Source organism: Rhinoderma darwinii, chromosome 9, assembly GCF_050947455.1.
Source record: "Rhinoderma darwinii isolate aRhiDar2 chromosome 9, aRhiDar2.hap1, whole genome shotgun sequence".
NCBI lineage: Eukaryota > Metazoa > Chordata > Amphibia > Anura > Rhinodermatidae > Rhinoderma > Rhinoderma darwinii.
In genome coordinates, this window is record NC_134695.1 from 43,796,252 (window position 1) to 43,940,430 (window position 144,179).

The 144,179-nt window shown below is 43.9% G+C and overlaps 1 protein-coding gene and 9 non-coding genes across 10 annotated transcripts; 7 read left to right on the forward strand and 3 right to left on the reverse strand.

The window, feature by feature from the left end:
- Positions 1 to 30,327: 30,327 nt before the first annotated feature.
- Positions 30,328 to 56,738, forward strand: SLC25A45 (solute carrier family 25 member 45). Its single transcript, XM_075836941.1, has 4 exons — positions 30,328 to 30,376; positions 31,107 to 31,289; positions 35,498 to 35,765; positions 54,754 to 56,738. The coding sequence occupies exons 2-4, from the start codon at positions 31,128 to 31,130 to the stop codon at positions 55,020 to 55,022; spliced, it is 699 nt and encodes a 232-aa protein (XP_075693056.1). The 5' UTR covers positions 30,328 to 30,376; positions 31,107 to 31,127; the 3' UTR covers positions 55,023 to 56,738.
- Positions 56,739 to 82,087: 25,349 nt separating this feature from the next.
- On the reverse strand, positions 82,088 to 82,159 carry TRNAW-CCA (transfer RNA tryptophan (anticodon CCA)). The gene has a single exon. It is a non-coding gene; the product is annotated as a tRNA-Trp (tRNA).
- A 370-nt stretch (positions 82,160 to 82,529) lies between these two features.
- TRNAV-CAC (transfer RNA valine (anticodon CAC)) lies at positions 82,530 to 82,602 on the forward strand. The gene has a single exon. It is a non-coding gene; the product is annotated as a tRNA-Val (tRNA).
- A 1,779-nt stretch (positions 82,603 to 84,381) lies between these two features.
- On the reverse strand, positions 84,382 to 84,454 carry TRNAT-UGU (transfer RNA threonine (anticodon UGU)). The gene has a single exon. It is a non-coding gene; the product is annotated as a tRNA-Thr (tRNA).
- A 102-nt stretch (positions 84,455 to 84,556) lies between these two features.
- TRNAS-UGA (transfer RNA serine (anticodon UGA)) lies at positions 84,557 to 84,638 on the forward strand. Its single transcript has one exon. It is a non-coding gene; the product is annotated as a tRNA-Ser (tRNA).
- A 337-nt stretch (positions 84,639 to 84,975) lies between these two features.
- Positions 84,976 to 85,049, reverse strand: TRNAT-AGU (transfer RNA threonine (anticodon AGU)). Its single transcript has one exon. It is a non-coding gene; the product is annotated as a tRNA-Thr (tRNA).
- Positions 85,050 to 138,281: 53,232 nt separating this feature from the next.
- On the forward strand, positions 138,282 to 138,353 carry TRNAA-CGC (transfer RNA alanine (anticodon CGC)). Its single transcript has one exon. It is a non-coding gene; the product is annotated as a tRNA-Ala (tRNA).
- A 2,634-nt stretch (positions 138,354 to 140,987) lies between these two features.
- On the forward strand, positions 140,988 to 141,069 carry TRNAS-GCU (transfer RNA serine (anticodon GCU)). Its single transcript has one exon. It is a non-coding gene; the product is annotated as a tRNA-Ser (tRNA).
- Positions 141,070 to 141,534: 465 nt separating this feature from the next.
- Positions 141,535 to 141,606, forward strand: TRNAW-CCA (transfer RNA tryptophan (anticodon CCA)). Its single transcript has one exon. It is a non-coding gene; the product is annotated as a tRNA-Trp (tRNA).
- Positions 141,607 to 142,119: 513 nt separating this feature from the next.
- TRNAQ-UUG (transfer RNA glutamine (anticodon UUG)) lies at positions 142,120 to 142,191 on the forward strand. Its single transcript has one exon. It is a non-coding gene; the product is annotated as a tRNA-Gln (tRNA).
- Positions 142,192 to 144,179: the final 1,988 nt, after the last annotated feature.

The window sequence follows — 144,179 nt, forward strand, 5'->3', positions numbered from 1 at the left end:
GGAGATGGGATTTGATCAAATCTCATTCACTCTGCTGCTACTGTGTTACGCTGCGTATTTTCCGCAATAAAATCCATTGCAGAAAATCTGCAATGTTTTTGCCTAGTGTGTTCCTACCCTAATAGCGTACTGGGACAGGTCTTGTTGTCCAGAGACAAAAATTTTTATTGTTTGGTTTACTTAACCCTTAATCTGAATCATTGTATGCTGAGGTTTTCACTATTTCCACCTTTGGACGACATTCAGAGAATGCTTTGAACTGTTTTATGGTGAGGGTATGTTCACACGCCCTATTTACGGACGTAACTCAGGCGTTTTACGCCTGGAATTACGTCCGAAAATACTGCTTGAAAGCGTCGGCAAACATCTGCCCATTCATTTGAATGGGTTTTACGATGTACTGTGCAGACGGTCATTTTTTTTACGTGCCGCTGTCAAAAGACGGCGCGTAAAAAAGATGCACGCGTCAAAGAAGTGCACGTCACTTCTTGGGACATAATTGGAGCCGTTTTCCATTGACTCCATAGAAAAACAGCTCCAATTATGTCCGTAATGGATTCTGCGAAAAACGCCTGCACATGCCATTACGTCTGAAATTCAGGAGCTGTTTTCGCCTGAAAACAGCTCCGTAATTTCAGCCGTAACGGACGTGCACGTGTGAACATACCCTTACTATAAGGGTATGTTCACACGCTTAACAAAAAACGTCTGAAAAATACGGAGCTGATTTCAGAGAAAACAGCCTCTGAGTTTCAGTCATTTTTGAAGCTGAGAATGAAATTTGGAGCTTCTTCTGAGACTTCTGTTCAGACGTTTTTTGAGGAGTTTTTTGAGGCGTTTTTCATAGTGTTCAATGGAAAATCAGCTCCAAAAAACGCCTCAAGAAGTGACATGCTACTTCTTTTTACGGAGCGTCTTTTTACGCTCCGTCTTTTGACAGCGAAGCATAAAATGACAGCTCGTCTGCACAGAACATCGTAAGACCCATTGCAAGCAATGGGCAGATGTTTGCCGACGTATTGGAGCCGTCTTTTCAGGCGTAATTCGAGGCGTAAAACGCCTGCATTACGTCTGAAAATAGGTCGTGTGAACCAAGCCTTAGGGTATGTTCACATGTACATATGTCAAAAACGTCTTGAAAACAGCTCCTCATTTTCAGAAGTTTTTTAAGCCACTCGCGATTTTCGCTGCGTTTTTTATGCCCGTTTATGGAGCTGTTTTCAATAGAGTCTATGAAAAACGGCTCCAAAAACGTCCCAAGAAGTAACCTGCACTGCTTTTTCGCGGGCATTTTTTCAAAACGGCCGCGTAAAAAAACAGCCCGTCGTTACAGAGCGCCGTTTTTCCCATTGCAATCAATGGGCAGATGTTTGGAGGCGTTCTGCTTCCGATTTTTCAGCCGTTTACAGCCCGAAAAATGGCCGAAAATAGGCCGTGTGAACATACACTTAGAGTGGATTAACGACCTCAGATTAACATCTGCCATAATCTGAACCTCCCACTCTTGTCTCCAAAATTTTCCCTGAAAACATATCTTTTTATTTTCAATTACAGTTTTTATTCATTTTTCAAAAACATACAATAAGCATTATACGTTCAATTACAGCAGTATAAGCAATCAACAAGGAATAAAAGGAAAGGAAGGGGCAGGAAAAAGGACAAAAATACCGAGTACATAAATGCAGATATAAATCAACAGTCAATATCAATATCTGTGACCAAAAAGCAATTGGTGAAAGTAAAGGACAATTAGACAGTAGTAAAAAGAAAATAAGTCGGCACTGCTGCAATGAATAGTCCTCCGGACATTTGGCAGGTCACTGCCAAGGTAGCATACACACTGGTCCGTTGTGTGTCAAGGGAGGTGCTGGCTCAACAAGGAAAGTTCATTTGTAACACAATGAATCAAGAAGGAAATAGAGCCGCACTCACCGTATTCAACGTTTTCAAATGCTTTATTTGCTCACAAAGTGAAGTGGGGGGAGAGACGGAGTACACAGATTACAGGCAACAGCTGTTTCGCGTAGACACGCTTTCTCAAGCCTTCTGCTGACAGCACACGCCTACACGCCCTTATATGCGTGCGTTACGTGGGTTGTCATGGAAACGTATAAACATAAAACACGGCACGTGTTAAAAAAGACAGAAGTTATAAAAACACACCTAAATCATTGCGGTCATTGAGGCCAAGGTTACTGTAATGTCGGGGTAGGGAGACAGACAGGTGAGCCCTAATCTACCCGCCACTCAGTCCCTGCCTACTTGCACGGCCCGTCCTAGGCGACGGCGTACAACTGGGCGACGGTCCCTACGCTCAATAAGTGCATGACAGACCAACAGACAAGGGTACACAGAAGCTAAGGGAAATGGGGCAGTTGCCCACAGCAACACCGTGAGCAATAAGAGTAGTGAACGAGCCGAGTCAAACCAGGAGTGTACGAGGTACCAAACGCAGAGCAGGGGAGTAGTCAGTAAAGCCAGGGTCAATTTGAAGCAGAGGTCAATAGTATTAGCAGGAGCAGCAGAGCCAGGAAACCAGACAGAATCACAGGCAAAGGAGGAGCAGGAAATGAAGGCATAAATAGACAGAGGGCGGGAGCTAGCTCCGTCTGGCCAGGCTGTGATAGGTTCTCCCACTCCTCAGCCTCCCAGCCTGAGTGGTAGCAGATCGAGTCACTCTAACAGACCTAGGCAAAGATGCAGGCTGATTAACCACAGGCGTCGACAAAGAAGCTGTGTCAGACAAATCCATTACATTGTCTTTGTTAAATATAGGTTGGAGATCAGCTTACATTTTCCTCCAGTCATTCATTTGGGGGTTGTATATAACCACTAGGGGCAGCCTGCTGTTGTCTTCCTTCTTTTTATACTCCAGAAGATTTCTCCTTGGAGTTCTTGTTGCTCTGTAGATCTGATCATCTATAATCCTTGGATGGTATCCCTGTTGTAAGAATGTATTCCTCAGTGATAGCCGGTGTTTTCTGTCTTCACTGTCTGAATAGATTTGTATGTACTGCAGAGGCTGGCTATAGATGATGGATTTCTTTATGTGTCTCAGATGGAAGCTGTTCAATCTCAGATATGCTGGACGGCCTGTAGGTTTATGGTAGATTGTTGTTTGTATGTTATTGTTTCTCGTGTATATGGTCATGTCCAGGAAATGTATTTGAGATGTTGAGTAGTTGAGGGTGAGATTAATAGTATGATGGAACTTGTTGAAGTTTTTATGGAAAGAAAGCAGTTCATGTTCAGAACCTGTCCAGATTATCAGCAGGTCATCAATGTACCGGAAATATGCTAGAGGTTTAGTTGCGCAGGTTGATAAAAACTCCTCCTCTAGTTTGGCCATGAACAGGTTCGCATATTGTGGTGACATTTTGCTACCCATAGCGCTTCCCATACACTGCAGATATATATCTTTGTCAAATGAAAAATATAATTTTTATGGTTAGCCAGTAAAGGTATTATACCTACTATACTTTTTGACACAAAAGTATTTGACATTGCATATTGTTTCTGGCTAACACGGTACTGCACTATTTTTTACTGTACGTCATAATAAAATACTGGAATGTATAATAATTTAACCATAGCTTTCTAAAACCAGCCTGCCTGATTTTGTGATGTAAAGGAAGACTTAACATGCATTTGGCCCATATTTCTAAGTACATTTTTCTGTTTTATGTAAATAAAGCCTTATCATGTTCTATTACATTTTATGTTTTAATTCCTTACCATTTTCACATTTATCTATTTGCAGTAAGTAGATCAAAACATTTTTTTACCTCCGGAGGATGAAAACCTGTAGAGATATAACGGCTCATGCACACGACCATATTATAGCACCGTACAAGTTGCACAAAGCTGTAATATGGCACACATAGACTTCTACTGGGCCCTATTGTACGTTCATATGCCTTAAATTTAATGTCGAGGAATACACATGGGGGGACTGTAACATTGTTTTTACACCAGAAAGTCGCAAACATTTTTTAGATGTTTTTCGGCCATTTACACCCCTCTTGCATGTTTTTAAAAAAGTGGGTTGGGCTTAGCAAAAGGGGCTGTGCTCACATTTAGAATCATTTACACCACGAACTGGCGTAAATGAAAGCGGAACTCTACGACTCAGCACACAGTGCGCTGAGCTAAAGGACCGCTGCCTCTTATAGATGAAGTCGGTGACATCTTCCATCTAGTCCAGTACTTATAGCTGTTCACACGATTTCACAAAATTGGGGCAATATAGTATAATATAATAAGTTTGGTTGCAATTTCCATAAAATTGCAGCACAATCGCACCATTTTTGCCCCAACAATAGCAACTAAACCCTGCAGCAAGAACATGTGACTAAGTCATACTACAAGGCAGATTTCACAGACTTCATCCAGTGATGAATTGGGCCTCCGCCAGTGCAGTATTCAAACCCCCTTAACATATTAAACTAAACATTTAACTAATGACTATTACAATAATTAATATATTATCGTTCATACATTATTACATAGTTACATAGTTAGCATGGTTTAAAAAAGACACATGTCCATCAAGTTCAACCAAGGGAAGGAAAACATTTCTACACATGACAGGAGCTGATATTTTTTCGTTCTAGGAAATTATTTTTAAAGCCATCTCCTGTCCCTGCTGTGACGGCTCCTGCGGTGACTATTCCATAGATTCACAGTTCTCACAGTAAAGAAGGCTTGTCGCCTCTGCAGGTTGAACCTTTCTTTTTCCAGACAGAGGGAGTGCCCCCTTGTTTTTTGAGGGGGTTTTACATGGAACAGGATTTCACCATATTTTTTGTATGTGCCATTCATATATTTATATAAGTTAATCATGTCCCCCCTTAGTCGTCTGTTTCAAGGCTAAATAGGTTTAATTATTTTAATATTTCCTCATAACTTAAATTCTCCATGTCCCTTATTAGCTTCGTTGCTCTTTTTTTCCAACTTTTTTCCAACTTCAGGGCATCCTTTCTATAAACTGGAGCCCAGAACTGAACTGCATATTCTAGATCCGAAGTTTCATTTGATTAAGTAATAATCATAATTATTACTGGCCCGTGTCCTATAATGCATGAGCCCCAGGCCACATACATAGTGCTGAACCATCTACTATTCATCCCTGCATATTTTTGCGGTGTTCTCTTCACTGTACAGAAAAATATAGGAGGCTGCTGGTACATAATGTATGTGTATAAAAATGTCAAGTGTGTACGCACGCATGTGTATATGTATGTACGTGCATGTATGTAGTGAGTGTGCATGTACGTATGTGTGCTTGCCTGTATATAAAGAATATATGTATGCATTACTCGTATGTTATATGGCATCAGTATGTGGATAACATATGGCGATATTCTTTATATATACTGTATATGGCAGCATTTTTTATGTATTTAGTGCATGGAAGAATTATTCACATGTGTACAGTATATATAGTGGTATTATTCACGTGTACAGTATATAGTGTCATTCATGTATACAGTATATATGACTGCATTGTAAGTGACACTATTATATATATTTGCCACTATTCATGGGAACAGTATATACATATGACTGCATTATTTATGAATACAGTATTGAGCTGCATTATTCATGTGTACAGTGTATATGATTGCATTGTAAGTGTGTACAGTATTTATGGAGGGATTATTTATGTGGCATTATTAATGTATACAGTCTATAGCAACATTATTCATGTGTACAGTATGTATAGGGGTGTTATTCTTGTGTACAGTATATAGCATCTATTTCCTTCCTCAAACATTATTTAATACTATACGTCGAATATTTTCAAGGTACTTATGAAACAATAGGTCACCGAGATGTCTCTATAGATTACTGATTCAAAGCATCTTCAGGAGGCATAGGACTCCCTAGTCCCCTTCTATATTACAGAGAGGCCATATATATATATATATATATATATATACATATATATATATATATATATACAGATGGATAAATCTGAATAGACAGGGATTCCTCACCTAAATGTGATGCTGAAAGACCTTTCCTTAATACGACAGGCTCAGCACAACTCTGGTGTTCTACTGTCAAAAATTACTGATCTTTCCAAATGACTCATCTTTACCACCAAAGGGACTGTGTCAGTCTTCCATAGTTACTTAAAGGAAAGGTGTCATAAAAAAAGAAAAATAATATTTTATGTGTTTTGATTTGTTTTAATATTATATTTAATTTATTGATTTTTTCCCATTACATTTTTTTTTTATTAACACTCTTTTACTTTTATGGGGGCTGCCATTTTTTATTGCTTCTGTGTATTTGTCTCTTCATGACACATACACAGATGCAATACGGCAGCTACAGGTCATAGGAGATAGAGACGGGAGCCGACCCTATCTCCTAAGCTTCTGTCATTCTAACTCTGGACTGCGCATGCTCTGTCACATGCGATGTTCACAGCGACCAGCGTAGAAGTTGGTTTGTAGGGCAAAAGCCGGCGCCATCTTGTTGAAGCACGGCAGCATAGCAGGTAAGGTATGTGTGCATGCAGGAGGGGTGCGTGCGTGCAGGGTGTGTGTGCAGGGTGCTTGTGTGGTGGTTTGTGGAGGTGTGGGTGGGGGGCTGTTGTGTTTGTGTGGTGGTTGCGTGCAGGGTGCTTGTGGGAGGTGCATGCGGAGGTGTCTGTGGGGGGGCGTGCATGGTGCTTGTGGGGGGATGTGTGCGGGGGTGTCTGTGGGGGGTGGGGGGTGGTTTGCAGGGTGCTGTGTGGTGGTTTGCAGGGTTGTGTGTCTGGGGGGGGTGTTGTGTGTGCAGGGTGCTTGTGGTTGGGGTGTGTCCAGGGTGCTTGTGGTTGGGGTGTGTGCAGGGTGCTTGTAGGGGGGGGTGCGTGCGGGAATGTCTGTGGGAAGGTGTGTACAGGGTGCTTGTGGGGGGGTGGGCAGGGTGCTTGGGGGTGTGCGCGGCGTTGTCGGTGAGGGGATGCGTGCAGGGTGCTTGTGAGGGGGTTGTGTGGTGGTTTGCAGGGGTGTGTGTGGGGGAGGTGTTGTGTGTGTGAGGGGAGTGCTTGTGGGGGATGCGCGTTCGTGGTTGTCTTTGGGGGGTGCATGCGGGAGGGGGGGTCTCCCCAATTTCTCATAACCAGCCAGCTACAACATAGCAGCAGTAGGCTAGCATTACCAGGGTGGGAAAGGTCACGATTTTTGGCCCTACCCAGCCTCATAATACCAGCCTGCGGCCGCCCCAGTTCCTGTCCTTGACTACAGATGGTCTGGTACTGGATTGTACCCGGCTCTTCCCTGCACCCCTTGTGGCAGTGGGTACAGGAGTAATAATTGGTGGTTAGTGCTAGCTATTTTACTGGCTAATACTAAGCCCCGCCTTAGTAATGGACATCATCAAACAAACAACTGCCATTATCAAGGCGCTAATAAAGTATTAAAAAAACACAGAGACATAAGAATATATTTTTATTGAAATAAAAACTCTCCAACACAATCCTTGCTAACCATTTTATTTATTTTTTAAATGTAGGTCATCGCAGCAGTCCACCGAATCTACAACGTAGTCCAATAGGTCCAGCGGAACCTTCAAAACAAAAAAAAATAAAGTTAGGAGTCAAGCACACTTCAGTGAAATGCTTCAGTGTGCTATCCATTTTTTTAACGGATAGCACACTGGCCCATTCATTTCTATGGGGCCGTGCACACTTCCGTTTTTTAACGGAACCGTTTGGCCGTTTCCGACAAAAATAGAACAGGTACTATTCCTGTCCGTTTTTTGAGGAACACTCTCGGCCATTCCATTAATTTCGTCCGTTGAAATAACAGTTTGGACACGGATGCCATCCGTGTGCAGTCCGTGTTTCACGGATCCGTGATTTGTGGCTGTATAACGAGCAACGGATGTGTGCATGAGGACTTAGTAATATGAAAAATACTTATACTCACCTACAGCAGACTTCTGTCTTCTCCCTGCGCCGCAATTTAAATTAGGGGCCAATTAAAAATCTTTCCCTGCGGGCAAAGGCGCTAAGAAAAAATGACGTGTGAATGTGTCGAATACACTAGCGTTTCTTGTGAAGTGGTTTTTAAAATACAGAGATTTTGACACATTTTTTGCAGGGATTTTTTGCGTCTTTTGTGCGCGCTTTTTGCATGGTTTTTGACGTGTAATTAGGACTCCCATTGACTCTGGGAACATTTGGCGCATTTTACACAGCAAAGAATTGATCCGATGCGTCTTATTTACGCAAAGCATTTTTTAAAACGCCTGCGTAAAAAAGAGTGTGGTATGTATTAACGGTTTGCTTTCCCATTGAAGTAAATAGGAAGCTTAATCAAGCGTTTTTGTATGCTTTTTTCGCGTGGTTTTTAAAGCATTTTGTGTGCGCTTTTTGAACGCTTTTTTGGAGTATAATTAGGACTCCCATTGAGTATGGGAACATTTGGCACATTTTACGTGCCAAAGAATTGACTCGACACCTCTTTATTTACGCAACAAGTTTTTTAAAAACACATGCGTAAAAAAGAGTTTGCTTTCCCATTGATGTAAATGGGAAGCTTAATCAAGCGTTTTTCGATGCTTTTTTCTAAGCAACTTGTGTTCGCTTTTTGAAAGTTTTTTGGCACGTGATTAGGTCTCCCATTGACTATGGGAACATTTGTCATGTTTTATGTGCCAAAGAATTGACTCGACACTTTTATTTATGCAACGTATTTTTTAAAAACGCTTACGTAAAAAAGCACATTGTATATACAAACGGTGTGCTTCCCTATTTATGTAAATGAAAAGCTTAATCAAGCATTTTTTTACGCGTTTTTCAGCACCTAAAATGGGCCAAAAACCTGTCAAATACACGCCGTGGGAACCTGTCAGCTGAAAAGTCATTCACCACAAAATCTTCCCTCTTGACTTTCATCATTCTTAGGGTCACTCACACGAGCCTGATTCTTGTCCGTGTGCTGTGCGTTGAAACAACGCACACGGACCCATTGATTTCAATGGGGCTATTCACACATGCATGAGTTTTCACGCAGCGAGTGTCAGTTGCGTGAAACTCACTGCATGTACTATATTGGTGCGTTTTCACGCACATAGTCACCCATTGAAGTCAATGGGTGGGTGAAAACCACGGACAGCACAAGGATGCACATTTGTGTGCTATCCGTGTTTCACGCATCAATTACATTGAGAAAAAAAAAGAAGTGCTTGCAGGTGTGTGAAAAACACATGCCACACGCAAAGCACACTGATGCAAATACGCAATGTAAATGGACAGATTTACACGCGTTTTTTACGCGCGTAAATCTATTACGCTCGTGTGAATGTAGCCTTAGCCTTTTGGTGTGTTCCATCGTTTCTGCCAGCTACCACTGTACAATCTCTTAAAAAATGGATCTGGACACTGCTTAGCAATTTGAAAACAGCTTTTCCTGGCTTTTAGCCAAAAATAGGGAGGAGGGTGAGTCTTGTAAGTCAGGTTGCTTTGCCTGATTCACCATGTTGTAATTCTTGAAAGTGATTCCTCTGGTGGCCAACATAGGAAAACGTGTCAAATTATTATTTCATGTTTAATACTTCCAACCTGGTGGAAGAAAAAAAAAAATACACAAAAAATCAATAAATAAATATAATAAAAATAAGTAACTTACTTAAAAAAATAATAATTTGCGACACATTCCCTTTAACTACCCTGACCACAACTAGAATACTTTCATCGCTAGCTCCCCTGAGGCTGATACCCAGCTTTGAATCTTTCAAGGATAAGAAGATCACAGATCAATAAATCCTTCTTATGTCTCAAGACTTGACTCGTTCTTCCTTTCTGCTCATTCATTTCCAAAAAACCTGCAAACAGTTTTTGCAATTGTTTAATGATATTCATGAACCTTCCTGGATTGAAACTTATTTACTACTCCCTACCCCTATAAAGGGCCTCCTCTCTAAAATATACTCTCCATTGCTTCTGTGTAAAATACAGAATATACCCAGCTGCATGTTAAATATTTACCTGTTTTATTATGAGAAAAAGAGTCTACTATTTGATACTGCATGGGAGGAACAGTTTGTTTACTGGGGCGGTTTGACTCTTTAGCCAAGGTAACGTGGTATATTTTGGTAAATTATAGTTTTACATTTAAAAAATCTTATACGCCTATGATTTGCTCAGTGCGAAAACTTCATTGTATTCTATTGGCTAAACCAGAGTCATTGTCATTGTAAACGATTGGCTGAAATCAAGTCTACTCCCTGTTTAAAAGATATTATTGTAATTGTTTTCATCAATAAAGTCAGAGGAGTATTTTTGGGTATACAAAGCTGTGTCTCTGTGTCTGTTACTTCTCTCTGATATATCGATAGAACCTATGATTTGGATCTGGATAAGTTTCCTGGGCGAGCGTCAGTTGATAAGCTTATCTAAAATTTCAGTCTAATATATTTTGGCCATGATTGCGCCAACATCTACCAACGGGCAACTTCCACCCTGAAACGTAACAACTTAGGCCTCATGCACACGACCGTATTTTTTCCCACCCGTAAATACTGGCGTAAATACGGGTCCGGTGTCACACGTATTCCACCCGTTTTGCACCAGTATTTACGAACCCGTGCCCGTAAATATGGGTCCGGTGTCTCCCGTATTCCACCCGTATTTACGGGCACGTTTTTGGCGGCAAAATAGCACTGCACTAATCGGCAGCCCCTTCTCTCTATCAGTGCAGGATAGAGAGAAGGGACAGCCTTTTCTGTAATAAAAGTTAAAGAAATTCATACTTACCCGGCCGTTGTCTTGGTGACGCGTCCCTCTCTTCACATCCAGCCCGACATCCCTGGATGACGCGGCAGTCCATGTGACCGCTGCAGCCTGTGATTGACCTGTGATTGGCTGCAGCGGTCACATGGCCTGAAACGTCATCCAGGACGTCGGGCCGGATGTCGAGAGGGACGCGTCACCAAGGCAACGGGCGGGAGACCGGACTGGAGGAAGCAGGAAGTTCTCGGTAAGTATGAACGTCTTTTATTTTTTACAGGTTTATACTGATCGGTAGTCACTGTCCAGGGTGCTGAAAGAGTTACTGCCGATCAGTTAACTCTTTCAGCTCCCTGGACAGTGACTATTTACTGATGTTGCTTAGCAACGCTGCTGTAATGACGGGTGCACACATGTAGCCACCCGTCATTACGAGAGCTCCATAGACTTCTATGGACTGTCCGTGCCGTTATTACGGCCTGAAATAGGACATGTTCTATCTTTTTCAACGGCACGGGCACCTTCCCGTGAGAAAACGGGAAGGCACCCATCGCCAATAGAAGTCTATGAGCCCGTTATTACGGGTCGTAATTACGACCCGTAATAACGGGAGTTTTTACGGTCGTGTGCATACGTCTCAAATTATGCTTATATGCTTCACATGGTGCAATGTCAAGCTTTGTATCTGCATACTTAATGACTTCCATTTTATGTATTTTTCTTGATTCAATAAAAAAAGATTTGCAAAGAAAAAATGCCAGAGCAGATTTTATGTCCCAGTCCGGCCCTGGTACTATTTATGTTAGAATGTTACTGATATTTAGATGATGCAAGTGACTATTTTACTAATATTCCACTAATATTTCAAATTTGTATCGCCTAGCTACTCTGAAGTGAATATTGAAGATCTGATACATTAAAAATGTAAATTAAAATGCAATTAATCTGCCTCATTTCACGAGATGTATTAATATAAATTTCATTAACTTCCCACCTACTAGTTAAACTTTACATATATTGCTTACAACTCAAAGTTCAAAATATTTGTAACGCTCTAAAACTTTCTGTTTCCTCAGGTGAAATCAATGCGTGTCTGACTAGTCTACAATGCCTTCCTCTGAATTTGTTGCGGGTTGGATTTCAGGTAATGTAGAAATACATAGTAGAACTTTGTACCTGTGCATAATATATGTGCTTTAAGCTTGAACTAAAGTATATGGACCCAACCGCGTGATCGTTACTTGTTTTAGAGGTCATTCTTTGTATTGCAATAAGAGGCTCCCTGCAAATGTTATTTTATTTTTGCATATTTGTCAAATTCAATTGTCTCAGATCTTAAAAAAAATAATTCAAAGGGGTGTTTTAGTTTTATGCAAATAAACATTAATCATTGTTCTGAGAAGTTCTGCAGCTTTCTGATATGATTCCTCACTAGTTCCTAAATCTTTGTTTGCTGTTAGTGGATTCAAACATTTTTGTTTACATCCAGTGGGAGAGAACCTATACGGACTTCAGCCTTCTCCCAGCTGAGAAGTGGATACAATTGTATTCAGTCTAGGCACAACCTGTGGCCTGCATTGTCTCTCATGGCGGCCCCTGTCCTGCTGAACAGAGACACAGCTGATTGCACAGGCAGGCGATCAGCTGTTTCTGACGGGCTTGTTTCCTGTGTTGTTCGTGTCAGCGTGTTATCAATGGCATGACCGCAAGGGGCTGTCACATTGCCTATTGTTGGAGTCCCAGAGCAGAGCATCAGCTAGAGCTTTGCTCGGGACTCCAGCAATGCTCCTGACATTTGGTCAGTGACTTCAGGGGTTTCCTATAGCTGATGCTCTGCTCCGAGACTCCAGTAGAGTGCAGTGACAGTAACGTTGACAGCAGTGCAGGATTCCCTTGGCAGAGCATCAGCTGATAACCCCTTTAACACTATCATTCCAGGTAAAGGAATGCGCTTATTGGTTAATGAAGACTCCAGTCACAAAGACGTAGCCTGAAACTGTGTGATAGGTGCCGCTGTCTAACCAATTAAGCACTTTAGAACGCTGCATAGAACCTGTAGCTACTGCAAGTTCCGTTGTATGGCGGAAGCCATCGGCACCTAACGGAAGCCATTGAGTTTAATGTGTTGTCGGGTTTCCGTCATGGTGTCTGGGGTTTTACTGGAAAAAATAGCACAGTCCTTGTGGGTGGTCCTACCCAGTGATTGACAGCTATCTCTGTATTCACAGTTATACAGGAAATAATGTCAAGCACTGAGTAGGACCGCCACTGGAATCCAAAGCCCAGTATGAGCAGAGGTTTAAATGAATGAAGTACAAGTAATACTGAATATTTTTCCTACAAAACTATATATCAATCTGCTCAGCTCCTCTTATTCTATAACATGCTGCTGACAGATTGTACTGTTTTTGGTTGCTTTGGGCAGGACTTTAACCCCTTAATGTCCAGGCCATTTAGCACGTTAATGATCAAGGATTATTTTTTGTTTTCCCACGGTCGCATTCCAACAGTGGTAACTTTTTTTTTTATTCCCTCGACATAGCCATATAAGGGCTTGTTTTTTGCGGGACAAGTTGTATTTTGCAATTGCACCATTTTTGGATGCATATAATATATCGATTAACTTTTATTAACTTTATTTTAGGAGAGAATTGAAATCAAGCAGCTATTCCATCATTGATTTTGACATTATAAATTTACGCCGTTTACTATGCAGTGTAAATAACGTTACCTTTATTCTATGGGTCGGCACGATTGCAGGAATACCAAATATGTAAAGGTTTTATATGTTTTCCTATGTTTGCACAATAAAAACACATTTATAAAAAAAATGTACTTGTTTTTGCATCTCCGCATTCCAAGAGCCGTAACTTCTTTATTTTTTCGTCAATGTGGCCGTATGTGGGCTTGACTTTTGCGGGACAAGGTGTCGTTTTCATTAGTACTAATATGGGGTACATGGGACTTATCAATTAACTCTTATTTTATTTTTTATGGAGGAATGGGAGAAAAAAAATAATTTTGCCATTGTTTTTTCTGTTTTTTTTAGACGCCGTTCATATTTTTCGAGTCGTTACGATCACAGCGATACCTTATATGTGTATGTGTTATTTATTTTGACACTTTTACTAAATAAAACTTTTATTTTATTTTTACTGTAATTTTGTATTTTTTTTTCCATAAACTTAATTTAAGCATTTTATTTATTTATTTATTTTTGTCCCACCAGGGGACTTTATTTTGCAATCTTTGGATCGCAGATATAATGCTTTGGTATACTTCGTATACCAAAGCATTATTACCTGTCGGTGTAAAACTGACAGCCAATGCCTCTGGCATGGCCTAATAGGCGGTTGCTGAAGGCAGACCTGGGGGCCTTTGTAAGGCTGCCATGGAAACCCGTCAAGGCCCCGCGATTTTTTTGCGGGGGCGCCGATGGGGTGACAGAGGGAGCTCCCTCCCTCTGTCAAAACACATTAGATGCCGCTGTCGCTATTGACAGCGGCATCTAATGGGTTAAACTGCCGGAATCAGAGCACGCTTCGATTCCGGCAGTTGGGGCAGGAGCCAGGCTGTGTATAACAGCTGTACTCCTGCCGCTGATCGCGTGGGTACACTGGCAGTACCCGCACGATCAGAGGATGGATATATCCGTCCTTATGCAGGAACTAGCTCCTGCATAGGACGGATATATCCATCCTTCGTCGTTAAGGTGTTAAGGCAGGACTTCTCAATCCTTTTTAACTGGGACATCACAAGTCAAAACATAGAGCACTTCATGCTTCCCTCTAATGACAAGCTTTATGGAGATGCTGATTTCATTTTCCAGCAGGACTTGGCACATGCCCACACTGCCAAAAGTACCAATACCTGGTGTAATAACCACAGTATCACTGCACTTGATTGGCCAGCAAACTCGCCTGACCTAAACCCCATAGAGAATCTATGGGGTATTGTCAAGAGGAAGATGAGACACCAGACCCAACAATGAAGACGAGCTGAAGGCCGCTATTAAAGCAACCTGGGCTTCCATAACACCTCAGCAGTGCCACAGGCTGATCGCCTCCATGCCACGCCGCATTAATAACACCTCAGCAGTGCCACAGGCTGATCGTCTCCATGCCACACCGCATTGATGCAGTAATTCATACAAAATGAGCCCCGACCAAGTATTGAGTGCATATACTGTACATACTTTCCAATAGGCCAACATTTCGGTATTAAAAATCATTTTTGAAATTGGGCATATATAATATTCTAATTTTCTGAGACACTAAATTTTGGGTTTTCATTAACGGTTAGCCAGCATCAACATTAAGGCCCCAAGCTCACTTCAGTTTTTTCCTTCAGGGTGCTAGCCGTTTTTCTGACGGCTAGCACACTGACCCATTCATTTCAATGGGGCCATGCACACTTCAGTTTCTGGCTGCAGAGGCTGTCATGTGGGATGAAGCGTCATCCCTGGAGGCCGGCCTCCTGACATCATCCTGACGTGCGTGACCGCCACTACAGCCTGTGATTGGCTGCAGTGGCGACATGGATGAAATGTCATCGCTGGAGGCCAGACAGGAGGAATGTAAGTATGAACTTATTTTTTCTTTTTTATTACATTAAAATTGTATTTTCCGAGCATGGTACTGTCCAGGGTGCTGAAAGAGTTACCGCCGATCAGTGCAGCCCATTAACTCTTTCAGCACCCTGGACAGTACCATGCTCGGCGCTCGGAAATGGAAACACGGAGTGCACACGGCCGCTAAACTGGGCACACGGATCCGTCAAAAACGGCCGTGTAAACGGTGTCGGAAGTGTGGACGAGGCCTAAAAGAAAAAAATGCTGGAAATTAATCACTCTGTGTAATGAATCTATAGAATATATGAGTTTTAATTTTTGAATTGAATTACTGAAATAAATTAACTTTTTGATTATATTCTAATTCATTGAGAAGGACTAGTATATCAAGCCAACCCAATTCAGATGTTAAACCTATTTGCTTAGTTGCTGACCTACGTGATATTATTGGATTTTTCCTGAATCTGTCTAACTCTGCACTTCATTGAAATCTCCAATTATTAAGGGGCATTTTGGTTTAACTTCATTGACATCTCCAATTATTAAGAGGCAATTTTGGCTTCGATATCAAATATTGCAAGACAAACTTGATCACACATGACGAAAAAGGAGGGGGGTATATACCACTGCAAGAACACAGGTTACTCCATCAAAACTTTCATAAAGGATGATATACCTTCCTTCTGTATCGAAAAGGGTGTCATAAATCTCAGCGTCTACTTTCCTACGTATTAATATGGAAACTCCCCTGGAAAAAGGCGTGTGTACCGAATGTTAAGACTGGCCTATCCAGCTTCCCTGAAAGCTGCTAATTTTATCTTTGACCAAATGGGTCTCCTGAAGACATATAATGGCGAGGAGGTAATTCCTAATTAAAGTAAATATAGCGTCTTTAGTCTTGCAGTGGCCCCCCTAATGTACCATGATACTATTTTCAGCATGGTTCTTCTTTATAAATGGCCAACAGAGGGGGAAAAAACACCCTCCCCAAGACCCCACACATAGTTCGCTTATGCACCAACTATCAGTGCACCAGAATACTCCTCATCTATCATCTCCTTCTACCATCTCTATCCCCCTGCTAACAAAGGTAGATAAATTAGGACACCATTAGGGGACCCAGTATGCCAATAATAATGGAGAGAGACACAAAAAAAAGTTTAACGTTCGACCATTGCTGCCGTCCCCCCAACTAAGCGCCCGTAGTGATAGTAAACTACGGATTTATAATTAGAACCCTTTAGAGTCCAGCCAGTGATCCGCCTCCATTGCTGATTGCAAAAAAATCATAGTTCCTTTGTGGGAGATTTTTTATTTTGTTGGATATATAAGCGAATATTGAATATTTGCCTTGAACAATCTCCTTTTGGCCTCAAGAAAGCTCAGCCTGAGCTTATTTGTTGCCACAGAGAAGTTAAGATAGATACAAAAACAAATCTCCCATTTTCCTCTTCTCCCGAATAATCGCATCCAGATCCAGATAACATAATTATTTTAACAAAATAGGCCTAGAGGAAGCACCTGCTGATCTATGTTTGACCGGGACCCGATGGGCTCGTTCTACACAAACATTTTTTAAAGAGACTCTGGTCCTATCTGTTCCAGAATCCATTCCTGCATACATTTTTCACAATCTTTGTTTTCCACCTCTTTGGGGAATCCCAGATTTCAGATAGTATCTCCTAGCCCTATCCTCCATATCGGTAAGCTTATTTTGTTGGACTTTGACATCTTGTTTAAATTCCGTAACCTCCTTTGATATTACGGCCATAGTGTCCTCCAGGAGGGAAATTCTGCCCTCAGCATCATCAATTCTATTGCGAGTTACCGACACATCGGGCCCGATTGATGAAATATAGAGTTTTATCCCATTCAACTGAACATGCAAGCACGTAACTTTACTGTCCATTCCTTTAACTGTACTTAGTATCTCCTGTAGTAGCAGATTATTCAACCCTTGGGGTCCAGTTTGAGATCCTGGATTGGTATCTGAGGTGTTCTTATGCCAGATGACAGAGACGGGCTAAGAAATTTATCAAAATTTTGGGAGTTTTTCTCTTTCTGGGATTCTGGTATACAATTCCCCAATCTGCGTTGAGAATTGCCCTTTTCTGGCTGTTTTTTAGCCGGCATATTCAGGGCGTTTAGCTGCCTATATAAAAACTCTGCGACTCAGGAGCAGCTCAGCGGCAATGGAGGAACTCTGCAGCAGTGGAAAAGTTCAGCAGCAGTGTCAGAGCTCAGCAACAATAAAGAGACTCAACAGGGAAGAAGGAACTCTGCAGCGATAGAAGAGCTCCATAGCAATGAAGAAGCTCAGCAGCGTTGGAGGAATTCTGCAGCCAAGGAGGGTCTCGACAACAATGAAGTAGCTCACCATTAATGAAGCCACACAGCAGAGGTGGAGGCACACAGCAGCACTGGAGGAACTCGGCAGCTATGGAGAAACTCAGCCGTAATGGAAGAACTCAACGGCACTGGGGGAACTTTGCAGCGATGGAGGAACTCTGCAGCAATGGAGAAACTCGGCAGCAATGGAGAAACTCGGCAGCAACGGAGGAAATCCGCAGCAACGGAGGAAATCCGCAGCAACGGAGGAAATCCGCAGCAACAGAGGAAATCCGCAGCAACAGAGGTACTCCGCAGCAACAGAGGAACTCTGCATCAACGAGGGAACCCAACAACAAAGAAGAAACCCAACAGCAATGAGATAACCCAACAGCAATGGAGGAGCTCGGCAGCAATAGAGGAACTCAGCAGTCATAGAGAAACTCAGCAGCAATGGAGGAACTCATCTGCAATGAAGGGACCTGGAAATAATAGAAAAAAAATGGAAAAAAACAGCAAACATGGAGAAACTCAATAGAACTAGAGGATCACAGCAAATGGAGGCCTCCAATGGTGATGAAAGAAAGAAATGGAGGTGCTCAGCAGCCATGGAGGATCTCAACAACAGAAGAGTATCTCAACAGTAATGGAGTAGATCAGCAGCCATAGAGGAACTCAGCAGTCATAGAGGAACTCCGCAGTCATAGAGGAACTCCGCAGTCATAGAGGAACTCCGCAGCCACAGAGGAACTCAGCAACGATGGAGGGACTCAGCAACGATGGAGGAACTCAGCAACGATAGAGGAACTCAGCAACGATAGAGGAACTCCGCAATGATAGAGGAACTCTGCAATGATAGAGGAACTCAGCAACGATAGAGGAACTCCGCAACGATGGAGTAACTCAGCAACAATGGAGGAGCTCAGCAACAATGGAGGAACTCTGCAACGATGGAGGAGCTCAGCAACGATGGAGGAACTCTGCAACGATGGAGGAGCTCAGCAACGATGGAGGAACTCAGCAACGATGGAGGAACTCCGTAGCAATGGAGGAACTCTGCAGCAGCGGAGGAACTCAGCAACAACGAAGGAACTCAGCAACAACGAAGGAACTCAGCAACAACGAAGGAACCCAGCAACAACGAAGGAACTCAGCAACAACGGAGGAACTCAGCAGCAACGGAGGAACTCAGCAGCAACGGAGGAACTCAGCAGCAACGGAGGAACTCCGCAGCAACGGAGGAACTCAGCAGCAATGGGAGGGCCTCCACTGCAAATGAAAGAAACCAGCAGCAATGAAGGCACTCTGCAGCAATGAAGGAATTCTACCGTGCTGGGGGAGTTCAGCAGATATGGAGCAATGGAGGCACACAACGAGTGATGAATGAATGCAGTACAATGAGATTAGTATAAGAAACACCTAGGAGTTTTAAGCAAACACCACAGTTAATAAGGAATCAGGTAGATCTAAGTGGTATCCCACTTGGCATAGACTTCCAGCATACTCCTCCAGCCCCATCAAACAGCCAAGAGAGCCCCACAACAATCTTGCCTGTGCATTCTGAGTCCTGCCGAACCTCACCACATACTTGCAACAAACACCATGCTCTGAACAGGTGAGGAGGGGAGAGACTAGAGAGAGAGCTCACGGAACACGCCCAGTCACATGATCACCCAGCAGCCTAGTTCCCCACTCCATGACTCCAATAGAGCACCTGTCACCCCAGAGAGCCAACCAACAGCTTACCGCCTCACCAGTGTTCCCAATAGATGCCTGTGCGCACTGAGTCCTGCTGAACCTCACCACATACCTGCAACAAACACCATGCTCTGAACAGGTGAGGAGGGGAGAGAAGAGAAAGAGAGCTCACGGAACACGCCGGCTCACATGGTCACCCAGCTGACCACAAGGGTTAATTTGATGCGCCATAAGAAGAGAGGTATAATCAGTAAAGTTCCAAGTTGGGATTCCTACTATCACAGACATCCTCAATGTACTATGATTTATTAAAATTCATTCGGTATAATTTCACGGCTCACATTATTTCATTATCTTTTCACCATAGAGCTATTTAGCATTCATGCTTCTTCAAGTTGTCTTTTGTCATAATGTTATACTTCATTCAGATTTGTCTGCTTATATGTGTGCTATATTGAAACATACGTTGTTTTTGGCGTTTTGAATAATTTGGCACTTCATAATGTTATACTTCATTCAAATTTATCTGCTTACATGTGTGCTATACTGAAACATACGTTGTCTTTGACGTTTTGAATAATTTGGCTTCACGGCCAATTCTGTATATACTGTCCTATCCTGGGTTACTTACCTTTTCGCTGTGTCGCTTCTTCTGATTGGTAGAGGGGTGCCCGGCCTCCGTCCCGCCCTCATGATGCACCGGGTTTCGGATCCACGTGACCGCGTCCTCTGACGCGATGACGTGCATCCGACCCTGGCCTCTCGTGATTGGCGTTTCTGGTAGGTGCGGCCACCGGCTTCACCACAAGGTAAGCGACCGGTAAACATGCAGCGAAACATGTACTATTACATGTTTATACTTGGGTTTCTCCCCCTTTCTTTTATTCTACGATCGGCTGGCCCATCCCCATATATAGTGGTATACACATCATTTAAAACGCTACCCCCAGACGAAGGCAGTTGCGCCGAAACGCGCGTTGGGGCAGACACATCGCCGTGCTTCCATCTGGTTGATCAATGGGTATGTGCTTGATGTTCACACATTTTCTTGCATTTATTCACTAATGTATTATTCATACTTATGCATTTATGTACCCTGATTATTAGATCATACCTTTTGGTTGTCATTATTGTACGTCAACTTCAGACGTTACCTTCCTTATATATTGTATGGCGGTTTGGTCTTTTTAACCTGTTGGTTTATGGATTCTTTTTATCATTTTGTATGTATATGTCATTTTGAATAAAATATTTTGCTCATTTTTCTAAATGTTCTTGTGCATTGGCATCTGTTCTCTTTTCGGTCATATATCCTCAATGTACCGTTGGAAAAGAGGGTAACTTTCATAGCAATGAGGACAAGAATATCCAGACAGTGTACTCACTATAATTTCTTAGTAAGGTGGGAAGTAGTCACAAGTGAAGTCCCAAAGTCCTTAAGTCCTCTGAAAAGCCTGGATCGCAGAAGTCATTGGAAGCTTCATTGCGTAAAGTCATATATGGTATTATAAGGAAGTGAAGAGCCTGCAGGTACCCTATGGTAAGGTAGATAGTCCTTGGTTATGCCATAAAAAATTAGATATGAGCATATGCCCACTATGTCAGGAGCGTTAATCAAGGGTCATGGATGGGGTGCATGTCAAACCTCGGAGGTATTCTATGAGCAGATACAAAGTCATTATGTTAAGTAACTTTATGTTGGATATAAAGAGCACCCCCTCGTTGGATCAGTGGAGGGTTTCAGCCTCCTTAGCTGTCACCCAACCGGTGAATGTGGAGACTCATCATTATTCTGAGCCCTTGATGTTGTCTCAGTATCAGAAGGCGGTAGAAGTCTCAGCTTGGTCAGGAGATCTTCGCCATCCCTAAATGTGTGCTGTTTATTATTGTTCATTAAGCATAATTTAAATGGAAAGGCCCACCTACAGTTGATTGCACTGTTTTGTAGCACTTGTAATAGAGGGCGTAATGCTTTGCGTTTCTGGATTGTAGAAGGCGCTAATTCAGCAAAAATCAGAATCTCAGATTCCAGTAGTACTATATTAGGGAGTTTTCTGGTGGCTTTCTTTGATGGAATAGTAACGAGGTTTAACAATTATGTCCCTTGGGAGACCATCCGCTCTGACTGCCATCAAATCTCTATGTGCCCGATCTATCTCCAAATGCGAATCAGGGGTGTCAGGGAGCAGTTGTTTGATAAGGGTGCTTGTCAGATAATGCACAATAGTATGGGATTCCGGCATTCCTCTAATGCGAAAATGATAGCACCGTGAGCGATTTTCCAAATCTTTAATGCAGGCATTTGCTATATCGAGTTGATTTTGAAGATCTGACACATGCCTGGAATTTTGGTTAACCTTAGCTATGGTGGAATCAATCTTAGAGTCGATAACAGTCATATGTGCACCCACCTTTTGGAGGTCTTGATACACTGGTGTGATCTTGGATCCAAGCTTTCCATTTCCCCGTTTAGTGCACGTGTGACTCAGTTATGGCTGATGTCCTCCATGCTGTCCGGTTATTCTAATGGCAGCAATGACGGCGGGAGTTCCACTCCAGCCTGTGAGGCAGTGATGTCTGTGGGGTCCTCCATCAAATTGTCGGGTGGTGATGAGAGGAAGGAAAGTTGACAGTGACCTGAGCTCTAAAATGAGCCAGGATGTCCTGCGAAATGAAGGAGAGCGGTTCAGCTGCTTCACGTGGTGCCCGGTCCAGGATCAAGCATGACGCCTGATCATGTGGCGTCAGAAGAAGCAGATCGACCACTAAACGCTAAGTTACTTGGGGTTTACCCTTTTTCGTGCTTCTCTTTGACATTGGAAAAAAAGGTAGGAAGTCAAGGAGTCGATGTGCACCGACAGACAGATCTGTCCTGAGCTGGATGCTGTATTATCAGTCTGTATGCCCTCCTGAGATTCGTAGCTCAGCAGCTATGCGTCCGCCATGTAAAGCTGCGCGCATACGCCCCCCTGGGCCGTCCTCTTTTTAATATGTTAATAAATGACCTTGTAGAGGGTTTAATTTCAGTATTTACAGATGATATTAAGCTCTGTAAAGTAATCAACACAGAGGAGGATAATGTAATACTACAGAAAGATTTGGGGAAGCTGGGGGTTTGGGCATATAAATTTAAATTTAAGTTTAATGTGGATAAATGTAAGGTTATGCACTTGGACTGAGGAAACAAATTTTACAATTATGCATTAAATAGTAAGAAACTACTACTAAAAAAGTTTTGAGGATATTGGTGGACAGTACATTTACCTTTAGCAACCAGTGGCAGGCAGGTGCTGCCAAGGCAAATAAAATCATAGGATGCATCAAAAGAGGCATAGATGCGGAAGACAATAACATAGTATTGCCTGTTTACAAATCACTAGCCTGTGTATAAAAAGGGAAATGGCTGTACTAGAACGGGTGCAAAAGAAGGATGACCAAGGTAATTAAGGGAATCGGCAGATTGCTGTACCAAGAAAGGTTATCAAACTTCTAAAACTATTCAGTTTAGAAAAAAGACGGCTTAGGGGGTGATCTAATTACAATGTACAAATATATATCTGGACAGTACAGAGATCTTTCTAATGATCTTTTTACACCTAGGCCTGTAACAAGGACAAGGGGCATCCTCAAGCTTTCCCCACCATCACAGACAGGGATTCTTTACTGTGAGAGCAGTGAGACTATGGAACTCTCTGCCACAGGATGTTGTGGTGGTTGTTTCTTTGAAGAAGTTCAAGAAGGGCCTTGATGCCTTCCTTGAAAAATATAATATTACAGGTTCTGAGTACTAGATTCTGGTGATTGGATGGTGATCCAGGTATTTATTCTCATTGCCATATTAGGAGTCAGGGAGGAATTTTTCCCATAATGGGCTTTACCTTCCTCTGGATTAACATGATAGGTGTAACGAATCGGGGTAGGGAGACGACAGGTGAGCCCTAATCTACCCGCAACTCAGTCCCTGCCTACTTGCACGGCCCATCCTAAGTGACGGCGTACAACTGGGCGATGGTCCCTACGCTCAATAAGTGAAACACAGACAACACAAGACAAGGGCACACAGAAGCAAAGGGGGAAGTAGGGGCAGTTGCCCACGGAACACCGTGAGCAACAGGTAGTGGTGAACGAGCCGAGTCAAACCAGGAGAGTATGTAGTAACAAAATCAGAGCAGGAGAAGAGTCAGTCAAGCCAGGGTCAAAAAGTAACAGCGGTCAATAATGTAAATAGCAGGAATCGCAGAGCCAGGAAACCAGACAGTTACAGGCAAGGAACAACTGCAAGTGAGGGTATAAATAGACCAAGGGCGGGAGCAGAACCATCAGGCCAGGCTGTGATAGGTTCTCCCTCTCCTCAGCCTGCGAGCCTGAGTGGTAACAGATCACGTCACTCTAGCAGACCTTGGAGCTGATGAAGGCTGATTAACCCCGGGCGTCGACAAAGAACCTGTGTCTGGCAAATCCATTACAGTACCCCCCCTTTTATGAGGTGCCACTGGACCCTTCCTAGGTGGGCCTGGCTTGTTGGGGAACCAAAGATGGAACTTCTTGACCAATATACCGGCGTGAACATCCCGGGCGGGTACCCAAGTCCTCTCCTCAGGCCCGTAACCTCTCCAATGGATCAGGTACTGGAGGGAACCTTGGACCATCCTGCTTTTCACAATCTTGGCCACCTTGAATTCTACCCCTTCAGGGGTGAGAACAGGGACCGGAGGTTTCCTCGATGTAGCCAAGGACGGGGAGCAGCTTTTCAAGAGGGAGCCATGGAATACGTTGTGTATCTGAAAAGACGGGGGTAACTCCAGCCAGAAGGAGACAGGGTTGAGGACCTCAATGATTTTGTATGGCCCTATATACCATAGAGCATATTTCTTGGACGGAACTTTAAGGCGCAAATTTTTAGAAGACAGCCACACCAGATCCCCGACCACAAACAGGGAGTTAGTTGAACGTCTTTTATCTGCCTGAGTCTTTTGGATGCTCTGGGACGCCTCAAGGTTCTTCTGAACCTGGGCCCAGACTGTGCACAGTTCCCGATGAACGACATCTACCTCGGGATTGTTGGAACTGCCAGGTGAAACGGAGTTGAACCGTGGATTAAACCCAAAATTACAGAAGAAGAGAGAGAGAGACCCCCGACGAGTTACTGACCCGGTTATTAAGGGAAAATTCGGCGAGGGAAATGAAGGAGACCCAATCATTTTGACAGTCTGAGATAAAACACCTTAAGTATTGTTCTAGAGACTGATTAGTCCTCTCAGTTTGGCCATTAGTTTCAGGATGGAAGGAAGAGGAAAAGGACAGATCAATCTCCAGTTTCTTACAGAAAGCTCTCCAAAACAATGAAGCAAATTGTACCCCTCTGTCAGAAAAAATATTGACCGGAACCCCATGGAGACGCAGGATGTGTTTGACGAACAAGGTAGCTAACGTCTTGGCATTGGGTAGTTTCTTGAGGGGCACAAATTGGCACATCTTACTGAAGCGGTCTACTACAACCCACACCACGACTTGCCTTGGGATGGAGGCAGATAGGTGATACAATCCATGGGTCCAAGGTCTCTGGGGAATGGGCAAAGAACATAGTAAGCCCGCAGGTCAGGACCTGAGAGTCTTGGACCTAGCACAAATTTCACAAGCGGCGACGTAGGCCTTAACGTCTTTAAGCAACCCAGGCCACCAATAGGTTCTAGAAATGAGGTGCTTGGTACCCAGGATGCCTGGATGGCCAGATAGTGCGGAGTCATGATTCTCTCTGAGCAACCTTAGCCAGAATTGCAGGGGAACAAACAGCTTGTTCTCAGGAAGGTTCTCGGGAGCAGAACCTTGATCAGCCACAATTTCGGAGACTAAGTCTGAATCCACAGAGAATATGATTATACCTGGGGGCAAAATACAAGCGGGATCCTCCTCAGGAGGAGGGCTGGCCATGAAGCTACGCGACAGAGTATCAGCTTTAATATTTTTCGACCCAGCCCTATAGGTAACCACAAAGTTGAATCTCGTAAAAAACAACGCCCATCGAGCTTGTCTCGGGTTTAGCCTCCGTGCAGATTCTAGGAAAACCAGATTCTTGAGGTCAGTAAGTACCGTTACGTGGTGCCTAGCCCCCTCCAGGAAGTGGCGCCACTCTTCAAATGCCCATTTAATGGCTAAGAGTTCGTGGTTACCAACATCATAGTTTCTCTCAGTGGAGGAGAACTTTCTGGAGAAGTAGGCACAGGGACGGAGATGGGTGAGAGACCTAGTACCCTGGGACAAGACAGCGCCCACTCCCACCTCGGAGGTGTCAACCTCCACGATGAATGGCACCATTTAGTTAGGCTGAATTAGCACTGGGGCAGAGACAAAGCACCCCTTAAGGATCTCAAAAGCCTAGACCGCCTCCGGAGGCCAGTGGAGGAGATCTGCACCTTTACGAGTGAGGTCCGTAAGAGGCTTAGCGATGACCGAGAAATTAGCAATAAATCTCCTGTAATAATTAGGAAACCCCAGGAAACACTGTAAGGCCTTCAGGGAGGCAGGGCGGACCCATTCTGCCACAGCCTGCACCTTGGCAGGGTCAATGCGGAATTCGTTAGGAGTGAGGATTTGACCCAAAAATGGCATCTCCTGCACCCCAAACACACATTTTTCGTTTTTTTGCAAAGAGTTTGTTTTTCTGAAGGACCTGGAGCACCTTCCTGACATGCTCAATGTGGGAGGACCAGTCCTTGGAAAACACAAGTATATCATCAAGGTACACTACAAGAAATACCCCCAGATAGTCTCTTAAAATCTCATTTTTGAAATTCTGGAAGACCGTGGGAGCATTACACAACCCAAAGGGCATGACGAGATATTCAAAATGACCTTCGGGTGTATTAAACGCAGTCTTCCACTCATCCCCCCCTGATCCGGATAAGGTTATAAGCCCCCTGAAGATCGAACTTTGAGAACCATTGGGCCCCCTGAACCTGATTGAAGAGATCAGGAATCAAAGGAAGGGGATATTGGTTCCTAACAGTAATCTTATTTAAATTTCGGTAGTCGATGCACGGCCTAAGACCACCATCCTTCTTCCCTACGAAGAAGAAGCCAGCACCTACCGGAGAAGTAGAGGGGCGTATGTAACCCTTGACCAGACTTTCCTGGATATATTCTCTCATGGCTTCAAGTTCAGGACAAGGGAGATTAAATATCCTACCTTTAGGGAGCTTAGCTCTTGGTACCAAATCGATTGCGCAATCATACTCTCTATGAGGAGGTAACTCTTTGGAGGCCCTTTTAGAAAAGACATCAGCGAAGTCCTGAATAAACTCAGGTAGAGTGTTCACCTCCTCAACGAGAGAAACCAAATTAATAGAAAAACATGACGTCATGCATTCATTACCCCATTTAGTAAGATCACCAGTATTCCAGTTAAAAGTGGGATTATGTGTCTGCAACCAAGGAAGGCCTAAAATCAAATCTGACGATAACCCCTGCATCACTAACATAGAACAATGCTCCAAATGAATGGAGCCAACAATGAGTTCAAAAACAGGGGTATGCTGCATAAAATAACCATTAGCAAGCGGAGTGGAGTCTATACCCACTACCGGGACAGGTTTAGGCAAATTAATTAATGTAATAGCTAGAGACATAGCAAATTCCACAGACATAATATTAGCAGCAGACCCTGAATCCACGAAGGCACTGCCGGTGGCAGACCTACCATCAAAAGAGACCTGAAAGGGGAGCAAGATTTTATTAGGCTTCATGCTTACGCGAAATACCTGTGTGCCCAAGCGACCTCCCCGATGGTCACTTAGGTGCGGAAGTCCTTCGGCTGCTTATTCTTGTGCTTGGGACAGGAGTTCAGTAGATGCTTGTCATCCCCACAGTAGAAGCAGAGATCATTCTTCCTGCGGAAATCTCTACGTTGTTGGGGAGACATGGACGCCCCGAGTTGCATCTGTTCATCCGAGTTCTCCGTGGAAGAACGAAGCAACGGAACCTCTGGAGCCATCATAGGGGAGCCAGAGGTGAAGGCACCAGAATGTTCAAGTCGTCGTTCCCTGAGACATCGGTCAAGACGTACCGCTAAACTCATAACATGATCTAGAGAGTCAGAAGAGGGATAGCTAACTAACAGGTCTTTCACGGCGTTCGACAGACCCAATCTAAACTGGCACCTCAAGGCAGGATCATTCCACCGAGAAGCTACATACCACTTCCTAAAGTCAGAACAGTACTACTCAACGGGTCTCTTACCCTGACGTAAGGTCACCAGCTGACTCTCGGCAAAGGCCGTTTTGTCAGTCTCGTCATAGATGAGCCCGAGACCAGAAAAAAAAGGTCAATAGAAGAAAGTTCAGGGGCATCAGGAGCCAAAGAGAAGGCCCATTCCTGGGGGCCGTCCTGGAGCCGGGACCTAATTATACCCACTCGCTGGCTCTCAGAACCAGAGGAGTGGGGTCTTAATCGGAAATAGAGTCTACAACTCTCCTGAAAAGAAAAAAAAGTCTTCCCGTCCCCTGAGAACCGGTCAGGCAACTTGAGGTGGGGTTCAAGAGGTGAGGTGAAGGGCACTACTGGTTGAACCTCTGAGCCAGGTCTTGGACCTGTAGGGAGAGACCCTGCATTTGCTGAGTCAGGGCCTCAAGGGGGTCCATAGTAGAGACAGGGAGCAGGGTAAGAAAAGGTATATGACGCCTGTGATTATGTAACGAATCGGGGTAGGGAGACGGACAGGTGAGCCCTAATCTACCCGTAACTCAGTCCCTGCCTAATTGCACGGCCCGTCCTAAGTGACGGCGTACAACTGGGCGACGGTCCCTACGCTCAATAAGTGAAAGACAGATAACACAAGACAAGGGCACACAGAAGCAGAGGGGGAAGTAGGGGCAGTTTCCCATGGAACACCGTGAGCAACAGGCAGTGGTGAACGAGCCGAGTCAAACCAGGAGAGTATGTAGTAACAAAATCAGAGCAGGAGAAGAGTCAGTCAAGCCAGGGTCAAAAAGTAACAGCGGTCAATAATGTAAATAGCAGGAATCGCAGAGCCAGGAAACCAGACAATCACAGGCAAGTAACAACTGCAAGTGAGGGTATAAATAGACCAAGGGCGGGAGCAGAACAGTCAGGCCAGGCTGTGATAGGTTCTCCCTCTCCTCAGCCTGTGAGCCTGAGTGGTAACAGATCGCGTCACTCTAGCAGACCTTGGAGCTGATGAAGGCTGATTAACCCCGGGCGTCGACACAGAACCTGTGTCTGGCAAATCCATTACAATAGGTTTATAGGTTGGACATGATGGACCTGTGTCTTTTTTTTAACCTTATCAATTATGTAACTATGTAACTGTAGTGCTAGTCTATGTTCACATATTGTTATTGTTATACGTTTAGCGTTTGCATTAGGAACGCTTCCGGCACATATGCCAAACTCATCCATAGGGTCTCATTAACCGACGTATAATAAAACAGTATACTTTTGGCAAAAGTTTAGGGGATATGCATCGGCATACCTTTTTTTTTCAGCTGTATTCAGCTGCACAGTTGATTACACTAACAATACAGAGGCATCTTGCAAAGAAACCTGTACATCATGGTAAATGCTTAGTTAATATTGGAGCCAATAGGTGAAGTATGCAACTGTATGGTGTACAGTTACAGTTGCATACCTCGTGGGATTATGATTGGCGCACACGTTTGCGCTGAATGCTAACTTGAAACTCTGTGAACAGAGTCAAACTCTAATATGCTGTGAAAGTTTGTGAACATCACATGACCCCATTAATTATCAACTTTCTATTTTTCAGGAGCTCTCGGGCTTGTAGTTGGACATCCAATAGACACAGTTAAGGTGAATAACCTATGTATGACTGACGTCAGCGAAACGCGCATCGGGACGAATCCGGCCTTAGATCAGGGAATATCAATATTGAGGGAAAGATTACCTTGGTGCAATACCTGCTGGGAGCAATCACCAGGCAGGGAAATACATTCTTATAGTGGCACTGCTGGATGCCGTTCATGCCGATGCTCATGTGCATACGAGCGGTATAAACCCATAGCTGATATCAGCTCAGCTGTTCACAGCGCTTAAACAGCGCATGAGCAGTGGGTCGAACAGCGGACTTGCTGTTTCGGTTCTTCGGCGTCTGGCCTGCTGCTGGGCAACGTGTTCTCTGCAACTATTGGAGAGAGAGAGAGAGACAGCGCTCTCCAAGCTGCTCTCATTGCTATTTATGTTGCCAGATCTTTATAACAAATAATAAAAGTGTTACTGGTACTAATTCTAACATAAGAATCTGCTCGTGCTGCCTTATGTTTCATTTTGCCAGACTGCTACAATCAATAAGGCTGCTAGCAATAAAATGAAATAAAATAAAATCTAAAATAAAAATAAATAGAATGCACCCATTATTATCCAGAACTGATAATTGAACTTGTCTGTTGTTAACATGCAAGATTCATTTTATTACACTGGCGCGTGCAGTTGGTTGCACAATAACATCTAGTGAGACGCACTCAATGCATGACTGCACAACGCAGTTTGATACAGACCCACTCCAAGATCAAATCCAATATCAGAAAGCAATATAGTATGGCGTTCCAGGGAGACAAGCGTTACCACAAGTTTGGCCTCTGGTTGCACCCTACTGCTGATATTGTATTCATGCACCTTCCCCTCTTCATTCCCATTCAACTACTTAAATTACATATATGCTGAATGGGATTTGTAAATTCAATGGGGTGTTCTTAAATGAGGGACCGTTCACCCTATCCCTCTTAGGTATACCATACCTCTAAGCTGGTTGTTTTATTTTTACTTTTTTAAGTGATATTTTGATCCTTATGCCTCTTGCCTTTCTTTTCCTTTCATGTCCCCTTTCCCTTTTCATTTGAACTTGAATAACCCATGTATTACTTATTAAAAAAGCACAATTATGATGGCATTTTTGATCTACAACCTGCTGGCATTGTCGTGATATTGTGACTTCTGCTTTGTTGCAGGTACGTCTGCAGACACAGTCTAGGTACCGTGGAATTGTAGATTGCCTAGTGAAGACTTACAAGAAAGAAAGAGTGAGTGTCTATTGATATATATTGTATATTGTGATCAGATGCTATTTAAATGGGGTTGTCCAGTCCCTAAAAATGTATGGCCTATCCTTAGGATAAGCCCTCAATATCTTATTTGTCGGGATCCAACTTCCGGTTGTGTTTTGAAGGGCCTGTCATTCCTTATCTGCTCATACTGTGAATCGCCGTCACACTTGTAGCGGCGGTTCACAGTACTGCAGCCTTCTCCCATTGAAGTGAATGGGAGAAGTCTGTAATACTGTGAACGGCCGCTACAAGCATTTCAGTGATTCACAAGCAGATAAATACAAGCGCTGCATCCCTTCAAAATAGCTGATCGGCAGGTGTCCTGGGAGTCGGACCCCAACCGATCAGATATTGATGGCCTATCCTGAGGATAGGCCATCAATTTTTAGGGACGGGACAACCCCTTTAATGCCACTAAAACACAGAAACTATAAAAATATCTGTATATTAATACTTTTGGTTATTTGTTAATAACTAACAGAACCACTGGATAATGTTTATATTATATTTAAACATTAACATTGGCTAATGAGATTGTCTTTACAAAACCCAGTGTTATCTGGTATCCTAGGTGACTAGAGGATTACCAGATTAATTTCCTTTAACGTAAATTAAGAAATGTATTTTCAAAACAACAATAAAAATGTATGAAAAAAACACCAATATTATTTATTATTTCAGATTTTTTCTATCTTGACTTTCTTAGATTCGGGGATTTTTTAAAGGAATGAGTTTTCCAGTTGGCAGTGTGGCCGTCAGTAATGCTTTAATATTTGGATCATACAGTAATGCATTACTATATATAAGGGGCACAGAGTGTAAAGACTGGAAAACCCCGCCACAAAAACATCAAGTTTTTCTAGCTGGCTGCTTTTCTGGAGTAGTACAAGTGAGTGTTGCGTGTCTGCTTTTAATAGTTTTCTAGCTTTTGAAGTTATTTAATATATGTATGTACATGAGGAATAACACTATTTCTAGCCATTATATGACTTGTATGTGGCATTTTTTTTTAGCTGTTTTCCCCTCTGCAGTCTCTATCTCTAATTTTCAGTTGTCTCAAAGCTAGTGGGCGGAGCCTAACAGCTAACATGTCTTCCATACACTGTAATAAAAAGGGGCCACAAGGCAGTACAATAGGCTGAAACTTGGAGAAATACTTTTGCATATATCGCCTGGTTAATTCCCAACCCGTGATGGCAGCGGTATACTAAGAGCGATACATTTCTGTCTTTCTAAACACTGCAAACAGAGAAGAATGTTGGTGTCCTATCTCAAACTATCACATATGTAGAGGCAGCAGTAGCATGGAGGACATTATACAGCAGTACAGACCAGTGTAGCTGAGAATCCAGCACTGGTGTAATATAGAAATCCTACCAGCACATCTGTGTGTTTCTCTCTGCTCCTCCTTCCCCTCCATAGAGTTCCATGCAGTGTGAGTTGCTGACTCACTTTGTGCTCCCTCCTGCTGCTTCCCCTCCCTCTCCAAAGACTTATATAGGCAGGCAGTGCAGTGACACACCCCCACCTTCTGTAGCCAGGGTCGGATAATGCTCGACAACAAGGGTTGGACAGCAGATTACAGGAAGGGAGACACCTAGTGGCAGTAACTGTAGCATACATAATTTGCATGGATAAAACAACCATATTTTAACAGTAAGTAAATTAGAAAGTTAATCTATATCAGGTAGATATATACCTATATTAGATCAGCATAAGTTGTTTGAACAGTTAAGGCCCTTTTACACTGGCCAATTATCAGGCAAACGAGCATTCACAGAACGCTCGTTCCCAATAATTGCCCTGTGTAAACAGGGCAACGATCAGCCGATGAATGAGCGTTTTCATTTTTTCAAATGCAGAAACTATTATCCTTGTCAGCAGCATGGTAAACAGGAAGATCTGCTGCCGAAATGATAAAAATGTATGGGGACAAGCGATTCAGATAACTCCTCAGACCTTGGCTCCTTCTCTGATAAGCTGATCTCAGGAAATCTCATGTGTGGTGGCTCTATTACACCGGACAATTTTGGCTGCTGCAATGAGCGCCGTTGAACGAGATCGCTCGTCACCATACATTATTATCATGTCGGCAGCGTGTCTCCCTGTTTACACAGGGAGATGTGCTTCCGACAACGATAATATTTCAGTTTAAAGCGATACGATCAGCAGATGAACAAGCGTTGTTCATCTGCTGATCGCTGCGCTGTTTACGTGGGGCAATTATCGGCAACGAGCGTTACATAGTTACATATTTGGTACGGTTGAAAACAGACACATGTCCATCAAGTTCAACCAAGGTTGAACACTTGTCTGCCCGATAATTTCCCAGTTTAAAAGGGCCTTGAGGAAATCCATACTGATTAGCTGTTTGTGGTGGAAAAACAATTGTTTGTTGTTGATCTTTATCTTTGATGACACCATAAAAATGGTCATTATCAGTGACATGACCTATAAATGTTAATGTGAGTTTTGTAGTGGAATTTACATTTAAAATAGACATTGCCGCCTAGCACAGCCTTTCGCAAGAGTCATTGCTAGGCAACAATGACGCTACTGGTCAGGAGGGAACTACTCCCCATTCAATGTGAGGATCTTCCTGATGATAATGTGCATCAGATCATCGGCAGTGACTTTTCAAACCATTTGATCGTTCGATACTGGTTTGAAATGTTTTGAGTACCTTAAGAAATAAAAGGTAGCAAGAAGGCAGTAGGATTGGCTAAAGTGGGAAATGACAATTAAGTTTTGAAATGTGTTTACCCTACAGAAAATAAGGCTAACAAAAGGGAAAGTTAGGATATCTTAAATATTTAAGTGAGATTTGTTAGTGGTTTGAAAAAAAGAGATAGATCCAATGTCTTCAAACTTTCACAGGTCCCTTTGCATATGTCCGGGTATCCGGTTTTGTTTCCCTCCGGTGCGGTACAATAACACTGACGATAAACTGATGGTAGAACTGATCCGTTCCTTTCCTATGGGAGCAGTTCTGGCATCCAAGTCATCAGTTTTGTTTAAATATTCCTTTATTAAGAATTTTTTGTTATAATGTATACAAAACAGTCCAATAGTGGTGGACAATATCAAAGCATTGCAAACATTGTATTGAGGGTGAACATAAACAACAATAACAAAGAGTGGATTCATTGTGGACATGACGTATTGTAGTTTGAGTTTTGTGTCCAAGTGCTCCAAATACAAGAGAAGGAATTAAAAGTATTTGCACCATATGTGATAATCTTTTCATAAAGATATGTGGTATTGATTAAGGAAATTACTTCTGTAATAGTAGGGGCAATCTGGCTTTTTCAGTGCCTTGCTAAAACTAATTTAGCAATTAGAAGTAAGATTCTGTGTTTCAGCGGTATCATTTGAATACCCATGAACAATAAGGCCAGTTGGGGTAAAGCAGTAATCTGTAAGTTTAATATATCAGATAATAGGCGGAAGACAGAGTTCCAATAGGATGTTAAAGAGGCTCTGTCACCACATTATAAGTGCCCTATCTCCTACATAAGCAGATCGGCGCTATAATGTAGGTGACAGTAATGCTTTTTATTTAAAAAAAACGATCTATTTTCACCACGTTACGATCGATTTTGGTTTATGCTAATGAGTTGCTTAATGCCCAAGTTGGCGTATTTTTACTTTCGACCAAATTGGGCGTTGTACAGAGGAGTGTGTGACGCTGACCAATCGGCATCATGCACTCCTCTCCATTCATTTACACAGCAGAATCGCGTTCTTACTAGAACATGATCTGCAGCCACATACACAGCGATTCTGCTTGATTAACGTTAATCCAGTGTCCTGATAATGGATACACATGACCATCCAGCCTGGACGTCATGTGTATTCAGAATCCTGACACTTCTGAATCTTTTCTGTGAGATTTCAGCATGGGAAACGAAATCTCGCGAGATTACGGAGGTAAACGAGATTTTGTTTCCCTTGCTGGAAATCTCAAAGAAAAGAGTCAAAAGTGTCAGGATTCTGAATACACATGACGTCCAGGCTGAATGGTCATGTGTATTCATTATCAGGACACTGGATTAACGTTAATCAAGCAGAATCGCTGTGTATGTGGCTCCATATGTAGGAGATAGGACACTTATAATGTGGTGACAGAGCCTCTTTAAGATTGGGCAACTCCATAGGGTATGGTATAGGTATCCTCTACAACCGCAATTCCTCCAACAGGTAGGTGTAGAGCTCGGATACCAATGCATCGGTTTTGATGCTGGATGTCTCAGTCTATGGCGCTGGACTAGTGTGTGACTGCACAAATTTGTTATCAGTTGTGTCTGGCTCAGGCATAATTCAACTGGCGGTGCACAAGTGATATATGTGTACACAGACATGCTAACTTTGTAAGTATTGTACAGATCATGTACCATTTAACTTGATTTCAGTTTTAATTTAGCAATCAACATCACAACATGACAAATGACCAGAGGATATTCTATAAAAGTCAAATTAGTAGGATGGATGCTTTGTGATGGTGGCTCTGTATACATGTCTGCGTAGCAGGTACTGTCTTAATATAGCAGCTGAGATGACAGGACTTTACTAAAAATACACAGGTAAAATTCAATTACTTTTTGCTTGTTAGGATGGATTATGCACTTACTGTGTTACCAATAACAAGTAGTAAGCTCTCCAGAAGAAGGTAAAATGGAAAAGATAGTCAAGTTTACTCCTAGCCAAATTATGTGCCACCCTATAGTTGTCATCACTCTAGGTTGCTCACAAAAGCTTGAGGTGGACAGTGGCAGGGCGTTCAAAACAGGCAACTGACCTGTATTGTATGGACTAGGAACACTGAATTATAGGAAAGTCAAGTCTGACAGGCAAAAGCCTTGACCAGATGTTATAGCAGAAAAAAACAGAGTCAAATGCAGGAAATAGGGAACATACACTAATTTCATGATAGGAAAAGTAGTGCTGCATGGTACTCTGGTACAGTAAATCTCTCCTAAATCTATTTAATGGTATAGAAAATTACATTTGTGATCTAAACATATTTTGCTGTATTCTAAGTAAGTTCAACTGGAACGTTAGCCAAACAAACAGCTGTATACATTTATATATCTGCAGGTGTATTTTACAGCTCCAGTTGACCTAATAAAGGTGAGGATGCAGAACCAAACCCAGTCATTCAAGAGACAAGCGAAGCCAGACAATAAACACATTCAGTATCGTGGGTCTGTTCACTGTGCCATGAGCATATTTAAAGAAGAGGGCGTCACAGGTCTCTATAGAGGGTCAACTGCTTTGGTTCTACGGGATGTGCCCACTGTTGGATTATATTTCTTAACTTATGAAATACTTTGCAAATGGATGGCTAGTGATGGAAAAATACCAGGTAAGACAATCAGGGAGTTTACACTGGTCACTCAATTCATGTAGTAAAGAAAACTAAAGATCTATAAAGTACAACTTAGAGACTATAGTCCTAATCAATGGGCTGTATGGGCAGCTTGTATATCCCGTCCGTATAGCCTGCTGAAAGCAAAGTATAGCACATTCTTTTTATCCCCTTGACAACATCCAACGTACAGTTATGTCACTGGCACCAGGGACTTAGGGCAGCCCAACGTACAATTAAATAGAAACTCGGAACGATCACCATGTCGCACAGAGCCGTAGGGGGGGGGGCAGGGCAAGGCAGCACTTATTTAGCACATGTGCAGCACGATCGGTGCACGTCTGCTAGAATACTCCTCTTCTCTGACCCAGCCCTCACCACCAGAGAGGAGCAGGGGCAGAACAGCAGGAGGAGCAAAGCGGCCTGTGATTTGTAAGGTGAGGCTGACAGAGCGCCACTTACTGTACTCCGCCTCCTGCCCCCACTAATTTAAAAGTGATCAGTCGACGCTGGGGGGGGGGGGGGTTATACTGCAAGGGGGGGGCTCTGAGAATCTTGATGACTGACGAGGGCTCTATGGGAAGGGATTATACTGTGCTCAGCTTTCTGCCCCCCACTAATTTAAAAGTGATCGGCCGATGCTGGGGGGAATTATACGGCAAGGGGGAGATGAAAGGCCAGCACTCACAAGCATTAGAACCAACATCGTTGTACTTAAGGTTATTGAAATCATTATTAAGAAAGGGAGTTAAGGGTGTTTTTTTCTCTGAAAGTTTTGCAGAAAAATTAATTACACCATTCCCAAAAAGACCATACTGGTATTTCATCCCGAAGGTACACAAATCTATTGTATTTCCCCCGGGACGCCCAATCATAGCAGGAATTGGGTCAGTTATTGAGCCACTTTTACGCTACTTGGATTGGGTAATGCGCCCATTATTGAGAAACATTCCTTCATATTTATAAGATACTCAGGATTTCCTGTCAATTTTGATGGGTTTCGGTTGGCAGCAGGACTTTAAATTGGCTAGTATTGACGTTGAAAGCCTATACACCCGCATCCCACAGGATGCGGGTGTACGGGCAGTTAGACGCCAATTACAGTATACAAAAGGTGATTCCATGTTTATTGATTTCATTTGTGAAGCACTGCAATATGTGTTAAGTCATAATTCTTTTCAGTTTGATGACATCTGGTATTGTCAAAAATCCGGAGCGGTGATGGGTACCTCAGTGGCCCCAACCTTTGCCAACTTATTTCTAGCTGATTTAGAAGAACAAATGATTTACAACCTATCTAATCCCTATGCTAAACATTTGCAATTATATTTGCATTATATACAGTGAAGGAAATAAGTATTTGATCCCTTGCTGATTTTGTAAGTTTGCCCACAGTCTAGAATTTTTAGGCTAGGTTAATTTTACCAGTGAGAGATAGATTATATTTTTTTTTAAAAAACAGAAAATCACATAGTCAAAATTATATATATTTATTTGCATTGTGCACAGAGAAATAAGTATTTGATCCCCTACCAACCATTAAGAGTTCAGCCTCCTCCAGACCAGTTACACGCTCCAAATCAACTTGGTGCCTGCATTAAAGACAGCTGTCTTACATGGTCACCTGTATAAAAGACTCCTGTCCACAGACTCAATTAATCAGTGTGACTCTAACCTCTACAACATGGGCAAGACCAAAGAGCTTTCTAAGGATGTCAGGGACAAGATCATAGACCTGCACAAGGCTGGAATGGGCTACAAAACCATAAGTAAGACGCTGGGTGAGAAGGAGACAACTGTTGGTGCAATAGTAAGAAAATTGAAGACATACAAAATTACTGTCAATCGACATCGATCTGGAGCTACATGCAAAATCTCACCTCATGGGGTATCCTTGATCCAGAGGAAGGTCAGAGCTCAGCCGAAAAACAACACGGGGGGAACTTGTTAATGATCTCAAGGCAGCTGGGACCACAGTCACAAAGAAAACCATTGGTAACACATTACGCCGTAATGGATTAAAATCCTGCAGTGCCCGCAAGGTCCCCCTGCTCAAGAAGGCACATGTACAGGCCCGTCTGAAGTTTGCAAATGAACATCTGGATGATTCTGAGAGTGATTGGGAGAAGGTGCTGTGGTCAGATGAGACTAAAATTGAGCTCTTTGGCATTAACTCAACTCGCCGTGTTTGGAGGAAGAGAAATGCTGCCTATGACCCAAAGAACACCGTCCCCACTGTCAAGCATGGAGGTGGAAACATTATGTTTTGGGGGTGTTTCTCTGCTAAGGGCACACGACTACTTCACCGCATCAATGGGAGAATGGATGGAGCCATGTACCGTAAAATCCTGAGTGACAACCTCCTCCCCTCCACCAGGACATTAAAAATGGCTCGTGGCTGGGTCTTCCAGCACGACAATGACCTGAAACATACAGCCAAGGCAACAAAGGAGTGGCTCAAAAAGAAGCACATTAAAGAGGCTCTGTCACCAGATTTTGCAACCCCTATCTGCTATTGCAGCAGATAGGCGCTGCAATGTAGATTACAGTAACGTTTTTTATTTTTAAAAAACGAGCATTTTTGGCCAAGTTATGACCATTTTTGTAGTTATGCAAATGAGGCTTGCAAAAGTCCAAGTGGGTGTGTTTAAAAGTAAAAGTCCAAGTGGGCGTGTATTATGTGCGTACATCGGGGCGTTTTAAATACTTTTACTAGCTGGGTGTTCTGATGAGAAGTATCATCCACTTCTCTTCAGAACGCCCAGCTTCTGCCTGATCACTGCTGTGACGTCACTCACAGGTCCTGCATCGTGTCAGACGAGCGAGGACACATCGGCACCAGAGGCTACAGTTGATTCTGCAGCAGCATCAGCGTTTGCAGGTAAGTAGCTACATTGACTTACCTGCTAACGCCGATGCTGCTGCAGAATCAACTGAAGCCTCTGGTGCCGATGTGTCCGACACGATGCAGGACCTGTGAGTGACGTCACAGCAGTGATCAGGCAGAAGCTGGGCGTTCTGAAGAGAAGTGGATGATACTTATCGTCAGAGCGCCCAGCTAGTAAAAGTATTAAAAACGCTCCGATGTACGCACATAATACACGCCCACTTGGACTTTTACTTTTAAACACACCCACTTGGACTTCTGCAAGCCTCATTTGCATAACTACAAAAATGGTCATAACTTGGCCAAAAATGCTCGTTTTTTAAAAATAAAAACGTTACTGTAATCTACATTGCAGCGCCTATCTGCTGCAATAGCAGATAGGGGTTGCAAAATCTGGTGACAGAGCCTCTTTAAGGTCATGGAGTGGCCTAGCCAGTCTCCAGAACTTAATCCCATCGAAAACTTATGAAGGGAGCTGAAGATTAGAGTTGCCAAGCGACAGCCTCGAAATCTTAATGATTTACGGATGATCTGCAAAGAGGAGTGGGCCAAAATTCCATCTAACGTGTGCAAACCTCATCATCAACTACAAAAAACGCCTGACTGCTGTGCTTGCCAACAAGGGTTTTGCCACCAAGTATTAAGTCTTGTTTGCGAAAGGGATGAAATACTTATTTCTCTGTGCACAATGCAAATAAATATATATATTGTGACAATATGATTTTCTGTTTTTTTTTAAATATAATCTATCTCTCACTGGTAAAATTAACCTAGCCTAAAAATTCTAGACTGTTCATGACTTTGACAGTGGGCAAACTTACAAAATCAGCAAGGGATCAAATACTTATTTCCTCAACTGTAGATGACAATTTTATAGTGTGGTCTGGTATGCAGGAGGAATTTTTAGAATTTGTAAATTATCTGAATTAAAATACCATGTATATGAGTTTTACGTACAAGTTTGGAAATCAGGAAATTGAATTCCTAGATGTATATGTAACGATAGAATGGGGGGAGGGTTCAGACAAGAGGTTATCGAAAACCTACAGCCACTAATACACTTTTACGGTATGATAGTTATCACCCATGCCAGGGCCTTGCCGGCAAGTAGAGATATAATGGAGGCGATCCTGGCTCCGTCCGAAGGAAATGCTTGGGCGTGCAGAGTAAAGTGGATTTGGCATTGATTCAGAAATCCCCTGCACGAACTTGCGTCTCCATGGAACCGAGGTGGCAATGGCAGCGAGTACCGAGGGAACCGAGGGTCCGAACTGGGACTGCCAGGAGGTGTAGCAGGAGGGTTGATCGGAGGAGCTTGAATAGGAGTGGTGATGGAAGTAGCTAGCGCACCTTGCTGCTGTGCCATGGAGTCTACTGCCACAAAGAGTTGATCCTCTCGTGCTTGCAGATCCTGCAGGTCCGCCCGCATGGCTTCGGAGGATGACAGGCTCTTGAATTGGCCAGCGGGATCCATGACCTGAGCGTACTGTCACGGCACGTGGACCCACTGGGCCGTACCGCGTAGCGGGGTAGCAGCTGGCCAACAAGGTACAAAACAATGTCTATAGTTCAGAACGGGTACCTGAGGCAATGTAGACAGTAGCGGAAGCACGACTTGACTTTATCAGCAGGTGGCACTGTGGATACAGCGGAAGACTCGACTTGACTTTTACAGTAGATCCGATAGCACGGGATACAGGAACGGGTAACACTGGGAACTGGAAAACACTGGGAGACCATTTGCAAGACAAACTTAGGTATAACAACAACGCTCAGGCAAGGAACAAGTGGGCAGAGCCCCTTTTTATAGTCCAGCAGCCATTTAGCTAATAATTGATGGGTGACAGCTGGACGGGTACTGGCACTTTAAGGCCGTGCATGTGCGGGCGCGCGCGCCCTGCAGGAATCAGTCCGTGGACCCGGAAGTGAGTGCCGGCATCTCCCTGGAGGGAGTCGACGCCGTGAAGAGAGATGTCCATGTCCGGGGCCGTCATGGGATAATTCTGAACGATGACCCCCAGCCATAGACGTTACAGTGGACCCACTGGGCCATACCGCGCAGCGGGATGGCAGCTGGCCAAACAGGTATAGTACAGAGTCTATAGTTCAGAGAGGGTACCTGTGGCAACTCGGACAGTAACAAGGCAGGCTAGGCTCGGAGCAGGCGGCGGGTAGACGTCAGGCGTGGCGTAGCAGAATAGGTGTAGAATGCAACACAACACAACAATAGCTCAGCACGGTACTAGATCTGGATAGCACGGGAAACAGGATACAGGAACAGGGAACACTTGGGAACTGGAAGACACTAGGAGACCAACTGCAAGACAAACTTTGGGTAACGAACAATGCTCAGGCAAAGAACAAGAGGGCAGAGCCCCTTTTATAGTCCAGTAGCATTCTGGGCTTGATTGCAGACTTCCTGCAATTATGCGCGCACTGGCCCTTTAAGACCATGCGTGCGCCCTCCGGGAGGCGGCCTCGATACCAGGAAGTGAGTGCCGGCGCCTCACTGGAGGATGACGCTTTAGAGAACACATATCCATGGCCACGGCCGTCAAGCGGTAAGTCAGAACGACGGGCCGTGGCCATAGACGTTACAGTATCCCCTCTTACGCCCCCTCTACTTAGGCCAGAGTGGGAGAGAAACTTCCTCACGAGGACAGGGGCATCGATGTTCTCCTCTGACTCCCAAGTCCTCTCTTCTGGACCGAACCCCCTCTAATCCACTAAATAAAACGTCCTTCCTCCCACCTTCTTGGTGGCCAGAATCTCCCTTACTTCAAAAGTCCCTGACGAGCCGCCAGGGGCTACTGCGGAACTAGGAGTCCTGGAGTAGCGGTTCAGGACCACAGGCTTCAGCAAGGAGACATGGAAGGAGTTAGGGATCTTGAGGGTAGGAGGCAGTTTGTAAGACACCGGTTAATCTGTAGCAGGATTTCGAAGGGTCCGAGGAACTTTGGGGCAAATTTTCAGGATGGCACCCTCAGCCGGATATTCTTTGAAGACAACCAGACCTTCGTACCTGGAAGAAACTGAGGAGGAGCCTGTCTTCATGTATCTGCCTTTCTCTTCATGCGGTCCACCGCCAGCAGGATAGAAGATCAGGTCTGTCGCCATATTTGCAGAAAGTCCCTGAAGGTAGAGTCAGCTGCAGGCACCTGGGACATAGTAGAGACAGGAAGAGGTATACGAGGGTGTTGGCCATAGACGATGAAGAACGGGTTGGAGGTGGTGGACTTACTAGTGTGGTTATTATAGGAGAACTCTGCCCACGGGAGCAGCTGCACCCAGTCATCATGCCGTCTGGAAACAAAGTGACGCAGATAGTTCTCCATAATCTGGTTAACCCTCTCGACTTGCCAATTGGATTGGGGATGATAGGCCGAAGAGAAGTCCAACTTTACACTGAGGAGACCACAGAGTGCTCTCCAAAACTTTGTGGTGAACTGGACCCCTCAGTCCGAGACAATATGCAGGGGCAAGCCGTGCAGACGGAAGATGTGTTGAATGAAGAGATCGGCCAATCGCGCAGCAGAAGGCAGACCAGTCAAGGGAACAAAATGAGCCATCTTAGAAAATCAATCCACCACCACCCAGATCACACTGCAACCCGCAGAGGGAGGGAGATCCGTAACAAAGACCATTGCAACATGCTGCCAGGGGGCAACAGGCACAGGCAGTGGTTGGAGCAGACCAGCTGGTCTGGAGTGGGCAACTTTATTTGCTGCGCATACCCTACATGAGGAAACAAAGTCCATGACATCTTTGGGCAGTGTGGGCCACCAGAACTGGCGGGCGATTAGATCTTGGGTCGTACGAGCACCCGTGTGACCTGCCAGCTTGGAACTGTGACCCCAGCAAAGGATTCTTCCTCTGTCTGCCAGATGCACAAAAGTCCTTCCCGGAGGAACGTCTCTAATTTGCAGAGGGTTCACGGCGAAGATGCAGGAAAGATGAATAATATTATGTGGGGACTCCACAGTGTCCTCTGTTTCAAATGACCTAGACAAGGCATCGTCCCTCACATTTCTTGTCCGCAGGTAGGTAGTGGAGTTCGAACCGGAACCGAGCAAAGAACAACGACCACCTGGCTTGACGAGGATTCAACCGCTGGGCCGCCTGTAGGTAGGTCAGGTTCTTGTGATCCGTGAAGACCAGGATAGGATGAACTGCGCCTTCCAGTAGGTGTCTCCACTCCTGCAGAGCCAGCTTGATGGCCAGTAACTCCCGATAACCAATCGAGTAGTTGCGCTCTGCGGAAGAAAACAGCTTGTAATAGTAGCCACATACCACAGTCTTGCCCTTTGAACCTTTCTGGAACAACAGTGCACCAGCACCAACAGAGGAAGCGTCCACCTCTAACGAAAACTGTAGGGACACATCAGGGTGGTGAAGAATAGAGGCTGATGTGAAGGCTTTTTTTAAGGATTCAAATGCGGTGTAAAGGATCTGCCAGGCACAGCTTCGGGGTTAACTCCCTTAATTAATCAGTCAGCACCTGAATCTACATCCCTGAGACTGACTCCAGCTTCCACCACTCAGGCTGGCAGGCTTAGGAGTGGGAGAGCCTATCGCAGCCTGGCCAGACTCAGCTAGCTCCCGCCCTCTGTCTATTTATACCTGCATTTCCTGTTCCTCCTTGCTTGTTATTCTTTTTCGTGTGGTTTCCTGGCCCAGCTACAGCTCCTTCTATTTTGTTCCTGCTCCATACAGACCCTGGCTTACTGACTACTCTTCTGCTCTTCGTTTGGTACCTCGCACACTCCTGGCTTGACTCGGCTCGTTCACCACTCTGGTTGCTCACGGTGTTGCCGTGGGCAACTGCCCCTTTCCCTTGCTTGTATTCCCTTGTATGTTTGTCGTGCACTTACTGAGTGCAGGGACCGCCGCCCAGTTGTACCCCGTCGCCTAGGGTGGGTCGTTGCAAGTAGGCAGGGACAGAGTGGCGGGTAGATTAGGGCTCACTTGTCCGTTTCCCTACCCCCCGGTCATTACATAATAACAAGCCCATACCTAGTCAACCCTGGTCCCTGACACCACTATGGACCCCCATGAGACCCTGGCTCAGCAAATGCAGGGTCTCTCCCTACAGGTCCAGGCCCTGGCTCAGAGGGTCAACCAGCCTGATGCTACCTTGGTAGTTCCCCTCACCGCACCTCTTGAACCCCACCTCAAGTTGCCCGACCGGTTCTCAGGGGACCGGAGGGCTTTTCTCTCCTTTCGGGAGAGTTGTAGGCTTTACTTTCGTTTAAAGCCTCATTCCTCAGGTTCTGAGAGCCAGCGGGTGGGTATAATTATGTCCCGGCTCCAGGAAGGGCCCCAAGAGTGGGCCTTCTCCTTGGCTCCTGACGCCCCTGAACTTTCCTCCGTTGATTGTTTCTTTTCTGCTCTCGGACTTATTTATGACGAGACTGACAGGACTGCCTTTGCCGAGAGTCAGCTGGTGACCTTACGTCAGGGTAAGAGACCTGTTGAGGAGTATTGCTCTGACTTTAGGAAGTGGTGCGTAGCTTCTCGGTGGAATGACCCTGCCTTAAGTTGCCAGTTTAGGTTGGGTCTGTCGAATGCCCTGAAAGACCTGCTAGTTAGCTATCCCTCTTCTGACTCCCTAGACCAGGCTATGGCTTTAGCGGTACGACTTGACCGACGTCTCAGGGAACGACAACATGAACGTTTATGTGTTTTCTCCTCCGACTCCCCCATGATGCCTCCCGAAGTTCCGTTGCTTCGTTCCTCCCCGAAAGACTCAGAGATACCTATGCAACTCGGGGCCTCCGTGTCCCCCCAACAACGTAGAGAATTCCGCAGGAAGAATGGTCTCTGCTTCTACTGTGGGGATGACAAGCATCAAGTGAACAACTGTCCTAAGCGTAAGAATGCAGCCAGAGAACTTCCGCGCCTAAGTGATCATCGGGGAGGTCACTTGGGCGCACAGGTATTTCCAGTAAATAGGAAACGTACTAAGATCTTGCTTCCCTTTCAGGTCTCTTTTGGTGGTAGGTCTGCTACCGGCAGTGCCTTCGTGGATTCAGGGTCCTCTACTAATATTATGTCTGTGGAATTTGCTATGTCTCTTGCTATGCCTCTGATTGATTTGCCTAAACTTGTCCCGGTAGTGGGTATCGACTCCACTCCTCTTGCTAATGGTTATTTTACACAGCATACCCCTGTTTTTGAACTCCTTGTTGGCTCCATGCATTTGGAGCAATGCTCTGTACTGTTGATGCAGGGATTATCGTACGATTTGGTTCTAGGCCTTCCCTGGTTGCAGTTGCATAATCCCACGTTTGACTGGAATACTGGGGAGCTAACCAAATGGGGTAATGAATGTTGTACGTCATGTTTTTCTGTTAATTCTATTTCTCCCCCTGAGGAGGCGAATACGCTACCCGAGTTTGTTCAGGACTTCGCTGATGTTTTCTCTAGGGAGGCCTCCGAAGTGTTACCTCCTCATAGAGAATACGATTGCGCTATCGAATTGGTACCAGGAGCTAAGCTTCCTAAGGGTAGGATATTTAATCTTTCTTGTCCCGAACGTGAAGCCATGAGAGAGTATATCCAGGAATCCCTGGCCAAGGGTTACATTCGTCCCTCTTCTTCTCCGGTAGGTGCTGGCTTCTTCTTCGTGGGGAAGAAGGATGGTGGTCTTAGGCCATGCATTGACTACCGTAGCCTGAATAAGGTCACGGTAAGGAACCAGTATCCCCTTCCTTTGATTCCTGATCTCTTTAATCAGGTTCAGGGGGCCCAATGGTTCTCTAAATTGGATCTACGGGGGGCGTATAACCTTATTCGCATCAAAGAGGGGGATGAGTGGAAGACTGCGTTTAACACACCCGAAGGCCATTTCGAATACCTCGTCATGCCCTTTGGGTTGTGTAATGCCCCTGCGGTCTTCCAGAATTTCATAAATGAGATTTTGAGAAATTACCTGAGGATATTTCTTGTAGTGTACCTTGATGACATACTGGTGTTTTCCAAGGACTGGTCCTCCCACATTGAGCATGTCAGGAAGGTGCTCCAGGTCCTTCGGGAAAACAAACTGTTTGCCAAAACCGAAAAATGTGTGTTTGGGGTACAGGAGATACCATTTTTGGGTCAAATCCTCACTCCTCATGAATTCCGCATGGACCCCGCCAAGGTTCAGGCTGTGGCGGAATGGGTCCAACCTGCCTCCCTGAAGGCGTTACAGTGTTTTTTGGGGTTCGCTAATTATTACAGGAGATTTATTGCTAACTTCTCGGTCATCGCTAAGCCTCTTACGGACCTCACTCGCAAAGGTGCTGATCTCCTCCACTGGCCTCCTGAGGCTGTCCAGGCTTTTGAGGTCCTTAAGAAGTGCTTTATCTCGGCCCCGGTGCTGGTTCAGCCCAACCAAATGGAGCCATTTATCGTGGAAGTTGACGCATCTGAGGTGGGAGTGGGGGCTGTCTTGTCCCAGGGTACCAGGTCCCTCACCCATCTCCGCCCCTGTGCCTACTTCTCCAGGAAGTTTTCGCCAACTGAGAGTAACTATGATATTGGCAACCGCGAACTCTTAGCCATTAAATGGGCATTTGAAGAGTGGCGCCACTTCCTGGAGGGGGCTAGACACCAGGTAACGGTCCTTACCGACCACAAGAATCTGGTTTTCCTAGAATCTGCCCAGAGGCTAAACCCGAGACAAGCTCGATGGGCGTTATTTTTTACCAGATTCAATTTTTTGGTTACCTATAGGGCTGGGTCTAAAAATATTAAGGCTGATGCACTGTCGCGTAGCTTCATGGCCAGCCCTCCTTCGGAGGAAGATCCTGCTTGTATTTTGCCTCCAGGTATAATCATTTCCTCGATCGATTCTGATTTATTCTCTGAAATTGCTGCTGATCATGGTTCAGCTCCCGGGAACCTTCCTGAGAACAAGCTGTTTGTTCCCCTGCAATTCCGGCTAAGGGTACTTAGGGAAAATCATGACTCCGCACCATCTGGTCATCCAGGCATCCTGGGTACCAAACACCTCATTACCAGAAATTATTGGTGGCCTGGGTTGCCTAAAGACGTTAAGGCCTACGTCGCCGCTTGTGAGGTTTGTGCTAGGTCCAAGACTCCCAGGTCCCGACCAGCGGGCTTACTGCGTTCGTTGCCCATTCCCCAGAGACCTTGGACACATATCTCCATGGATTTTATCACCGATTCGCCTCCATCCCAAGGCAAGTCGGTGGTGTGGGTGGTGGTAGACCGTTTCAGTAAGATGTGCCACTTTGTGCCCCTCAAGAAACTACCCAACGCCAAGACGTTGGCTACCTTGTTTGTCAAACACATCCTGCGTCTCCATGGGGTCCCTGTCAATATTGTTTCGGACAGAGGGGTACAATTTGTTTCATTGTTTTGGAGAGCCCTCTGTATGAAGTTGGGGATTGATCTGTCCTTCTCCTCTGCCTTCCATCCTGAAACCAATGGTCAAACGGAGAGGACTAATCAATCTCTAGAACAATACTTAAGGTGTTTTGTCTCTGACTGTCAATATGATTGGGTCTCATTCATTCCCCTCGCCGAATTTTCCCTTAATAACCGGGTCAGTAACTCGTCAGGGGTCTCCCCCTTTTTCTGTAATTTTGGGTTTAATCCACGGTTCTCCTCCGTTTCACCTGGTAGTTCCAACAATCCCGAGGTAGAGGTCGTTCATCGGGAACTGTGCACAGTCTGGGCCCAGGTTCAGAAGAACCTAGAGGCTTCCCAGAGCGTACAAAAAACTCAGGCTGACAGAAAACGTTCTGCTAACCCCCTGTTTATGGTCGGGGATCTGGTGTGGTTGTCGTCTAGGAACTTGCGTCTCAAGGTTCCGTCCAAGAAGTTTGCTCCCCGGTTTATTGGGCCGTATAAGGTCATTGAGGTCCTCAATCCTGTCTCCTTCCGGCTGGAGTTACCCCCGTCTTTTCGTATACACGACGTGTTTCATGCCTCCCTCCTTAAACGCTGCTCCCCGTCCTTGGCTCCCTCGAGGAGACCTCCTGTTCCCGTCCTCACCCCTGAGGGGGTGGAATTCGAGGTGGCCAGGATTGTGGACAGCAAGATGGTCCAAGGCTCCCTCCAGTACCTGGTCCATTGGAGAGGTTACGGGCCCGAGGAGAGGACTTGGGTACCCGTCCGGGATGTTCACGCTGGGGTATTGGTCAGGAGGTTCCACCTGCGTTTCCCCGTAAGCCAGGTCCACTTAGAAAGGGTCCGGTGGCCCCTCATAAAAGCGGGGTTACTGTAAAGGATCTGCCAGGCACAGCTTCGGGGTTAACTCCCTTAATTAATCAGTCAGCACCTGAATCTACATCCCTGAGACTGACTCCAGCTTCCACCACTCAGGCTGGCAGGCTTAGGAGTGGGAGAGCCTATCGCAGCCTGGCCAGACTCAGCTAGCTCCCGCCCTCTGTCTATTTATACCTGCATTTCCTGTTCCTCCTTGCTTGTTATTCTTTTTCGTGTGGTTTCCTGGCCCAGCTACAGCTCCTTCTATTTTGTTCCTGCTCCATACAGACCCTGGCTTACTGACTACTCTTCTGCTCTTCGTTTGGTACCTCGCACACTCCTGGCTTGACTCGGCTCGTTCACCACTCTGGTTGCTCACGGTGTTGCCGTGGGCAACTGCCCCTTTCCCTTGCTTGTATTCCCTTGTATGTTTGTCGTGTTTGTCGTGGCCACTCCAGAATAGCCTTTACCTTTTCAGGGTCCATCTTGAGACCCTGATCGGAGATGATATAGCCCAGGAAGGGAAGAGACTTTTTTTCAAACACATACACTACCGTTCAAAAGTTTGGGGTCACCCAGACAATTTTGTGTTTTCCATGAAAACTCACACTTATATCTATCAAATGAGTTGCAAAATGACTAGAAAATATAGTCAAGACATTGACAAGGTTAGAAATAATGATTTTTATTTCAAATAATAATTTTCTCCTTCAAACTTTGCTTTCGTCAAAGAATGCTCCATTTGCAGCAATTACAGCATTGCAGACCTTTGGCATTCTAGCTGTTAATTTGCTGTGGTAATCGGGAGAAATTTCACCCCATGCTTCCAGAAGCCCCTCCCACAAGTTGGATTGGCTTGGTGGGGCAACTCTTGCGTACCATACGGTCAAGCTGCTCCCACAACAGCTCTATGAGGTTGAGATATGGTGACTGCGCTGGCCACTCCATTACAGATAGAATACCAGCTGCCTGCTTCTTCCCTAAATAGTTCTTGCATAATTTGGAGGTGTGCTTTGGGTCATTGTCCTGTTGTAGGATGAAATTGGCTCCAATCAAGCGCTGTCCACAGGGTATGGCATGGCGTTGAAAAATGGAGTGATAGCCTTCCTTATTCAAAATCCCTTTTACAGTGTACAAATCTCCCACTTTACCAGCACCAAAGCAACCCCAGACCATCACATTACCTCCACCATGCTTGACAGATGGCGTCAGGCACTCTTCCAGCATCTTTTCAGTTGTTCTGCGTCTCACAAATGTTCTTCTGTGTGATCCAAACACCTCAAACTTCGATTCGTCTGTCCATAACACTTTTTTCCAATCTTCCTCTGTCCAATGTCTGTGTGCTTTTGCCCATAATAATCTTTTCCTTTTATTAGCCAGTCTCAGATATGGTTTTTTCTTTGCCACTCTGCCCTGAAGGCCAGCATCCCGGAGTCGCCTCTTCACTGTAGACGTTGACACTGGCGTTTTGCGGGTACTATTTAATGAAGCTGCCAGTTGAGGACCTGTGAGGCGTCTATTTCTCAAACTAGAGACTCTAATGTACTTGTCTTGTTGCTCAGTTGTGCAGCGGGGCCTCCCACTTCTCTTTCTACTCTGGTTAGAGCCTGATTGTGCTGTCCTCTGAAGGGAGTCGTACACACCGTTGTAGGAAATCTTCAGTTTCTTGCCAATTTCTCGCATGGAATAGCCTTCATTTTTAAGAACAAGAATAGACTGTCGAGTTTCACATGAAAGCTCTCTTTTTCTAGCCATTTTGAGAGTTTAATCGAACCCACAAATGTAATGCTCCAGATTCTCAACTAGCTCAAAGGAAGGTCAGTTTTATAGCTCCTCTAAACAGCAAAACTGTTTACAGCGGTGCTAACATAATTGCACAAGGGTTTTCAAGTGTTTTCTAATCATCCATTAGCCTTTTAACACAGTTAGCAAACACAATGTACCATTAGAACACTGGAGTAATGGTTGCTGGAAATGGGCCTCTATACACCTATGTAGGTATTGCATTAGAAACCAGACGTTTGCAGCTAGAATAGTCATTTAGCACATTAACAATGTATAGAGTGTATTTCTGATTCATTTAATGTTATCTTCATTGAAAAAAACTGTGCTTTTCTTGCAAAAATAAGGAAATTTCTAAGTGACCCTAAACTTTTGAACGGTAGTGTACTTCTCCAGCTTGGCATAAAGATGATTCTCTCCTAAACTAAGCAACACCTGGCGTACATGACTCTGATGAGTTACTGGATCGGGGGAAAAAAAATCAAAATGTCATCGAGATACACCACAACACAAACATAAAGATCACGAAAAATGTCATTGACAAATTCTTGAAACACCGCGGGGGCGTTACACAGGCCGAAGGGTATAACAAGGTATTCATAGTGCCCATCACGAGTATTACAAGTAGTCTTCCACTCGTCATCTTGACAAATCCGGATCAGATTGTAGGCCCCCCGCAGGTCCAGTTTAGAAATAATTTTTGCACCCCATGCGATCAAACAGTTCCGAAATCAAAGGCAATGGGTCCCTGTTCTTCACCATGATCTGGTTGAGGCCTCGGTAGTCAATGTAGGGTCGGAGGGATCCATCCTTCTTCTTGACAAAGAAAAACCCGATTCCGGCCGGGGATGAGGATTTATGAATGAAGCCCCTCTCCAGATTCGCTTTAATGTAGGCAGACATAGACTGGGTCTCTGGCAAGGAGAGAGGGTACACTCTACCGCGAGGAAGGGACGACTCAGGAACCAAGTCGATCAGACAATCACATGCTCGATGTGGCGGCAAGGTCTCAGCTTCCTTCTTATCGAAGACATCAGAGAACATAGAGTAACAAGAAGGCAACCCTGCCAATGACTGTAGCGGAGGAGGCTGCGGTGGCTGGATATGACCCAGACAGCGGTTAAGACACTTGGGGCCCCACTGGAGAACCTCTCCAGAGTTCCAATCCAGGACTGGGGTGTGCAAACGGAGCCAAGGCAAACCCAGCAGCACGGGGTTGACGGCCTTGGACAGGAGAAACAGGGAGATGAGCTCCAAATGAAGAGCTCCCACTTGAAGTCTTAATAGTTTGGTGACAGACAAAACTGGAGCAGGCAATGGCAGTCCATCTACCGAGGCAATTATCAACGGCCTTTCCAGCAGGACAGTGGGCAACTGAAGAATATCCACAAGGTCTTGGCAAATGAAATTGGCTGCAAAGCTAAAGTTCAGGTAGGCAGAGTCCGTATGGGGCTTCTCGCCAACAATGATGGTTACGGGAATGAACAGTTTGGAGGAGAGTTCTCGATTAAATATAGTAGCGCCCAGGGTTGACTCTCCAACCAAACATAGGCGCTGGGGTTTTTTGGCTTCTGAGGACACAGACGCACGAAATGGCCAGCAAGGCCGCAATATAAACAGAGTCCAGCGGTACGGCTGCACAGTTTCTCCTCGTCGGAGAATTTTAGCCGATCCACTTGCATCGGAACCTCGGGCAAAGCAGTAGTAGGAGGCAAGAGGGGTTGCTGGAAGTTGGGTGCCAGTCTAGGAAGCCGTCTCTCCTGACGAACCTCATGAGATCTCTCCCTCAGCATTATATCCACCCGAGTGGCAAGCAGAATCAGGTCGTCCAAGGCAGGTGACAGATCTCGAGCAGCAAGTTCGTCCTTGATCTCGGCCGATAGACCATGCCAAAAGGATGCCACCAAGGCCACATTGTTCCATGACAGTTCTTCTGCCAGGGTCCGGAACTGGATGGTGTATTCGCCCAAGGAGGTGTCCTCCTGGCGAAGGTTAAAGATAGCAGTGGCTGCTGATGAGACTCGTCCTGGCTCCTCGAAAACAGTCCGGAATAACCGCACAAACCCCTGGAAATCTTGGGTCTCGGGTCCCTGACTTCCCAGATAGGGTTAGCCCATGCCAGGGCCTTGCCGGCAAGTAGAGACACGATGAAGGCGATCTTGGTTCCGTCCGACAGATATGCTCGGGCGTGCAGAGAAAAATGGATATAGCATTGGCTCAGAAACCCCCGGCACGTACTTGCGTCTCCATAGAACCGAGAAGGTAATGGCAGCGGGACCGGTGATCTGAACCGGAACTGCCAGGAGGTATAGCAGGAGGGTCAATCTGAGTAGCTTGCATAGCGTCAGGAAGGGAAGCAGCTAGCGTCCTTAGCTTCTGTGCCATGGAGTCCACTGCCCCAAGAAGTTGATCCTGTCTTGCTCGGAGATCATGTCTTGCTCAGAGATCCTGCAAGTCCGCCTGCATGGCTTGGGTGGGTGACATGCCCTTGAATTGACCAGCGGGGTCCATGGCCTGAGCATACTGTCATGATGCGGGGTGTGGACCCACTGGGAATACTCCAGATCCGACGACACATCGAAGGCATGTTCGCCAAGTCCTGCTGTGATTAAGGGAGAATCGTCTGTATGCCTAGCTGGAGAAGTACACTTTTGAAAAAAATTCCCTGCCCTTCCTGGGCTACATCATCTCAGATCAGGGTCTCAAAATGGATCCTGAGAAAGTAAAGTCCGTCCTGGTGTGGCCACGTCCTCAGGGCCTGCGGTCCATACAGCGTTTTTTGGGATTCACTACATTCTACCGGCAATTTATGCCAAACTTGCTGCTTGAGGGCGCAGCTCACCCCATCCTGATATACACCGACCACAAGAACCTTACCTATCTTACCTACAAATTTGCTCCCATGTTCCTCGGACCAATTGAGATCCTGCAACAAATTAACCCTGTCTCCTATAAGCTTCAGATTCCTTCTACCCTCAAAACCCCCAACTCCTTTCATGTGTCCCTCCTGAAGCCTGTGGTACACCAAAACTCCTAGCCTTGCAATTGCTCTCAGTGGTTCTTCTGATATGTTCGAGGTAAAGGAGATCCTGTACTTCAAGAAAGTAGGACGGAGGACTTTTTATTAGATGGATTGGAAGGGGTTTGGTCCAGAGGAGAGGTGCTGGGGGCCAGAAGAGAACCTCAATGCCCCTACCCTCATTAAGAAATTCCTTTCGCTCTAGTCCCAAGAAGAGGGGGCGTAAGATGGGGGATACTGTAATGTCCATGGCCGTGGACCGTTGTTGTTACTCACCCACTCGACGGTCGCGGCCATGGACTTGTGAGTGCTGGCCGGCATCTCCTTCCTAGGAGATGCCAGCTGTCACGATCTGTGGGTATGTGGACCCACTGGACCGTACCACCGTAGCGGGATAGCAGCTGGCCAACAGGATACCAAGTCAATGTCTAAAGTTCGAATAAGGGTACCTGTGGTAATTGAGATAGTAGTGATGGTAGGCTCGGGTGGGTCCTTTGCAGCAGGCAGACACGAGGCGGGGTGTAAAACAGAAGGCGTAGTATATGGCACAACACGACTCTAACTCTCTATGGCACAGGAACAAGGTAGCATGGGATACAGGTAGCAGGTACGGGAACTGGAAAACACTAAGGGACCATTTGCAAAGACTAACATGGGTAAACACAACAATGCTCAGGCAATGAGGGAAGGGGCAGGGCCCTTCTTATAGCCCAGGGTGAGTATGGGCTAATTACATATTTAATTCATGTACGCGCGCTGGCCCTTTAAGGACGGGCAAGAGCTGTATTTGTTCCTGTGCCCTCTCTAGTATTGGAGTCGTGTTTTGCCATCTGCTATGCCTGCTGTGTTGCACCATGTCTGGTGTCATCTGCCAAGCCTGGTACCTCCTGCCACGTTTTGCATCACCTGCCGTCTAAATACCATCTGTGCCTAGCTGTTGCTACTGTCTGGACTATTACAGGTACCCTTGTGCTTGGACTTTGTATAGACTTGGTACACTGTTGTTTGGCAAGCTGCTCCCCGCTACGGCGGTGTGGCCTAGTAAGTCCATATACTCACAGATCGTGATACAGACTAATACAAAATCACAGAGAAATTAATCAAGAATCTTTACCAAAATGCAAAAAATAAAAAAAATGTGTAGAGGCAGATACCAAATGCATTTCATAGTCTTTGTCTACTTGAATATTTTTTGGAAACCTCCTTCAAAGTCCAACTTTCAACCACTTCGGGACCACAATATTTTAACAGTTCACTGTGTTATATAATTCAGTGAAAAGTTAAAAATGCCAAGTGATATTTTATAGGGTTTTATTTATACTCACAAATGCTGCCAGCCCCACCCCTCTGCGTGACGGATCTAGTGGTATCCTGATTGGCCACTAGAGCCGTCACTCAGCGAAGAGAGTGGCACTTGCGACTGCTGCGCCAAGGGAATAAAGTGTTGGTTTCTCTGTCATTCAACTTGCATGACCAAAACAAAAGGTATGCTCACAATGCCCTTCACCTCTGCTATAATTTTGAGGCCTTAAAACTTCGGACTGATTTCCTTTAAAAAGGCCAAGTGACGTTTTATAGGGTTTTATTCATACTCCTAAACGAGCAGTAAAATTTAGCATACAATCAATAAAATCCACGTGGCAATACAGATAAAACATCCAACTCCAGTCTCGCCTTGAACAGCTTCTTCCGGAGCAATCCATTTGCAGATATGATAAATAATTCTACATAAACTCTCTTAGAGATGTGCCTGTAGTAAGCAGAGAGGCTGTATATGAGCAGTGCAAACTTCTGCATAATAAACGCATAAAAAAAAATAGCTGTGCCATTGATGGAGTTATCGCTTGAAGTTCCTGGGCCCTAATGCAAAAGGCCCCCTACCTAATGTGCCATTTCTAATATTAGTTTCTTCTTATGTGGCAGTGGGCCCTTTGGAGTCCCCTCATTCACCAGAGCCTGATTCCACTGCTATCTCTGCACCCCCTATAGCAATACCTCCTATCTCTTCTAATTAGAAACATAATCACGTTTTGGTAAATTTAGAATACATTTGTATGAACTCCTAGTTTTTCTCTTCTTAGACACATGGACTATACTATTTGCTGGTGGTTGTGCCGGTACCGTAGGATGGGCAGCTGCAAACCCAATGGATGTTATAAAGAGCCGCTTGCAGATGGATGGGATGCAAGGTGTCCAGTATCGTGGAATAGTTGACTGTATTTGTAAGAGCATTAAACAAGAAAGCTTCTGTGTGCTCCTAAAAGGTCTCACAGCAAACAGTATTCGTGCCTTTCCTGTTAATGCAGTGACTTTTCTAAGCTATGAAAAGCTCCTAGAGACCTTTGGATAATTTCATTATCAGCTATAGTTTGTTTCAACAGTAGTTATTTTTGTCATCACTTACACATACAGACTAATCTAAAATAACAGAGAAATAAATCAAGAATCGTTACCAAGAAGCAAAAAAAAAAAAAAAAAACAACAACATTTGTAGAAGCAGATACCAAATGCTCATAGTCTTTATCTACTTGAATATTTTTTTGAAACATCCTTCAAAAGATGGTGGTTGAGACCAGCAAAGAACTAACGTCAAGTCCAACTTTCAACTACTTTGGGACCACAATATTTAATTGTTTACTGTTTATATGCTTCAGTGAAATGCTGCTCCGTAAAGCCTTATTTATGGCAAAGTTAACAATGAGTGGAAATGTGGTATACATCAAGCGGATCTCATCCACTTGTTGTGCCGCTGTCCCAAGCTACATAGATACTGGAGTAAAGTAGCAGCATCTATTTCTAAATTCTAAAGCGAAAGCTGCTTCTATCTTTTCAGATCGTTTTTACATGGTGCTCAATGAGCACTGTGCAGCCCCAGTTACAGTGGAAAAACATAGTGTAAAAGAAGTAAATAAAAAAAGTCCACAAAGGTGTTTTCTGACCTTTGAGGGACAGACGATATTAATAAAAAAATAAAAGTAAAATAAAGTGCAAAAAAATTAATAATAAATACACATAAAATACCCACCACCAAAAAAACGTTCCCTGCCAATCATTGTCGTAACGCTAGCCCTGACCCAATTACCCTAATATAGACATGTAAAATTTACGGTAGACAAGGACGATCACAAATAAAAGGTCTATTTTAGGGTAAAACTATATTACCAGAAAAAAATACATATTATATTTATTAACTTTTATAAAAACTTTTTGGGGAAGGAATTGAAAAAAAAATGCTATTTCAGCATTGTTTCAAATTGACACCGTTGACTATGCGGGGTAAATAACATTTTAAATTCATTCTATGGGTCAGTACGATTACGGCGATACCAAAAATTTATAGTTTCTTTTTGTGTTTTACTACTTTTGCACAATTAAAACAAAAATTATTTGTTTTTGCATCGCCGCTTTCCAAGAGCCGTAACTTTTTTATTTTTTCTTCGATGTAGCTATATGTGCGTTTTTTTTTTGCGGGACGAGATGTAGTTTTGTATTGGTACTATTTTGGAGTAGATGGGACTTATTTTTTGGTGGGAGGAATGGAAAATAAAAGGATTTTCGCCATTGTTATTGTGTATTTTTTAGTACAGCGTTCACGCAGCGGTTTAATTAATGTGTTAACTTTATTGTTCAGGTCGTTATGATCGCTGCGATGCCAGATATGTGTATTTTTTTTCGCCCTATATGGGACCGTTCTCATGTCCACGGCTCCCATACATTGAATGGGGCCGTGTAAAAAACAGCCGTCACTTGGATGCCATCTGAGTGACGGCCGTTAAAACGGGTTCCTGCAATGAGACTATCGAGACTACTCAGTGATCTTTTTTCTTTGGCTATTTTGTTGTGTCAGGTGTATAGTCATATATACTTTTTTTCCCTTGCATTTTTGTGTTTCTGGCCCCCTTCTTTACTTACTATAAATTGACTTTGGCATCACAATTGGCACGCACTTTTTAAAAAGCCTGTATTGATTAGGGGCATCCCTTTTGTTTGCCTTCGTTGGTTGGTTTTCATTTCTCTCAAGTTTTGTCCCGTTAGGCTCTTTCCTCCCCATCTTCTCCTCCCTCTCTTTCCTTTGATCCATTTCCGAGTTTGCAACACACTAATAAATGTAAATAAATTTGAATAAATTTTAATTCAAACATGTTTTTAATTACATTTGTATGTATATGTTATGTGGCGAGGCGGATTTGTGGACCCACTAGGCCGTACCGCCGTAGTGGGGAGGCAGCTGGCCAAACAACAGGAAACCCCAGCAATACAATGTCCCGCACAAAGGTACCTGGAAAGTCCAGACAGTAGCCGCAGCTCTGGTACAGATGGAGAAGTGCGTAGCAGGTAACGCCAGACGTGGGGGATGACATAGATGCCGCAGGTTGCGCCAGACGTGGCGAGTTCCTCCGGACATGGCAGATGACACAGGACGTGTTGGATTCCTCCAGACGTGGCAGATGACACAGGACGTGTTGGATTCCTCCGGACGTGGCAGATGACACAGGACGTGGCGGATTCCTCCGGACGTGGCAGATGACACAGGACGTGACACGACCCCGACACTAGTAGGCACAGGAACAAGAACAGCACGGGATACAGGAACAGGTAAGAAGGCACGGGTAACAACTGGAACGTGAAACACTAAGGGACCATTTGCAAGAAAACTAAAAACGCTCAGGCAAGGATCAGAAGGCCTGGGGACTTCTTATAGACCAGGAAATCATTGCAGTTGATGATGATTACGATTTCCTTTGTGCGCTGGCCCTTTAAGGCCTGGCACGAGCGTGCGCTCGCACCCTACGGAACAGAGCAGACCGGAGCGGAAGTGAGTGCTGGCGTCTCCTAGGAAGGAGATGGGAACCAGCGCTCACGGATCCATGGCTGCGGGCGTCGGGAGGTGAGTAAACCCAACGGCCCGTGGCCATGGACGCTACATGTTATATTGCATATTATAACATCATTACACCTGATGTTTAGTGGACTATATATCTGTGATTTAATACTTTTCATATTATTTGTTTTAATGATGTATTTTTCACAGTTTTTTTTTTTATAATTTGTATCACTTCCGGCACTTTGCGGTTGTGGTGCTTGTAAACATTTGTATGTACCTGAGGAAGAAGTCGGATCAACCTTTCAAACACGTTGTATGTTCATTAAATCATCCTTCCTAGTATCTACTCCAGTCCTTATCATTTTGGTGGTGCCCGGTGGATCCTGCATGTTTCTTTTAGCAGTGGTCTCCGATAATTTTTAACCCCTCAGATGCGGTGCCGAATAGGAAGTGCCGCATCTGAGTGGTTTGGGAGGGAAGTGGCCGCATCGGAGCGGTTTCGGGGGGGATTTCCTGAAGTCCGGGCTGCTGGTAACAGCCTCGGGCTTCAGGGCAACGATCGGAGACCAATAGCAGTGGTCTCCGATCGTATTTAACCCCTCAGATGCGGCACTCAATAGCGAGTGCCGGCCGCATCTGAGTGGTTTGCGAGGGAGGGGGCCGCATCGGAGCGTTTTTCTCGGGAATCTCCTGAAGACCGGGCTGTTAGTAACAGCGTCGGGCTCCAAGGCAACGATCGGAGACCACTAGCAGTTGTCTCCGATCAGTTTTAACCCCTCAGATGCGGCACATAATAGCAAGTGCCGCATCTGAGTGGTTTGGGAGGGAGGGGGCCGCATCTGAGTGGTTTTCCCGGTCATCGGGTAATCTGCCTCTGAAGCCAAGGCTGTTAGCAACAGCCTTGGCTTCAGAGTGATGATCGGAGACCAATAACAGTGGTCTCCGTTCATGTGATCACTGTGAGAACCATTCACAGTGATCACAAAATGAAAAACGAAGTGTTTCTCCTACCTGTCTCTCTGTCTCTCCTCACACTTGTTACTCTATATGAGAAGAGACAGAGAGAGAATTTTACTGTGACACCAAAGACACAAAATTAAAATAAATCTAATATAAACTTTATATAAAACTTCAATTGTATACCTAGGCTAGAGTTATCCTTAGGGCACGTTCACACGTGGCAGAGTTTTTCCGCTGTAAATGTTGGTGCAGATTCGGGGCAATTACGCAACGAATCTACACCAACATTTGCATATTTGACAGGTAATTCAGACGTTACAGAAAAGACAGAGGACTTGCCACAGATTTCAGTTTTTGCATTGCAAAGGCTGAAATCCGCAGTGAAATTCTGCTTCGCCACAGACAGTGCATGCTGTGGAGGGAAAATTCCGCACCGCAGCCTATGGTCCGCAGCAGAGTTTTCCGCAACGTCTGAACTAACTTGCCTAAAAATGTATTGAAACAAATGTAAAAAACGGCCGCTGGAGAATTCCACTGCCCTTAAGGTTAGTCTAGGGTTATTCTAGGTTCTATTCTAGAGTTAGTCTAGGTTTAGCCTAGGGTTTTTGTGTAGCATACATGTGTGACGTCTGTGTATTTTATTTGTGCAAAAAAAAAAAAGTAAAAAAAAAATATTTGGAAAAAAAAAGTTTTATAGTCTACGTGTTTGTTCGCCATCAGTTTTTTTGTGGAGCATGCTTTTGTGACGTCCGAGTATTTTTGTCTGTGAAAAAAAAAAAATTAAGAAAAAATAATAAAATTTGTCTGCGTGTGCGTCTGGTTACAGTCTTTGTTGTACGTGTGTGTAATTACAATGGCCCATAAAAGGTTCACGGTGGAAGAGGCATACGTATTGTTAATTTCTGACTGATGAAAGCGATACAGAAACCGCGTCCAAGGTAGAAATGTTGTCTACCAGTGATAGCGACCACAGTGATACGATTTCTGCAATTTAAGTGTCGCTGCAGAGTCCACAAGCACAGGGCATGTCGCTGAAGTACCACAAAAAACGTCCCACTCTATTCCCCAAGAATATATTGAGTGTATACCCACCGAGTCATTTTCCCATAATATCCCAGAATTTATAGCCACACCAGGGATAAATATTAATGTGGAAAATTTTACAGCCCTCGATTTAAAAAAAATATTCATTACAGTTGAACTATTGGAGCTGGTTGTTAACCTAAACCAATCTGTATGCTCGCCAATTTCTTGATGAAAAGCCAACGTCCTCCTATGAAAAGCAGTGGCACCCCACAAATACTGGCGAACTTAAACATTTTTGCGGCTCATCCTCAACATGGGGTTAGTGAAAAAGCCCTCAATCCGGTCATATTGGGCTTCAAGCCCAACATGTGCCACACCTGTGGTTATTCACAATTTTACTCATCTCCTCCCATTTATCATGTAGGGTTGTGATGAATCTCACTGCATTTTCACAATTTTTCACTTTCTCTTTGGTTACTAATAACGTTTCCCTATCAGTACGGAGTGCTTGATTATAGGCATATTTTATTTGACGGTTAGAGTAATTCCTTTCTCTCAAACGATTTTGTTAGAAGTCTAGCCCCAAGTTTTAATTTCTCAAAGGTTGAGCGGTTTCTTCTCAACCTCAGAAATTCGCCCTTGGGGATACCTCTTATCGTTCTCCACAAATGGGCACTTCCAGCATCCAATAAACTATTGGTCGCCATCTCTTTCCTATATAAATCTGTCTCAATTTGCCGTTGCTGGTTGATGCCAATTTTAATGTCCAGGAAGGGGATTTCTACTTTACTGTAACTCAATGACAGTTTGATATTAAGTTGGTTGTTACTGAGACCATTAACGAATTCCAACAGCCTTTGTTCCTCCCCCCACCATATAAAAATGACATCATCAATATAACGACGCCAGGTCGTTACACTGTTGATGTACTCCTGTTGATGTTCGCAAAAGACAAATTCTTCTTCCCACCACCCAAGGAACGGGTTGGCAAACGTGGGCGCACAAGCTGCGCCCATCGCTGTTTCCTGTGTCTGTAGGAAGAAGTGTGCATCGAATAGGAAATAATTCCTGGTCAAGATGAATTTGAGAGCCTTTATTACAAATTTCAACCTTTTGGGAGTGTAATTAGGTTCTCCTTGCAAGAAAAACTCTACCGCTTGACACCCCAGGTCATGCCTAATAGATGTATACAGGCTCTCGATGTCACAAGTGACATGGATCTCATCCCTGTCTAGGTTGGCACCATTAAGTCCTTTCAGAGCTTGCATGGTGTCATGAGTATATGATGGCAATTTATGCACTAGATGGCGGACTTCATTATATAACCACTGACTGCATCTCTCAGTCAGACATCCCATGCCGGACACTATTGGCCTACCTGGAGGCTGCTCAAAACACAAAAATAAATAAATAATCAAACTAAAAACTAAGATATATAAACATAGATTGAAATAACAATTTTTTTTGATAGACTTTGTATAATAAATACATTTTTGAATCTTTGGGTGCTAAATGTGGATAGGTATCTGTGCGCCATGATAATAATCTTTCCTTTTTATTTTTGAAACTACTAGCTCCAACCTATGGGATTTTTTTATCAATTAAACATTACCCATATTTTATTGAGTTGTGATTGGCAGTGACAGCTGTCAATCACAACTCCCAAAATAAAGGACACGAGAAACTGAGCGCCCATGCCCCTAGATGAAGCTGACTGACGTCAGCGAAACGCGCTTCCGGACATATCCGGTCTTAGATCAGGGAAATACTAATTTGAAGGGAACAACTTGCATGAGATAGGAGTGATAAGAGCGACCTTACCTTATAGCTAAATATCAGCTCAGCCGCTTCACAGCGCTAAGTGTGAGTAGTGACTCAAGCAACAGACTTGCTGTTCCAGTCATCGGCGTCTGGCCTGTTGCTCGGCGACGGGCTCTCCACAAACATCGGAGAGTAAGGCTGGATTCACACGAGCACATTACGTCCGTAATGGATGGAACGTATTTCGGTCGCAAGTCCCGGACCGAACACACTGCAGGGAGCCGGGCTCCTAGCATCATAGTTATGTACGATGCTAGGAGTCCCTGCCTCGCTGCCGGACAACTGTCCCATACTGTAATCATGTTTTCAGTACGGGACAGTAGTTCCATGGAGAGGCAGGGACTCCTAGCATCGTACATAACTATGATGCTAGGAGCCCGGGTCACTGCAGTGTGTTCAGTCCGGGACTTGCGGCCGAAATACGTTCCGTCCATTACGGTCGTAATGTGCTTGTGTGAATCTAGCCTAAGGCAGCATTCTCCCAGCTGCTTTTCCGTTGCGGAGCTGCATCCACAGAGAGGAGAGATTTTGACACAGAGCTGATTGTCAGCTCAGCTGGTCACAACGCTTGAACAGCATGTGAGCAGTGACTCTAATAACAGGCGTGCTGTTACAGTCTTCGGCGTCTGGCTGGTTGCCTGGCAACGTGCTCTCCTTGTGCATTGCAGAGAAGGTCCGCGTTTTCTGAGCTACTCCTACAGTCTCCTATGCTGCCATTACATTCCAAGCTGAATATCAGCCCAGTTGCCAGACACTTACAATAAATATCAAGTGCCACTGGCATTTATTGTAATCTAGGTACTGATTCAACTCACTCATTGTCAGATTGCCACCATTGACCAGGTTGCTGACAATAAAACAAATAAGGCACCTGTCAAGGTTTAGCACTGACAATTACATTTGTCTGCTGTCTGTTAAACACCTCATTACATTTATGTGTGTAGCCGGCTGCTTTGTGACACCTGGTGGTATATACCCTTCTCTCTAAGTGTTATTAAAGCAGTCTTAGGGCCTGTTCACATCAGCGTTGGCTTTCCTTTCCGGGGTTCCGTCAGAGGTTTCCGTCAGGTGAACCCCGCAACGGAAAGTCAAACTGAAACCACAGCTTCCGCTTCAGTCAGCAGTGGCAGTCGACTCCGCTATTGATTCCGTCAGAAAAACGGAAACCTGCCGGAATGGTCACGAACGGAAACCATTAGCAATGTTTCCATCACCATTGATATCAATGGTGACGGAAACGGAAGCTGTGGTTTCAGTTTGACTTTCCGTTGCGGGGTTCACCCGACGGAAACCTCAGATGGAACCCCGGAACGGAAAGCCAACGCTGATGTGAACAGGCCCTTATACAGATTTATTCCACAGGTATCAATTAGCACCAGAATATAACATAGTGGTGTGCCTCGGGCACAGAGCCATTACCACATGGTTTGCCCCTCTGTGCAATCCACTTTAGCTATTTGATACCTGATGCATTCACTCTTTTCCCTTCATTCCCATCCTACCATCTTATCATACATAGGTTGTTTGGGTTTTTCTAATTTATGGGGTGTACTTGAATGAGGGACTGCTCCCCCCATCCCTGTCAGGTATAATATACCTCTCTAAGCTGGTCATTTTAATATTGAATTTCTATTAATCAATTCAAGAGATCAGTTGATCTTTATGCTTCCTGCCCTTCTTTTCCCCACTTCTTCCCATCCCTTTTATATTTGTTCAATCTAATTTGGTGGTGTACATCAGGGAAAAATTGGAAGCAATAAAAGTCCTCAACAGGACTTTCTATTACTAAACAGACCAGGTCAGCATTAACCGGTTAAGGACTAGGCTGTTTTACAGCTAAATGACCAGAGAAAATGTCACAATTTTGCTATGTGCTTCTTTAGCCGATTATAAGGCTATGTTCACACAGAGTATTTTGGGGGAGGAATATCTGCCTCAAAATTCCGTTTGGAACATTGAGGCAGATATTCCTCTCCCTGCACGGCGATTTTCGCGCCGTTTTTCGCCCGCGGCCATTGAGCGCCGCGGGCATAAAACAGCGAGAAATCCCCTTTCTCCTGCCTCCCATTGAAGTCAATGGGAGGTCAGAGGCGGAAGCGCCCAAAGATAGGGCATGTCGCTTCTTTTTCCCGCGAGGTAGTTTTACTGCTCGCGGGAAAAAGACGCCGACGCCTCCCATTGAAATCAATGGGAGGCGTTCTCGGGCCGTTTTTGCGACGCGGTTTCCGCGTCAAAAAACTCGGCAAAATACCCCGTGTGAACATAGCCTTACTCTGCAGGTGAATAAAGTTAATCTTTGAATTTTACACTCTTTTTAAAGGACAGATAGGGCTTTGTTTTAATAGCATTTGTCAGTATATACCGCGTTCCAAATTATTATGCAAATATTTTTTTTCGCTGATTTTCCTAAATAGTCGATGCAACTGACAGTCAGTATAATCTTCAAGCCATCAACCGTTGGAGTAAAAAACTCAAAATGCACTGTTTCAAATTATTATGCACAACAGAGATCAAAACATTTTAAAGGTTGTAAAGAGAACTAAATTGGTAATTTGTTGAATTTGCAGAATCAGGAGCACATATTTACAGAAATCAAAAGCTCTGTCAATCAAAAAAAAATTAACAGGCCAAGTTACAGGTTAACATAGGACCCCTTCTCTGATATCACCTTCACAATTCTTGCATCCATTGAATTTGTGAGTATTTGGACAGTTTCTGCTTGAATATCTTTGCAGGATGTCAGAATAGCCTCCCAGAGCTTCTGTTTTGATGTGAACTGCCTCCCACCCTCATAGATATTTTGCTTGAGGATGCTCCAAAGGTTCTCAATAGGGTTGAGGTCAGGGGAACATGGGGGCCACACCATGAGTTTCTCTCCTTTTATGCCCATAGCAGCCAATGACACAGAGGTATTCCTTGCAGCATGAGATGGTGCATTGTCATGCATGAAGATAATTTTGCTACGGAAGGCACGGTTCTTCTTTTTGTACCACGGAAGAAAGTGCTCAGTCATAAACTCTACGTACTTTGCAGAGGTCATTTTCACACCGTCAGGGACCCTAAAGGGGCCTACCAGCTCTCTCCCCATGATTCCAGCCCAAAACATGACTCCGCCACCTCCTTGCTGAAGTCGCAGCCTTGTTGGGACATGGTGGCCATTCACCAACCATCCACTACTCCATCCATCTGGACCATCCAGGGTTGCACGGCACTCATCAGTAAACAACACAGTTTGAAAATTAGTCTTCATGTATTTCTGAGCCCACTGCAACAGTTTCTGCTTGTGAGCATTGTTTAGGGATGGCCGAATAATAGCTTTATGCACACTTGCAAACCTCTGGAGGATCAGACACCTTGAGGTTCGCGGGACTCCAGAGGCACCAGCGGCTTCAAATACCTGTTTGCTGCTTTGCAATGGCATTTTAGCTGCTGCTCTCCTAATCCTATTAATTTGTCTGCCAGAAACCTTCCTCATTATGCCTTTATCTGAACGAACCCGTCTGTGCTCTGAATCAGCCACAAATCTTTTCACAGTAAGATGATCACGCTTAAGTTTTCTTGAAATATCCAATGTTTTCATACCTTGTCCAAGGTATTGCACTATTTCACGATTTTCGGTAACAGACAGATTATTTTTCTTTCCCATATTGCTTGAAACCTGTGGCCTACTTAATAATGTGGAACGTCCTTCTTAAGTAGTTTTCCTTTGATTGGGCACACCTGGCAAACTAATTATCACAGGTGTCTGAGATTGATTACAATGATCCAAAGAGCCCTAAGACACAATACCATCCATGAGTTTCATTGAAAAACGAATAATTAAATGTTTATGACACTTAAATCCAATGTGCATAATAATTTGGAACACGGTGTACATCATTTTTATTTTTTCCTCTAAAGTGAGCAAAATTTAAAAAAAAATGCAAGAATTTAGCAAATGCGTCAATTTATGCCAGCATTTTTCACAGACCACGGACAAAATTAATCTCCTTTCACATTCTTCCACTGCTCCCGTGCATGGGGATACCAAATATGTGTGCTTCATTCACTTTGCGGGCATGTGCCAGGGCTTGGCATAAAAGGAGGCTTTTTGGCCTTTTCGGTCCAGGAATTCTGCACTTGATTTTATAGCAGCATACGGTTTTCTGGGGGGCCTAATGCTGCTGCAACATTCTAAACACCCCATAAATGACTTCATTCACACAAGTAGACCCCACAAGGTTTTGTTCAAGGGGTTTATCATATTTTTAGGTGTTTCACAGGAATTTAGAGCAAAGTAGAGGTGAAATTTCATTTCATTTATTAGGCACCATGTCCGGTTTGAAGAGGTCTTGTGGTGCCAAAACAGTTAAAACCCCCCAAAAGTGACGCTATTTTGGAAACTAGACCCCTTGAGGAATTTATTGTAGTTTTCATGGGGTGCATGCAGCTTTTTGATCAGTTTTTCTTCTATTTTTAAAGCACGGTGACTAAAAAACAGCAATTCTACTATTGTTTTTTATTCGATTTTTTTTTTTACCGCGTTCACCGTGCGCTATAAATGACATATTCACTTTATTCTGCGGGGCGATACGATTACGGCGATACCTTAAGTTTATAAAAAATTTTATGTCTTATGGTGCTTGCACAATAAAATACTTTTTGTAAAAAAGCCAGAACGTTTTTACTTTTCCATCAAGAAAGCCGTGCGAGGACTTATTTTTTGCGTAACGAACTGCAATTTCGATCAGAACCATTTAGGTACATGCGACTTTTTGATCCTCTTTTTATTCCATTTTTTGGGAAGTGAAAGACCAAACAATTGTGATTCTGGTACGGTCTATTATTTTCTTTTATGGCGTTCACCGCGCGGGATAAATAACGACATAATTTTGTAGTCCAGGCCGTTGCGGATGCAGCAATACCAATTATGTATAGTTTATTTCTTTATTTTTATTAATAATAAAAGGACTGATAAGGGGAAAAGGGGGACTTTTACTTTTATCACTTTTAAAACTTTTATTTTCTTATTTTTACACAACTTTGTTCCACTAGGGAACTTGAGGGCAGGAGGCCCTGATCGCTATTCTAATACACTGCACTACATGTGTAGTGCAGTGTATTAGAGCTGTCAGCTACTCACTGACAGCAAGCATAGTGGGTCCTGACTTTGTCAGGAACCACTAGGCTTCCGTCAATGGCGTAGCCGGAGTCCATTGTTAGGACTCTGGTTGCCATAGTAGCCATCGCTGCCCGCTATCATGTAGCGGGCCGTCGATTGTGGCTTAAAGAGACTCTGTCACCACATTATAAGTGCCCTGTCTCCTACATAAGGAGATGGGCGCTGTAATGTAGGTGACAGTAATGCTTTTTATTTAAAAAAAACGATCTTTTTTCACAACGTTAGGAGCGATTTTAGTTTATGCTAATGAGCTTTCTTAATGCCCAAGTGGGCGTACTTTTACTTTTGACCAAGTGGGCGTTGTACAGAGGAGTGCATGACGCTGACCAATCGGCATCATGCACTCCTCTCCATTCATTTACACTGCACTAGCGATATAGTTATATCACTATGTGCAGCCTCATACACAAGCCCTAACATTACTACAGTGTCCTGATAATGAATACACATGACCATCCAGCCTGGACGTCATGTGTACTCAGAATCCTGACACTTCTGAATCTTTTCTGTGAGATTCCAGCAACGGATACGAAATCTCGTGAGATTACGAGGTAAACGAGATTTCGTATCCGTTGCTGTAAATCTCACAGAAAAGATTCAGAAGTGTCAGGATTCTGAGTACACATGACGTCCAGGCTGGATGGTCATGTGTATTCATTATCAGGACACTGTAGTAATGTTAGGGCTTGTGTATGTAGCTGCACATAGTGATATAACTATATCGCTAGTGCAGTGTAAATGAATGGAGAGGAGTGCATGATGCTGATTGGTCAGCGTCATACACTCCTCTGTACAACGCCCACTTGGTCGAATGTAAAAGTACGCCCACTTGGGCATTAAGAAAGCTCATTAGCATAAACCAAAATCGCTCCTAACGTGAAAAAAGATCGGTTTTTTAAATAAAAAGCATTACTGTGACCTACATTATAGTGCAGATCTCCTTATATAGGAGACAGGGCACTTATAATGTGGTGACAGAGTCTCTTTAATCCCTAAGAAGTTGCGATCGCTATTGAACGCGGTTTCTAAGGGGTTAATCGGCGGGGACCTCCGCGATCGGTCCCTGCACACTGAGCTGTGATAGCCTGCTGTCGGAAACAGCAGGTATCACAGCTCAAACACGCGCAGGGAAAAGATAGCGCCGTGTTAACTCAGGTCAGTACTATAAGGATATGTTCACACGCAGAGTCAAAAACTTCTCAAAATACGGAGCTGTTTTCAAGAGAAAACAGCTCCTGATTTTCAGAAGTTTTTTGTGCCACTCGCGATCTTCGCTGCGTTTTTTACGGCCGTTTTTGTAGCTTTTTTCAATAGTCTTTGGAAAACGGCTCCAAAAACGTCCCAAGAAGTGTCCTGCACTTCTTTTTCGCGGCCGTTTTTTTATGCGAAAAACGCTCCGTCGGAACAGAACACCGTTTTCCCATTGAAATCAACGGGTAGATGTTTGGAGGCGTTCTGCTACCGATTTTTTCGGGCGTTTACGGCCCAAAAAACGGCCGTGTTAACATGCCCTCACTGAGCTGAGAGCGAACGATGCGCTCAGCATGATGTAATAGTACTGAGCTGAGCGGGAAGGGGTCAATCACTTTCATAAGTTGGGGTCCAAACAGACCCCACCAATCGCTAAAACTAAGCTGTGCCGCTTCATTTATGATCGGGCTTCTTCGGAAAGCTGAGTGAGCGGTGTACAGACCCATAGACTTTCTATCTAACCTATACACAGCTTGATCAGAAACTAAGCGGAACTGCGCTCTCCTGAGCACTCCTGCCTCTTGGTTTTAGCGATCGGTGAGGGTCTCAGACCCCCACCGATCAAAACTTCTGAAATGTTACTATGACAGGTCAAAAGTTTTTTTAGAAGTTGAGTTACCCTTTAATTTGCTGAAACAGGACAACCCCTTTAACACTTTTCTCCTTTTTCCACCCTTTTGGGGCCCCATGATTTCTGTGTTGGCCCCTGATGATCCTCAGCAGATGTTCACCCAGGATCAGCATTTGAGGTGACGTTCACTTTTAATAAACTCTATGGCTCTGGGCTATATACTTCATGGGACTATACATCTATATTACGTTCCACATAAGACACATTCTGCGCGCTACAAACAGCCCTGCATCACTGTCCACCGTTAATACCGTGCACCAAGCCACGTGGCACAGCTAGACACGATCCGGTAATAGATTACCGACCAGCCCGGTTACAAACTATAACCATGCCGCGCCAGAACACGTTCCCTTGGGTGATGAGAAGGCGACCCCGTCGACCAGGCTTATGCTTTTCTGTAAACACAGTCCACCAAAACCTCCGTACAGCCAATCACAGCAGACGCGTAAGCGCCGGAGCCTCCGTGTACCTGGCCGCAGTGCTTGAGTACTTAACCAAAGAGATCCTGAGCAACGCCCGCAATGCTGCCCCTAGCGGCGACTCTATAGCTTCGCATCATCTCCAGTACGCGTTACACTTCGACGGGGACCTAAAGAAACTGCTATCCGGAGTGATAATCCCGACCAGACTGCTGAGCTCCGGCCTCCCGCCCTCACGCTGGGCCCAGCTGCTCCTGAAAGACTAATACTTGTAGTATAATGACAGCCTAGTAAAATATAACGTTATATTGTATGGTCTAGATGGTCAATAATGTAACAGGCGTGTATATGAAGCTCTATTTCCTACAAGCCAAGAGAACAGCTAACAATAATAATCTATTGAGTCATTGCATCAAATGACAACTGCCATTCACTCCCATCCTCCAATCCTAAGGCCCCATGCACACGACCGTAAAAAAACAACGTAATTGCGGACCGCAGTACGGTCTGCAATTACGGACCTGACCGGTTCTATTGACCGCGGACGCCTTTCCTCATCGCTACGGAAGGGTGTCCATGCCGTAGAAATATGGAGCATGTCCTACATTTAGTTTTTTTGCGGGCCATGCTCCCATACTTTGTATGGGTGCACGGCACGAAAACGCGGCCCGCGTGTATCGGCAGCTGGCCGTGCCCACAATCGCAGGCCGTGATTATGGGCACGGCCATGTTCATGAGGCCTTATCCTGGGGAAACAAAATGCAAAAAAATATGTCGGAGGACATATTCATATTCATATTCCTACTGTCTCTTACACACTGCGCCATCAGCAAACATCAATGGAACGTATATACGATATCCCGCATAAAGACTGCTGCAACAGGCCAGTACATAAAGGATAGGGGATATAGCACAGATCAAAATGGGCCCCCCATTATGGTACCTGATTTTTATACCAAGGACATAATGGCTTAATATTAGTTTCCCCCTCTCGAAGGGCCCCATAGCAGCTGCAGGGTCTGCCTCTGTGGCATGTAGGCCCTTCAATGTGGCCATATTATGTACGTTTGTGTCCGGAACAGGATCGGATTCCATCAGACCAAAGCAAGGAAACCTTTTCCAGTGGTTTATGTTGGGAAATGACTTCTTGCTTTATTCTGAAGGGATCCAAACCCTGTTCGGATCAGTTCACACGTTGCATAAATACTGCAGATTTCTGAAACAAGATTAGTTGCGGAAAATCCGCAGCAAATACAGTAGCGGCAGAGTGGATGAGATAAAACAAATTACAGAGTTTTATTCCGCATCATGTCAATTGTATTTGTGCTTATTTGTTGCGGGTTTTCCCCATTGAATTCAATGGGAGATAAAAACAAATATCAATTGTTGCGTTTTTTTGTGGCAGGTTTGAAATGATTCCGCTGCAAAAAACGCAACTCGGAAAAAAAATATCTTATACTTATCCAGGAGTGTTTCTTCCTCCAGGCCGGCCTCCTGGGATGACGATTCATCCCATTTGACCATCGCTGCAGCTAAGTGCTGGAGTTTTTCGCAGCAGACAATTTGGGCTAAAAACTGCACCACAGTTTAGTCAGGTCTTTTCGCCCAGAATTCCCTGTGGCGCACAGGGCTGTGAACTCAGCCTTTGTGGCACAAAATATCCATTGGCGCCCGATATTTAAATAACCCCCTGAACAGTTAACGGGGCGTGTACCGGCAAGGGGGCGTGTTACTATGGCTGTGACACTGTCCAAGCAAATATGGACAGTGCCACAGCAACAGCAAGCACTGAGACCCCACCAATCACTAGAACGAAGCAGCTGAAGCGCTTGTGTGACCACTTAGCCGCTTTGTGTCCGGCCGAGTTCCCACGGGTCGGATACGCTGCATAAAAATCACACAGAGTGGAACCCCCACTGTACATTCCGCCTGAAAACCGTACCACAATGTGGTGCGGTTTTTCGAACAGAACTTGCGCTGCGGAAGAGAGCTCTCATACTTACCCCATCCGTCTTTCCTGCGCGTAGTCCGCGCTGCTGCGATGACATTGCATGTCATGTGACGCTGCAGCCTGTGATTGGTTGCAGCAGTCACATGGGTTGAAACGTCATCCCAGGGGGCCAGACTGCAGGAAGGAGGTCGTTCTGGGTAAGTATGATGTATTTATTCTTTCTGGAGTTTCAATTTTTTTAGGCACAATCGCTTTGATTACGCCGCAAAAGTCGCAACACTTGGCTTTCTGTTGAGGGTTTTGAATCCCCATTGAATTTAATGGGGGAAACCCGTAACAGAAAATCAACTAAAATGCTCCATAAATTGACATGCTCCGGAATTAAATTCCGCACTGCAGGTCAATTTATTAACCTTTATGCCGCATGAGCATGAGATTTTCGAAATCTCATCCACTTTGCTCCTACTGTAAATGCTGCGGAATTTCCGCACACAATTCCATTGTGGAAATTCCGCAGCGTTTACGCTACGTGGGAACCCGGCCATTGTCATGGTAACACGTCCCTATCTTCTGTGCGTAGCCCGGCCTCTTGGGATGACACTGTAGTCCGTGTAACCACCGTATCCTTTGATTGGCTGCAGCAGTTACATTGGATGAAACATCATCCCAGGAGACCAGGCTGCAATCAGAAGGGAGGATTGAATCGCTAGGACTACGACAGGGTGGTAAGTATGGATGTAGCCATCTTTATCTTGACTCTGTTAACTTGCTGCAGCGTGATATCACGTAACAAAAGCCATTGAAAAGTCATTGAAAAAGTCAAGAAAAGGGATCTTGCCACTGTGTATTTAATTCGTTAAAAGTCAAGATGAAGACGGCTACATCCGTATGAGGTTTTTTTATTAATTTCAAATAAGAAAATACCTTTTCTTAAAATTTGCGATTTTTGCTGCAGAATCGCAAAAGTCGCAACACATAGCTCTTTGTTGCGGGTTTTACCTCCCTATTTAATTCAATAGAGAAAACCCGCAACATAAATTGACAGGCTGCAGTTTCAAAAAAAATCGCACCGCAGGACAATTTATGAACGGTTCCTCTGCAGATTTTTCTGTTGAAATCTCATCTACACTGCTGGTACTGTATTACGCTGCGGATTATCCACAACTAAATCCATTGCGGAAAATCTGCAGTGTTTACGCCTAGTGTGTTGCTATCCTAAGCCTGCAAATAGTCTGTGCGCTGCATGCTTATGAAACACCTAGGAGTCCATTGTACTATTTTGCCAAGTCTAGGAGTCCGGGTTTGCATTAGCATGCAATCCCCGTCCATTTGTGGGCTTTCTTTCTGGGAATGCAAGTGAGTACAAACATAAAAGTGACATATTGGAAGTCTGTGTATTTTAATTTGATCACTCATTACAGTAGTTTATGGGAGGGGGGGGGGGGTTTGTGTAGTAACAAATTACCTTTAACCCCTTCCCGCACCTTGGCGTAACTGTACGTCCAGATAAGCAGTAACTTCGCGCACCTGGGCGTACAGTTACGTCCGCGCTTTAAAAGTTAACCGCCGCGCGGCGCTACACCGCAGCGGCGGTTAACTGTGCAGGGTGTCAGCCCAGCTCTCCCCGTTGCCGATCAGCGGCCTGTCGCCGCTGAAATCGGCAATTAACCCCTTCGATGCGGTGGTCGATTGCGATCACCACATCGAAGAGGTTTACAGCGGATCGGCAGCCCCCCACATGTATTTGCGGGGGCTGGCGATCCTTATCATGGCAACCAGAGGCCAGACAATGACCTCCGGGTTGCCATGTATGGAAGCCTCGGAGGATCAGCCTCCGGCCGTTCCTCCTCTGCTTCCTGTCAGTGTGACAGTTACGTCACAATGACAGTTAGAACACATTACACTACGTGTGTAGTGTAATGTGTTCCAGCAGCGATCAGAGCTGCCAGTCTAAGTGTCCCCTAGTGGGACAAGTAAAAAATTTTAAAAAAAGATAATAAAAATGTTTTGAAAAAGTGTAAAAATCAAAGTTAGAAGTGACATAAACAAAGAATGCTTTTTTTCCTATAATAAGACTTTTATTATAGGAAAAAAATTAACACGTTAAAAAAAGTACACATATTTGGTATCGCCGCGTTCGTAATGACCCCAACTATAAAACTGTAATATTATTTTTCCCGCACGGTGAACACAGCGAAAAAAATAAACGAAAAACAGTGCCCGAATCACAATTTTTTGGTTACCAACCCTCCCAAAATATACAATAAAAAGTGATCAAAAAGTCACATGTACGCCAAAATGGTACCGATAAAAACTACAACCCGTCCCGCAAAAAACAAGCCCTTACACCGCTTTTTTGACTGAAAAATAAAAACGTTATGGCTCTAAGAATATGGTGACACAAAAATTTAATTTATTTTATAAATAAGTGATTTTATTGCACAAACGCTGCAAAACATAAAAAAATTATATACATCTGGTATCGCCGTAATCGTATCGACCCGCAGTATAAAATATAATGGTAATTTATAGCCCAGGGTGAAGGCCATAAAAAAAACAAATAGAAAACATTGTCAGAATTGATGGTTTTTGGTCACCTTGCTTGCCAAAAAATGGAATAAAACGTGATCAAAAAAATTTATGGTACCCCAAAATGGTACCAATGAAAACTACAGATTGTCCCACAAAGAATAAACCCTCACACTGCTCCGGTGGAGAAAAAATAAAACAGTTCTGGCTCTCAGAATATGGCGATGCAAAATGTGCAGAGTGTTCCAAAAGCGGATAAGATCGGGCGCCATTTATAAGTGCGACACTGGCCACATATCTGCGGATTATTATTTATTTACTGCATTATTATACCCTCTTATTATACCCTGATGTACCCCGCACAGCTTACATATACCCTGATGTACTCCGCACAGATAACATGTACCCTGATGTACTCCGCACAGATAACATATGCCCCCACATTATAAACAAACACCAGTAAAACCCCAAACAGAACAACTACCAAGCAAACTCTGTGCCCCAAAAGCCAAATGGCGTCCCTCCCTTCTGAGCCCTGCAGCGTGCCTAAACACCAATTTACGTCCACAGATATGGCATCGCCATACCCGGGAGAAACCGGTTAATATTTTGAGTTATTTGTCTTCAGTGGCACAAACTGGGCATAACATGTAGTGCACTAAAATGGCATATGAGTGGAAAATTGTAATTTTCACTCTGCACCATGCGCTGCGCATTAACCCCTGCGCGCACCATGACATAGCATGTCTTAGTGTGGGGGGTGATGTATGGAGCGTCTCACGTAAAAAATAAAGAATTTAGAACGGCAAAATCGCTGTTTTTTTGGTCACCTTGGCTCTACCTAAAAATGTAATAAAAAGTGCTCAAAAAGTTGTATGTACCAAAAAGTTGCACCAATAAAAACGACCGCTCGTCCCTCAATAAATAAGCCCTCATACCGCTCTATTGACTGAAAAATAAAAAAGTTGTGGCTCTTGGAACGCGGGGAGGAAAAAACTAAGAAGGAAAAGAAAAAAATGGATCACTCCAGAAAGGGTTAATTACTTTCTAATGAAAAACCATTTATGACCACACGTGGGGTATTGCCGTACTCGGGAGAAATTGCTTTACAAATGTTGGGCGGCTTTTTCCCCCTTTATCCTTTGTGAAATTGAAAAAAATGCAACATTTTAGTGGAAGAAATGTCGATATTCATTTTCACGGCCTAATTCTAATAAATCCTGCAAAAGACTTGTGGGGTCTAAATGCCCACTATATCCCTAGATAGATTCTTTAAGTGGTGTAATTTCCACTTTTGGGGGGTTTCCCCTGTTTTGGCCTCTCAGGGGCTTTGCAAATGCGACATGGCACCCAAAAACCATTTCAGCTAAATTTGAGCTCCAAAAGCCAAATAGCGCTCCTTCCCTTCTAAGCCTTGCTGTGGGTCCAAACAGCAGTTTATTACTACATATGGCATATTTCCGTAATCGGGAGAAATTGTTTTACAAATGTTGGGGTGCTTTTTCTCCTTTATTCCTTGTAAAAATTAAAAATGGCTACCTTTTTTCAGAAAAAAAGTCGATTTTTACCTTTACAGAATAATTCCAATGAATTCAGCAAAACAACCGTGGGGTCAAAATGCTAACTTTACCCCTAGAAAAATTCCTTGAGGGGTGTAGTTTCCAAAATGGGGTCACTTTCCGGGGGTTTCCACTATTTTGTTCCCTCCAGTGCATTTCAAACGCGACACGGCACTGAAAACCATTCCAGCAAAATCAGAATTTCAAAATCCAAATGGTGCTCCTTTCCTTCTGAGTCCTGCTGTGGGTCCAAACAGCAGTTTATTACCACATATGGGGTATTGCTATAATCAGGAGAAATTGCTTTACATATGTTGGGGTGTTTTTTCTCTTTTATACCTTGAAAAAATTAAAAATTTCTACGTTTTTTCAGAAAAAAGTAGATTTTCATCTTCACAAACTAATTCAAATAAATTTAGCAAAGAAACTGTGGGTTCAAAATGCTAACTATACCCCTAGATAAATTCCCTGAGGGGTGTAGTTTCCAAAATGAGGTCACTTTTGGGGGTCTTTATTGTTTTGGCCCCACAAGACCTCTTCAAACCTGACATGGTACCTAAAATATATGCTAAAAAAAGAAGGCCCCAAAATCCACTAGGTGCTCCTTTGCTTCTGAGGCCTGTATTTCAGTAAATTAGCGCACTAGGGCCACATGTGGGATATTTCTAAAAACTGCAGAATCTGGGCAATAAATAATAAGTTACATTTTTTGGGAAAAAATTTCTGTGGTATAGAAAAAAATGTATTACAAATGAATTTTGTATAAAAAAAATGAAATTTGTAACTTTCACCTCTACTTTGCTTTAATTCCTGTGAAACGCCTAAAGGGTTAATACACTTTCTGAATGCTGTTTTGAGTACTTTGAGGGGTGCAGTTTTCAAAATAAGGTGATTTATGGGGACTTTCTAATATATAAGACTGTCAAAGCCACTTCAGAACTGAACTTGTCCTTGTAAAAATCGCCTTTTGAAATTTTCTTGAAAATATGAGAAATCGCTGCTAAAGTTCTAAGCCTTGTAACGTCCTAGAAAAATAAAATAATGTTCAAAAAACGATGCCAAACTAAAGTAGACATGTGGGGGATGTTAACTAGTAACTATTTTGTGTGGTATTACTATCGGTTTTACAAGCAGATACATTTAAATTTAGAAAAATGCTAATTTTTGCAATTTTTCGCTAAATTTTGGTGTTTTTCACAATTAAATACTGAATCTATCGGGCAAATTTTGCCAGTAACATAAAGTCCAATGTGTCACGAGAAAACCATCTCAGAATCGCTTGGATAGGTAAAAGCATTCCGGAGTTATTACCACATAAAGTGACACATGTCAGATTTTAAAAATCGGCTTCGTCCTGAAGGCCAAAACAGGCTCAGTCCTGAAGGGGTTAAAGAGAAACTTTCACCTGCCCATACATGTGCAGCTGAGTGCAGCATGTAATAGGCCGGGCTTCACAAACACTGTCTCACTTTAAAAATGTTTCCTTTCTTCCACTGTTATTTACATATCGGTGCCGTTATATTTACATATCGGGCGCCAAATATAACGACACTGATATGTAAACAACGGAGGAAGATAGGAAAAAAAATTAAAGTGAGACAGGGTTTGTGAAGCCCTGCCTATTACATTCTGCACTCAGCTGCACATGATTGGGCAGGTGAAAGGTTCTCTTTATGGTCTTGTCCATATCTGCGTTGGCGGCTCCGTTAAGGACCTCTGTTGCAGATCTGGCCAAAAATAACGGAAACAATAGTGCAGCATGCTGCATTATTGTTTCCATACCTCCCAACTTTTGAATTCGTAAAAGAGGGCCATTTTAAGCCACGCCCCTAACCACGCCCAATATCCCGCATAAACACATCAAATCACGGCCAGATCCTTCTGCAAATAATGCGCGCACATTCTCACTGCGGATCTCTAGACTGCCTGGATATCACAGATATTATGGATCCGGTTATATCGTCTTTATGTTACTTTTCCTATCTTGGGTATAACATTTGCTCATCACGGCAGCAGCAGCTGCAGGACAAACCAAAAGGCTGAGAACAATGAAAGTCAAGAGGGAGACCCTGTGGTTGATGAATTTTCACTTGGCAGGTAGCAGAGTTACATGATGGGGATTTTTTTTTTCCAGTTGTGTAGCTCTGCTACCGGTGCTACCGGTCAATGAAAAAATCACAGATACAGCCCTCTGTAGATAGCTCCACACACAGCCCCCCTGTAGATAGCGCCACACACAGCCCCCCTGTACATAGCGCCAGATACAGCCACCTGTAGATAGCGCCACACACAGCCCCCCTGTAGATAGCGTCACACACAGACCCCCTGTACAAAGCGCCAAATACAGCCACCCTGTAGATATCTCCACACACAGCCCCCGTGTAGATAGCGCCAGACACAGCCCCCTTGTAAATAGCGCCACACACAGCCCCCCCTGTAGATAGCTCCAGACACAGCCCCCACTGTAGATAGCTCCAGACACAGCCCCCCTGTAGATAGCTCCACACACAGTCCCCTGTAGATAGCTCCACACACAGCCCCACTGTAGATAGCTCCACACACAGCCCCCCCTGTAGATAGCTCCACACACAGCCCCCCTGTAGGTAGCTCCACACACAGCCGCCCTGGAGATAGCTCCACACACAGCCCCTCTGTAGATAGTCTGTAGATAGTGCCACACACAGTCCCCTGTAGATAGCTCCACACACAGCTCCCCTGTAGATAGCTCCAGACACAGCTCCCCTGTAGATAGCTCCACACACAGCCCCCCCAGTAGATAGCTCCACACACAGCTCCCCTGTAGGTAGCGTAACACAACCCCCTTATACTTTGTGCCACAATGCCACCAGAGCGGTACAGGTAGCCTACTGCTGCCACTCTCCGCTCTGCTTTGACGTCACTCACCGTCAGAAGAAGGCAGGAGTCTTGCAGCGGCGTTCTCACTGGTGTCGATGCCGGCACGGGAGTGGACCAGTCCAGTCACCTGACCGGTGAGTTCAGATGACAGGTCAGGTGACTGGACTGGTCCACTCCCGCGCTGGCATCGATCCCAGTGAGAACACCGCCACAAGACTCCTGCCTACTTCTGATCGCTGCTGCAGTCAGCAGCGATGAGCTGTTTTGATGCAGCGCCCAGCGGGACATTTTACAGACAGCCCGGGATAGCGGGACAGCGGTGAGAACCCGGGAATGTCCCGCCGGATCCGGGAAGGTTGGGAGGTATGTTGTTTCCAGTAAAACCACGGACATCCCGACAGAACCCATTGAAGCCAAAAGGATGCCGTCGGTACAATGGAATCGGCTCTTTCGGTATTTTCGTTGTTCTGTTCCTCCGACACAGCAGAACAACGAAAACACAGACTCAGATGTGAACCCAGCCTTAGGGAAAGCAATACAATGGAAAAGTAAATAGTAAGCTGTTAATTGATCTAATGCGCTTAAAACTGTGGCAGATCCATGGAATATAGTGGGAACAGTGTATGGGAATTTATTAGAATTAGGCCGTATTTACTGGTATTTCAGTTTATAATGTGGGGGCATGGGTAAGTTGTGAATAGCAAATCAGAGTATAATAAAAGGGTACATAAATAATAAAATTAATAATTCATAGCTGTGTGGTAAGCCTTGAAGCAATCCTTTATGCACAGGCCATATTTTTCGGGGCAGGTGTCACACTGATAAGTGGAGTCCCTTCTTATGCCCCTTTTGCTACACACTCTGCACCTTTTTTGGGATCTTCCCTTCTTTGTAGTTTGGGGAACGATGCCGGCAAAGTGTTGCCCTGGTACAAATCGGGAGCCCTCGCTTTCAGCAGATATGCTTGGGCCCTCCCCTGCCTGGTTTTCAAACACAAGCACCTTGATAATCTCTTGAAAATTAAGGAATGACCCTGTCCAGCCTGCACATTTGGATAGAACGTAAGCGTTATATCTGTACCATGTGCACGGCCACCTTTTTGTACCACACCCTTGTTTTTCTCATGGCACTATACGGCTTCAGAACCTGATCTGAGAGATCAATCCCTACCATGTACTTGTTATAGCCCATGATACAATCTGGCTTGTGGGTCACTGTGGTGATACCTTGTACAGGGACAGGCGTGCTGCCGTTCCCATGTATTGTGGTCAAGAGAAGGACATCCCTCTTGTTTTTATACTTGACGAATAACAAGTTCTCGCTGCATAATGCCCTGCTCTCACCCCTTCTGACACGTTGGCCAAGCAGTGTTTTAGGGAGGCCTCTCTGGTTTTTGCGCACCGTGTCGCATGCTGCAGTATTTCTGGTGGAGAGGCATTTAAAGAGGCTCTGTCACCAGATTTTGCAACCCCTATCTGCTATTGCAGCAGATAGGCGCTGCAATGTAGATTACAGTAACGTTTTTATTTTAAAAAAACGAGCATTTTTGGCCAAGTTATGACCGTTTTTGTAGTTATGCAAATGAGGCTTGCAAAAGTCCAAGTGGGTGTGTTTAAAAGTAAAAGTCCAAGTGGGCGTGTATTATGTGCGTACATCGGGGCATTTTTAATACTTTCACTAGCTGGGCGCTCTGAAGAGAAGTAACATCCTCTTCTCTTCAGAACGCCCAGCTTCTGACAGTGCAGATCTGTGACGTCACTCACAGGTCCTGCATCGTGACGGCCACATCGGCACCAGAGGCTACAGTTGATTCTGCAGCAGCATCAGCGTTTGCAGGTAAGTCGGGGGGGGGGGGGCATTCTGGGGGTTCAATACCTGAGTCCTTCCCTAGATAAACCCGAAATCTGTGTGTGTACCCTGAGCTAATCTCGCACAGTTTGTACATTTTTATCCCATGCTTTGCCCTCTTACTGGGCAGGCATTGGCGGAATTTTAGCCTACCCTTAAAATGTACAAGGGACTTGTCTATTACAATATTCTTTTGGGGGGTATACGCTTCTTGAAATTTGGTGCAGAAATTATTAATGACTGGCTTGATTTTGAATAGGCGGTCATATGTGGGATCATCACCGGCCGGGCACTGTGCATTATCATTATAATGCAAAAATGTAAAAATAACTTCAAAGCGTGTCAGGGGCATTGTCATGCAGTAAATTGGGGTTTTGTACAAAACATCTGTACTCCAGTATTGCCTGATCTGTGGCTTCTTTACTAACCCCATATGCAGCACAAGGCCCCAAAATTTTAGCATCTCCGCTGCATCTACAGGGGTCCACGTGAAGGGTCAAGCATATGATGACGTGGGGTTCTGGGCAATAAATTGCTGGGCATATAAATTTGGTTTGGGCCACCATTAAATTCACTAAATCCTCACTGAAAAAAACCTTTAAAAAATCTATTTCTGTGAGGCCTTCAGTCTCAAAATGAATTCCTGAGCTACCTATGAATTCGAGGATCTGAGGCTCATAATTCTCAGGGGGTGGGTTCCACACGGGATCACTTATCTGGGCGGTTGCCTCAGCTGATGTACTGGATCACCATTGCGGAGGTTCCTCATCACCGGATGATGAGGAGGAGGAGGACAAGAGGTATGGGGCGAATTCCTCTTCTCCCACGCTGGCAGAATCAGTGTCAGAGGCCAGGATGGCGCATGCCTCCTCTGCTGAATAGACCCTTTGGGATGATTGGGACATTTTTATTAGGGGGGGGGGGGGGTGTACGGCTCGAACACGTGTAACACTGACTTTATTTTTACACAAGGTGTTGTTTGTGTTGTGCTTTTACAAGTGTATTTCAAAATTACTGAATAAAAAAAAAGAGAAGAGAAGAAAGAAAGAAATTAAAAGTTTAGAAAAAAATGAAGTATAAAAAATGTACTGAACAAACTTCAGTAAAAAAAAATTATGGCAATATAAAACTGTAAAGAATTTCCTGACTACCTAACACTAAAATTTAGTGACGCTGAATCTGCTAAAAACAAAACAAAAACTGTAGTATAAAAACTACTGAGGTAAATTTAGGCTAAAACTATAAAGCTACACTATATAAAATTTAGTGAACGAACTTCAGTAAAAAAAAACTAAATGTCCATCACTAACTGACGCTAAATCTGTTATATTAGTGCTAAAAAAATCTGTAGTATAAAAATTATACTGCAGTAAATTTAGACTAAAACGATAAAACTACGCTATGTAAAATTTAATGAAGAACTTCAGTAATATGTTTTGGTAAACAGCTAAAATGCCAAAACTTGTGTCACTTTCTATATAATTCTGGTCCCAACTGTATGAGTTCATGGGTTAATTATTGTTTTCTTTCATGAAATTAAACCATCAATTAAATTACATAAATGCAGGGCTGGACAAAGAACACCGATTGACAGTGATGAACTCCTCACGTGTGGGCCGCAACCAGGTCCATGAGGCGAGATGAGCATCTCGCCTCTGGCGGTGGCATAGTGCCTTTCTGAGTGGGCGGTGGCTCCACTGAAAGCAGCCACCGCCACCCCCTCCTGCACTAATTGTACCTGTGTCTTTAGAATGCAGATACAATTACATGCATAAGTGCTGAATGGCCAGGCAGGTTCCGTCCCCGACCATTCAGCGCCTTACAATGAAGCTGATTTGCAGAGCAGAATGACTTGCCCTGCCAATCAGCGCCTTTCATCGACGCGCACCGATTCCGTTGTTGAAAGCCGCTGATTGGCGGGGCAAGTCATTCTGCCCTGCCAGTCAGCGCCTTTCAACGACGCTAGCGGCACGATGACGTCATCGCGCCGCTACCGTTATTGTAAGGCGCTGATTGGCGGGGCAAGTCACTCTGCCCTGCCAATCAGTGTCATTGTAAGGCGCTGAATGTTCGCGGCACAGCATCAATTGACATTATACATATTTAAAAAAAACAGTGGTTTCCAACGCCAGTAAAAGGGTCTATATCAATGCAAGATTTTGGGAGCCTTCCCCACACAAAAAAAATAAATGTCACTTTACTTCTTGTAAATGTAAATTGAAATTAAATATTGACTATACAAAAGACTGCAATATGCAGATGACTAGCATGCAATTTTAATTATTTCGAAAATTCAGCTGCGTTTTTCTTTAGTTTAATATTAATTTGCCATGTGTATTACAGATTACATTATCAAAATAATGAATTTCTTTAAGGGTAAATAATGAGTTTGTAATACAATAATAAAGATTTTTGTTAACTTTTTCTACCCTGCTGTTCTAAATCTGTACTGATCAGAACTCAGTATACTAAAATGGAACATTAAGACTAAAACCTAACAGTAAATATCATTCAAGAAATACTATCTTTTGTTACCTTGTAGGTAAGTTAAAATTTGTAAAACTAAAAAAAAAAACATTGACCCCGACGTGATTTGAACACGCAACCTTCTGATCTGGAGTCAGACGCGCTACCGTTGCGCCACGAGGTCAGCTTGTCTGTAATACTATTCTCAAACGCTATACTGGATACATCAGGTTTCCATTGTCCCGTGGATCTTAATGTCTGTAGTGCACAGAAGTCGCCATTTGTTTTGCAACGTCATAAATAAATCTTCCATGTTAAACCTTTGTGACAGTCAAATGAAAGCACAAAACAGAAACGGCCGCTCTATCCGACTGTTAAACTGTCAACAACTGTAGAAGAGTCTCTGCAGCTAGGTTCTAACTCATTGTACTTCAATGCAGCATGAATTTAATTACCATTGTAAAGACTAACAGATCTACGCATTACTCAGCAGCTAATGTAGTGTTTGTCAGAGCACTGATGTGTAGTTATGTGTCGCAGAGCAATAATCAGGAGTTTCCGTAGTGTAGTGGTTATCACGTTCGCCTCACACGCGAAAGGTCCCCGGTTCGAAACCGGGCGGAAACATGTTTTTGTTTTTTTTTAGCAATGTTATTTTAATTTTGTTATATTGTAGCACTCTACTATAGTATTGACGAATATTAATGTAAAAACCTTTCATGTCTAATAAATTTGTGTTACTAAGACATCGTTCACATCTGCGTCAGGCTTTCACTCATGTATTTTTCATGTATTTTATGATGCTGAACTTGGTTTCTTATTCTTCCAGTTTCTTATTCAAGTATTTTTTTTTTTTCTGGTTTGGTAACTATAAAGAACGTATTTTACTTATAAAGGTGCAATGACCCAGTTACCCTGGGGAGAATAAAATTAAAGGGGTTTTTCCAGGCCCTAAAAATTGATGGCCTATCCTCAGAATGGCCATTAATAGCTGATTGCTCAGGGTCCAACTGCCAGGACCCCTGCTGATCAGTTGTTTTGAAGGGGTCACAGTACTTGTACAAGCTCTGCTTCCACTTCATTCCAGTCACTGGTCATGTTGTGACTCGCTGACACCAGTTTTTGGCCCTTCCCAGCCTGCGGCCGCTCAATTGCCGACCATCACAACAGATGGTCGGGTACTGGATCGTACACGACCCTTCTCGGCACTAAAGGCAAAAAACGCAGCGAAAACCGCTCTCTCTGCCTCCCATTGATGTCAATGGGAGGTCAGAGATAGAACTGCCAGAAGAAAGGTCATGTCGTATATTTTTCCCACGAGCGGTTTTTACTGCTCGCGGGAAAAAACGTCTCCGCCTCCCATTGAAATCAATGGGAGGCGATTTCGGGCATTTTTTGGAGCTGTTTTGAAAACAGCGCCAAAATACTCAGTGTGAAATAGTCCTAAGGCTATGTTCACACGGAATATTTTGGGGGAGGAATATCTGCCTCAAAATTCCGTTTGGAACTTTGAGGCAGATTTTCCTCTCCCTGCACGCCGATTTTCGCCCGCGGCCATTGAGCGCCGCGGGCATAAAACAGCGCGAAATACGCTTTCTCTGCCTCCCATTGAAGTCAATGGGAGGTCAGAGGCGGAAGCGCCCGAAGATAGGGCATGTCGCTTCTTTTTCCCGCGAGGCAGTTTTACTGCTCGCAGGAAAAAGACGCCGACGCCTCCCATTGAAATCAATGGGAGGCGTTCTCGGGCCGTTTTTGCCGAGTTTTGCGACGCGGTTTCCGCGTCAAAAAACTCGGCAAAATACTCCGTGTGAACATAGCCTAATACTCACCTACAGCAGACTTCTGACTTCTCCTCTGCGCCACAATAAATACTAGAGGTCAATGAACTGTAGTTTCTATTGTGGCGCACGGGACCTAGAGATGCGCCAGAAATATTAATAGTTAATAATAATTCTGGCGAATCATGGTGCCCCCCCCCCCACAAACCTCTCCCACACATGTAGACGCTCCGCAAACCCCCCCATACAACCTCCCCCCACACACGCACCCCCCAACTCCACAAGCACCCTGCATGCAACCCCCACACCCCAAATCCACAATCACCCGCCCAAACCCCCCACACAGGCAAGACACAACATCCCTCCACACACCCCGCAAACCACCACACAACCCCCCCCCCCAACAATCACCCTGCAAGCACTCCCCGACACACACCCACAAGCCACCAAACAACCCCCCCCCCCCACAGTAAAAAATAGAAACACTTAAATAGTAAAGTGGACAAATAAGAAACCAACTTCATCGTATGTATTTTTTGGTTTTCACAGCACAAATATAGTTAACTTCTTATCAGACAAATCTGTTATTTTCCATAATAATTTAATTTATTTAAAAAAAACGGAACTGAGGCCCCAGCGAGATTTGAACTCGCGACCCCTGGTTTACAAGACCAGTGCTCTAACCCCTGAGCTATGGAGCCGCCCAATGGAAAAGTTGTATCAAAAGCGGCAGTTATGTACTCAAGCACCCAGTGTAGCTGTGATATGTATTATACAGGATCGTGCACGAACGTAAACAGAATGTAGTCGTGGCCGAGTGGTTAAGGCGATGGACTTGAAATCCATTGGGGTTTCCCCGCGCAGGTTCGAATCCTGCCGACTACGTTTGAGCTTTTTGGTTTCTAAATGCTTTTGTTGTTAATATGCAATTTTAATTACTTTTAAAAAAGACAAAAATAATGTAGGTATAATTTCTGCAATATTGTTAACATTAGTATTGGATATAATTATTTTAATATTTTAAGGTTACTTCGATGTGTATTTCTAGCACTAAATTCTCCTAATGAAAATGACAGGTTTATATAGCTACATAATAGCTTTCAACTATTTGGTAAAAAGGAAGGCATAATACAACAAAGGTGTGATCATATCCAGAGAGAAAGCCGCCATTATTGCGGGGAATCGTGCACACGCTAGCACACAACATTCCAAAGATAAAAGTAGGCACTGCTGAGATTCGAACTCAGGATCTCCTGTTTACTAGACAGGCGCTTTAACCAACTAAGCCACAGCGCCACCTGACTGCGTGAGAGCTCTAAAACTCTGTGTATCTCTATATTCTTAGACAATGGAGTAATGAACTTCCTACTTCCAGGGCTTTATAGGAATATAAAGATGGCAGACCCCCATTGGACATTACAGTACCATTTTGAGGTACATGTGCCATTTTGATCACTTTTTCTTCCATGTATTGAGAGGGGAAGTGACCAAAAAAACAGCAAAGCCGGCATTGTTTTTCTCTTAATTTTTTTTTGACGGCGGTCACCAGAAGGGAGAAATAACATGATCGTTTTATAGTTCAGGTTCTTACAGACACAGCAATTATGTATAGTTTTTAGTTTTTTTAATAATAAAAGATTTATAATGGGGAAAAAAGGCGATTTTTTAAATTTTTGTCCCTTTTTTACTCCCACTAGGGCGCTTAGTCCTACTGAGGTCTAACTGTTCTAATACATTGCACTATTTATGTAGTGCAATGTATTATACAGTGAAGGGGGTTTTACACTGGGCTATTATTGTGCAGACGAGCGTTCATAGAACGCTTGTTGATGATAATTGCCCCGTGTATACAAGTATTTACAGCGTAATCTCGCGAGATCATGCTTCCTCTGCTGTAACTACCACAGACAGAGTAACGAAGTGCAGAGATTGTGAATAGACATTCCGTGGAATGTCTAAACACTTCAGTATTGTTAATGTGTAAGTATAAAACAGCACATAAGGATCTAGCAGGATCCCTATGCGCTGAGTAAATGAATGGAGAGGAGTGCAGGACGCTGATTGGTCAGCGTCATACACTCCTCTGTACAACGCCCACTTGGTCTAAAGTAAAAATACGCCCAGTTGGGCATTAAGGAACTTATTAGCATAAATCTAAAATCGCTAATAAAGTGGTGAAAACAGATCGTTTTATTAACTAAAAAGCATTACCGTCACCTGCATTATAGCGCCGATCTTATATAGGAGATAGGGCACTTATAATGTGGTGACAGAGCCTCTTTAATGTGGACCCCTGTAGGGATAATATAATTTGGGGCCCCAGATAGTGACTCGTAGCATATAAAAGGACTTAGACCTCTAGACAGCTTTCACACGGCAGTATTTAGATCAGTATTTGTGAGCCAAAACCAAGAGTGGGTTCATCGCACAGTGAGAAGCATGAAAAATGCGTCACTCCCCCGTTTTGGCTCTTAAACTTTATTTTGTTGTTACTTCTAGCAAGATTAAAAAGTATTAAAGGGAGAACATAGCCTGATTGCAGGTTACAGCCTGTTTCACGCTTGGAATAGTGCCTCTTCTGACAAAGAGTGGGTTCAAGACACATAAGAGGTACAATTATTTAAAGAGTCTCTGTCACCAGATTTTGCAACCCTTATCTCCTATTGCAGCAGATCGGCGCTGCAATGTAGATAAGAGTAACGTTTTTGTTTTTTTTAAACGAGCATTTTTGGCCAAGTTATGACCATTTTTATATTTATGCAAATGAGGCTTTCTAAAGTACAACTGGGCGTGTTTAAAGTTAAAGTACAACTGAGCGTGTATTGTGTATGTACATCTGGGCGTTTTTACTTCTTTTACTAGCTGGGCGTTGTGAATAGAAGTGTATGATGCTGACAAATCAGCATCATCCACTTCTCTTCGTTACCACCCAGCTTCTGTCAGTGCACAGACACACAGCGTGTTCTCGAGAGATCACGCTGTGACGTCACTTCCTGCCCAAGGTCCTGCATCGTGTCGGACGAGCGAGGACACATCGGCACCAGAGGCTACAGTTGATTCTGCAGCAGCATCAGCGTTTGCAGGTAAGTAGCTACATCAACTGTGACAAGAATGTGAGGGCAGATGCCTTGTCCAGGTCTTTCGAGACAGAAGACACCATGGAGATTCCACAGAACTTCATTGATCCGTCTTGCATTGTCTCTGTCAATCCCCTGCAAGTTGGGGACATTCCTCCAGGGAGGACTTCTGTGCGCCTGGGTGACCGTGGAAGAATCCTCCGCTGGGGACACTCCTCTAGACTGGCAGGTCACGCCGGGACCCGTAAGACTCGGGATCTGATTGCTCGTCATTTCTGGTGGCCCACACTGCCTAAGGACATTATGGACTTTGTTTATTCCTGTTCAGTATGTGCAGCCAACAAGGTCGCTCACTCCAGACCTGCTGGTCTGCTCCAGCCATTGCCTGTGCCCAATCCCCCCTGGCAGCATATAGCTATGGACTTTGTTACGGACCTGCCTTTCTCTGCCGGATGCAGTACTGTCTGGGTGGTGGTGGATCGATTTTCAAAGATGGCCCACTTCGTTCCTCTGACCAGTCTTCCTTCTGCTCCTCTGTTGGCCAAGCTGTTCATCCAACACATCTTCCACCTGCACGGCTTGCCGCAGCATATTGCGTCTGATCGGGGTGTTCAGTTCACCTCGAAGTTCTGGAGAGCCCTCTGTGGACTCCTAGGTATAAAGTTGGACTTTTTCTCAGCCTACCATCCTCAGTCCAATGGTCAGGTCGAGAGGATCAATCAGATCTTGGAGAACTACCTACACCACTTCATCTCCAAGCAGCATGATGACTGGGTGCAGTTGCTTCCGTGAGCTGAGTTCTCTTCCAACAATCATACCAGCGAGTCCACACAGAAGACACCGTTCCTTATTGTCTATGGCCAGCACCCCCGGATTCCTCTCCCTGTTACGTCCGAGGTGCCAGCTGCTGACACGGCTTTTGGGGACTTTCTGCAGATCTGGCAGCAGACACGATCCTCCATTCTGCTGGCGGTCGACCGCATGATGCGGAAGGCGGACACAAGGAGAAGAGAACCTCCTCTGTTTCTTCCTGGCACGAAGGTCTGAATGTCCTCCAGGAATATTCGACTGTGGGTTCCGTCGTACAAATTTGCTCCCAGGTTCCTCGGTCCCTTCGAGATCCTGCAGCAGATCAACCCTGTCGCCTAAAAGCTTCAGCTGCCCCCTACCCTCAAGATCCCCAACTCCTTCCATGTTTCTCTCCTGAAACCAGTGGTTCTGAACCACTTTACTCTAAGCCCTGCGGTTGCCTCCAGCTGCTCTTCAGACACCTTCGAGGTTAAAGAGATCTTGGACACCAAGAGAGTGAGAGGAAAGACGTTTTATTTGGTGGATTGGAGGGGGTGTGGTCCAGAAGAGAGGTCCTGGGAGCCAGAGGAGAAGCTCAACGCTCCTACCCTCTTTAAGAGGTTTCTCTCTCGTTCTGGCCCCAAGAGGAGGGTGCAGAAGAGGGGGGATACAGTAACGTCTGTGTTCGCTGACCACCAACTCCTTCTATCCAGTCGACGCCCTTCTCTCAAGAGATGTCTGCACATACGGCCGTCCTGCTCCACAGTGACCACCAGGGTGCGCTCACGAGCTCAGTCCAGACTTAAGAAGCCAGAGCGCATGCATGTTGGAGATTGAGCTAATTTCTCCCAGAGCACCCTGGGCTATAAGAAGGTCCCAGCCCCATCCTCCCACATCTGAGCGTTGTTGTCGTATTCCAAGTTTGTTTTGCAAATGGTCCCCTAGTGTTTCCTGCTCCCAGTGTTCCCTTTTCCTGTATCCTGTAAACTGTACCCTGATCTAGTGCCGTGCTGAGCTGTAGCCGTGCTGTATACCACGCCTGTCCTGCTTCTCCACCCCTAACGTCTACCTGCTGCCTAGTTCCTGCTAGCCTGCCTTGCTACTGTCTGAGCTGCCACAGGTACCCTATATGAATTATAGACTCTGACCTGCGCTCTGTTGGCCAGTTGCCATACCGCCAAGGTGGTACGGCCCATTGGGTCCACGAACACTACGTGACAAATTTCTCATCTCATTCTCACTCGCAAGGTCACCACTCGTTCTGCCATGAAAGTCCTGGGTCTATTAACATCCTCAATAAATGCCATCCCGTGGCCCAAAGCTCACGTGAGAGTCCTGCAGCAGAACATCCTGTCATCTTGGAACAAAAACCCAATTCATTTGGATAAGTTCATAGTTTTGGACTCCTAGACCAAAATAGACTGAGATGGTGGCTAAAACCTCATATCCTCTCACCCTAGTGTATCATCCTCAGATAGTGATCACTACGGATGCCTCCTCCTCGGGTTGGGGTGCCCAGCTAGGGGAACTTTGGGAGCAATGATCTAGGTTTTATCAGGAGCAGACTCTACCATCCAACCTCAGGGAGCTCCGAGCGATAAAATTAGCGCTAATTCATTTCCAATACATTCTAAAAAATCTAAGTATTTTAGTACAAACAGACAACCTGGCATCTGTGTATTACATAAACAAGCAAGGGGGCACCAGGAGTTGTCAACTGTCCTGGGAATGCAGGAGAATCATGAAATGGTCGGAATCCAACCTATTAAACATCACAGCTATTCATATACGAGGTTCTCTGAATTTGAAGGCGGATTGGCTGAGTCGCATCCCTCTACATCCGGGCGAATGGAGTCTACACCCAGAAATTTTCATTTAAATCTCTCAGAAATGGGGTCTCCCAGATCTGGATGCTATGGCTTCATAAGACAACAAAAAGACAATAAAACTTGGCTCCCTCTCCCGAAAGGGCAATCACATGTCTATAGACAGTCTATTGATCACCTGGTCCAACATGTTGATTTACATGTTCCCCCCCTGTACCACTCAAACAGAAGGTCCTCAGAAAGATTCTGGATGAACAAGTGGAAGCAGCGATTCCTTTCTGGCAACGTCGTGCTTTGTTTTCCCTCATGTACTATCTATCGATGAGGCAGATTTTGGAGACTTCCAGCCCGACGACATCTTCTCGACCAGAAAGGGTTCTTTCATCCGCAAATGCAACATCTTCACTTAACGGCTTGGAGACTGAGAGGGAAACCCTGATCCAACGACGTGATCAAAACTTTCCTGTCAGCCAGAAAACAGGACACTATTTCTGTATATAACAGAATCTGGAGAATATACAGTACAAGGAATGGTGTTCTTCTAACAAAGTTCTACCTGATGTTATTTCCTCTCTGCTTCAATTTCTTCAAGAAGACTTAGACAAAGGCCCCAAATAAAATACCTTGAAGTTCTATTTCATGGCGATAAACCCCAACTTGAATCAAAATTCTCAAACCAAAGCCTTATACGTAGGTTATTCAAAGCCATCAGGAATCTCAATCATGTCTCACATAATTCATTACCCTCCTGGTATTTACCGCTCGTTCTTCAAGCATTGACAGCCATTTGAACCTATTTCAGAAGCAAACCTCAAACATGTCTCTTTTAAAGCTTTATTCCTTGTAGCCCTCACATCGGCTAGAAGAATTAGTGAGTTACAAGCTATATCGTGCAGGGAACCATACCTCCATATTCTTCAAGATTGCATTACCCTGCGTACACTTCCAGGTTTTGTCCCCAAGGTCCCCTCTACTGCCAATATTACACAAGAGATCTCTCTACCTGTCTTCTATCAAAACCCAGAAAATTAACATCAAGTAACCGTACATACTCTAGATGTCAAAAGAGCAGTCTTTTCATATCTACAGCGTACTAAAAAATTTAGGAAAATAGAATCTCTATTTTTACAATTCCATGGTAATGCTAAAGGACAAAAAGTCAGTAAAGACACTTTGTCTAGGTGGATCAAAGACACTATTAGGGAGTGCTACTCTCTCATGGATCAAACACCTCCTATAAATGATAGAGCACACTCTACTCAATCCACTTCAGTAGGGGCAGGTAGCTGAATGCAGTATAAGGGCCTGTTCACATCAGCGTTGGCTTTGCGTTCCGGGGTTCCATCCGAGGTTTCCGTCGGGTGAACCCCGAAACGGAAAGTCAAACTGAAACCGCAGCTTCCGTCTCCGTCACGATTAGCAGCTGTATCTCAAAAAGTAACAATCATTTTCAATAAAAAGTTATTAAAACTTGCACCAATCGCATTGATATATATATATATATATATATATATATATATATATATAAATGTACATATATATATAAATGTATATATATATATATATATATATATATATATATATATACACTACCGTTCAAAAGTTTGGGGTCACCCAGACAATTTTGTGTTTTCTATGAAAACTCACACTTATATTTGTCAAATGAGTTGCAAAATGACTAGAAAATATAGTCAAGACATTGACAAGGTTAGAAATAATGATTTTTATTTGAAATAATAATTTTCTCCTTCAAACTTTGCTTTCGTCAAAGAATGCTCCATTTGCAGCAATTACAGCATTGCAGACCTGTAGCATTCTAGCTGTTAATTTGCTGAGCTAATCGGTAGAAATTTCACCCGATGCTTCCAGAAGGCCCTCCCACAAGTTGGATTTCTCGCATGGAATAGCCTTCATTTCTAAGAACAAGAATAGACTGTCGAGTTTCACATGAAAGCTCTCTTTATCTAGCCATTTTGAGAGTTTAATCGAACCCACAAATGTAATGCACCAGATTCTCAACTAGCTTATAGGAAGGTCAGTTTTATAGCTCCTCTAAACAGCAAAACAGCGGTGCTAACATAATTGCACAAGGGTCTTCAAGTGTTTTCTAATCATCCATTAGCCTTCTAACACAGTTAGCAAACACAATGTACCATTAGAACACTGGAGTGATGGTTGCTGGAAATGGGCCTCTATACATCTATGTAGATATTGCATTAAAAACCAGACGTTTGCAGCTAGAATTGTAATTTAGCACATTAACAATGTATAGAGTGTATTTCTGATTAATTTAATGCTATCTTCATTGAAAAAAACTGTGCTTTTCTTGCAAAAATAAGGAAATTACTAAGTGACCCTAAACTTTTGAATGGTAGTGTGTATATATATATATATATATATATATATATATATGTATATATATATATATATATATATATATATATATATATATATATATATATAAAATAGGTTTTTAAAGATGTACATAGCCTTTAAACTGTAACTAAACTTTTATCATGTCATAGTGACATGTCCGAAGTTTTCATCGGTGGGGGACTGAGCACTGAGACCCCCACCAATCGCTAAAACGAAGCAGCAGAAGTGCTCGGGTGAGCGATGTGCCGCTTCATTTATGATCGACTTTCAGCCGATCATAAATATGATATATATCATAAATATAGTCTTTCTATTGAGCCTGTACACTGCTCCAAGGAAAGCCAAACAGAAATGAAGCGGCACACCACTCACCCGAGAACCTGCTGCTTCGTTTTAGGGACTAGTGGGGGATCTCAGTGTTTGGACCCCACTGATCCAAACTTCTGACATGTCAAAAGCTTTTTAAAAAGTTGTTACACTTGAGGGTATGTGCACACGGTAAAAGGCTTCTTTTTTTTTTTTTAATTCTTTATTTTGATGACCGAAAAGGTCCATTTTACAACATTTGGGGTACAAATTACAAAGTACAGAAAAAGTACAGAAACCAATATAGAAAGTACAGTCAGCCTTCACATACATTTTAGCTGAAATAATAAAAGCTATCATTCCCCTATAGGGAAGTATTCTAAATAAGAACAAATCTCCGACACGGAGGTCCGGATCATGAAGTCCACACTGAAGGACCAAGAGAGAAAGAGCAGAACAGAAGAGAAAAGCCAGGGGGGGAGGAAGAACAGGGGAGAATATGCAAGAGGGGAGGGGAGGGGAGGGGGGGTAGGGTCCTCCACTACATCCCATTGGCAAAGTGCGCTAGACAGGTTGCCTAGGGGTATGCGGATCTCGTATAATGTCTTTGTAGGAGTCTGAGTCCTGAAAAACAATCCATGAAGCCCATGTCTGACAGAACTTGGTGCTTGAGTCGTAGATAACGGAGGTCAAGTCCTCCATATGCATAATGTCGTTCACCTGTGAAACCCAGAGGGACAGTGTAGGAGGAGAAGGGTCTTTCCATCGTAATGGGATACAATGACGGGCTGCCATCACTAAAAAGGGAAGCAGGGAGCGCTTATATATATTCACCGGGACGTCGCAGTGATGAAGGAGGAAGAGGGCCGCGTCCAAGGTTATATCTGTGCCTGTGACTTCAGTTATCACTCGTTTTATGCCTTCCCAAAACGGGGTAAGAAGGGTGCATGACCAGAAGGTGTGGAGGAGGGTACCATTGTCCTGCCCACATCTCCAGCACAAAGGGGATGCTGTAGGAAAGATGTGGTGCAATCGAGCTGGGGTCCTGTACCAACGAGACAACAGTTTAAAGCCCGCTTCTTGATATCGTGAACTAATCGAGGTCTTATGAGCCATAGTGAGTATACGTTGGCTTTGTGTGGGGGAGAAGGAGATACCCAGATCCGTTTCCCATGTAGAAAGATAGACAGGGAGGGGGAGGTCCGGGGGGTCTATGAGAAACTTGTATATTGTGGACAGTGTGTGTCTAGCCAATTCAGAGCCAGTACAAAAGGACCTCTAGAGGAGTCCTGTCCCTTTGGTAGGAAGTAGAGGGTGAAATAGAAGAGCAGAAATGACGTAGTTGGAGGGAACGCCAATGCTCAAGCGGCGGGAGGTCAGGGACCTGGGCCATGTCTGCCATGGATAGCCAATCATTGCCGTTAAGAAATTGGGCTGCTCGAAACCATCCCGAGGTCCGCCATAAGCGGAAGACTGGGTCCGTCATACCGGTGGTAAAAGAGGGGTTGCCCAGTATGGGATACATTGAGGAGTGAACCGGGAAGAGGGATGACCGAACTGAGAGAAGGGAGCAGCACAACAGTGTTGGGCCTATAGTGGGGTGATGGTGGAGGTGTTTGAGTTGGTTACGATGTAGCCAAGGGATAGCCTGTAGGGGTATAGATGAGAAACTCTGTTCCAGGCCCACCCATTGTTTAAAACCTTCGTGTTTACACCAATCCACCACTCGAGCAAGATGGGATGCAGTATAATAAGAGCGGACGTCAGGGAGTGCTAACCCTCCTGATTCCCTAGATAGACATAGGAGCGCACGTGAAAGTCGAGGGGTTTTACCGTTCCAAATAAAAGAAATCTGGAGAGAGTTGACCGCTTTAAAAAATGTAATAGGTATAGCAATGGGAAGGGTCTGGAAGAGATAGAGGAGTCTTGGAAGTGCATTCATTTTGAAGATGGTGCACCGTCCCATCCATGTAAAAGTGCTTTTAGACCACCGGGCGCAGTCCGCCTTAAGATCAGCAAGAAGTGGAGGAAAATTCAAATGGAAAAGATCTTTCAAATCTGGGGGAACATGGACACCCAGGTATTTCAAGGCTACCGGAGCCCACTTAAAACTGAAAGATTGTTTCAGGGACGAGAGGAGGTGGGGAGGAAAGGAAATATTCAGTGCTTCGGATTTAGAAAAATTAATCTTGAAGTTGGATAAGTTGGAGAAGCGCTGAAATTCCCGCATGAGATTTGGGAGGGAGTCGGTTGGGTTAGTCAAGAAGAAAAGTAGGTCATCAGCATAGGCAGCTATCTTGCTGACTGAGTTATGTGTCTCCAAGCCCCTCACATCTGGATTAGCTCGAACATGGCGTAGGAGAGGCTCCAATGTCAGTACAAAGATCAAGGGGGACAAGGGGCACCCCTGCCTGGTGCCATTGTAAATGGAGAACCCTTCCGAGAGGATGCCATTCACGCGAACTCTAGCAGATGGGCACGAGTACAGGGACATTATCCATCCCATCATATGAGAGCTAAGGCCAAGACATAAGAGGGTTTCCTCCATAAAAGTCCAGTTGACCCTGTCGAACGCCTTTTCAGCGTCCGTGGACAGGAGCATGAGAGGCGTATTAGATATCTTGGCTTTGTGAATAAGGTTGATGGCTTTAGTCGTGTTGTCCCGTGCTTCTCTGCCTACCATAAAACCCGCCTGATCTGTATGAACGATCTCCCAAAGCAGCGGTGCAAGACGAACAGCCAGAATCTTAGCAAACAATTTAATGTCGGTGTTAAGGAGGGAAATTGGCCTGTAACTAGCACATTGTAAGGGGTCTTAACCGGGCTTGGGAATTACAGCAATATGCGCTCTAAGAGCGTCGGGAGGGGTGGGAGACGAGGTGGAGAAGGAATTGAAGGAGGTTAAAAAATGCGGTCCCAGCGATGACAGAAATTTTTTATAATATGGGAGCGTAAATCCATCTGGGCCAGGGGCTTTGCCCGACCGGGAATGTTTTAGAGCGTAGGAAAGTTCTTGCAGGGTGATCGGTTCTTCCAGGTCAGAGAGATTATCCTCTGATAGCGAGGGGAGGCCAGACTCTGCGATATAAGCCGAAATATTTGACCTGAAGTCTCTGGCTGACGTGGAGGGGTTAGTTGAATCCGTATTATACAGGGAGGCGTAGAATTCCCGAAATGTGGAAGCTATATTCATAGGTAATCGGGCACGTGTTTGGGAAGAGGACATAATCGAGGGTATGTAGTTCTGGGCTTGTTGAATGCATAATGCTCTGGCAAGCGATTTACTGCTTTTGTTGCCGTATTCATAGTAGTGGCGTTTGCATTTGGAAAGCGTGGCTCTGGCCCTAGACATCAGGAGAGTTCGAAGTTCCTTTCTTTTATGAAGGAGGGTAACCCGGCAATCCGGATCACGGGAGCGCTTATGGTTGATCTCAAGGATTTCATTCTCCGATAGCAGACGGACCGTAGCTGCAGCACGTTCCCTCTTTAACCGGGCACCTTGTTTGATAAACGTACCCCTAATCACACATTTGTGTGCCTCCCAGACAATACGAGGATTAGTGGCCTCTGTGGCATTATTCGCGAAATAGTCATCTATGGAGCGTTGAATATCTGCTTTAACGACCGAATCCGAGAGAAGAGACGGATTCAGTTTCCATTGTGATTGGCGGAGGAGGGGGGAGTGTAGAGAGAGGGTCAGGGCAATGAGGGCATGGTCCGCAAAGGAGATTGTATCAATGTCCGCAGAACGGAGGGAGTGGAGAGAATGATGTTTGATAAAAAAGAGGTCAATTCTGGAGTATGTGTCATGCACTGCGGAATAAAAGGAGAAGTCCTTGTCAGCTGGGTGAAGGAGTCGCCAGGTGTCAACCAATTGGTGCTCGTGAAAGGACCTCAGAATACGGCGGAGTTGGGACATCGAAAAGGATGACGACCCACTTGACGTATCTATTGTGGGATCTAATGCTACATTAAAGTCCCCACCCAGAACTATGGTACCCTCACCAAATTCCTCCAAAGCATTCAAAAAACCAATAAGGGCTGTGCCCTGACCAGAGTTGGGCAGGTAAAAAGAGGCAAAGGTGTATACTTGAGAGTCAATAGTTCCCGTAAGTAAGAGCATCCTTCCCATATCATCACTGCGAGATCCCAGGAGTTCCCAGGGGAGGGATCTGGAGATCAAAATACTTGTCCCCCTCGATTTCGTATCAGGAGAGAAACTATGGTATGCATTGGGAAACCAAGTATTAGACAGCTTAAAGGGCTTCTGTTGGCACAGATGAGTTTCCTGAAGGAACACAACCTGTAGATGTTTGCTTCTCAGCATATTGAAGAGTATGGATCGCTTTCCAGGGCTATGTAAGCCCTTGACATTTAGTGATCCTATTTTCAGGTCCACTTGTATATGTTGCGCCATTTTCGCTGTGGGGTGTAATGGAGGGAGGGAGGGAAAGGTGATGGAAAGGAAAGACAGGGGTAGAGTAAGTGGGAAAGAGAGAGATAAAGAGAGAAAGAGGAAAAGATCGAGACTACACAAAAGAAAGAGGCCCAAGGGCCGGCTCCTCATAGGTGCGAGACCTGTGGAGAAAGGGTATTAAATTTGTGGGGACCTGGAAAACCACCGGGGGGGGGGGGGGAGCCCCGCATAGCTAGCACAACCATCAAACAGTAAACCATTTCTTCCATCACTCGCCATAGGGAGAGCGAAGGAGGCACATACATTTATAGAACCGAAATCAGCAACTCAGTCCCTATCGGACTGGGGCGGGTTACATAGGTCCTGCAAACCATGGAGGTGTGCAGTCCAATAACCTGTTCCAAATATCATTAAAGTAGTACCCAACCGAACAATAAAAAGAGGCTTTCATGACCGTATGTCGAACGCAAATCGGTACGCATACTTGTCGTGGGAGCCTGCAGCATACCGAGCAATAAACATGGCAATATCAAAAACATAAGCCTGTGAACATGAGCTATATTAATAATGATAATGACTCCCCCAGTTTCTTAGGAATGGTGTGAGGTGCGGGGGGGTACTGTTATAAGTGGCATATAATGAGTAGCAGGTAATATCAAACCCCAAAATCACCCACGGATGTTAATCATACATGTGCTGCTCTACACGATGCAAGAAAATTAATACGTTGCAGCCGTTAGTCGGCCCGAAGTAAGTGGTTAAGTAGCTGGAGCGGCCATAGTTCCTTAATTGGAATTATGGGCACTGATGGGTTTTACTGAGAGGAACATTTAGCTGTAAGGAATCAGATAAAAGAACCAGAGAAATGCATAAACAAGACATAATATATTAAGTCCTTGGGAGGCCCTAATTGCAGGCAACATTATAAAAATAAAAGGATATCAGCGCGTGTGGTCACTCTTAGGCCTCAGGTGGGATCCTGTGGGATAGATCCACTAGCGGTAGATGTGGCGCCCCAGGGATAGATCTGTTGAGAGGAGGCTGGTTGGTTCTTCTGAGACGGCGTCTTTGAGGTTGGTCGACTCTCTCCAATGCTAACCAGTCGGGAACTGGGGAGGGGTCGATTTGAAGAAAACGAAATAGGCCATCAAGATCCGAGAAGTGACGTAAAAGGTAGAAGCCAGAGTTATTCTTGACGACAACATGGAACGGATGGCCCCATCGGTATGTAGCGCCTGCCGCCTTGATTTTTTCCAGTAAGGGGTGGAGAAGTCGTCTCATATATAGTGTTCGTGACGAGACATCAGGGTATATAGTGATCGTACTACCCTCCACGGACATAGGACCATGTGACCATGCGCCCCGAATAATTGCATCTTTGTCAGTGTAGTAGTGTAGACGGCATAAAACGTCCCGTGGTGTGGACGGATCGAGCGGGCCTGGCCGCGAGACTCTGTCAATGCGGTCTATGAGGAAAGTCGCGTCTGGCGGCCTGTTGGTGAGCTTGTTGAAAAGAATAGGGACCCTTATTGATAGCTCATCTCGTGGGCCCAGATCTGGGAGTCCTTTCAGGCGGACGTTGTTCCTGCGTCCCCTATTTTCCTGATCATCTAACTGAAGAGCCAGGGACTGTAAGTGTGTTCTAGTGTCAATGGCAGTCCGTTCCATGGAGGCCACTCTGGAATCAATAGTAGATATAGTTTGCTCAGTAGAAAGAGCCCTAGAATCAATTCTGTCTACTTCCAGGCGTATCTCTGCTATGTCTTGTTGGTGTGCTTGCTCAATCCTGGTAACCAGGGAGTCAAGGTCCTGTCTAGTGGGGAGGGCCTGGATCATTTCCGTCAGCAGGTGTAGATCAGCGTGTAAGCCCATCGGCCCATTTTGTACTTCAGTACCACGTGGGTGCGGTAGAATGGCGGGTGATTCCCTCATGGGGAGTGTGGTGAGTGGGGATGCAGGGCTTACCGCATTCTGCGCTCTGCAGGAGAGAGGATCAGCGTCTGGGCTCATGTCTGCTGGTGCCGGTCGCGACCGAGGAGGAGGAGGGAAGGGAGCCGACATCTCAGTGGCCGGATGTAGTGGCAATGCGTCCGCCATTGCTGCTGGAGAGGCCGAGGATGTTTGTGAGGAGGAGAGGAAGCGTTCCATGCTATTGCAGCGGCCGGAGGAACGGGGTAAGGAACGAGAGGCTCCAGGGCAAGTTCCCCTTCGTTTACCTGGCATCGCCTGCCGGGTTTACCCGGTGTTAATTGCTGTACTGTGCCTGCTTATCCGGAGCTCCCCCAAGATGCGTGCTCACAGCTCCATAGCTAAGCCACGCCCCCGGTAAAAGGCTTTTACGTCTGAAAAGACAGACTGTTTTCAGGAGAAAATAGCTGCCTCGTTTCAGACGTAAATGCTCCTCCTCGCATTTTGCGAGGCTTCTCTGACAGCCGTAAATTTTGAGCTGTGCTTCATTGAGTACAATGAAAAACGGCTCAAATTACGTCTGAAAGAAGTGTCCTGCACTTCTTTTGACGAGGCTGTATTTTTACGCGTCGTCATTTGACAGCTGTCAAACGACGACGCGTAAATGACAGGTTGTCTGCACAGTACGTCGGCAAACCCATTCAAATGAATGGGCAGATGTTTGCCGACGTATTGTAGCCCTATTTTCAGACGTAAAACGAGGTATAATACGCCTCGTTTACGTCTGAAAATAGGTCGTGTGAACCCAGCCTTAAAGAGAACCTTTCACCTGCTCAGAGATGTGCATTTGAGTGCAGCATGTAATGGTCAGGGCTGCACAAACTCTGGGGCACTTGACATTTTTTTTCCTACCCTCTTTCCTTACTTAGATATCGGTGCCGTAATATTTGGCGCCCGATATTTAAATAACCCCATGAACTGCCAATGGGGCGGTAATATTGCAAGGGGGCGTGTAACATGTGCGCTCGCACGCTCTCACTCTTCAGCTCTCGGCAGGTAAGTACAAGACTGTGTGATCTCCCACGAGAGATCAGGCTTGTCGTCCTTGTCGGCCGAGAGCTAAAGAGCGAGAGCGTGCACGCACAGCTCCGATGCCATGAAACAGAAGAAGAAGAATTCACACTCTTCTTCTCCTCTTCTGTTCTGTAGTGGTGGCGGAGCTGCACGCTCGCGCTCTCTCTCCAGCTCTTGCTGTGACGCTGTCCGTAGCTGATTGGACAGTGTCACAGCGATGTTACACGCCCCCTTGCCAATTACCTCCCCATTGACAGTTCATGGGGTTATTTAAATATCGGGCGCCAAATATTACAGCACCGATATTTAAATAACGAAGGAGGCTAGGAAAAAATGTAAAGTGCCCCAGAGTTTGTGCAGCCCTCCCCATTACATGCTGCACTCAGGTGCACATGTATAGGGAGGTGAAAGGTTCTCTTTAAAAGAAAGATTTTATAATTTTTTTTATTTTATGGGCCTAATTTTTCTAATTATTTTAATATGTTCCCTAAGGTAACTATTTATTCATATGTTTGTACTTTTGTGGGGGCAGCCATCTTTATCTTTATTTTTCATACTGCTAATTTTTGTTTTGCAGTATCCGCTGGACCATTTAGACTACGTCGTAGATTCGTTGGACTACTTTGCTGATTTAAGCTTTTTTTCTTTTTTTTAATTGTGTGGAAGAGTTGTTATTTCAATAAAATAAATTTCTTTATGTCTCTGTTTTTTAATACTTCATTACTGCCTTAATAGGGGTTAGTGATAGCCTTTTTACTGGCTAACACTAAGCCCCTTCTTAGTAATGGACGCTCTCAATCAGACAGCAGCCATTACTAAGGCCATAATAAAGTATTCAAAAAACAGACATAAGAAAAACATTTCTTTATTGAAATCTAAACTCCCCCCTGCAACCCTCTTTCACCATTTAAAAAAAAAAAAGTAGATCTTCAAAGTAGTCCAATGAATCTACGACGTAGTTCAAACACTCCAGCTGAACCTACCAAAAAAAAGTTAGCGGTATAAAAATATTTTTTTTTATAAATTCTTTATTTGTAGACACAGTTTTTCAAGATTTAGTGACAGTAAACAACAAACAATATATAAGCAGTGCATGATATACAATCACTCCCGTAATACAAAATTGCAATAAGGCAACTCCAGCATAAAACAATTCCAATAGTAGAAGTGCGTACGAAAGTGACCACTGCCAAATAACTAGTCATAGGAACATACAATCAGGCATTAAATCATAAATAAGAACAGAAAATAAGAAAAACATAATAGGACGTATCTCCATCACAAAAACAAAAACATGGAGATATATGGTATGATTATCAAGGCAAAAGAATAAGACAAAGATAATACATATATTTCCAGGACAAACGCAATCTCTCAGATGTGGTCAACAACTAGATCAGGTCGGTAAAGTCATTTATAAATACTGTTTAAAGGTATTATGTCGAGTTTCATAAGGACATGAACACCACCCAAATGGATATCTCAGAAGGAGACCTCCCCCGAGCCCTTCAATCAGACAAGTATATCAGGTACCAAGACACCAAGATCCAAGTCACATCCCAGTTCCCGCTCCCTTATGAAAATCCCTCCATGGCTTCCAAACTTTCAGGAACAAGTCTCTCGAGAAGGTATGCCATCCCAAGAGGTCTTCCAATGAATGGAGCTGGTGAACCTTAGACCACCACATGTCCATCGAAGGAGGGTCCCCGCTGCGCCACTTCAATGGTATCAACAGTTTAGCCGCCGAGATCATTAAGGTGGTCAAGTCTCTTCGTGCAGGGGTAAAGTCCCCCGATGGAAACCATAAAAGGATCAGTTCCGGTGTCAATGTTAAAGAGCAACCTACAATAACATTAATAGCTCTTTCCACCTGAACCCAAAAAGGTCTGATTTTGGGACAAAACTACCAAATATGTGACAAGGATCCAGGAGGCAACCCAAATATCCAACAAACATTTGAGGAGATGAGACATATCTGATATAGATATGCAGGAGTGCGATACCAGCGAGTTAGCAATTTGTAAGAATTTTCCTGATGCCTTACACAACACGAGAACCCACGAGATCTAGACAAAATAAAGGAGACTTCCTTGGTATAAATTTTGGACAGGGCTCTGGCTGGAGACTGTGGCATAAGGGTATAATTCTCCATCCAAGTAGGATCTGTATATGGAGAAGGAGCTACAGCCAAAAACTTGCAGCACGCTGATTCAAAGTCATACCGATGAAGAAATGTCACATTAGCAGCACAGGTAGACCCACCTGTCCCACATGATTGACCTAACAGTGCATTCAGATCCGGTGTAACCCTACCAATAGTAAGCTCACTGACCCTAAGAGAACCCAGTAGAAGCCATAGCAATGACCCAAGAGAGGTTATCCTATCCGTAAAATATGGAAGGACCAATGGAGCTATCGGTGAGAGGTAACCCCTAGCCATATTCAACACCTTAGACCTCTGACATACTTTAAGCATACCTCGCGTCATATCACTAACTAAAATTGTTTACGGTGGCAACGGTAATTTGACCCAAAGCAAGGGTAGGTATTCCTCCGAGAGGACCCGTCTCTCCAGATGCAAGTAGCTATGGGTAAGAGAGGTGTTAGCAAGTTGTGACCAACGAAGCAATTGAATTGCTTCATAATATAATCCTATATCTGGTAGAGATAAACCCCCATGTTTCTTTTTTAAAATTAGTATTCTGTGGGCTAATCTGGGACGTTTCCCCCTCCATAAAAAATTAATAAAAAGACTCCTGAATCTATTGAAGTAACTAGCCGGAAGGTCTATGGGGATGTTTTGCAGTGGGTACAGGATCTGAAGGAGCACATAGGTGGCCAATAAGTTTTTTTCTACCAATCCATGAAAGAAAGGGTATATTAATTTTAGACAGAAATTTTGGGATTTTCGGGACAAGAGGAGCAAAGTTTAGGGAAAATATTAGTCTGGGATCTGCTGGAATTTTAATGCTCAAATATTGGATAGCCAATGGTTGCCATTTAAACTAAGATATGGCCTCAAGTATACTAACTGATCATGCGGCAAAGAGATACAAAAGGCCTCGGACTTCCCATAATTAATTTTAAAATTAGAGATGTCTCCGTACTGAGTGAAGACGTCCAAGATCAGCGGAATCGCAGGAAGAGGATTCGTAACCAATAGCAGCAAATCATCTGCAAAAGCCGCCGTCTTATGAACGCGTCCCCCAATCCGGAGACCCTGAATACCATCATTTTGGCGAAATTTCAAAAGAAGTGGCTCCAGCATAATAACAAAAAGGGACGGTGACAAGGGACACCCCTGCCTTGTTCCATTCAAAATTGAAAAGGAATCAGACAAGGCGCCATTAATTTGAATCCGAGCAGAAGGCCCCTGATACAAGGAAAATATAGCATCTATAAATGTGGATGGGAAATGAAATTTTAGTAGAGCTCTCCTCATGTACTCCCAACAGACCCTGTCGAAAAGCCTTTTCGGCATCAGTGCCGAGCAAAACCATAGAGCCTCCGGACTGACGAACATGTAGAACAGCATGCAGAACTCTGCTCACATTATGTTTGCCCTCCCGTCCTTTCACAAACCCCACCTGCTCCTCCCCAATAATTAAGGGCAGGAGCGGTTGCATACACATTGCCAAAATTTTCGCCCACCATGTAACGTCGCAATTTAAGAGCGAGATGGGTCTATAGCTTCCACACTGCTCAGGGTCCTTCCCCTCCTTATGAAGAATAGTGACAAACACTTCCAAAGACTGTTTAGGAAGGGAGGAGACACGCAGCATGGAATTACAGACCTCCGTGAACTTTGGAATTAGCTGTGCCCGAAATTTTTTGTAGAAGGAAATAGGCAAGCCATCCGGCCCTGGACTTTTCCCTGAAAGAATTGAGTCCAAAGTCTTTCCCACCTCTTCTTCCGTAATAGGCGCTAAAAGCGCCTCACATTGTACATCGGAAAGGTGAGGAGCTGATATATCCGACAAAAAAAGCAGTTATGCATTCTTGCCGGTCTAACATATGAAGAGGAGTCCCCTCAGAGGAAGCATTCAAATTATATAACTTGGAGTAAAAAGTCTGAAAGGCCTTAGCTATATGCGGCGTTGAGGTCACTCTTTCTCCCTGATCATTTTTAACAGCCTCTATAAACACCTTGGATTGCCCCTGCTCAATTAACCTAGTCATCAACTTAGAGCCCCTATTTCCATGCATATATGTCTGACTACAAGCCATGTCTAAACCTACCTACTATAATAGGAACTTCAGGAGTGGGAAAGCACATTTTCCAAAGAGAGATAGTACTGCAAACTGCAATAAATGTGGCAGAGAGGGACACGTGAGTCAGGACTGCCCCGTGGTACAGAATAAAAAGTGATGGGCTTGTGGAAAGATGGGTCACTTTGCAGCTGTATGCGAAAGTGCAGCCTCAGAAAATCAAAGTACAAACAGGGTTAAAGGCATGGTGTTGCCAGAAAAACATGTTTTTTTTTTAAAAATTAAACATTTAGTGTGTGGGTGATTAAACATTGTTCAAATTTTTTTTATTTTTTTCAAGAGACAGGAAATATTATAAATTTTTTCTAATTTATAATACTACCCATTTTTGGTCACTAGATGGAGCTAGTTCCCAAAATTGCAGCATTGCAACATTGGGTTAAAAGCCCTCGCTCTAGTGAGCTCTCAGCATCCCCCCCTCCTTTATCCTGGCTAGTGCCGGGATAAACGAGGGGTTTGAAAGGTTTAACCTCCTACACTGTGTGTCGCCATTTTTTGAGGTAACCCACAGTGTAGTAGGTTTACATACAGTAGTAAACACACACAAACACTAACATACATTGAAATCTCTTACCTGCTCCTGCCGCCGCGGCTCCCTCCGGCCCGTCCGCTCCCTTTGCTGCCGCTGTTCCATGTGCACAAGTCCGGAAGCCGCGACCGGAAGTAGTAATATTACAGTCCGGCCGCGACTTCCGGTCCACAGGAAAATGGCGCCGGACGGCGCCAATTTCGAATAGGACTGTGTGGGAGCGGCGCATGCGCAGTTCCCACACAGACGCCGTACACGGACGTGAATGGGACGGGAGCCGTTCACAGTCCCTATGGGACTGTGGCTGCCGTACTCCATGTCTGTGTGTGTCGTTAATCGACACACACAGAAATGGAACAAAAAATGGCAGCCCCCATAGGGAAGAAAAAGTGTAAAAATAAGAAACAGTAAAACACAAACACACAAATGAATATAAACGTTTTTATTAAAGCACTAACATCTTTAACATATAAAAAATTTATTTGTGATGACACTGTTCCTTTAAAGGCAAATTCTACACCCCTGTCCAACACATGGCACTGGATCTGCCTTGTGGACTGAATTCTTTGTGGTTGATGGAAAAGGTTCCCCTCTGCTTGGCCGCAAAACAGCTATAGAACTAGGGGTACGAAGGATTGGCCCTGATACAAACAATGCAGAGATCAACATGCTGTCTCATTCTATCCATAAATTGAAAGAGGAATTTAAAGAGGCTCTGTCACAAGATTATCAAATCCCTATCTCCTATTGAATGTGATCGGCGCTGCAATGTAGATAACAGCAAAGTTTTTTTGTTTTTTTTTAAAACGATCATTTTTGCCCAAGTTATGAGCAATTTTATATTTATGCAAATGAGCTTTTCAATAGATAACTGGGCGTGTTTTATTGTTTTACCAACTGGGAGTGTATTGTGTTTTTACCAACTTGGCGTGTATTGTGTTTTTACCAACTGGGCGTTGTGAATAGAAGTGTATGACGCTGACAAATCAGCATCATACACTTCTCATCGTTCCCACTCAGCTTCTTTCACTGCAGACACACAGCGGGACGTCACCCACAGGTCCTTCAACCTTGGCGTCGGACAGAGAAGATACATGGGCTTCAGCCGTCCGAGAGGGTAATATGCTCGTCTCTAGGGAGTTTACTATGCTTACCTGTGCTATGCTATGCTGCTGCAGATTCAACTGTACTCTCTCGGACGCCTGGAGCCGACGTGTCTTCTCTCTTCCGACGCCAAGGTTGAAGGACCTGTGGGTGACGTCACGCTGTGTGTCTGCAGTGAAAGAAGCTGGGTGGGAACGATGAGGTCACCCACAGGTCCTTCAATCTTAGCGTCGGAAGAGAGAAGACACATCCAGGCGTCCGAGAGAGTACAGTTGAATCTGCAGCAGCATCACCGTGTGCCGGTAAGCATAGTAAACTCCCTAGAGACAAGCATATCACCCTCTCGGACGGCTGGAGCCCATGTATCTTCTCTGTCCGACGCCAAGGTTGAAGGATCTGTGGGTGACGCCACGCTGTGTGTCTGCAGGGAAAGAAGCTGGGTGGGAACGAAGGAGCGCCATTTGGTTTTTGAAGCGCAGATTTTGCTCGATTGGTTTTCAGTGCCATGTCGCGTTTGCAACGCCCTGGAGGGACCAAAACGGTGGAAACCCCCCAAAAGTGACCCCATTTTGTAGACTACACGCCTCAAGGAATTTTTCTAGGGGTATAGTTAGCATTTTGACCCCACGTTTTTTTTTGCTGAATTTAGTGGAATTAGGCCGTGAAAATGAAAATCTACTTTTTTCAGAAAAAACATAGAAATGTTTTATTTTTACAATGAATAAAGGAGAAAAATCACCCCAAAATTTGTAAAGCAATTTGTCCTGATTACAGCAATACACCATATGTGGTAATAAACTGCTGTTTGGACCCACTGCAAGACTCAGAAGGGAAGGAACAATATTTGGCTTTTTGAGCTCAAATTTAGCTGGAATGGTTTTCGGGTGTCATGTCGCATTTGCAAAGCCCCTGAGGTACCAAAACAGTGGAAACCTCCCAAAAGTCCCTTTAGGGGACTGGAACGAGCGATCATTAGGTCGCTGGTACAATACACTGCAGTACTAATGTATTGCAGTATAATATAATTTTTACAGGCTCCTGTAACAGCGCGATCGCTGTTCCTGTCCATTAGTCCCGGGTGTCCGCTGTAATACACAGCGGACACCTGCAGAATATGGAGCGGGCGCAGCACATGAGCCCGCTTCATATATAACCCCCCGCACCACGACATGCTATTAAGTCGTGGTGCGCGAAGGCGTTAATGTGCAGCGGATGGTGCAAAGTGAAAATTAAAATTTTCCACTGACATGCCATTTTAATGCACAATATGTTGTGCCCAGTTTGTGCCACTGAAGACAAATACCTCATACAATGTTGAGCGGGTTCTCCCGGATATAAAATATCATATATGTGGACGTAAGCTGGTGTTTGGACACGCTGTGGGGCTCAGAAGGGAGGGAGCGCCATTTGGCTTTTGGAGCGCAGAGTTTGCTTGGTAACTGTTCTGTTTGGGGTTTTGCTGGTATTTCAGTTTATGATGTGGGGGTATGTGTAAATTGTACATCAGGACATAATAAGAGAGTATAAATATTCGGTAAATAAATAATAATCCGCAAATATATTTTCATTCGTACCATTTTAAGGTACATGTGATTTTTTTATCACTTTTTATTAGATTTTTTTGGCAAGCAAAGTGACAAAAATTCTGACAAATGTTTTTGGTCTTTTTTTTTTATACTTTTTACCGTGCGCTATAAATTACATTTTACTTTATTCTGCGGGTCGATACGATTACGGCGATACCAGATGTATATAGTTTTTTTTATGTTTTGTGGCATTTGCGCAATAAAATCACTTTTCGATAAAATTATTTATTTTTTGTGTCACCATATTCTGAGCCATAACTTTTTTATTTTTCAACCAAAAAAGCTGTGTAAGGGCTTGTTTTTTGCGGGACGGGTTGTAGTTTTTATTGGTACTATTTTGGGGTACATGCGACTTTTTGATCACTTTTTATTCTATATTTTTGGAGGGTTGATGACCAAAAAAATTGTGATTCTGACATTGTTTTTTAATTATTTTTTTTGCGCTGTTCACCGTGCGGGAAAAATAATATTATAGTTTTATAGTTTGGGTCGTTGTGAACGCGGTCATACCAAATATGTGTACTTTTTTTTTAACATTTTCATTTTTTTCCTATAATAAAAGACTTATTATAGGAAAAAAAGCATTTTTTGTTTTTGTAACTTTTATAACTTGTTTTTACACTTTTATGAAACATTTTTATTACTTTATTTTTTACTTTTTACTTGAAGACTGGCAACACTGATCGCTGCTATAATACATTACACTACCTAGGTAGTGTAACGTATTATAAACGGTCAGTGTGACGCTGAGTGTCACACTGACAGGAAGCTTATGAGGACCAGCCTCCAGCTGGTTCTCATAGGCTGCTGTGCATCGCGGACCCGGGGGCCGTTGTATGGCCTCCGGTTCTGCCTTATAACCGATTGCAGCACCTGCAATCGGTCCGCGGGAAAGTTTGTTGTAGCAACAAACTTTCCAGTTTGTTGTAGTAACAAACTTTCCAGTTCGTTGCTACAACAAACTTTCCCTGCGATCACATGACCGGGACCTGAACCAATTAGGTCCCGGTCATATCTCCGGGACCAGAGGCAGGGGTTAACAGCGCAATCCGGGTGTCAGCGCTACTCTGAGACACCCGGATCGCGCTTTTAACACCCACCGTGAATTCACGTCGGCGCTGCACAGAGCCCAGCAAATGCAGACGTGAATTTACTGTGGGCAGTCGGAAAGCGGTTAAGTTAAGTTAGTGGTAAAATTTGGTCGATACATTCAGTATTTAATCGTGAAATACACCAAACTTGAGAGAATTTTTTTTTAATGTGGTAATAACTTTGGAATACTTTTACCTATCCAAGCGATTCTGAAACTGTTTTAGAGAAAATGTGCAAAAATTAGCATTTTTGTAAATTTAAAGAGGCTCTGTCACCAGATTTTGCAACCCCTATCTGCTATTGCAGCAGATAGGCGCTGCAATGTAGATTACAGTAACTTTTTTATTTTAAAAAAACGAGCATTTTTGGCCAAGTTATGACCATTTTTGTAGTTATGCAAATGAGGCTTGCAAAAGTCCAAGTGGGTGTGTTTAAAAGTAAAAGTCCAAGTGGGTGTGTATTATGTGCGTACATCGGGGCGTTTTTAATACTTTCACTAGCTGGGCGCTCTGATGAGAAGTAACATCCTCTTCTCTTCAGAACGCCCAGCTTGTGACAGTGCAGATCTGTGACGTCACTCACAGGTCCTGCATCGTGACGGCCACATCGGCACCAGAGGCTACAGTTGATTCTGCAGCAGCAACAGCGTTTGCAGGTAAGTCGATCTTACCTGCAAACGCTGATGCTGCTGCAGAATCAACTGTAGCCTCTGCTGCCGATGTGGCCGTCACGATGCAGGACCTGTGAGTGACGTCACAGATCTGCACTGTCAGAAGCTGGGCGTTCTGAAGAGAAGAGGATGTTACTTCTCTTCACAGCGCCCAGCTAGTAAAAGTATTAAAAACGCCCCGATGTACGCACCTAATACACGCCCAGTTGGACTTTTACTGTAAACACACCCACTTGGACTTTTGCAAGCCTCATTTGCATAACTACAAAAATGGTCATAACTTGGCCAAAAATGCTCGTTTTTTAAAAATAAAAACGTTACTGTAATCTACATTGCAGCGCCTATCTGCTGCAATAGCAGATAGGGGTTGCAAAATCTGGTGACAGAGCCTCTTTAAATGTATCTGCTTGTAAAAAATATAGTAGTACCCAACAAAATAGTTGCTAATTAACATTTCCCATATGTCTACTTTAGATTAGCATTGAACATCCTTCTATTTTTCTAGGATGTTACAAGGCTTAGAACTTTAACAGAAATGTCTCACATTTTCAAGACAAATTAAAAAGGCTATTTTTTACAGGGGGCAGTTCAGTTGTGAGGTGGCTTTGAGGGCTTTATATATTAGAAATCCCAAATAAGTCACCCCATTTTAAAAACTTCACCCCTCAAAGTATTCAAAACAGCATTCAGAAAGTTTCTTAATCCTTTGGGCGTTTCACAAGAATTAAAGCAACGTAGAGGTGAAATCTACAAATTTTATTTTTTATTGCAGAAATTCATATTTAATCCATTTTTTTTCTGTAACCCAGAAGGTTATACCAGAGAACCGCAACTCAAAATTTATTGCCTGGATTCTGCAGTTTTTTAGAAATATCACACACGTGGCCCTAGTGTGGTAATGGACTGAAACACATGCCTCAGAATCAAAGGAGCACCTAGTGGATTTTGGGGCCTTCTTTTTATTAGAATATATTTTAGGCACCATGTCAGGTTTGAGGAGGTCTTGTTATGCCAAAACAAAGGAAACACCCCAAAAAATACACCATTTTGGAACTACACCCCACAAGGAATTCATATAGTGGTGTAGTGAGCATTTTGACCCCACAGGTGTTTCATAGATTTTATTAGAATTTGGACGTGAAAATTAAAAATGTTATTTTTCCAATAAGATGTAGTTTTAGCTAAAAAAAAACAACAACAATGTCCACAAGGAATAAAAAAGTAAAAGCCCCCAAAATTTGTAAAGCAACTTCTCTGGAGTACGGAAATACCTCATTTGTGGTCATAAACTGGGGTTTGGGCACATGGCATTGATTTGGTTTCATGGCGCCATGTCACTTTTGCAAAGCCCCTAAGGTAACAGTACAGCGGAAACGATCTAAAAGTGACTCCATTTACGAAACTACACCCCTTGAGGAATTAGTCTAGAGGTGTAGAGAGCATTGTGACCCCACAGGTGTTTCATAGATTTTATTAGAATTGGGCAGTGAAAATAAAAATTAGATTTTTCAAATCAGATGCAGCTTTAGCTAAAAAATTTCCATTTTATCAACAAATCAAAGGAGAAAAAGCACCCCAACATTTTTAAAGCAATTTCTCATGAGTACGGCAACACCCCTTATGTGAACATACACTGCTGTGTACACAGTAGGGCTCCAATAGGAAGGAGCACCGTTTGGCTTTTGGAGTGCAGATTTTGACGGATTGGTTTCTGGGCGCTATTTGCAAAGCCCCTGTGGGACCAAAACAGTAGGAACCCCCCAGATGTGACCCCATTTTGGAAACTACGCTCATCAAGGTATTAACCTACGGGTGTAGTGAGCATGTTAACCCCGCAGGTGTTTTCCAGAAATTAGTGTGCACTCGATGTTGCAAAGTGAAAATGGCAATTTTTCTATAGATATGACAATATGTGGTGCCCAGCTTGTACCACCATGAAATGACAGCTCTCTAATTATTATGCGGTGTTTCACGATTTTTGAAACACCCTACATGTGGTCCTAATCTTTTGCCTGGACATTCGACTAGGCTCAAGAGTGAAAGCGTACCATGCTAAATTGAGGCCTAATTTGGCGACTTTCACAGTGTTTGTAAAGGATTTGCCAGACATCGCTTCTGTGTCGACGCCCGTGGGTAATCAGTCTGCACCTGCTCTTAAGTCTGAGAGAGTGACACGATCTTCTACCAGTCAGGCTGGGAGGCTGAGGAGTGGGAGAGCCTATCACAGCCTGGCCAGACGGAGCTAGCTCCCGCCCTCTGTCTGTTTATACCTGCATTTCCTGCTCCTCCTTTGCCTGTGATTCTTTTCTGTTTCCTGGCTCTTCTGCTCCTGCTATGATTATTGACCTTGCTTCATATTGACCCTGGCTTTACTGACTACGCTCACAGGCCCATATACCTTTTCTACCCTGGTCCCTGATACAACTATGGACCCCCTTGAGACCCTGGCTCAGCAAATGCAGGGCCTCTCCCTACAGGTTCAAGCCCTGGCTCAGAAGGGCAACCAGCATGATGCTACACTTTTTGATCACTAACTATGACAAACTATGCCAAAAAACAGCAATTCTGGCATAGTTTTTTTAATACAGCGTTCACCATTCGTTATAAATTAGATGTTAACTTTACTTTGCGGGTCAGTACGATTCCGGCGATACCAAATTTATAGCTGTTTTTTATGTTTTACAGCTTTTTGCACAATAAAATTACTTTGTAAAAATAATGTATTTTTTCTGTCGCCATGTTGTGAGAACCAAAACTTTTACATTTTTCCATCGACGGAGCTGTATGAGGGCTTGTTTTTTGCAAGCTGAGCTATAGTTTTTATATTTGCATACATGCAACTTTTTTTGATCACTTTTTATTTCAATTTTTGTAGGGCAAAGTGACCAAAAAAACTGAAATTCTGCCATTGTTTTTTTAGTGTTTTTTTTTACGACATTCACTGCGTGGGATAAATACCATAATATTTTTATAGTTCAGGTCGTTACGGTATCGGCGATACCAAATATGTATGGTTTATTTTATTTTTTTCAATAATAAAGAACTTGATAAGGGAAATAGGGCAATTGTGTTTTATTTTTTTACTTGAAACTTTTAATATTATTTTTCTTGATGTCCAACTGTCTGAGTTATTTTCTAAAAAATTGCACTACCTATGTAGTGCAATGTATTAGATCTGTCAGTCTATCATTGACAGCAAGCTGATGAGGCTCCACCTCCCGGCGGGGACTAATCGGATTCCGTAATGTCAGACCAGGAGACCATTGTTAGGCCTCCTGTTGCCATAGCAGGAGACGGCAGCCCTTTGACTGTATGGCAGGGCTGCCAATTTGCTGCAAATCACTTAGATGCAGCGATCAACCACTTAGATGTTACAGCTGACACCCTCCTGTAAAGGCAGGGACCGGAGCTAGCTCCAATCACTGCCATTAACTCCTTCGATGCAGCGATCGGAAGCGAGAAAAAAAGTGAGAAAAGAATGGGCTGGCACTGGCCAAATTCAGACACAATGTCCACCTGCGAGGAGATTATCCTTCTGGCTATAATGTGGAGTCGGCTTTTATTTTGCCAACGGGGTGCTCATAGACAAGTACAGAACGGATATTTGAATAGAAAGGTAGAAAGAATTGAGGCACACAGTTTTTGTCAATAAAACGTCTTTATTCATCAAGATCTTGGTCTGTATGATGTGGAATAAACCTATGGTCGTTTCACGCTACACACGCTTTTTCAAGGCCTTGGTGTCACTTCCTCTTTTGCTCATTATAAATCTTGCTCAATATTAGCATACATAATATCCCTTCAAATTAAAGTAGCAAAAGAGGTTACACACTATCAAACAATAAGTTATACATTTTAACCAAAACATGCTGTGCACATAAAATAAGGAGAATTGTAACAAAATTTATGTTAGGAAAGAGCTGAGATCGTTACGGTCATTAAGACCGAGCAGTCGTAGCGCCTCCGTTTTTAAAGGGAATGTGTCGCTCAAAGTTTTTTTTTTAGTTAAACAATTATTATTTGAGTGATTATACATTGTTTTAATTTTTTACATTTTTTCACAAGTCAGGAAATATTATAAATTAGATTCTAATTTATAACATTTCCATGTGCTGGGCACTAGAGGGAGCACTTCCCAAAATTGCAGCATGGTCAATGTGGTAAAGCAATCTCATTGCTTTATGCTGCAAATTTGTGGTAGACAAACTCTCTAGTGTCCTCACGCAATCCCCCCTCCCTTATTCTGGCTAGTGCCAGGAGAAGGAGGGGGTTTGAATCGTCAAACCTCCTACACTGTGTGCTGCCATTTTCTGAGCGACTGCACAGAGTAGGATTAGATACAGTGCTCAGCAGACAGTATAACACGAACATACACGAACGTAAAACACACATCACATACACGAACATAACTTACCTGCTCCTGCCGCCTCCGCTCCGAGTCCTTGCGCCTTCGCTCCCTTGAACATATGGCCGGAAGCCACGACCGGAAGTCGTCATCTTACTGTCCGGCCGCGGCTTCCGGTCCACATGAAAATGGCGCCGGATTTCGCTCTGCCAAAGACCTTCCTTTTGGTCTGTGTGGGAGCGGCACAGACGGCGTACGCTGTAGTGAATGGAACGGCTCCCGTTCGCATTCTCTATGGGGATGTATGTGCCGTATTCCATCTCTGTATGTGTCGTTAATCAACACATACAAAGATGAAAAAAAATGGCAGCCCCCATAGAGAAGTAAAAGTAAGAAAAAAGTAGAACACAAGAACACAAATAAATAAAATTTATTTTAATATCATACTAAAGGCAATTGGATAAAAAAATAATAATTTCATGACACCTTCCCTTTAAAATAATCTTAGCCTCTTTTTGTAACAACGCTTGATGTCTATCTCCCCCTGAAGGAACTGGTTTTATATGAACAATTCCTGCAAAGTGCATGCCTCGGTAATCATTGTCGTAACACTCGTACATATGTTGCATTATCCTAGGGCAGCCTTTTCCCGTTTCTAGGGAATGAACATGTTCACCAAATCTTTTTCACATGGACAAAAAATTACATAAACTACATACTGCGTTTTGCAGATAATTAATTGGGGTAAAACATACATCCCCCTATGTTTAGGTACCTGGTACGTATAATACAGTCGCAAAATTTACACTGACCGCATCTGTGATTACCTTTAGGCCCTAGTGTCGACAGCCAGCCTCCTTTTTCTTTATTTGATGCAAAACGGCCCTTCACTAATAAATCTCTCAAATTCTGACATCTACGAAATAAAACAATTGGCCGTCTGGTTTGCGACCTCCGCTAGCAACGGATCACTCTCAACCAGATGCCAATTGTTCTGAATACTAGAACGTATAACGTTACTCATAGGACTGTGACCAAAAGACAGTACAAATCGCTTGTTATCTTTATTATCCATTTTTTGCTTTCGTTTGGGTTGTAATAGGGACCTTTTGGCTCATTTTATTTGCCCTTTCAAAGGCATTAGAAATGAGATGAGAGGGATATCCCGGTGAAATTAATCTCTGACTAAGTTCTTCCAATTGTTCAGAGAACATATCATCATTATTGTTGATTCTCCTTAACCTTAAAAATTGGGCGTACGGAAGAGATTTCATAATCTGCATAGGATGGTAACTATTGAACCTTAACAGTGTGTTAGTTGCAGTGGGCTTCCGATATCCCCTAGTTTGCAATTGTCCCTCCTCTACACATCTAAGAATTCTATCTCTTGATCCCCAAATTTATATGTAAAATTCATATTCATATTATTATTATTATTATTATTGAGGTACTCTATAAACTCCAAAAATTCCTCCAAAGTACCAGACCATACTATGAATATATCGTCAATATAACGCAAAAAAATTGTAAATACTTAGCAAAAGGGTTCGATATATTATATATCACTTTTTGTTCCAATTCAGCTGACACGGGCTCAGCTTCTGAGCCCGTGTCATCTTGCCGTTGGTAACGGAAGCTTTTTGGTCATATGGATACGGCAAATTGCGGGAAGCACTGGCTTTCCATGACATATCCATACAACAAATGTCAGGAAGGGGTTAAAGCAGACATGGGCAAACTACGGCCCGCGGGCCACATACGGCCCGTTAGGCTTTTTAATCCGGCCCGCCGAACTTGTCCAAATAATAGTAAAAACCTCCTTTTTTTTCCCCTTTCCCTGCAATGCCCACGTTTTCCCAATAGATGGCGCACTCAAAACACATTGACCGTTGTTAACCCCTTAACGCCGAAGGACGGATATATCCGTCCTCAGCAGCTGCTAGTTCGCGCAGGAGGACGGATATATCCGTCCTGTGATCGCGCGGGTACTGACAGTTTACCCACGCGATCAGCGGCAGGAGCACGGCTGTTATACACAGCCTGGCTCCTGCTGCAACTGCCGGAATCGAAGCACGCGCCGATTCCGGCAGTTTAAACCATTAAATGCCGCTGTCAACAGTGACAGCGGCATTTAATGTGTTTGACAGAGGGGGGAACTCCCTCTGTCTCCCGATCGGCGCCCCCGCAAACAAATCGCGGGTCGCCGTCGGGTTTCCATGACAGCCGGGGGTCTAACAAAGACCCCCAGGTCTGTCTTCAGCATCTGCCTGTTAGGCGATGCCAGAGGCATGACCTAACAGGTTGCCTGTCAGTTTTACACTGACAGGCAATAATGCTTTGGTATACGAAGTATACCAAAGCATTATATATGCGATCGGCATATCGCATAGTGAAGTCCCCTGGTGGGACTAAAAAAAAAAAAGTAAAACCGTTAAATAAAGTTTGTGAAAAAAAAAATAAAAAAAATTACAGTCAAAGTCAAATAAAACTACTTTTTTGCCCCAAAAAGTGGTTTTATTTAATAAAACGGTCAAAACAAATCACACATACACATATATGGTATCCCCGCGATCGTAACAACTTGACCAATAAAATGAACACATTAATTAAACCGCCGGATGAACGGCGTCCAAAGAAAACGCAAAAAACAACGGCAAAATTCTCTCTTTTCTCCCATTCCCCCCATAAAAAATAAAATAAAAGTTCATCTATAAGTCCTATGTACCCCAAAATAGTACTAATGAAAACTACACATTGTCCCGCAAAAATCAATCCCACGTACGGCCACATCGACGGAAAAATAAAAAAATTACGCCTCTTGGAACGCGGCGATGCAAAAACAAGTAATTTTTTTCTAAAAGGGTTTTTATTGTGCAAACGTAGAAAAAACATATAAAACCTTTACACATTTGGTATCCCTGTAATCGTGCCGACCCATAGAATAAAGTTAACATGTTATTTACGCTGCATAGTAAACGGCGTAAATTTATAACGTGAAAATTAATGCTGGAATAGCTGCTTATTTTCAATTCTCTCCTAAAATAAAGTTAATAAAAGTTAATCAATATGTTATAAGCATCTAAAAATGGTACAATTACAAAATACAACTCGTCCCGGAAAAAACAAGCCCTTATACGGCTATGTCGACGGAATAAAAAAAGAGTTACGACTCTTGGAATGCGACCGTGGAAAAACAAAAAATAATCCTTGGTCATTAACGTGCAAAATGGCCCGGTCATTAAGGGGTTAATGTGGCGCGTATTCTCTTTATTTCACTTCGTTTCACGTCACCATTAAGCCCTTCGGTTTTCAAAGAGTACAATATCAGCCGTCACTTTGCCACGAAGCATGCAAACTATGCTAGCAAGCAGTCAACACAAGAACGGGCGGCTACTGCTCAGAGGTTGGCAGCTAATTTACAGAGTCAACAGAACTTTTTTCTTGATAAATCACAGTGCGTATGTTATTTTAATCTATTTACATTTCCTCCTCCCAGTATCTGCGAAATAGTATGAAAATGCCATATCTTGCATATTCCTTGAGACAAATTTATTAACTGATAAGGGCTATTTTTCACATTTGAAAGACAGTTAATAATAATGTAGTGTTCTTACTGTGCTATGAGGTTTGCACACACTACATTTAATGCTTTAGTATATCCGGCCCAAACACTCCCTCCAAATGCTCCTGGCCCGGCCCCTCTGTCAAATTTTAGAACCCATTGTGGCCCGCGAGTCAAAAAGTTTGCCCACCCCTGGGTTAAAGGGTAAGTAAACTTTCGGAAAACTCTGGCATGTCATAGTGACATGTCAGAAGTTTTGATCGGCGGGGGTCCGAGCACTGAGACCCCCACCGACCACTAAAATGATGCATCAAGAGGCGCTCAGGTGAGCGCTGAGTCGATTGGTTTCTGATCTGCTTTTCTCGGAAAGCCGAGCAGTTGGTCTACGGGCTCAATAGAAAGTCTGTGGGCCTGTGCATCAACTGCTCGGCTCTACGAGAAAAGCCGATCAGAATCTAAGCGGCTCAGCGCTCACTCGAGCGCCTCTACTGCTTCGTTTTAGCAATTGGTGGGTGTCTCAGTGTTCGGACCTCCACCAATGAAAACTTCTGACATGTCACTATGTCATGTCAGAAGTTTTCTGAAAGTTTACTTACTCTTTAGTCTAGAAACATACTATCCTGAAATAAAAGTGAAGGCACTGCTGAGATTCGAACTCAGGATCTCCTGTTTACTAGACAGGCGCTTTAAAGAGGCTCTGTCACCAGATTTTGCAACCCCTATCTGCTATTGCAGCAGATAGGCGTTGCAATGTAGATTACAGTAACGTTTTTATTTTTAAAAAACGAGCATTTTTGGCCAAGTTATGACCATTTTTGTAATTATGCAAATGAGGCTTGCAAAAGTCCAAGTGGGTGTGTTTAAAAGTAAAAGTCCAAGTGGACGTGTATTAGGTGCGTACATCGGGGCGTTTTTAATACTTTTACTAGCTGGGCGCTGTGAAGAGAAGTAACATCCTCTTCTCTTCAGAACGCCCAGCTTCTGACAGTGCAGATCTGTGACGTCACTCACAGGTCCTGCATCGTGACGGCCACATCGGCAGCAGAGGCTACAGTTGATTCTGCAGCAGCATCAGCGTTTGCAGGTAAGATCGACTTACCTGCAAACGCTGATGCTGCTGCAGAATCAACTGTAGCCTCTGGTGCCGATGTGGCCGTCACGATGCAGGACCTGTGAGTGACGTCACAGATCTGCACTGTCACAAGCTGGGCGTTCTGAAGAGAAGAGGATGTTACTTCTCATCAGAGCGCCCAGCTAGTGAAAGTAGTAAAAACGCCCCGATGTACGCACATAATACACGCCCACTTGGACTTTTACTTTTAAACACACCCACTTGGACTTTTGCAAGCCTCATTTGCATAACTACAAAAATGGTCATAACTTGGCCAAAAATGCTCGTTTTTTTAAAATAAAAACGTTACTGTAATCTACATTGCAGCGCCTATCTGCTGCAATAGCAGATAGGGGTTGCAAAATCTGGTGACAGAGCCTCTTTAACCAGCTAAGCCACAGCGCCATTCACATGCCACTACAGGTCTACTACATCTGTGGTCTGCCAGCTGGGTCTCTAAAGCTGATTTCAAACTACAACCCTCGAAAATGCAGCCGTCAGGGAATGCTGGGAATTGTAGTTTAAAAACAACTGGAAATCCACAGGTCATGGTTATCCATGTTAGACTTCGTTCACACCTGCGTCGTTGTGTTCCGTTGTTCTGCTCCGTCAGTGGAGCAGATCAAGGGAATAACGAAAGCAACGTTGCACAACGGAGACCACCTGCAGCGGAAGGAACCCATTGACTTTAATGGGTTTAGTCAGCTTTCCGTCGGGGTGTCCATGATTTTACCGGAGACAATAGCACATCATGCTGCTCTATTGTCTCTAGTAATCTCGGACAGATCTGTGACGGAGGCCCCTAACGGAGCTTCCAACGCAGATGTGAACGGGGCCTTTCATGTTTTAAAATAAGGCCTCATTTATACTTTTTTTTTTTTAATTTTGGAACATCTTATTTCCCCTTAACCCCTTCCTGATGCATCCACTTTTGACCTTCCGGACAAGATTTTTCAAACAAAAAATGTGTCAATGTATGTGGTAATAACTTTGGAATACTTTTACCTTTCCAAGCAATTCTGAAACTGTTTTAGAGAAAATTTTCAAAAATTAGCATTTTTCTAAATTTAAGAGTATCTGATTCGAAGACAGATAGTAATACCACACAAAATCCTTACTAGTTAACATTTCCCATTTGTCTACTTTATGTTGGCATTGTTTATTGAACACCGTTTTATTTTTCTCGGACGTTACAAGGCTTATAAGTTTATCAGAAATTTCTCACATTTTATAGAAAATTTTTAGGGACAAGTTCAGTTCTAAAGTGGCTTTGAGTGGCCAATACATCAGAAACCCCCATAAATCGCTCTATTTTAAAAACTGCACCCCTCAAAGTATTCAAAACAGAATTTAGAAAGTATCTTAGTCCTTTAGGCGTTTCACAGTAAATAAAGCAAAGTGGAAATTTACAAATGTATTTTTTTTTTTGCAGAAATAAAATTTTTCTTTTCAGGTTTTTTTTTTTTATGCCGTTCATCTCGCTGAATAAATATCATAATATTTTTATAATTCAGGTCAATACAGATACGGCGATACCAATTATGTATAGTTCATTAATTTTTTTCAAATAATAAAAGGACTTGATAAAGGAAAAATATAAATAATTATTATTATTACTTGAAACTTCTATTTTTTTCCCCACTTTTTTTTTTAGTCCCACTAGTAGACTTGAAGGTCGAACTGTCTGATTGCTACTCTAATACATTGCTCGAACTACATAGTTACAATGACAGGCATGCCTCCGGCAGGGCCTAATGGGCTTTCGTACTTGGCAGACCAGGCCATTGTTAGGCTTCCGGTTGCCATAGCAGCCATCGGCACCCCCGCAATCGCGTCTCAGGGATGCCGATCGACTACAAACCACTTAGATACGGCATTAAGGGGTTAATGGCGGGGATCGCAACTAGCTGCGTGTAACATACAGTTGACACCGGCGGCTAATGGTGCAGGCTCAGCTTCTGAGCTTGGGCCATCTTTTTGTCGTAAGTTTACAACATTTTGCGGGAAGTAGTAGCTTACCTTGACGTATACTTATGTCAGGAAGGGATTAAAGGTTAACTAAACTATCAAAAAACTTTTAACATGTCATAGTGGCTTTCTATTGAGCCCGTACACCAGGCGATCAGAAATTAAGCAGTAATGTGCTCACTCGAGCACTTCTGCAGCTTCGTTTTAGCGATCAGTGGGGGTCTGAGCTCGGAACCACACCCATCAAAACTTCTGGCATGTCACTATGACACGTCAAAAGTTTTTTCAAAGTTTAGATACTTTTTAATATTAGAGAGAGCCACACAGGGCATGCTGTACTTTATTATTATTAATAAACTGCAGAATGCTATTCCTCACGCTTTGGTGGCATATCTACACCCCAATGATGTCAATGGGAAAAATACAACCTCAATAGTTTTCACATGCAGTGTACTTCCTACAACTTTTTCTTTATCCCCTTGGCGACATCCGCCAAACACATATGACGTGACCATGTAATGACCCTCCATACGCAGCGGGTGTCAGATGTATAATACCTCCAAACTTGCTTATTTGACCACTTTGATGCATCTAAGCTGCTAGACTTAGGTGGGGGGGGGGGCTCCTCTGTCACCCCATTGACCCAACAAAACACAATCGCAGGGTGCCAATGAGTTGTCATGGCGGGCGGGGGCCTAATGAAGGCCTCCAGGTCTGCCATTTTAGTACCCTATTGTAGTGTATTGTACAAGCAATCACGTTTAAATCCCCTAGTGTGACAAAAAAAAAAAGTTAAAATAAGTTTAACCAGTTGAGGACCAGGCTATTTTACAGCTAAATGACCAGAGATAATGTCACAATTTTCCTATGCGCTACTTTAGATGAATATGACTTTGCAGGTGAATGAAGTATATACCGGTATTTGAATTTTGCATTACTTGTTTAAAGGACAGATAGGGATTTGTTCTAATGGTGTATGTCAATTTACATATTTTTTTTTTTTTTTTTTTTAAAAAGTGGGCAAAATTGGTACAAAATGCAAATAAAATGGTAAATGTGTCATTCTATGCACATAGCAATCACCATGGACCATCAGTAAAATTCATCTTATTTCATGTGTACTGTACGGGCATGTGTCAGGCCTGGCATAAAAGAAGATAATTTTGGGTCCACCAATTCTGCAGCTGATTTTCTAGCCGCATACAGTGTTTTGCAGAAAGACTGTTCACCTAAGCCCACTCGGCCAATAAGAGGTGCCTAAAGGACTAACGTGTTCTTATTTGCATGTGTAACATGGGGTTTTTAGCCTACAAGGGGGGGCATTTAGTTGGTGCCAGTGCACCCTATGATTCCCCTTTAGAAGGTTATACTATAGATGCCCTAAAACATAGAGAATGGTTGGGTGACAGATGTAATTTAGTTTATTCTGAGCTGCAGAAAAACTTCCTTACAGTTTGGCCTGAGCCCAGATCGGGGCAGTGTAACTCCAGAGGGAGCCGCCTCTCTAATGGCTAGAACGCAAATAAGCTAGAGCAAGTTGAATTAGGATTTGCATATACTGTATTTGCAGCGTTCACTTCAGCTTGTGTAAAGGGGGAGAGGGGGAGTCAGGGTGGGATGTGCTGGCAACATGCAGGGAGAGCAGGAGAGTATGTGATCCTCCTCCTGTCCTTGTTTGGCTTCAGATGACCCCAGGGGAAGGGTAACATGGACTTTTGTTCATGATATCACTCCCCTTTATAAATAAGCGTCTATTTTTTACATTTTTTTTACTCAATGACCTGCCGGTTTCGCTGCAGTTCAAAAGAAGAACTGTTTCCCTTATACAATGTTTTCTTTCTTAAAAAAAATATAATAAAATACATATACTTAGTATTGCCACATCCATAACAACCCGTAGAAATAATTGAATACTTGTTATTTATCCCACAAGTAAACGTCATTAAAGGAGTTGTCTGATGAACAAAAACGATTTCTTTTCTGAAATGAAGAATCTTTCTAATATACTTTCATTTCTAAACATGCACAGATCACAGGTTTTCAGTCCCCGTCGCATGGACCCGGAAGTTCGGAGCTGCGTTTCTTGCGGTGACGCGTTGACACAGGCTCCAGGATAAGAAGCTCCTCCCTTCTCTCTGTGTGTTGATGACACGGCTGCCTGGCTCAATTCATCAGCTAAGCCAGTCCCCTTCTCAGTCTCTGATTCAGCAAGGACGGACAAGAGGGCTGGCTTATCTGAGGAACATCCAGCTCCAGGTCTGTGCATGTTAAAAAAAGAAAGTATATTAGAAAGTGTCTTTATTTCAGAAAAGAAAAATAATAAACAATTTTTCTTTTTGTCGGACAATGCCAGAGTAGATGTTTCCTGTTAATCTCACCTCCCAAAAATAGGAGTCAAAAGTGATCAAAAAGTCATACGTACCCTAAAATGGTACCAATGAAAAATAGAAGTTGTCCGGCAAAAAAAAAAAGCCTTCATACATCTATGTTGACAGTTTTCTCGAATATAGATAATGACATGGAACATTTATTAAAAAGAACAAAAACACCAAAAATTCCTTAAAAATATTTTTAACATAAAAACCTGATTTAAACAATATGTAATTTTCTGATGACACATTCCCTTTAAACCTGTCGCTGCCGGGGGTTTTTGGACATTTTTGCAGTTTTGACATGTACAAATAAAACCTAAATTTCAAAATAAAAATATCCTACTAAACCCCCATACCTATATATTTTCTGAACGTAGACACCAGCCACATTTTCTAAATGCCTTTTTTAACAGAACAAAGGAAAAATGACCCAGCGCTGTGTCGGGGTAAAAAGGATACGTAGATCCCACTTTTATTGGTGAAAGAAAATGTATAAAATTCGGAAAAGAGACGCAGTCATGGGATGGTTTGTAATGCGGGCAGATGCCAGAGCCTACGCGTTTCAAGCACAAACCGTGCTCTTAATCATGGCAAGAAAAGTAAGTTTACCATGGGATCTACGTATCCTTTTTACCCCGACACAGCGCTGGATCATTTTTCCTTTGTTCTACTTCATTCCACCGTGGGCCGTCCCGGGGATCCGTGCGAAGTTTCTGGCTGAGTTGCAGGATTTGGTGAGCTGGAGGTTTTCTTCTGCCTTTTTTAACACACAGGCACCGTCATGCGATTTTATGTGAATGCAATTTTTCATAAAATATGCATAAGCATTTAAATTTGTGGATAATGGTGTGACCTATATAGGTCAGCAGATGTGGACAAAGGTTGTATGAGGTTCAGGTAGTTCCTACTGGCAGAGGACAAATTCTCTGGTAGTTCCTAATGGCAAACCAGGAAACAAAGTAATAGCATCCTGTCCCTATCTCACCATAGTATCTGGAAAGATACAGGACAGATATGGAGTCCTGTAACTGACCCTGTCTGTTGCATAGAGAATAGGAGGTCTGGACCCTGTCATTACACTAAGCAGACCCTATACATAACAATACACGCTTTCCCAACGCTTTTTGAGGGTGGGCAGTGTGGTGTCTCGCAATATGGCACCCAATGATGCACTTCCACTTCCTGTTTATATGTGCGCACCAATAATGTGCGCTTCTTGTTTATATGTGCGCCCCCTAGACCTGATGCGTCAGAGTGGAGGAGGGTTGACAGAGCCCTGTCCACCAATCAGCGATTCGCATCATAGATCGAGGGGCGGGATAATGTAACGTGCGCCATAACCACGGAGCTAGTACATGCGTGTCTATGGAGGGACGCGTCTCCATGGAGATGAACATCAACCAAAGACGATAGCGGTTTTCAAGTTACATGGCTGAGCATGTGAACAGCGGGATCATATACTACTGATTTCTTCTGGTCTATAGTGGGTCGGCAGCTCATGCATGGGGCAGTGGGAACGAACGGGGGATTACTGTTATATCCCAGTGGCCCACGCATGAGCCAAATGAAGGCATGCATACTCGCAAGAGGGCAAATGTAATGCCTTGTGCCCCTTATATGGTGTCAAATAGGCAAATACGTGTGTCATAGAGTGTGCATTAAAGAGGCTCTGTCACCAGATTTTGCAACCCCTATCTGCTATTGCAGCAGATAGGCGCTGCAATGTAGATTACAGTAACGTTTTTATTTAAAAAAAACGAGCATTTTTGGCCAAGTTATGACCATTTTTGTAGTTATGCAAATGAGGCTTGCAAAAGTACAACTGGGCATGTTTAAAAGTAACAGTCCAAGTGGGCGTGTATTATGTGCGTACATCGGGGCGTTTTTAATACTTTTACTAGCTGGGCGTTCTGATGAGAAGTATCATCCACTTCTCTTCACAACGCCCAGCTTCTGCCAGATCACACTGTGACGTCACTCACAGGTCCTGCATCGTGTCAGACGAGCGAGGACACATCGGCACCAGAGGCTTCAGTTGATTCTGCAGCAGCATCGGCGTTAGCAGGTAAGTCGATGTAGCTACTTACCTGCAAACGCTGATGCTGCAGAATCAACTGTAGCCTCTGGTGCCGATGTGTCCTCGCTCGTCTGACACGATGCAGGACCTGTGAGTGACGTCACAGCGTGATCTGCCAGAAGCTGGGCGTTCTGAAGAGAAGTGGATGACACTTCTCATCAGAGCGCCCAGCTAGTAAAAGTATTAAAAACGCCCCGATGTACGCACATAATACACGCCCACTTGGACTTTTACTTTTAAACACACCCACTTGGACTTTTGCAAGCCTCATTTGCATAACTACAAAAATGGTCATAACTTGGCCAAAAATGCTCGTTTTTTTAAAATAAAAACGTTACTGTAATCTACATTGCAGCTAGAGATGAGCGAACTTATCAAAAGTTCGGTTCGGCTAGTTCGCCGAATTTCACAAAAAAGTTCGGTTCGGACCGAACTAGTTCTGACCGAACCTGTCACTTACGTGCGCCGAGCATGCTACTGTCCAGGGTGCTGATAGAGTTAATGGGCTGCACTAACTCTTTCAGCAACCTTCACAGTACATGCTCGGCGCGCGGAAAATACCATTTAAATGTAATAAAAAAATAAAAATTATACGTTCGTACTTACTTTCCTCCTGTCCGGCCTCCAGCGATGACGTTTCATCCCTTTCGCCGCTGCAGCCAATCACAGGCTGTAGTGGCGGTCACGCACGTCAGGATGACGCTTCATCCCACGTGACCGCCTCTGCAGCCAATCACAGGCTGCAGCGGCGACATGAATGAAACGTCATCGCTGGAGGCCGGACAGGAGGAAAGTAAGTATGAACGTATTATTATTATTTTTTGGCATGTATGTATGTTGGCATGTATGTATGTATGTATATCTGTGCATGTATGTTTGCATGTATGTTGGCATGTATGTATATATGTGCATGTTTGTATGTATATTTGCATGTATATATTTGCATGTATGTATGTTTGCATGTATGTATTTTTGCATGTATGTTGTCATGTATGTATGTATGTATGTATGTTGTCATGTATGTATATATGTGCATGTGTGTATGTATATTTGTATGTATGTATGTATGTTTGCATGTATGTTTGCATGAATGTATGTATATTTGCATGTGTGTATATATATATATGTATGTATGTTGTCATGTATGTATGTATGTATGTTGTCATGTATGTATATATGTGCATGTATGTTGGCATGTATGTATATATGTGCATGTGTGTATGTATGTATATTTGCATGTATGTATGTTGTCATGTATGTATATATGTGCATGTATGTTTGCATGTATGTTGGCATGTATGTATACATGTGCATGTTTGTATGTATATTTGCATGTATATATGTTTGCTTGTGTGTATGTATGTTTGCATGTATGTATGTTGTCATGTATGTTTGTATGTATGTTGTCATGTATGTATGTATATATGTGCATGTATGTATGTTTGCATGTTTTTATTTTTGCATGTATGTTTGCATGTATGTTTATATATGTGCATGTATGTAATTATGTTTGCATGTATTTATGTTTGCATGTATATTTGTGCATGCTTGTATATATGTATGTATGTATCTTTGCATGTTTGTTTGTATGTATGTATGTTTTCATGTGTGTGTGTATGCATGTATGTATGATAGTTTGCATGTATATATGTGTGTATGTTTGCATGTATGTATATTTGCATGTATATATGTGCATGCTTGTATATATGTATGTATGTTTGTATATATGTATGTATATTTGTATATATGTATGTATGGCCATGTATGATACTGTCTGCTGGCGCCCTGTATCTAAGTCAACTTCGCGGCAGGCTTCTATACATGGTATAACAGTCAGTATCACACATTAAACTGAATCTAAGCCTACAACATGTTTTATTTCATTATTTTATTTTTTTACAGGTTTGGTGTTTGGACTACGTCGGTTTCGAGGACTACTTCGATGACGGTTTTTTTTCTACAATAAAATGGTTAATGAGGGTTGTGTTGGGGGTGCTTTATTTCAATAAAATATTTTATCTATATCTTTGTCTTTTCAAATTTTATTATTACCACTTTAGTAATGGCCGCTGTCTGAGTGACAACATCCATTACTAATGCGAGGCTTAGGGTATGTTCACACGGCGGGGGTCCGTAACGGCTGAAATACGGGGATGTTTCAGCCTGAAAACATCCCCGTAAATTCAGCCGTACCGGCATGTGCAGGCGCTTGAACGCCGCGTCAATTACGGCCGTAATTAGCGCTGCTATTCATTGGAGTCAATGAATAGCGGCTCCAAATACGGCCAAAGAAGTGACAGGTCACTTCTTCTACGCGGGCGTCTATTTACGCGCCGTCATTTGACAGCGGCGCGTAAATATACGCCTCGTGTGAACAGACAAACGTCTGCCCATTGCTTTCAATGGGCAGATGTTTGTCAGCGCTATTGAGGCGCTATTTTCAGACGTAATTCGGGGCAAAAACGCCCGAATTACGTCCGTAAATAGGCCGTGTGAACATACCCTTAGTGTTAGCCGGTGCAGAGGCTAACACTAACCACCATTATTACCCCGGTACCCAAAACCACCAGGGGTGCCGGGAAGAGCCAGGTACGATCCAGTACCCGACCATCTGTTGTGATGGTCGGGCCCTGGGGCGGCCGCAGGCTGGTATTATGAGGCTGGGAAGGGCCAAAAACAGTGGACCTTCCCACCCTTGTAATGCTAGGCTGCTGCTGCTGTGTTGTATCTGGCTGGTTATAAAAGTGGGGGGGACCCCACGTCATTTTTTTAAATTATTTATTTATTTACATTTTTTTTTTAAAAAAGACATGGGGTTCCACCCAATTTATCATAACCAGCCACATACAACAGTGTTATTAGCCTGGGAATGGACAAAACCAGTGGCCCTTCCCACCCATGTAATGCCAGACTGCTGCGGCCTTGTATATGGCTGGTTATTAAAAATGTGGGGGACCCGTCTATTGCTAAATTTGTTAAATTCCAAAAAAAAAACGACGTGGGGGTCCCCCCCATTTTTATAACCAGCCCGATACAACACAGCAGCAGCAGCCTAGCATTACAAGGGTGGGAAGGTCCACTGATTTTGGCCCTTCCCAGCCTCATAATACCAGCCTACGGCCGCCCCAGTACCCGACCATCACAACAGATGGTCGGGTACTGGATCGTACCAGGCTCTTCCCGGCACCCCTGGTGGTGGTGGGTACCGGGGTAATAATGGGTGGTTAGTGCTAGCCTCTGCACCGGCTAACACTAAGTACCGCCTTAATAATGGACGCTGTCAATCAGCCAACTACCATTATCTAGGCACTAATAAATTTTGAAAAAAAAAACACAAAGACAATTCTTTTTTATTGAAATAAGAAATCCCCAACAAAACCCTCGTTAACCATTTTATTAAAATTTGAAAAAACGCAGATCTACGCAGTAGTCCAACGAATCGTAGATGTAGTCCAATCGGTACATCAAAATCTGCAACAACATAAAAAAACAGTTATCAATGTGAACAATACCAATACTTCTACTCACCTACACACATATATACACGCACACACAAACAAACAACCATACACAGACACACACATATATACACAAACACAACAAGATATACACACACACATAAACAGACAAACACACACATATACACGAACTCACACATATACAAACAAAAACACACATATCCAAACACACACACACACACAGTTATACACACATACAGGAACACATATACACAAACACATATACACAAACACATATACAAACAAAAACACACATACCCAAACACACATATACACAAACACATATACACAAACACACCCATATATACACACAAACACACACCCATATACACACATATACACATATACAAAAACACACACAAACATCTACACAAATACACCCATATATACACAAACATATACACAAAACACATATACACAAACACACCCATATATACACACACACATATAAAAACAAAAACAGACAAAGTCACATACCCAAACACACATATATACACAAACACACATACACAAACACGGTTTCTTTTAAATGCTGCTGGGGAACCCGCTCGATCCACTATATACGGCTGCGCTACAGTGCAGCATTTAAAAGAAACAGGATCCTGACCTGTCCATAGAGTTTAAGGCAGCACAGAGTATTTCAGGAGATGAGCGTGCAGATTCAGTGCTGCTGCGAACTCTGCTCTTACCATTACGTAGCTCTCAGTCTGTTACCTCTCCTCCACTCCACCTTCACATGATTGGCAAGTCACCACGTAATGGTAAGAGCAGAGTTCACAGCAGCACAGAGTATTTCAGGAGATGAGCGTGCGGATCTTGTGCGGGGTGGTGACTTGCCAATCACGTGAAGGTGTTATTGAGGACAGGAGTGGAGGAGAGGTAACAGACTGAGCTACGTAATGGTAAGAGCAGAGTTCACAGCAGCACTGAATCTGCACGCTCCTCTCCTGAAATACTCTGTGCTGCTGTGAACTCTGTTCTTACCATTACGTAGCTCAGTCTGTTACATCTCCTCCACTCCTGTCCTCTATAACACGTTCACATGATTGGCAAGTCACCACCACGCACAAGATCCGCACGCTCATCTCCTGAAATACTCTGTGCTGCCTTAAACTCTGTGGACAGGTCAGGATCCTGTTTCTTTTAAATGCTGCACTGTAGCGTAGCCTTATATAGTGGATCGAGCGGGTTCCCTAGCAGCATTTAAAAGAAACAGGATCCTGACCTGTCCACAGAGTTTAAGGCAGCACAGATTATTTCAGGAGATGAGCACGGGCAGCCGTTCGTTTTTCCGAGCCGTGCTCCCATCATGCACACGACCGTAAAAACACCCGTTATTGCGGGTCGTAATTACGACCCGCAATAACGGGCTCATAGACTTCTGTTACCCACGGGTACCTTTCCGTATTCTCACGGGAAGGTGCCCGTGCCGTTAAAAAAATAGAACATGTTCTATTTTTCTATTTTACGGGCCGTGCTGCTATAATTATAATGACAGCACGGTTCGCAAAAGCGGCCAGCTGCCCGTGGCCGGCCGGCCGTGCTCGTACTTACGAGTCGTAATTACGAGCACGGCCCGTAAAATAAAAAAATAGAACATGTTCTATCTTTTTAACGGCACGGGCACCTTCCCGTGAGAAAACGGGAAGGTACCCGTGGCTAACAGAAGTCTATGGGCCCGCTATTTCGGGTCGTAATTACGACCCGTGATAACGGGTGTTTTTATGGTCGTGTGCATGAGGCCCCGTAATGATGGGTGGCTACATGTGTGCACCCGTCATTACGGCAGCGTTGCTACTCGACGTCAGTAAGGGTATGTGCACACACACTAATTACGTCCGTAATTGACGGACGTATTTCGGCCGCAAGTACCGGACCGAACACCCTGCAGGGAGCCGGGCTCCTAGCATCATATTTATGTACGATGCTAGGAGTCCCTGCCTCTCCGTGGAACTACTGTCCCGTACTGAAAACATGATTACAGTACGGGACAGTTGTCCTGCAGAGAGGCAGGGACTCCTAGCATCGTACATAAGTATGATGCTAGGAGCCCGGCTCCCTGCACTGTGTTCGGTCCGGTACTTGCGGCCGAAATACGTCCGTCATTTACGGACGTAATTAGTGTGTGTGCACATACACTAAATAGTCACTGTTCAGGGTGCTGAAAGAGTTAACTGATCGGCAGTAACTGTTTCAGTACCCTGGACAGTGACTACCGATCACAGTACCTGTAAAAAAAAAGACGTTCATACTTACCGAGAACTTTCTGCTTCCTCCAGTCCGGTCTCCTGGCCGTTGCCTTGGTGACGCGTCCCTCTCGACATCCGGCCCGACATTCCTTGATGACGATGCAGCCTTGTGAGCGCTGCAGCCAATCACAGGCTGCCGCGGCCTCTGCAGCCAATCACAGGCTGCAGAGGCCTCTGCAGCCAATCACAGGCTGCCGCGTCAGAAAAGGTCGGACTGGAGGAAGAAGAGGGACTCGTCAACAAGACAACGACCGGGTACGTATGAAATGCTTTTTATTTTATTTTTAATCAGCAGCCTCTTTTCTCTATCAGTGATTGATAGAGATAAGTGGCTCCCGATTTGTATAATGTTTTTGACCGGGTTCGGTCAAAACGGGTTCGGCCGAACCCGGTGAAGTTCGGATTCGCTGCGAACCGAACTTTACCGGAAGTTCGGACCGAAACCGGGTTCGGTTGTCCCGGTTCGCTCATCTCTAATTGCAGCGCCTATCTGCTGCAATAGCAGATAGGGGGTGCAAAATCTGGTGACAGAGCCTCTTTAAGTGCACTGAAGAGGCAAACAGATAATATGCCACTACACACACACACACACACGCACACACACACGCACGCACGCCCGCCATGTGAAAGTGCAATTTTTCATAAAAAATACATAAACATTTATATTTGTGGCTAAAAGTATAACCCGAGCAGAAAATTAGATGCACCACACATCCTAAAATAAAAGTTCAATATGTGCAGAGTTCATATATACCGATTATGCCTCTGTCCATAGAAATGCTTCCCGCTGGTCTCCGTGCAGCCCCGCTGCAGTCCATGTGACCGATACAGCCTGTGATTAGCAGTCACATGGGATGAAACGTCACCTCAGGAGGCCGGGCTGCACGGAGAGCAGGCAGTGGCTGAAGCTCAGCAACAGAACGTAGGATGAGGGTCCTAGACTTAGATGTGTGTACCTGAGGTGATATACCATACATGTCCAAAATGGGAATACCCGTTAAAGGATGCAGCTCATTTTGGCCTTGAGGACGTTGCATATTTTCCATTTTTGCCTCACTGCATTTCAAAAGTAATAACTTTTTTATTTTTCTGCTGACGTTGCTTTGTGAGGTCTTGCATTTTTGCATTTTGAGGTGTATTATTCTAGGGGGTATGATTTTTGGTTACATAAAATTTAGTGTTTAGTTAATATGCCATTTTTTTTAAGAGGAATGTGCAAAAAAAATCAATATTGACTTTATATTATTTGTGTTTTTTCTCCCATATACTCCCAACGTCTAGTTTTAAATTTATTGTATGGGTTGTACAGGCAACTTTTAGGGCACACCTCAGGGATGCCCCTTAACCTGATGATCAGGTAGCAAAGAGGTGATCACAAGGGTTAAATGGAATCTGTCAGGACTTTATCCCCCCCCCACCCCCTCCACACCGCTAACACCACTAGATAGGGAGAGGAGAAACAAGCCTAATTTAGACATTTATGACATACACAGAATATGCCATAAATGTCTAAGATGCGGATATTAGCTCTGGGACCTGCGACTATATTAAGTATAGGGGTTACCCGACCCTCATTTCGCCTGATGCAGCCGTTGCTGGCCGCAGATTTCAGGTGGGGACTCTCCATTCTGTTCATGGGGAGTTACGGAAAAAGCAGAGCAATAACTTCTCGACTGTTTCCATAACTCCCATACAACAAGATGGGATATGCCATAAATGTTCAAGTTGGGAATACACCTTTAAACATACCTTTGTCGACGTTCTGGCTAAAAACAAAACTTGGAAAATTAAATTTTAATCCTCAAGCGCCGAATGTAAAGTGTCTAGGAAGGGGTTACAGTGGGAAATCGGACACTTCACATCCCGCGAGTTAGGATTAATATTTTATGCCCAGAGTGTTGCTTCTAGCCAGAATGTCGACATAGATAAGCTTAAACTTTTTTCCCCTATTCCTACCTGCGGTTGGCCGTGTGGGGAGACAAATGTTGGGACAGACTCAATCCAAAATGCCGGAATAAGGGTCAGTTCACACGTAGCACAAATACTGTGGATTACCCGCAACGGATTTCGTTGTGAAAAAGCTGCAGCACAATAGAGTAGCAGCAAAGTGGATGACCTTTAAACAAATCTCATCCACACTCTGCGTAAATGCTGAGCGGAAAAAAACGCTCAGAAATTGACCTGCAGTGTGGTTTATTAATCCGCAGTATGTCAATTGTATTTGCGTAAACGCTGCTTATTTGTTTTGCGGGTTTTCTCCATTGAATTGAATGGGGGGGGGGGCGTATTTTTGCGGCGGAAAAACAGCGATTCCGCCGCAAAAAATAAGTCTTATATTTACCCAGAATTCTGTGTTTCTTCATCCAGGCCGGCCTCCTAGGATGACATGGGATGAAACATGGGGGTATGATACTGTGTTGGGGAACTAGGGGTGAATGATACTGTGTTGGGGAACTAGGGGTGAATGATACTGTGTTGGGGAACTAGGGGTGAATGATACTGTGTTGGGGAACTAGGGGTGAATGATACTGTGTTGGGGCACTAAAGGGGCATCATTATTGTGAGGGGCACTAGGGAGGCATCATCACTGTGAGGGGCACTAGGGAGGCATCATCACTGTGAGGGGGCACTTTTACTGTGTGCAATACAAAGAGGGCAATATAAAAGTGTGTGGGATCCCAAGGAGCACTTATACTGTTAGTTACCCAAAGGAGGGCACTATTACTGTGTGGGTGTACAAAAGGAATCGGGACTGTATGATAGGATTCAGGAACTAAGTATGCTTAGAGGCGGGGCTTAACATAAAAGAAAATTGCATGAGTTGTCCCTCTGTACGATTATTAAAAGTTGAGAGATATATTAGAGGCCCCATACACTTCTATGGCAGCCCTATTACGGCTCTGTGCAAAATGGAGCCATAATACTGCCACGTGATTGAAGCTCAAGTCTTGTCTTTATACTCATCTTTCCTTTTGCAAAAAAAAATAAAAATGCAGTGTGAGCATGGTCTTATATCAGATTCCACCTCTGTTTCCAGTAAAGGAATCACATTAAGAGAAAAAAAAATCTAACAAAAAAAATGTGAATGGCTGTCTTAATAAACACTACTGCATAGTGTGAACAGTAACAGAAAACGTACCACTCACATACCATATCCAGGGAGTGTCATTAGCTGAGATGTGGAGGGTTAAACCAACGAAAAATTGGAAAGTGCAATAAGTCACACACAGTAAAATGTATAATAAAAAGGGACGTACGACAGGAAACAACAAGGAACGTTAGAGTTGTTGTCAGGTGACTTCAAAGTACCAATCAGAAAGCTCCACCAATCACAGCCTTACAAACTCGCTCAGGCGTTTACTCGATCATAAGAGCGAGAATGTTTTTTATTGGCTGACAGGTCTACCAATAGACGTTACGTAAAATAACGCGGGCACCGTAGTGGTGACTTGGAGGCAGCGTCATGGAGTAGAGGGCGCGTACTGGGAGTATCAATGCGCAAATCGTGGCTTTCTATTAACCCTGCAATGGTAAATGTCCTGCTGCCTGCAAGTGTTTTTGTTCTTGTGTGTATAATATAGCCGGTACTTTTGTTATTACGGGTTTACGGCAGCCTGCTGGTATGTGTTTATTTATACAATGTGTTGTTTTCTGTGAGAACATCGCCACGTACCCCCTCGTCCCTCCCGTTCTCCACTTCTTTCAGTTATATTAGTCATCTTTAGCGGTTCTCCAGGTGTGTTATGGGGAAAATAAGCTTCCTTGGCCCTAAAATGTTACATCAAAGGGGTTTTCCCATGAGGGGCATTTATGACATATCCACAGAATATGTCATAAATGTAAGATAGATGCGGTGCCGCCTCAGGGACCCCAAAACCCCGTTCTACTGCTCTGTGCTCCCCGCCACTTCCTGATTGGGCTTCGTTTACATCAGCGTTCGCTTTCCTGTCGGAGGTTTACGTTGTGGAACCCCGCAACGGAAAGTCAAACGGAAACCACAGCTTCCTTTTGTCACCGTTCCGGCAGGTTTCCGTTTTTTCGATGAAATCAATAGTGCAGTCGACTGACAGAACCCCTGAACGGAAAGTGAACGCTGATGTGAACCGGCCCTCACATCTGCGTCAGGGCTCCGTTCACGGGTTCCGTCTGAGCTTTCTGTCAGGAGAACCCATGAACGGAGCCCTGACTGAATCAAATCGAAAACCCCTTTAACGGGAAGGTGTCGCGAAATTTTTTTTTTTTATATATAAATTTGCTTTTAGTGTGTTATTAAAATAACTTCTCTATGGGGGCTGCCAGTTTTTTTTTTTCATCTCTGTATGTCGATTAACGACACATACAGAGATGGAATACGGCACATACAACCCAATAGAGAATGCGAACGGGAGCCGTATGCGTATGGTGTCTCCCACACAGACCAAAAGGAAGGTCTTCGGCCGAGCGACATCCGGCGCCATTTTCATGTGGACCGGAAGCCGCGGCCGGACAGTAAGATGACTACTTCCGGTCGTGGCTTCCGGACATATGTTCCAGGCAGCGAAGACGCGAGGAGTAGGATCGGAGGCAGCAGCGGCGGCAGGAGCAGGTAAGTTATGTTCGTGTATGTGATGTGTGTATTGTGTTCGTGTTTCACTGTCTGATTACCACTGTCTCTAATCCTCCTACACTGTGTGCCGCCATTTTCTGAGCGAATGCACAGTGTAGGAGGTTTGAACATTCTATCCCCTCCTTTCTCCTAGCACTAGACTAGAGCGTGTGTGCCTTCACCAAATTTGCAGCATAAAGTAATGAGGTTGCTTTACCACATGCCAATGCTGCAATTTTGGGAACTGCTCCCTCTAGTGACCAGCACATGGAAATGTTATAAATTTGAATCTAATTTATAATATTTCCTGACTTGTGAAAAAATGTAAACAATGTTTAATCACTTAAATACTAACTGTTTAACTGAAAAAAAAATAAAAAAATTTCTAGCGACACATTTCCTTTAAAACACTTTTCAATATTCTTCCCTGATTTTGATGCCTCATGATAACATGTCCATAGTTTTGACATGTCATGTGACTGATTTGGCCAGTCCGTGTTGTCCATAGTGATGATACTTCAGGTGACCACGGCAGCCATGCACAGTGATATATAACGGCATCATATTTTCCCTTTTTCTGGTGGCATTTGATGGCAAACATACCACAGTTTTTTTTTCTCCCAGATTCGTACTAAATCTGTGACAAAAAAAAAGTGTCCTGATGTCTTTGTATAAAATTTGAAGACATACGTACAGCATGGGCCCATAAAACTATATGGCAGTGTATGATGGACTCCTACAACACAAGTATGGCCTTAGCTTCTCTATAGAGGAGACTGTGCTGACATCTAAGACCGTATTCACACGAACAGGTGTAAAATCGGCCATCTTTCACAGCCGCTTTGCACTCGTGCGGGACCCGTTTTCACGGATCCCTCATAGACTTGAGTCTATTGAGGGATCCGGGAAAACAGACAAAAATATTACATCCTATTTTTTTACGGCCCATTTACACGGTCTTTCAAAAGTACAACTGTGTGAATAGCCCCATAGACGTGCATTGATGCTAATGCAGCCGTAGGGCTGGGCGATTAATCAAATTAATTCGTCCTCAGGCACTCTCACGATTGTGTTTTCTAACAGAATCGTTGAATCGATTCTGTAGTGGCACCGTCACGCCGTGCTGTAGGAGAAAGCTCCGCCTCGTCACCGCCTGGTCCGCCCCGTTCTGTCCCTGCTTCCCCCCGGAACTGCTGTTCTGTACTGAACAAAATGATACAGTACGGAACAGCAGTTCTGCGGGGAAGCAGGGACTCCTAGTATATAGCGATACCACCCTGCTGTAGATAACACCTCCCTTGCAGATCGCACCACCACGACCCCTTGCAGATCTTATCACCACCCCCCGGCCAAAGCGTCTGCAACCTCTGGCCGGGGATTCAGCTCCTAGTGGCAGCTACAGTGGCGATATCTACAAGGAAGAAGGGGGGTGGGGTGAGACCTACATATGGGGTTACTATCTACAAGGGAGGAGTGGTGCTGCGATCTACATCGGATGGGGGTGCTATCTGCAAGGGTGTGGCACTATATGTGAGCACTGTCACTACTGTGGCACTGACTAAATGGGCACTGTGGCACCATGTCACTCCATGGTAGGACTATGTATCACTCTGTTTGGGCACTGTGGCACCATGTCACACTGTGTGGGCACTGTGGCACTATGTGGGCACTATGTACAGGGACATTGCGGCGCTATCTACATGGGCACTGCTGTTTTCCGGGGATTAATTAAAAAAAAACCCTGACAAATGAAATCCTTCCTATTTTTATTTTATTTATTTTTTAACGGCCATGAAAAACGGACGGACTGGAAATGGATGAGAATTTGGAGACTCTGGTGCAAAATGGACATGAAAAACTGACATTGATCAGTTTTTAATGGCCATTTTTATTTTTTACTGTAGTTTGACTGTTGCCTAAATGTCTGATGCCAGGAGTCCCGTTCACATGTACAGTGATCGGGCTGTGAAATCCGGCGGACACACGGACTGTTTTCTGTTTTTCAGAGTCCAATCACGGTCGTGTGAATCCGGCCTTAACCCCTTAAGGACACGGCCAATTTTGGCCTTGAGGACAGAGCAATTTTTTGTACATTTCCCTCTTTGCATCCCGACGCTCATAACTCTTTTATTTTTTGTACAACGTAGTTGTATGAGACTTTGTTTTTTGCGGGACGAGTTGTACTTTATGTACGTACCATTTTTTGGTACAAATACATTATTGTTTAATTTCTATAAATTTTTAATTAGATTAAAATGCAGAAAAAAAGCAGTTGCGCAGCAGTTTTAAGTTTTTTTTTTTTTTACACCATACACCGATCATCATAAATAATGTTATACATTTGTTGTACAGGTTGCTACGGTCGTGGCGATACCAAATATGTCTATATTATTTCATGTTTTGGGACTTATATTTTAAAAAGTTTATTTATTATAAAAAATGTGTGTTTCTGTGTATTTTATTTACTTTTTATTTATTTACCATTATTTTTTTTTTTACATTGATTTAACTTTTTTTTTTAATCCCATAAAGGGATTTATGATTTTGATTTTGGAACTGCAATGTACTGGCATAGATCTATATGCCAGTACATTAGCCTGTGTACTGATTGTACACAGGCAGTTGTTAGGGCATACCTCTGTATGCCCTAACAACAGGAAATATGTTCAGACAGCCCTGGGGTTCTTCACTGGACCCTGGGCTGTCTGGGCATATGAGTTGTGGGCTTTGATCGCGTCACAGTTATCTTCTGTGACGCGATCAATGTGCAGTCCCCCCTCTTTGAACACCGCGATCAGCTTTCATCGCGGCGTTCAAAGGGTTAACAGCGGAGAGAAGATGTTTCTCTCCTCTCCGCTGTCAGAGGGGGGCCGTGGCTGTGTATTACAGCCATTGCCCCGCTCTCGATCGCACACACAGAGACGGCAGAGACTGCTGTCACACAGGACGAGTATGCTCGTCCTAATGCGCAAAGTGCTCGCCGCTCAGGACGAGCATACTCGTCCTGTGTCGGCAACCAGTTAATGTAATTTATTAAAACCCAATCTTGGGGCCGGTACTGACAGGGTCCTGCTTCAGACACTATAATGTAATCTGGCCCCAGAATGGCCGCTCGGCACTATCTGCCTGGCCCTGCTGCGATGTACACTGCTCTCGTCTGCCATGTCCGAGACCGGCTGAGGTGGTGACGGCCAGAGGGGGATGTTAGTGCACACAGTGCATCATTGATTATAGATTCTGTTAACCTGTTCCCTGCCGGGGAACACAGAAGTTATAATAAATTAGATAGACATTTTTCCAACTGTATTTCTGATAAAGTATTTGCAGCGGTTAAAAGTTGTGAAGTTACGTACAATTATGGCAATTAACTGCGCTATTTATTCAGTCAAAAAAAGAAGCCCTTTCACAACCGTTTGCCTTTCTGTTGACGGGTTTCCCCGACAGAAACCTCAGACGGAACACCTCAACTGAAAGACAACGCTGATGTGAACACCGCCTTACAGTCTGGCAGCAAATGTTCTTGGCAGACATAAATTTAATTATACAATGCTGCCACCTAGTGCGTGATTCATGCAATACAAGTTGTCACTTGCATTTGTTACTACACATACTCTTCATATGTTTCCCTGTATCAGAAAATGCACAATATTGTTTATTATTCTAGTAGGTGGATGTTCTTTGTTCATTTTTTTGGGTGATCAGGCTCCCAATGCAGTGAGGGGATGTAGCTCAGTGGTAGAGCGCACGCTTCGCATGTGTGAGGCCCCGGGTTCAATCCCCGGCATCTCCATGTTTTATTCAGATATTTTCTTTTTTAAAATACTTTTTATTGAAGGATTTTCAAACACATCACTTTTGTTGGGAAAGGAGAAGGGAAGGGGAACAATGTAATGCAGTATATACAAGGGTTGTTACAATACTAGAATTTGGACTTTGATACTTTGCCAACAATAATAAAAAAAAAAGTTCTTTCATTTTCTGATGTGAGCCACGTGGTGTGATTAATTTTGAAACTCCTTGTGCCTCACAGATTAAAAGTAATTAACCCCATCATGTTTCTAACAGTCATAATGGACAACATTGGGTTAATGTGTGAGGTACATGATGGGGTTGATTACTATTAATGTGAGGCATATGGAGGTATTAATGTGAGGCACGAGGTGTTATGAACTTAGTAAGTGAAAGAAAGCAGTTTTTATTTTTTACAGCGTACACATCATAAATGACGCTATAAATTTGTTGTGCAGTTTATTACGGTCGCAACAATATCTAATATGTGTATATTTTATTTATTGAGACTTTTATTTTAATGTTTATTGTAAAAAATAAATAAATTTTAATTTAAAGAGGCTCTGTCACCACATTATAAGTGCCCTGTCTCCTACATAAGGAGATCGGCGCTATAATGTAGGTGACAGTAATGCTTTATTTTAAAAAAAAGCAACGATCTGTTTTCACCACTTTATTAGCTATTTTAGATTTATGCTAATGAGTGTCTTAATGCCCAAGTGGGCGTGTTTTTACTTTCGACCAAGTGGGCGTTGTACAGAGGAGTGTATGACGCTGACCAATCAGCGTCATGCACTCCTCTCCATTCATTTAGTCAGCGCATAGGGATCCTTTTAGATCACTATGTGCTGTCTTATACGAACGCATTAACGATACTGAAGTGTTTAGACAGTGAATAGACATTCCACGGGATGTCTAGTCACAATCTCTGCACTTCGTTACTCTGTCGTAGTTACAGCAGAGGAAGCGTAATCTCGTTGTAACCTGTCATTTACCGCGTAATCTCGCGAGATCACGCTTCCTCTGCTGTAACTACCACAAAAACAGTAACGAAGTGCAGAGATTGTGAATAGACATCCCGTGGAATGTCTATTCACTGTCTAAACACTTCAGTATCGTTAATGTGTTCGTATAAGACAGCACATAAGGATCTAGCAGGATCCCTATGCGCTGCCTAAATGAATGGAGAGGAGTGCATGATGCTGATTGGTCAGCGTCATACACTCCTCTGTACAACGCCCACTTGGTCGAAAGTAAAAACACGCCCACTTGGGCATTAAGACACACATTAGCATAAATCTAAAATAGCTAATAAAGTGGTGAAAATAGATAGTTTTAAAAAAAATAAAAAAAGCACTGCTGTCGCCTACATTATAGCGCCGATCTACTTATGTAGGAGATAGGGCACTTATAATGTGGTGACAGAGCCTCTTTAATCATGACTTTATTTATTTTTGCTTTTTTATTTTTAAGCTTTTATGTGCTGGCATATATCTATATACCAGTACATTAGTCTGTGTACTGATAGTACACAGGCAGTTGTTAGGACATACTTAAGTATATTCCCTAACAACAGGATATCTGGTCAGACAGCCGTGGGGTCCTTCAATGGACCCTGGGTTGTCTGCCCATATATGGTATGTCCCTCAATTGTGTCAAGCTTTGGAATCGTCGCTTTCTAAGAGCCGTAATTTTTTTATTTTTCCGTCAATGTAGTGATTTTTTGGCCTTGTTTTTTGCAGGACGAGACGTCGTTTTGATTGGTAGTGTTTTTGGGTACATGGGACTTATTGATTGATTTTTATTATGATTTTTTGGGGGGGCATCGGAAAAAAATAGCAATTTCGCTATCGGTTTTTGTGTTGTTTTTTTTTACGGTGTTCCATATTAAACTATTAATTGAGTCATTACGGTAGCGGCGATACCATATATGTGTACTTTTATTTATTTTTTACACTTTTACTAAATAAAACCACTTTTTATGGAAAAAAATTTTTACTGTCATTTTTATTAATAATCTTTATTTCACATTAATTACTTATTTTATTAGTTCCACAAGGGGACTTTACTATGCTATAATGCTTTGGTATACTTCGTATACCAGAGCATTATTGCCTGTCAGTGTAAATCTGACAGGCAATCTATTAGGACATGCCTCCCACACGTCCTAATAGGCATATGCCCAGGGCAGACCTGGGGGCCTTTATCAGGCCCCCGGCTGCCATGACACCCCATCGGAGACCCGCGATTGCAGTTGTGGGCCACCCATGGGTGACAGAGGAAGCTCACTCCTTCTGTAAACAAGTTAAATGCCACGGTCGCTATTGGCAGCAGCATTTAACGGGTTAAACGGCCGCGATCGAAGTAAACTTTGATCGCGAGCGTTGGAGCAGGAGCCCAGCTGTCATCAGACAGCAGAGCCCCGGCTCCAGCCTGCACGGGGCACCTGTGCAGGACTTAGACTGGGCTGCCGTGAAAAGGCGACGGCCTAGCCTAAGGCCCCTTAGTGGCCGCCGTGAAAAAGCGTATTGGTGGTCACTAAGGGGTTAAACACATATAATAAATGTTTACTAATAGAATACTTCTAGCCACTCAAGAGCTCAAGAGTTGGCATTCAGGTTAATGCCGCCATCGAGACGAGGTGGCCGAGTGGTTAAGGCGATGGACTGCTAATCCATTGTGCTCTGCACGCGTGGGTTCGAATCCCATCCTCGTCGGTATGTTTTTGTAAAGTCAATCAAAATTTTCCATTTTGTGGACAGATAACTGAAGTTGAAGTCAGATCTTATGTCATGGATAGATTTCTTAGTTTTTTGCCTTACATGTAGTATACAATAGCTGTTTGATGTCTTTATATTATTTGGTGAAGTTATGCTCATTGGTTACAATCCATCCAAGGAAAGCCGGTTCATATCAACCTAAGGACACTGCTTTCTTTTTCTGGTTCTTTAGCTATAACTTTAGATAGAATTCAGGTCATTGAACAAAATTTGTTGCATTACATTCCACATGAAATTATGTGCTCTTTATTATTGGAGCTAGGGTTAAGTTATTATTATTGATTTGTAACTTGCTGTGAAAAGGAGCATGTATGACAAAAAATTAGCAAATTTCATGACTTTGTGTGTCTAAGCTGTATAATCATTGCATAAAAAAGGGATCTCGTCAGGGTCTATGCGACTGACCTCGTGGCGCAACGGTAGCGCGTCTGACTCCAGATCAGAAGGTTGCGTGTTCAAATCACGTCGGGGTCAAATCTTTTTGTCACAGGTTAGTTTTACAAATATAGCATTAAAAATTTGGGGGAAATTTAAACATACCTACAAGGTAACAAAAGATAGTATTTCTTGAATGATATTTACTGTCAGGTTTTAGTCTTCATGTTCCATTTTAGTATACTGAGGTCTGAGCAGTACAGATTTAGAACAGCAGGGTAGAAAAAGTTAACAAAAATCTTTATTATTGCATTACAAACTCATAATTTACCCTTAAAGAAATTCATTCTTTTGATAATGTAATCTGTAATACACATGGCAAATTAATGTTAAACTAAAGAAAAAAACGCAGCTGAATTTTCTAAATAAAATTGCATGCTAGTCATCCGTACATTGCAGTCTTTTGTATAGTCAATATTTAATTTCAATTGACAATTTCTGATGATCACATTTAGAAGAAGCAAAGTGAATTAACCGGTTAAACGAGTTTACATGATGAATACTTTATTTTAGATTTACTCTTTAAGCTAGTCAGCTGGTAAGCAAGCTTGTGGTTCCATGGTGTAATGGTTAGCACTCTGGACTTTGAATCCAGCGATCCGAGTTCAAATCTCGGTGGAACCTGTCTTTATATTTTTGATTACTTTAGCTCTTAATGTGACTGTGTGTTTTGTATGTTTTAGAAAAAAAATAGAAATTGAAATATTTAATTTTCTGACCATGCTCTAGTGTCCATGTTCCTAAATATACACACCATCTCACCTAGACAATACGATTCAAAACATAATATTCTTAATCTACCCTTCTCTACTCTAAGCGTAATAGACAGCGAATTGAGTCAGTGTTGAAGTCTTACTTTGTGGAAAATCACACACCAGATGTCCCCATCAGCACTATATGGGAGCACACAAGTCTGTGATCCGAGGGGTCTCTATCGGTATTGGGTCTTTGGTGAAATAAGGAAAGTGAGGACCTCCTCTCTCATATCTAATCTTGAGGGCCAAAACAAGCAATCTGCAGCTCAGGGGGTTCTCTCTTCACTCATACATAGGCAGAGAAAAATGAAACAATGCATGAATTTGCGCACGGTAAAAGCGTATACTACAGCAACCCATAAATATTACATGCACGGAGACAAGTGGAGCAAACTTATTGTCATGTAGGGTTCGTGGACACACTGGGCCGTACCGCCGTAACGGTATTGCAGCTTGCCAACAGGACACAAGTCAAAGTCTGTAGTTTGTATAGCTGTACCTGTGGTAGCTTCAGACAGTAGCAAGACAGGCCCGGATGGGACTAGGCAGCAGGCAGGCACCAGGCGTTGTGTAGCAGGACAGGCGTACACAGCGCAGCACGACTCCAACTAAATACGGCACTTGGACCAGGATGGTACGGGATACACGTTACAGGTAGCAGGAACGGGAAGCACTGGGACCTGGAAGACACTTAGGAGACCGTTTGCAGAGACAAACTAGGGTAACGACAACAACGCTCAGGCAATGCAGGAAGGGGCAGAGCCCTTCTTATAGTCCAGGGTCTCATGGGCTAATTAGATCTTAAATTCAGGTGCGCGCGCTGGCCCTTCGGGAAACAGCAGAGCGAAGCGGAAGTGAGCGCTGGCATCTCCTGAGGAGGAGATGGGGACCAGCGCTCACTGATCCATGGCTGCGGCCGTCAGGAGGTAAGCAAGCCTGGCGGCCCGCGGCCATGGACATTACACTCATGGTGTACTTCGCTAAAAAGAGACAGCAGCAAAGTTATGTACCTAAGATACGATCTGCTACTGGAGCTCTATTCGAAGACACGACTGATATTGCCAATGAGTTTTTTGCTCATTTTACCAATCTCTATATGATTTAAGACCTGAGGAGTCACCCACTAATCTTGCAGATAGAATGTAATGTCGGGGTAGGGAGACAGACAGGTGAGCCCTAATCTACCCGCCACTCAGTCCCTGCCTACTTGCACGGCCCGTCCTAGACGGTCCTGGACGGCGTACCACTGGGAGACGGTCCCTACGCTCAATATGTGCACAACAGACAAGGGTACACAGAAGCTTAGGGAAATGGGGCAGTTGCCCACGGCAACACCGTGAGCAACAAGAGTAGTGAACGAGCCGAGTCAAACCAGGAGTGTATGAGGTACCAAACGCAGAGCAGGAGCGTAGTCAGTAAAGCCAGGGTCAATATGAAGCAGAGGTCAATAGTACTAGCAGGAACAGCAGAGCCAGGAAGCAAGAGAGAATCGCAGGCAAAGACAAGCAGCAAATGAAGGTATAAGTAGACCAAGGGCGGGAGCTAGGACCGTCTGGTCAGGCTGTGATAGGTTCTCCCACTCCTCAGCCTACCAGCCTGAGTGGTAGCAGAACGAGTCACTCTAGCAGACCTAGGCACAGATGCAGGCTGATTAACCACGGATGTTGACACAGAAGCTGTGTCTGGCAAATCCTTTACATAGAACATATATGGACGGTGACAATGACGTGGGAAGAAGTTGTGGAGTCCCCAGGCAGAGCATCAGCTCATGCTTTGCTCAGGGACTCCAGCGATAGGAAACCCATGAATTGACAAAATATGGACGTTGGGAGCAGTGCCGGAGTCCCAAGCAAAGCG

Bases quoted from the DNA above. Each gene is read 5' to 3' on its own strand.
- SLC25A45 (XM_075836941.1), top strand. From the start codon at position 31,128: ATGAGTTTTCCAGTTGGCAGTGTGGCCGTCAGTAATGCTTTAATATTT. The intron at 31,290-35,497 runs GTGAGTGTTGCG...ATATATCTGCAG, and splicing joins GCTTTTCTGGAGTAGTACAA to GTGTATTTTACAGCTCCAGT. The intron at 35,766-54,753 runs GTAAGACAATCA...TTCTCTTCTTAG, and splicing joins TAGTGATGGAAAAATACCAG to ACACATGGACTATACTATTT.